This window comes from Brassica rapa, chromosome A01 (genome assembly GCF_000309985.2).
Source record: "Brassica rapa cultivar Chiifu-401-42 chromosome A01, CAAS_Brap_v3.01, whole genome shotgun sequence".
NCBI classification, from domain to species: Eukaryota; Viridiplantae; Streptophyta; class Magnoliopsida; order Brassicales; family Brassicaceae; genus Brassica; species Brassica rapa.
This window is the reverse complement of record NC_024795.2, coordinates 21,730,451-21,855,808: the sequence shown is the minus strand read 5'-3', so window position 1 is coordinate 21,855,808 and position 125,358 is coordinate 21,730,451. Positions and strand designations below refer to the sequence as shown.

The following is a 125,358-nucleotide window of genomic DNA, read 5'->3' as shown; positions in this document are numbered from 1 at the left end:
AGACATATTTGGACTTGGCTTTGTGTTAATGGATGGTGATTTTTCAATGCTGTTTGGAGCAAGGGCCGATATACACGCACCAAATCACCACTGCAAGCGGAAGCTGAAGGTTTACTATGGGCAATGCAAGTGATACTGAAGTTTGGACACAGAGAGATGGTCTTTCAATCAACTGTGAACAACTGGTTATACTCATTCAAAAGGAGGAAGATTAGCCTGCATTGGACTCAGAGCTCGACGAAATACAGGCTGTATCCAAAGAATTTTTTAAACTTTCTATTGCTTATATTTCTAGATCTTTAAAATTCCGTACGAATAGCCTAGCAAAAGGTGTCCGATCACGCGCATCTCGATCAGCTTTTGTAAACCCTTTTGCACCAAGTTGGCTAGCCCCACAAGCTAGCATGAGGGTGCCAAAAAAGAGAATAAAATTGAAAGTGAAACTAAATATCCCAATGAACAAATTTATCAGAAGTCAATATTTATGTGGATGTCTATATGGGACAAACAATTTTTTAAGACAATTATAGAATATAGTCACGAAAATCAATCCTAAAATATATAATTTAAAAAAACTATTTAAACTAACCATCAAAATTTTCAATATTACACCAAATAAGAATATAAAGACCAACTATATTCTCTTCGTGTATAATGTGTTGTAGTAAGATTCAAAAAAATTAACTTACTTTACAGTAAGGAAAAATTAGATTTTTAATTCCAAATTTACAGTAAAAATATAACATTTTATGAAACTAAACAATTGACATAATAGTACAAAAATATGAAAAAAATTCAAAATACTATCCGCGCGTAGCGCGGACAAGGACCTAGTAATTTATAATAAGACTAGTAAAATTAATATTAGTTTATTAATTATTATTTTAAACCGCAATTGACAGTTCAGCTCCACGTAAGCCTCAATTAACGGAAATATCATCATCCACAAACGTTTGACTAACAGAAAAAGTTAACGAATGATTTAACCTAGTTTTATTAGTTCGTGTATGTAATTTAAAATAAATCTATGTTTATGTATGTTTTTGCATATGTCGTCAGTATATGTATTGATCGGGACTGGAAGGTTCTATTGAAGTATGAATTGGTTGTTTTCCCTATGGGTGACCAAGTGAAACAGTGATAGGGTTGATATGCTTGAGATGATTTGTTTCCTTGTATAGAATAACAAAACAAAACTTCAACAATAAGAAATCACTCGCCCATATCAATTAGTTACAAAAGTAAAAGGATGTGCTTGCATCTATAACAATTATCTTTCTTTTACTGGACCAAAATTTTCTTCCGTTAAAAATTTCTCACCATTTTGTATAACCAGTTTTTTCTTTAAAAGTGATATTAGGCGGCTCCGTTTTCAAAAATTGTTATTTTGCTTTTAAAACAAGTCAGAATCATTTTCTCCAAAATAATAAGTTTGAGCATAGAGGACGTATTGTTTTCATCAACTGAAAGAAAATAACGTAGAGAAAAAAAAACATTCGAACATGTTGAGAAAATAACGTAGAGAAAAAAAAACATTCGAACATGTTGAGCCTTAACTGTATATCTTTTGGGAAAAAAAACAGAATGATGTGTAATGAAAAGAATCGACGTGGGCTTACACAAGCACTAGAATCTTATATGAAAGAACATACTCAAAGTGATAATCACGAGTGTACATATTAGCCGCCAACCGCCACACAACAAAAGACATACACTAGACTTATTCATCTTTAAGCCGAGCAAAATCTCATGGACTCGGCTCAAACTGATGGCGTATACCAACCCCTTCTCCAGCCTGATCAGCTTTCTCCTTTGCCGGAGTCGAACAACTGCGAGTTAGAGAGAGTGCTGGCCGATGTTGAAACTCCCCTGTTTCTCCGCCTGCGTAAAGCCACAATGATTGAAACCAAGCTTCTTTTCAAGCTTGCTGCGCCTGCTGTGATTGTCTACATGATAAACTACCTCATGTCCATGTCTACTCAAATCTTCTCCGGCCATCTCGGAAACCTAGAACTCGCTGCCGCTTCTCTCGGAAACCGCGGAATACAAGTCTTCGCCTACGGTCTCATGGTAACAAAATGATACTGTTTTTTAAGTTTTGCGAACCGTCCTTAAATCTAAGGTTTTGAAACAGTTAAGGTTTAACAACCGGATGATCCATATACATATGTTTCGGATAACATGAAGGCCTACTGATCCATATATATTAAGCATTTGAAATTAAGTGCTAAAACAAATGTTTCATCAGATTGTCCCAAAACCAGCAGCACATGTGTTTTGCTGTTATGGATTTTGGGATTTTTTTGTAATAACTTTGATTTTTGAAAATTTGTAGCTAGGAATGGGGAGTGCGGTTGAGACGCTATGTGGACAAGCGTTTGGAGGTAGAAAATACGAGATGCTCGGCGTTTATCTCCAGAGATCCATCGTGTTGCTCACTCTCACCGGCGTCCTCCTAACGTCAATCTACGTCTTCTCTGAAAACATTTTGCTTTTCCTCGGACAGTCACCGGAAATAGCTTCCGCCGCGTCTCTCTTCGTCTACGGTCTCATTCCTCAAATCTTTGCCTACGCCGTAAACTTCCCTATCCAGAAGTTCCTCCAGTCGCAAAGCATCGTTGCACCGAGTGCTTACATCTCAACGGCCACTCTTTTTATTCACCTTCTCTTAAGCTGGCTCGCTATAAACCAGCTTGAGATTGGGCTTCTTGGAGCGTCGCTCGTGCTCAGCCTCTCGTGGTGGATTATAGTGGCGGCTCAGTGTGTTTACATAGTGACGAGTGAACGGTGTCGGGAGACGTGGGGAGGGTTTAGTGTGCAAGCTTTCTCGGGGCTACCGAGTTTCTTCAAACTGTCCGCCGCCTCTGCCGTGATGCTCTGCCTTGAGACTTGGTATTTTCAGATCTTGGTTCTTCTTGCCGGACTTCTCGAGAATCCGGAACTTGCTCTTGATTCTCTCTCCGTTTGGTAAGATTTTGACCAAGAACATTTCCTTCAAAATAAATGTTGATTTCCTTCAAAATATAAATTCACCTATTCTAGTCACATATCCAGTGCAGACTAGCACAGGTAGACACAATTATTTGTTCCCTACTTGGCTCTTACAGTCTTACTTGACCAGTAAAGTCGAGTACTCATATTCATTCAACAAAAAAAAAAAATTGAGTACGCGTCTTGATCAAATCGAGTATCTACTCGTTTGTTTCAACTAATTGAAATCACCAGAGATGTTTCAATATTAAAAATTAACTACTTGGTGTTGTTGGCGTATTATCCATGGCTTGTTACCCATTAACAATTTTTTTTACTAAATATAATAAAATAAATCATTTAAACGTAATGAATTATACAAAAAGTATATTTATAGAAATATTTTAGAGTTTTTTTTCTTTTATATATGTGATAAATATCTTTTCTCATTCCAATCTAATGTTATTCTATATTGATTTAATACATATGAAAAGTTAGAAAAACTTCTTATAAAATATAAGAATTGTTTAGTTTTGAATTAGAACTAACTAAACCTGTATCATACTCATGTGCAAATTTATAAGTAGCTAAAATAAATAAATAATTTATCAAATAACTTACAAAAAATTATCAAGTAATTTGTAACTAGTTTACTTGTAACAAATAGTAAAATAGAGCAAGTAACGTGCATATATGCCATTTTTTAGCAAATACTTGAAATTGCAAATACTTATTTTTAATAAACCAAATACAAATCTAAATTTGACGTATCTAATATAGCAAAAATGACAAATACTTGGTTTGTGCCCACAGAATTCTCATATCAACTAAAAAGTAATAAAAATTAAAAAGGTGAAAAAGGAAAAAAATCTCATATGACACTATGAAATATCATAGTAAAGTTCACATATGTTATTAAAGTTAAGTATCATTTTTAATATTAAATTTCACATATGTAATTAATTTATATTAAAATATGATACTTATTAAGTTTCAAAATGATCTATGTTTTAGAAAAAAATAGTTTTAAGAGTTTTTTTTAATATTTTCAAAGTATTTTTATCAAGTAATAGTAAATTGTAGCTAGACTTCGAAAAATTAATTGTATTTGTTAAATTTTATTGATAATTTTTTTAAAAAATTATTAATTTAAAAAAATAGATTATAATCAAAATTTGATATGTATTAATGTGTAAAAAATTTAAAACATAGATCATGTGAAGTAGAATGAATTTTGGTTAGCTATTTTCCTTACTATTCTTAACGGGTTATTTTTTAGAGCAATGTTAGTGTGAATTTCTCAAGTTGAGTTTATCTTAATGTGGCAACAAATTATTAATTTTTAATTGAATAATCTCTCAATTATTTTTGAAATCTGAATAAAATTGGTGTGATTTTTTTAAAAAAATAGATCTAATGGACATATTCCTAGAAAGTCATGTTACATTTAATCACTAATCTTATTATTTAAATTTTGGGTCTACCAGAAATTTTTATTGGATTATCAATAATTTGATTTAAACAATAGATAATCCAATGAACTTATAGATAGTGTAAATTAAATATATATAATTTAATATTGTAATACTATATTTCTATATGTTAATTATTTAAATATTTGTCGATGTTAACTTTTTAAATTATAAAGCTTCTTTTTAAATAACAAAACTCATATTATCTAACAATGATTAATTTTTACTACCTTAAACCAATGAAAACAAATTTAAAACTATATATTTTTATTTAAAAATTAAAGAAAAACAAATGTTTAATTATTTACTCGATAATATAAATCTATGAAGCGAAAATTTTAATGTTTAAAAAACTTTCTAAATTTGTGAAATGTTACAATATCTTTGAATATGACAATAAAATAATAATTTACTAATATTTATGTATATAGTTACAATTTTAATAATGAAATAATAATCCAAAATATATATATAGAAGAAGATACAAATACACTTGAAAGTTTGAAACAATATATTTAATAAAAAAATATACGGTAAACTTATTATGTTTTAAAGATTGATAGACATATATATTATAATATATACAAATTTATAATTGAAAACAAAATATTTATATAAAAATAAATAAAAACAAAAATTTATGCGGTTGCGCGAATCGAAATCTAGTAATATAATTAAAATCAATAATAGCAAAAGAAAATGAAAGACATGTCATCTAGAATATCTTGTCATTTGTTTTTCCCAAGAGATGGTTTTCCCTAATTGTTTTTTTTTTTCTCTTTCTTGTTATTCCTTTATTATTATTATTATTGTTATTATTATTTCAGATTTACTTAAACCACTAACTGTTTTGGATGTTCTAAATATTTAAGAATTTTATTTAATTAAATACTAATATTTCATTTAATATATTTTGAACTAGAAATTGAGAAAATATATGGTGAATACGTTTTCTATTTGTTGACTAGATTTTTTTTTTCCGTTCAAAGGACAATTATATATATGTATCTTTATTTTATTGTCAAGTATATTTCGCCTCTTCATCGAAACCAAACAATATTGATCTGATGAAATTAGACGTCGACGCGCATGGTTATAGACTTTGGATAAATGATTTTAGAAATGGTTCCTCAACACTTCTTGTAACACAGAACAAAGCTATTTGTACGAGTACAAGTCAGTTTGGTTATTAAAATGAAAGTTTACTCTTATTAGATACAAAAAATATATTTATACGTCCTATTTCCCCGGTTTTGTCTTAATCTTCGATAAACTACTAAGTATTAATACATGGAATTGAACAAAAACATTTTTTATTAGTCCAATTATTAGTTAAGCTCTTCTTTGTGTGTGTAGATTGTACTATGTTATTCCATTAGTTAGATTAATCTAGTGCCACAGTTGTTCTAGCTTATTTATTCCTCCAGCGTTCTGTTTAAAAAAGATAAAAATTCTGCACAGTCAGGTATTCAAATCAGATTTAGGTAAAAGCCAATCGGGTTCAAATCTTTTAGTAAAAACTACATCGATATTCACAATGTCTCATTCAGTATTCATTTTTTAGTCAATTTTATTTTAATTTTGAAACTGATAAATACTTTAAATATAGTTTGATCTAGATATTCACTTTTCAAAATATACAATTATACTTAACTCATAAATATATTTAAAATTCAAAAATCTAAACTTGAAAAAACATGAAATACTAATAATATACTTGAAACACCAAAATTATACACAAAAATTCCAAAGATGATTAATACATTTACTATTTTTAAGTTATTTGGATATTCACATAAAATCTATGCCCAAAATCAAACTAAACAGATTATTTTGGTTTGGTTCTACTGTTAAAGTATCCACAATGACAGTCTCTTATCAGATTTGTTTCATCAAAAATATTAAAAAACAAAAAGAAATAGTAGAGAATGAGAGAAGAAGTTAAGAAATTCTCAAAAGATTTTCATCTGAGAGACTCACATAAAATGTCAAAACACCCAAAATACTTGGTTTTCTTTTTATTTGTAGAATTTTTTTCACATTTAAATTTAAATGACAGTAATATTTTAATGGTGAAACCCCCACTTTGAAAAACTCTGCCAATATGCTCTTGGTTTACCGTTTCTGTTTTATGCCCTCACCACTTTTCTTTATACTCCTGCCAAACAATTGGAGCCATTCAATTTCGGAACTTGTACCAAATCATGATAGCATTCGCATCTCTTATTTTGACAAAAGATAGCATTCGCATCTTTCGGATATAATGTCTGCACTTTTTTAATACTGAAAAACTAAAACTTTATAATCTATATTATTAAAAGAGAAGTACAAAATAAAATATCTCTTACTTTTTTAACTTACTTACAATAGCATACAATTGAAGTTATTAATTAATCTAACTAAAAACTCATGGAAACAATAATTAAGAAACTTAGCTTTTAGTATTCTTTTTTTTTCTTATTTTATTATATAGATGTGTGTTTGGAAATAATTAATTCCATATATATATATATTTCATAATTAAATACATACATTATATGGTAATTAATTATTTTGATAATTTCATATTAATTAAGCTACCCTTTTGGGTTTTTTACTTATTAATTATCTACCTAGCTTTAAATAGTTAATGAACAATATTGTTTTAAAAGCTATATATTTATATATTTATTATTTATAAGTAATAATTAAAATAAAAGTCACATAAAAATAATAATTTATAATATATATATGCGTTATGTAAATATATTATGTTACATATATTTTCATATAAATAGTAGTCCATTGTAAATTCAGTATATACAACAATAATTAACAATAAAAAAATTCAGTATGACAAACACTGAAAAGTAGAAAATATATGGCACCATATATTTTTAATAGTATATACAATAATTTTATTATAAATTATCATAAAAGTTTAATCCATAAAAAATAAAAAGACATTTGTGTGGATATACATGTCATATTCTAAAAATATGGATGATACAATTGATGGTTTACAAGATAAAATAAAATTACTCAATATAAACTATAAAATTATTGTGTTTAGAAATGTCATATTAAAATTTTATTTAAACAGGTAAATTTTAAAATATAGATTATCACTTATAAAAAAGATATTTTTTTATAAAAAAATAAAAATAAATACCCGCGCGGGTGTGTTGGTCAAGTTCTAGTGTTGTATTAAACTCAATTTTTGACAATATTACATATTCTTTAAGTTTCAAAATGTAAAATGTTTAGAGATTTTTTGATGTTTCAATATATGTATAATATTTTCATATATTTAGGTAGCTTTTACTTTTATTAAAAAATGTGTAATCAATATATAGTATTTTATAGTCTATTTTATATTTGCTTGAATAATTTTTATTTATATTTTAAGAATACTTTCTAAACAAAATGTAAAAAATTATAATAGTTGTGCATTTGTTTAAAACTTGTGGAAAACATAAAGAGTAGTTTTCATATTATTTTGTGTTTCAGTTTGACGATTGCAGGTTGGGCGTTTATGATATCTGTTGGATTCAACGCAGCGATTAGGTCTGTTTTGTTCCAACTTCCTTTCCTTAATTTTGATTATATAAAATCGAATGTTTAACCAATTTATCTTCTCGTTTACAAATTTTTTTTATCTCCTCCAATAAATTTATGGACGTTTTATCATTTATGTACACTTAAATATTATTTATGAGCTACTATTTTAAAATAAATTTGTCGTAAGTTTAAAAATAAATTTGTTGTTATAATGTTTATCTAGTGTAAGAGTGAGTAATGAACTAGGAGCTGGGAACCCTAAATCAGCAGCGTTTTCTGTAATCATCGTCAACATATATTCGTTAATCACAAGTGTGATTTTAGCCATTATAGTTTGGCTGTGCCGTGACGTTTTGAGCTACGCGTTCACCGAAGGTGAAGAAGTCTCAGCTGCGGTTTCAGATCTTTGCCCGTTTTTGGCTGTAACGCTTGTTCTCAATGGAATCCAACCTGTACTATCTGGTGAATACATATTAAAGTTTCATACACTGCAAACCAAAGTATATAAATGACTCTTTTCTTAGTTCTTACAATTGAATTTTTTTTTAAGGTGTGGCGGTTGGATGCGGTTGGCAAACGTTTGTGGCGAAAGTTAACGTTGGATGTTATTATATTATCGGAATTCCTATTGGGACTCTCTTTGGGTTTTACTTCGAGTACGATGCCAAGGCAAGATACTTATCTTGTTTTTATTTTGTTTTCGAATAGCTAACATTTGTTTGTTTTAATATCTAACAATTCTTGTATCAGCTATGAGAATAGTAGCCAAAGACTAATGATAGCATTTGTACTTGTTTCAGGGTATATGGACGGGAATGATTGGTGGTACGCTTATACAAACGGTTATTTTGGTCTGGGTCATACTTAGAACAGACTGGACAAAAGAAGTAAGCACTCTAAATTTCTAAATAATCAAGCTACGAACCACGTTTACGTTTTGCCTACCATTTGGATCTAAGTTTCATTGATTTGTTACATTTGTAGACTAGTAAAATGTAATGCTTGTTTCAGGTTGAAAAAGCTTCCAAGAGGCTAGATAAATGGAGTAACAAGAAGCCAGAAATAACTTCTGAATGATGTAATTAAGCTTGGTATTTCAATAAACCCAAAATATTATTTGTCCGAACATATTACTGTACATGTATGTGTTAATAAAAATAAATAATAACATTTAGACATATTTATTAAATTAGGTGATTTTTCCGTGCTCATGCATGGACATAAATATTTATAAAATAAATATAATATAATAATTAATTGATATTTATTTTTAATTTAAAATTAATTTATAATTTCTAGGTATAATTTATATTAATTATATCATATTACTTTAAATAAATATTTATCTAATTGATTTTGTTATTTTTACAGTCAATTTAGTTGTCATTTGGACATATTGGATTCTGTCTATTTATTTGAATTCAACTATAATATTTATTTTTTGTAAATATATTAATTTTTGATTCATTTTCTTATTTGCATTTTAGGTTGGTTGTTGTCTTAAATACATAAGTATATTTATTAAGATTATGTATAATTTAAGATATATTGTGATTAGAGTGAAATAAAAAATAAACTAAAATGTCCGATTCCAAATTACATAAATTAATATAATGATAATATTCTAAAGTCTCATGCATATATATAAATTTTACAAAAGATCTAAATTATAACAGTGAGCTAATATTTTATTTATCATTTGTTAATATGTTTTAAGTCATCATATAATTTAAATTTTTAAAATAAATAAATTATTATTATATAAACAAAATAAATAAATTATTATTATATAAACAAAATAAATAAATTATACATTCTTATTGTAGTTACATCTATGATTTTATATATAAGGTGGGTTAGTTGCTAATAAATTATACATTCTTATTGTAGTTATATCTATGATTTTAGATATAAGTTGAATTAGTTGCTAATATGTTCATTTGTTAATACGTTTATTGCTAAAACTTATTTTTAGTTTTTTTCAATATATCTTAAAATATAAATATGCAGTAAAAATAAGATTGTATTTTATAAATTATATTATATAATTAAAATAAAATTTATTTATTTTCCCGTAATTGTAAGATATAATAGTAAACTAAATATATGAAAAAACATAAAAAAAACATTTCAATAATAATAATAAAAAATTATTTTTTTGTCAATTAAACCTATATACGTTTATGTTACTTAATTATTTTGTGTAATCATCTAAGAAAATATATAGATATATATATATAAATTTAATTACTTTGAAAATATATATTTGTATTGTGTAAAATTATGTTTTAAAGGAAAAATATTTTTTTTTCTAATATCAAGATCATTTGTGTGAACTTTGTTTTTATGAAATCACATTATATCCAAATATAATTTTTCATCTACGAAGATGCAGATTAAAAAAATATTTTATTGCTTCAAAAGTATATTTTTTGTTACTTAAAGATATCTTTTAAATGGAATATTACTATTTTGTGAACTTTCATTTTTTATGAAATTATATTTATATATACATATATTTTTCGTTTTTAAATTATTTTTAAAACTTTATAAATGTTTCCTTTTTATTTATATTTTTATTTGGAAAATTTTAAAAAGTAAAAAATAATATTTAAATGTATTTTTTATTTTATTAGGGATATCGTAGTTCAACCACCGTGAGAGTTAACGTGAACGCGACACTTAGAAAAATGACTTCTCAAATAATATTATACAGATCAATATATATTAGATATTTTTATAAATAATGATTCATTATAAGAATAAGATACACTAGTTGTTGACTTTCTTCAGTCAAACTATATGATTTAAGGGAAATTAAAATACTGTTTTTATTCAGTTTGAAATAAACAGTGGAATTCAGAAAAATAATAATGAAGTAGAAGAAAAATGACGTGGATTACATAAAACTATTTGTAGATTGTCTTGAAGCCGCCACTCGCCACCCTCCAAAAGACCTACACAAGAATACACAAAACCACACACATCCTTAGGCGATAATCTAATAACAGAACACCGCCCAAAAAATAAGAGAGAGCTTCTTCATGGCCGCATCTCAAAACGATGGCGTATACCAACCGCTTCTCCACCCTCAGTCTGATGGAACGGTGCCGCTTTCTCCTTCGACGGAGTCTAGCAACGGCGAGCTAGAGAGAGTGCTTTCCAACGTGGAAACTCCGTTGTTTCACCGCCTTCGTAAGGCCACAATGATTGAATCCAAGCTTCTCTTCAAACTTGCTGCGCCTGCTGTCATCGTGTACATGATAAACTACCTCATGTCCATGTCCACTCAAATATTCTCCGGCCATCTCGGAAACCTAGAACTCGCTGCCGCTTCACTTGGAAACACCGGGATACAAATCTTCGCATACGGTCTCATGGTATAACAAAACTCCATAAGATAGAGGGGTTTTTGCCAAAACTAACCCACAACTTGATTTTAATTCCAAACCTATACCCAAACTTGAATCAAATGCAAAACTAACCTAAAAGCCTAGTGAAATTACAGCTCAGCCCCTTGTGACCAAACAAAAAAACAGAAGCCATTTTTACGAATATAGCCCCAGTAAATCGTCTGAGTCGTCTGAGATGTTGGAAGTCGTCTGGACGACTGAAGTGTAAGTCGTCTGGACGACTGAAGTGTAAGTCGTCTGGACGACTGAAGTGTAAGTCGTCTGGTACCAGTTTATTTTAAAAATAATTTATAAATCTTGTAAAAAAATATTTTGATGCGTAAAAAATAAAAATCAAGTAATTATAAACAGTTTTAACTGATATAAATTAAGATATGATAAAATTGATTTGTTTTGAAGATATATGAGTGGAAGTAGTGAATCATGAAATACTTTGGTTTAGGAGTTTGGCAAACATATGTTGTAGTATTGTATGTATTGTTAGGGTTAGATTTTGGAAAACTAAAATGTTTTTTTCAAAAATTAGTTTTCACCTATATGTGTTTATTTCTGTGTATAGTAAACACTTTTCAAGTTTGATTTGGTTTTATGAAGTGTTTAATTAGATAATTAAGTTTAGGGGTTATGTTTAGGGTGTGGACGACTTATATTTCAGTCGTCTGTTAAATAATTTACCCGGACGACGTATATTTCAGTCGTCCAGACGACTTACTTGTAAGTCGTCTGGAAAGTCTTCTATTTTAGTTTCCCGCTAAAAATATTTAATTTCCCGCTAAAAATATTAAACTCTTCTGGACGAAAGTCGTCTGTTTTAATTTCTTCACCAGACGACTGAAATGTAAGTCGTCCAGGAAGTCGTCTGAGTCAAAAATATTTAATCTAATTGGATTTTTTGTCTCCCTATATAAAGAAAAATTTACACATTCTCTCTCCTCCTCTCAAATGGCTGCAACAAAAATGTAATGTTCATCATTCTAAAACTCTCCAACCTCTCTCTAATCTCTTTGACTTGAAAACACCAAACTTTATATGAATTTTTCAGTTTTGTCTCATGTATTTCTTACTAATCTATCTCTTTTGCAGGTTTTTAATCAAATGGTACTCATCTTCCACTAATTTAGAGGTAGATCTATTAATTTTAGATATGTATTTTTGTGTGTTCTATAAATGTAGATTTATCTAATCTTCCACTCATTTTCTCTATTTTTAAGTCATTTGAACGTTTTTGAATATGCAGGTTTTTCAGATCTGGATTTGATGTGCAGGTTTTTCAGATCTGGAAGACTTCTGGGACGACTTACCTGTTAGTCGTCTGGAAGTCGTCTGGAAGTCGTCTGGAAGTCTTCTGACAAAGTCGTCTGGACTTCCAGGAAGTCGTCTGGACTTCCAGGAAGTCGTCTGGACTTCCAGGAAGTCGTCTGGACTTCTAGGAAGTCGTCTGGACTTCTAGGAAGTCGTCTGGATTTTTCTGAGCGTTTTGGTAAGTTCTTATGTCTGATTTTTCTTCATTTGGTAACTTCTTGTTGTATAAAGTTCTTACTTTTTTCCCAAACTAAAACTCTCCAAACCCACTCTAATCTCTTTGACTTGAAAACACCAAACTTTATATGAATTTTTCAATTTTGTCTCATGTCTTTGTTACTAATCTATTTTTTTTTTGCAGGTTTTTAATTATTTGGTACTCATCTTCCACTAATTTAAAGGTAGATCTATTATTTTTAGATATGTATTTTTGTGTGTTCTGTAAAGGTAGATTTATATAATCTTCCACTCATTTTTTCTGTTTTTAAGCCATTTGAACGTTTTTGAATAAGCAGGTTTTTCAGATCTGGATTTAATATGCAGGTTTTTCAGATCTGGAAAACTTCTGGGACGACTTACTTGTTAGTCGTCTGGAAGTCATCTGGAAGTCGTCTGGAAGTCGTCTGGACTTCCTAAAAGTCGTCTGGACTTCCTGTAAAGTCGTCTGGACTTCCTGTAAAGTCGTCTGGAAGTCGTCTGAACTTCCTAAAAGTCTTCTGGCAAAGTCGTCTGAACTTCCTGGAAGTCGTCTGGACTTCTTAGAAGTCGTCTAAACTTCTTAAAAGTTGTCTGGTCTTGTCTACTCAAGTGGAATCCAAGCTTGTCTTTGTAGATGAATGATCTATAATAGTTTTGTTTGTGATCTGTTTTATGAATTGCATGTATACTCTTTTAGTTGTAAATTTTTTGTAAAATCAGTAATAATGTTTTCCAAGATGTATTAAATGTGCTAACAATGTGTTTACACATTTACAAATCAATGAAATAATAGACTTCAGTAGCCTTTTTCTTATCTTTGGATCTCTCATATGCAATAATAAACTCCAATGACCTTTTTCTCATCTTAATAAACAAGAATGTTGGTAAGAGATGGAAACAAACAATAGTAACTAGTCAAAGCATATCATATTTTTTATAAGTTTGCATTGAAAAACTTAGTCAAATTTAGTAAAACTAAGGGAGAGAACATATTTTGTAAATATGAGTTTTACATATCTTGAAGTTACTTATCACTCTTAAAAATACAAGTTATTCAAAAACTAACGTAGAAGACTTAAAAACTAGTGGAGAAGACGCGGACGACTTCAATCTAAGTTGTCTAGACGACTAAACTATATGTCGTCTGGTCAACGCAGAGGTTATTTTTGCAATTGACTTTGAAATCTGTTATTTCGGACGACTGAAAGTTAAGTCGTCTACTATTGTTTGGTTAAAAAAAAACTCCAAAAAAGCTAGACGACTTACATTTCAGTCGTCAGAGGTTAGTTTTGCATTTGACTGGATTATTTCACAAGTTTGACTTTTTGGACGACTTACGTTTCAGTCGTCTAGTGAAAATTAAAATAATAATATTTTTTTAAAAGTAGACGACTTAAAGTTAAGTCGTCATAGGTTAGTTTTGCAATTGAAAAAAAAAACTTCAAGATTTAATTATATACAGACGACTTATAATTCAGTCGTCCACGAGACGACTGAAATGTAAGTCGTCCAGGATTTACGAGGTTTGACCAGAATCTCGGAAAAAAATCCTGGACGACTTACAATTAAGTCGTCTGGTGGACGACTGAATTATAAGTCGTCTGTGTATAATTAAATCTTAAAGTTTTTTTTTCAATTGCAAAACTAACCTATGACTACTTAATTGTAAGTCGTTTACTTTAAAAAAAATATTATTATTTTAATTTTCGCCAGACGACTGAAATGTAAGTCGTCTGGGGAAGTCAAACTTCTGAAATTATCCAGTCAAATACAAAACTAACCTATGACGACTGAAATGTAAGTCGTCTAGGTTCTTTGGAATTTTTTTTGAAACCAAACAATAGTAGACGACTTAACTTTCAGTCGTCTCAGGCTACAGATTTCAAAGTCAATTGCAAAAATAACCTCTGCGTTGACCAGACGACTTCCAGGTAAGTCGTCTACAGCCAGACGACTAAAAGGTAAGTCGTCTACAGCCAGACGACTTCCCAAGTAAGTCGTCTGACGAACAAATCTGGAAAAAAACTCGATGTCATACCTTAAATTAGTGAAATAAGTTCCTTAGCATACATAAGGCTTCTCCAAGCACACAGAATCACAAACGGAAGTCACCCACCCATAATCGTTAGTTTCTATGACTCTATGAACCATAAAAATTTTAGAATCAAAATCTTGAGTTTTTTTAGCTCATTGTGGAGAGAAAGTGAGAGATATGTTGTGTTTAGGTCACAAGAATGGAAAAAGAAGAAGGGTAAATCGATTTTAGGAGCATTAAGAGCTTCAAATTGGTTGTTCATGGTGGTTGTGGTATTGATGACAATGGCAATCTTGTAATTACTTGAAGATGATGAGGGTGAGAGAGTAAAAATGTCATTTTCGAAAAAAAAAATAAAAAAAAATGGATGGCATTTTCGTAAATTATATGAACTTGTGGAGTGAATAGGGCAAAACCAATTTTCAAAAAAAAAGGAGGTTAGTTTTGTGTTTGACTTTAAGTTATAGGTCAATTTTGCAAAAATCCCTAAGATAGATGTCCTCATCTATATATCTCTTTATGTTCTGTCTTGCATGTGTTATGTGTTTTAGAGATGATTTTTTTTTTTTTTGGATTTTGTTAGTTAGGAATGGGGAGTGCGGTGGAGACGTTATGTGGTCAAGCGTTTGGAGGTAGAAAATACGAGATGCTTGGCATATATCTCCAGAGATCCACCGTGTTGCTCACTCTCACCGGCGTTCTCCTAACGTTAATCTACGTCTTCTCCAAACCGATTTTGCTTTTCCTCGGAGAGTCGCCGGAGATAGCTTCCGCCGCGTCTATTTTCGTATACGGCCTTATCCCTCAAATCTTTGCCTACGCCGTTAACTTCCCTATCCAAAAGTTTCTACAGTCGCAAAGCATCGTTGCTCCGAGTGCTTACATCTCAACGGCCACGCTCTTCGTTCACCTTCTCTTAAGCTGGCTCGCTATATACAAGCTTGGCATGGGGCTTCTTGGAGCGTCGCTGGTGCTCAGCCTCTCGTGGTGGATTATTGTGGTGGCTCAGTTTGTTTACATCGTGACGAGTGATCGGTGTCGTGAGACGTGGAGATGGTTTAGTGTGCAGGCGTTCTCGGGGCTACCGAGTTTTTTCAAACTCTCCGCCGCCTCCGCCGTGATGCTATGCCTTGAGACTTGGTATTTTCAGATTCTCGTTCTTCTCGCCGGACTTCTCGAGAATCCGGAGCTAGCTCTTGATTCTCTCTCCATTTGGTAAGTCTTTTCTAAAAATATATGTTTCCTTAAACAAATATTTGACTCGTTAATTTCGTTAACTTTATTAATTTACATATTCTACTTTTTATTTTTACAGTTTATACACAGTACTTTAGTTATTAATAGAGAATAACATAAAAAGATTTCCTATTAAAACAAATTGACAATTATGTTGTCATAAAAACAAATTAACAATAATATTCCTTTTTTCTTGTCCAAGTAGACAAATTGACAAATTGCACATTTATATATGATTTATTTCATCTCTTAAATAAGACAAAATAATTTTAGTAAATACATACTTTATTTTTTCTTGATTCGAAAACGTATGGTTATAAACTTTTTTGAGGAATGATTTCTAAAATCATTTGATTACATTTTTAGTATTGTCATTCGATATGGAAAGCACAGAACAAAACTTTGTGTAGAAGTTCAAAACGAAGTTTTGTTGTAGGGTTGTATTGTAGCTATGAAAGCTATGTTAGTGGCGAACAACTTTTGACTCTTCTTCTGGTACTATCATAATATATAGTCACATCACAATGCCTCTCCATTTGTTTCCTACTTGTATATGAGTAGTATTTTACTTTTAAAATTCATATGTAAGCATTTAAATATATATGATTCTTTCATTTCTTAGAATTTTAGTTTTAAAGATATCGAACAAAACATCATTGTTATAGAAAATTCGCCGGTAGAATGTAAATAATTAGGAGAAGAAGGTCCACGGAGAATAGACTGTATCGAGTTTGGATGTATACCGATATAAGTGAAACCTTGAAATAGTTTAATATTGTACGACGACACAAGCTACAATTTTTTAAATTACTATATTTTTCTTCATTTGTTACGATATTACAGAATTTGCTCTTTTGTGTTTCAGCATGACGATTTCAGGATGGGTGTTTATGATATCTGTTGGATTCAACGCAGCGATAAGGTATGAGGATCTCTCAAATTTTAAATTATATAGAATTGAGAACGCCTTTATCCAATTTATTTCCCTACAACCATAGAAACTCTTACATTTTATGCTTGAAACTTTGTGCTTGAAACTTCCAAGGCTTCAGTTTTTCCTTTTTTGTGCTTGAAACTCTTTAATTCTCCCTGTAATACTTCCTTGTTTTTCCTTTTTTTTTTGCTTTGGAAGTGTTGTCTTTTGGATTACAACTTTGTAAGCTCTTTTTTCATATTTATATGATATTAACGTTTTAGCAAAAAAAAAAAAACTCTTACATTTTACACCAGCTTAAATAATGCTAAATCACACTGAGCTCTCATCTCTATTTTTCCAATTAAATTTGATTGTACAAATACCGGTGTTATTGATGTTGTTAATTCAGTGTAAGAGTGAGCAATGAATTGGGAGCTGGAAACCCTAAATCAGCATCGTTTTCTGTTATCATCGTCAACATATATTCGTTAATCACATGTGTGATCTTAGCCATTGTGATCTTGGCGTTCCGTGACGTCTTGAGCTATGCTTTCACCGAAGGTGAAGAAGTTTCAGCTGCAGTTTCTGATCTCTGCCCGCTTCTTGCTTTAACGCTTGTCCTCAATGGAATCCAACCCGTCCTTTCTGGTAAAATCTTTTTATTAACACCACAGTTTCACAGACCAAAACAGGGTAAAAAAATTGTTTTCCTTAAAACAAGTGAGAAATTTCTATTTAAGGTGTGGCGGTTGGATGCGGTTGGCAAACGTTTGTGGCCAAAGTTAACGTTGGATGTTACTACATTATCGGAATTCCTCTTGGGGCTCTCTTTGGATTTTACTTCAAGTTCGATGCCAAGGCAAGATAATCCACTTGCCTTTCACTTCAACATTCAAATACTTACCATTCAACTATTTTTTGTACAATGACTCGAACTATTAATGAGACTAATCATAGCGTTTAAATTTGTTGATGTTATAGGGTATATGGACGGGAATGATATGTGGAACTCTTATACAGACGGTTATTTTAGCATGGATCACGTTTCGAACAGACTGGACAAAAGAGGTAAGTTTATGTATTCCTGCGTATTTGCATCTATATTTTACTGATATGAGACCCTTCAATAATGATTGGATATTATGTTTGCTTTAGGTGGAAGAATCTGCTAAAAGGTTGGACAAATGGAGCAACAAAAAACCGGAAGTGGTTCCCGAATGAACCAATTGGGTTCATCCTTTTAAATTATAACTGGTCCAGATGCTCAAGTTAACCGGTGAGCTGATACAATAGGACATGCATATCATCCCTTAAACTTTTTCAGTTCGATATAAGCTTTCATAAATTTATGTGCTTGCTTAAAATAAATAACAATTAGGTGATGTATCTTGATTTCAAATTAAATTTTCAATTGCTTTGCTACTATTGATTCAAACTTTGTTTAGCATGATAATAACAAGTTACATAGAATGATCAAACAATACAGATTTAGTAAACATGTTACGTTTTATTTTGACTTGTTAAACCGATGATTAAAATATATTTGAGTTAACATGCTCAGTAGTTCACAAAAGTTGGCAAACAGTAAAAACTAGCCCGCGACTTCGGTTTTCCGAAACCAAACCGAACCGAATCGTCGGTTTTCGGTTAACCAAAATTTTTAAAACCTATTCTGAAATTAACCGAATTAAATTTCGGTTCGGTTCGGTTATCGGTTAATTTTGGTTTTCAAAATTATTTTCGAAAATAACCATTTTTTTGGTTTTCGGTTAATTCCGGTCTAATTTTTCAAAAACAAAATCGGCTATTTTTGGTTAAATTCAGTTATTTCGGTTAATTTCAGATATTTTTGGTTTTTTTTGGTTAAATTAGGTTCGGTTTTTCAGTTATTTTTGGTTATTTTTGGATTTTTCGGTTTTTATTTTTTTTTAAAATTTTTTTTTGAAAATCGAAAAGCGAACCGAACAGAACCAAAAACCGAATTACTTTTCAAAATCGTACCGAACTAAACTAAATCCAAAACTGAAACCGAACTGAAAACCAAAAATTTTGGTTCGTCCCGTTCGGTCTGGACAAAAGTTGCAGGGATAGTTAAAACTATCGATTTAAAAGGTGATTAGCCTGATATTTATTTTCTTAGCACTGTATTAATATGTACTAGCGTGTTCAATCCGGATTTTGGTTTCGTTATTTCAGTTTTTTTGGTATTTCGGTTTACAAAAATTAGCTATCATATTCATATCATATCTACTTTGGTTTAGTTTGGTCCGGTTTATATAATAATTGTTTTCGGTTTATTTGGTTTTACACCAAAACCATAACTATATTTACTTTTTATAACAAATTTTAGTCTATATGATTAAAAATCAGATTTATTAACACATAAATATATATATATATATATTGCACACTCTAACTTTTAAAAAGAATATTTTCTGTTTTATTTAAATATAAAAAATAAAATAAAAAATAGTAATATTATTTAATAACTATACTTCAACACAAATATATACCAATAAAAATATATTTTATTTAATTTGATGAAAATGACAAAAATAAAATATTTTTTCAACTGCAATAAATAAAAAAATTATTAAAACATTTTTTATAAATGAATATCATATTTTTAAAATGAACTATGTATATATTATTTATTTTATTATAAAATTTAAATATAAGTATGCTAATATATTTTAGCTAATAGGTTTCTTCGGTTTGTTTGGTTTGATCGGCTATAAACTGAACCATATTCACATATAGGGGTGGGCGTTCGGGTATCCGTTCAGGTTCTGGTCGGGTATTTTGAATTTTTGGGTATTTCGGTATAGATGTGTAGAACCCGTTCGGGTATTTCTGAACTTCGGGTCATGTTCGGATATTTTTAGTTCGGGTTCGGTAATTTTGGATCGGGTTCAGATATTTATATTTTGAAAAAAAATATTAAAATTTTCATTTCTCAAATTTCTTGTTTTTAAAAACATAACTTTCACTTGACTAATTTTTTATTGGTAATAGATTGAATGGTTAATAGATTTGGACATAACATTTTGAAACTAAAAAGACATTAATTTGGTTATTGTTTTTTAAATTTTGGATGTAACTTTTTGTTAATCCTTGAAATAAAAAGTTTACCATGCATTTTAAGTGAGTAGAAAATTATTTTCTTCATTATTGTATGTATATCATATGAACTTAAAGTATGTGTAGTGTCAATATAAATATTTTATATAAAATGAGAGTTGTAAACTAAAAATATAAGGTTAATTATACATATGTTAGGTTATCTTCGGATATCCATTCAGGTTCGGATATTACCCATTCGAGGTTATATATCCAATCTCTCTTAATTCAATACCCGTTCGGATATTTTGCTACTTCCGTTCGGATTTCGGTTCGGGTTTTTCAGATCGGCTTCGGATGCGGCTTCGGATATCGGGTAAAGTGTCCACCCTACTCACATACTACAGTTTCTTAAAGGTAATATTCATTTGGTTTATTCGATATTACCAAATCTAAACAACTTTTTCTATTTCAGTTCGGTTCAATTTCAATTGGTTCAGTTTTACCAGATTGAACACCCATATTCTACTAACGGGTTACCAATAATTTTTATTACTACATCATGTCTTATGAAGTATCTTACTTTTAATCAAGTCATTTAAGTTTATACTAGATTTTGACCCGCGCTTTGAAAGCACGGGATTTGTTATTTTGAAAAATATATATGTTTATTCATTAATATGTTTATGCATTTGCATTAAATTTTCGGTTTGATTGTAACTTTTGTTTTCTTTTGGTTTTTGATTTCGGTTTGGTCGTGATTTTTTTTTTGATTTAAGAGATATGATTTTTTCTATTATTTTTGAACTTAGTTTTGGTTTCGGATGAATTAATTTTGTTCTTGGTTTAACTGGGATAAAAATGTTAATTTTATCTAAACTGAAGTTGATTTTAATAATGAAAATCAATATTCTTAAAAACTCTTACAATATAGAATAACTTCACAGCAACTATCAAGATTTGTTTTATGTAACATTTAGAATATAAGATAAGAATCAATTTTAAAATCAATACCATTGAAAGATGATCATTCCCCTTCATGAAAATTACAATTTTCTCAATAACTTATAAAAATTTATTAATGACATTTAAGTCTTTTGGTTTTGGGCCTACATATACACCGAAATGAATTTATAAATAATGAACATATATATATATATATATATATATATATATATGTAAACGATATGCTAACTTTAAATTTAATATAAATATTCTAAGTATAAATATATTATGAACAATAAATAAATTAACAAACACTATTATTTTCATAAACACTATTATTCTTTTTGCCCTTCCAGAATAATTTTTTTTTTATTGATCGAAAATGATAAGTTAAGGGCACACCTAAAAAAAATTCTTCGCTTCTCTCTCAAAATAATAATCGAACGGAAGCAACATGATGCATCATCACCGATCTACGAAGGAATAACACGAATCCTTTTTTTTTTGTTGATCAATAGACTGTACGCTCATAAAAACCAATATTTTCGAACTAAAAGTTAACGTTTTTTACTTTTCAGATAAAGTTGCATGTTTTCTCCGATGATAGATCTGTTTAATCAGATGAGAATCTGTTGTTTTTGTTTATGTCCAAAGACAATATGATAAAATAAATCACTTAATACAAACCAAGCTCGGACACCTCGGATCCAGATTTTCCTATCTCTTCAGGTAAATTGAGTTTCCTCATTTATCTTAATATGTATTCGTATGTTCATTGGGACCGATTAATAAGTAAATAAAATTTGAAATCTAACACTTTTTACTATTTTTTTTTTTTTTGAAATTTTGCATGTGATTTCTTCAGTTAAAAATTTTCTGGATCTACAAAAGAAAAAAAAATCGGGTGAAACATGCTCAAAACTCACCGATCAAGTGCAGGTACATCAAAAGGATCGAACTCTTTTCAATGTTTTTCCAAATGTCTTATAAGTTAAAGAATGGGTTTTGTACTTCATCGGAGTATATTAAGATGGTTTCGGAGGTGTCCGAGACAATATGTAATAGGTGTTATTCTTTCACTGGGTATAATAGATCCGTTTTTTCTTCATTTTACAGAATAAAGTACACAATGTATGATGATGAAGGACCTGAGAAAATGTCCAACCAAATCTTTACAGTACACAGATAAGTCTCAGACCATAGGGTTATTGAGCTGTCTTATAACTATCTAGGCTGTTCTATAATTTTTTTATTGTCTTTTTAATGCTTACGATTCATCTGCAGGTCGTGCAGTGACAGAAAGTAGAGACATAACTTTATTCATGTGACTCTAACCTCAATCACAAAAACCTCAAACCTGAGAAAAGATAAGTTTTTATTTGTAGACATAAATTTCAATGCATAAAATGACTATAATATCTTTAATATTGTTACATATATAAACTGTTAACATATAAACATTTACTCCCCAAACTAATCAAATAGACCTGTCTACATGTTGCGTGAATTTTGTCACCCTGCAACATAAAACGATTTCACGTTAAAGCCTTATAAAATCAAGATGTGAAACTCCATAACTTAAATTACTATGAATTTGTTCAGTTTACCTTGTCAGCGAAAACGATTTCAAGGGTTTCACCAAATGTTGCGTTTATTTGCTTCCAGGTGTGAATTACCAAGGATTTCAAGGGTTTCACCAAAGGTAAGAAATTTTCTGCATTCTACTCATTTTCGAAGAGAAAAATGAAATTTTGTTTGTGAGGATTGTTGGTTGATCACGGTAGTTATATATAGCTTCCAATAGATAGGTAATGATTAAATATTTGAACTATTTTTAGTTGAGATTTTAACCACATAATCTAGATGTAAATCGATTTATTAGTTTGGAGTTAGGAGATTTCGGTAGGATAATAAGATATATTCTGTAAATAAACTAAGTGAAAATCGTTAGAAGGGAGGATATCTGGTTGATATTAAGTAAGAGTTATTAACTGTAAATTGGTGAATAAAGAATATTATTTGGCATATACTTAGTTATTGTTTAACAAAATATTTTCAAAACATAATATATTGTTATTAGAGTTACGCAAATTTTGGATGTGTTGGTTTTATATTTTGAGATTTAAATTGCTCATATTTTGCGTGCGATTACTTTTTTATCCATTTAATAAATTCGCTTATAATTAGATAACTTAATGGTTTTAATAGTTAGGATCTAATTGGTTGTAAACTATATTATTTGTTCATTATTCAAAGTAAACACAATATCAAATTGGGTTTAGGGTTTCGTTAGGTATTAAGTTAGGTATTATCAATGGTTCTTCACATATCAACGAATCTGTAATATATTGACTGATGGTTGGACTTATTGTCTTACTTGATAGGTCTTACATGTAAACGATAAGCTATTGGTCATTTCGCAGTTTATACAAATTATATACATAGTCACTTTATATGTTTCATTCTACACATTAATTAACAAAAACAAACCTAAATGATACATGGACTATATATTGGTTTGCAGGTTCTTTTGTGTGCGCATTGGCCTTACGATTGGGAAACTTCTTTGGAAATAACTACTAATCTAAGATAAGGTTCTTTCCTAACTAAGAGAAATGTGTAGATGTATACTGAAAAATTTGGTACATTTATTTTTTAAGCAATGAAAATCAGTGTATTCAAGAAACTATCCTGATGGTTTTTATTATATGTACAGTTTTGATTGCATACGTAATGTGATCGGAACAATATATACCGTGGAGCCCTGTTGGTTTAAATGATCATAGTTTAAATCGTTTAAATACAATAAATGGTTTAAACAAAATATCTGTGATTTACGAAATTAAAAAAGAAACATTTAATTAAAAGCATAGACTTAAAATATTCTAGTGGCAGAGAGTTGTAAATATTGTTGAAACAGGAGGGCACCTCAAAAAAAGGCCTTCTGTTTTAATAGTATTGACTAGATTTCCACCCGCACAACCGTGCGGGTATATATTTTTCATATTTATATATATAAATATTTGTTTTACATAATTATTATATATTTTTAATGTTACTCACATATTTAAATATTTGTAAAATTATGCCAAATATAATAATTTTATAGTTTTCATGCTGTAAATTAAAATCATCACATATATATGTTGCTTATTATATATTTGTCCTATTGAATTTGCGTTTGATTACTAAACTAAATTTTTTAATGCATGAAACAACATATATGAAAACAATTTTGTATTTAATTTATTATAATCATGATCCGTAATTCAAATCACTAGATTTTTAAGTAATTTTTAAATGTTTATTAGTTCTATATAATAAATTACTGTATATTAAAAAGTTTAAGATAAGTTCAATTTTTATACATGTATTATATAGTTTACTAATATTAACCCGTTCTACCAACATATTATATTTTTAGCATAAATATTTTATATTTATGAAAATAAAATATGTTAACTTATCAATTTAAAATAATTTTATCATATTTTGCTCAATATAACGTTTTTATTTTAAAATGATAGATATTATTATAAAATTGATAAAATAAAATATAATTTTATTCTTTTAAAAAGTATATACATTGTTTAAAAAATGTTAAATTTATTCACCTCCAAAAACTTTTGTACAATGTCCTTGATCTTATTGTTTAGCATAGGAAAAATGCGTTGAAACTGAAAGAAATCTTCCTAAGTCTCTCTTGTTCCAAACGAAGCTATCCTATCTTTGTCAAAACTAATTTCTTCTTCCACAACGAGTGAGAGAAGAGATCCGATTGTGTACCAGCTTGTCGATGAATCGTATTTAGTGCCGTTGCAGGTTGCTTCATTTTGCGGAAGAAGAATCCGCACGGGTGTTCGATATTACCAAATCTAAACAACTTTTTCTATTTCAGTTCGGTTCAATTTCAATTGGTTCAGTTTTACCAGATTGAACACCCATATTCTACTAACGGGTTACCAATAATTTTTATTACTACATCATGTCTTATGAAGTATCTTACTTTTAATCAAGTCATTTAAGTTTATATGCTGTTTTGATAAAGTTCGAAGGTTTTAAAACAAAACTAGATTTTGACCCGCATACCCGTGCGGGTATTTAATTTTACTTTTATATAAATAAATAAATTCCGTACATGAATATTTTTAGATTACAATGGGAAACTGAATATCGTTTGGTTTTTTTTAATTATATAATATTTTGTTAGGCAGTCTTAATTTTTTTAATTCAATATACTTTATATCGCAGATATAATAACTAATAATATAATAACAAAGTAAATATTTGTTTTTAATTTTTATGTTAACAATATATTTGTCTTGTGCATTCATCTAAACTTTTCCTATTTCTTTTTATGATTAACTAAAAAATAAACATGAAAAAAAATAAACCAAAAAAGAATAAAATCAAAGGTATCTCTATACAGAGCAGTGTAGCTCACACTTCCTATCTACACTAGATTTTTTAACCGCGCTACGCGCGGATAAGATATTATATGTATTTCTCAATTCTAAAAAATAATGTATAATATTGTATTATATTATTTTAAAAATATAAAATATGACTACATAACATAAATATATTTTTTAAATTTTCTTTGTGGAAATCATTATGTTGTTTGATTGTTGTACTTGATTCACATATTTGCATAGATATTTGTGATAGATGAATAACTATATTTTTATTATCAGTAAATAATATATATTTATTATATAATATAAGAAAAATAAAATTATTTACTTTTTAAACAAACTTGTCTCATGTTGGGGACTCGGTTATAGACATATCATATACGAATGAGACATTTTTACAGTTATCAATCTTCTTAACATTGAAAAAACAAATCTACATATCAAAACAATATCTCATACGATCTATTTGTGGAATAATTACTCTGAAGAAATTGAATTTAGGCATCAAAAAGGACTGAAAATGTATGTGCATATATGTTATCTAAGTCTGCTTCACAAAGTACTATTCATAGTTCATATATCATTAATGTCCATCCTATTTTTTTGTCCACCATTTCTTAAACATCTTGAAATAACTGATGCTAATTAATAATAAACTTTTTGCTGGAAAAAAAATCAAATTTGTCTAATTATCGCTTAAATATTTTATTAATATGGTCTAAGAAGCTTTTAAGTGATATCATAGTTTAATTTATTAGTTTTTTTGTTAATTTTTAGAGGTTTTTGTATTTAAGATTTTTTTCCATATTAAGCTTCTGTTTCTTTCACAGAATTGATATATATATATATCATAAAAATTACCATCAAATCAGTTTTACTTATTTATTATTTTGTTTTAACAAAAATACACTTTTTAAATAATTTAATTTAAAATAAAATAATATATTAATTTGCTGTATTTTAACAATTTCATTGATTTAATTAATTTGCTTTGGTGGATAACTTAAAAAGTTTTCATATGAATCGGGGAAAGTAAATTTATGTTGTTATAATATATTTATTTTGTGTATATATAATCTATATATAATTCTAGTGTAATAAAAAAAGAACATTATTTTTTTGTAACTTCAAAAATATACATTATTACAATTTAAAATGAATCAAAATTGAAGAAAATGGTAATTAAATATTTGTAAATCTAATTGTTTAGTTGGATTCTCATGAAAAAAAAATCGATTGGTTAAACAAATGTTTCAAAATTTGTTGTGGTATTGTTTTGTCTATAAATTATAAAATTTATTGAATTAATATATTTAATTATTGCATCCTTAAATAATATTTTATTAAGACATTAGAAAAATATGTTTTGAGTTGTTTTGTCAAATTGTACAAAAATCTATGCTTTTTCATATTTGTAACTTCAAAAAGATACATTATGATAATTTGAAATTAATCAAAATTGAATAAAATGGTAATTAAATATTTGTAAATCTGATTATTTTTTTATCTTGTTTAGTTGGATTCTCATGAAAAAAAATCGATAGGTTAAACAAATGTTTCAAAATTTGTTCTGTTATTGTTTTGTCTATAAATTACAAAATTTATTGAATTAATATATTTAATTATTGCACCCTTAAATAATATTTTATTAAGACATTAGAGAAGTATGTTATGAGTTGTTTTGTCAAAATTTTACAAAAATCTATGGTTTTTCATATTTGTCACGAAAATTTATATGTTAAACTTACTTTTACAAAATTCTTAACTTTGTCACGAAAACAAAAATCTATGCTTTTTCATACTTGTCAACGTTCTCACACTTTCTAAGAATATATTAGCTTAGTCACTTACTTATTTTTTTTTATAAAATAAAGTATCGGAGTCTTGAAAGTTGAATTCATATTATTGTAAATGTACATAAGAGTTTGTGATTATATACTTAGTGGTTCTTGTATATGTGTCCAAGAAAGTTTCAATGGCTTAGTGGTAACTGTCCTATATATATATAGATTGTCTCTTGACAAAGTTTCTTCTCAGCGTAAGCCTCATTAGCAAACTCTTTGACCTTCTGTTTGTTTCTTAGAATTTCTCGGTCTATATTGTAGGAATAAGTTTGATGAGAATAGAAGAGGGATTAGTCAATAATTCTGAGTTTATTATTTTAGCAAAGTATATCAGACTTTGATCCTTAAAAAAAAAGAAAACATAAGCATTGGCATCAACCAAACCATTCACAAGATATATGCCAAAATCTCTAGAAAACTTATATAACACAATAATACAACCCACAAAACAACGTATGATTACTATTCTTTTCACTGATCTCCACAATAGATAACTCTCTAGGTTTTATTATACTCATAAATTAAATGAGAAAATGACAACATCCTCTTAACACAGATTTTATTCAAAATGATGGAGCATTGGCTTGCTTTTCGGTTAGGACATGGTTGAAGTCACACCTTCCCTTCTCTCCAGGATTTCGCTTCGACTCCATGATATCTTTGAACATATCTATAAGTTTCTTCATGCACTCCTAACCAAAAGAAACAAAAATCCAAAACATACCACACCACGATCAAACACGAGAATCAAGATTCATTTCTTACCAATTATGAGTTAACAAAAAGGTCAAATCTGGAAATCTTACTCTCCTTTGATATAATCGTTATTGATCCATTTATATGTTTTCACAGCCATCTTCTCAGAATTGTCCTCTACATCCAAATAAAATAACATTAGAATCAGTCTCATGAAATATTGTTTCATGGAGATGAGAATTTTAGACACACCGTATACAACACCAACTGTCACTCTCTCATATTCATTACCCTCAACAACATCTCCTTCCTAAAATGATTAAAAAATCAAACTTTTCCATGAACTTCTCCTTCCTCAGACGGCACAGGTGGATACAAATGTCCTTTACGCATAAACCTCTTACTGAAAAAAGCAAAATCACTATGAAATCTTAGATATCTACAGAGAATAATCAATTGAAAGAAGATTAAGAGTGAGAGATGAGTGTATAAGCCATGGAGTGTTACAAAGATGATCACACTGTGAGATCTACGGAGCTTCGATGGTAAATAATACAGGAAGGTTTTTCGTTCTGCCTCGTGCTACGCAACTCCGATGAGCTCTCCACCGTCCGTTGATAAACAGAATAACACCGCTAAGAGGAATTTACACCTTCGTCATTTTCCCAGGCATTCATCACTCGTTATCTTTGTCGCCAAAAAAGTTAAAATTAAATCAATCAAATAACAAAAATTAGGTTAATGCAAGCAAAAGACCAAAACAACCTTAATGAGTTAAGACTTTAGGTTTAACGTTAATTCCAGTGGCACAAGTTAGTAATTATTAAGGAAAAATCAGGGTTCAGCTCTAATTGTACTTCTGCTTTAATAGTTTAGATATGTGAAAGCAACTACAGCTGAAATTTGATACTAGTGAAGAGCAAACGGATCAATCCATCTCATCATTGTATTAGGAAAATGTAACTTTCATTATTAATTAAGCAAACGAAAATAGGTGAAAGGATATATATGAGTTACCTTAGAATTGAGCCGAATTGATTTGTGAAATAAGTATATTTTTATCAGTAGGCATTTCGGAATCACTGAAAAATAGTTAAATATGAAAAAAATTGTTGTTAAGGAGAAGAATATCATTGATAAAGGCACACATATTCTACATACTTGATACTATAGATTTTATCAGCGTTTTAGAGTCCATTTATTATGTTTTAGAATACTTTTAAAGTCTTTACGAGTTCATGTATATTTTGGAACAAAGTGGTAATTATGGAGCATTTTGAAGATAAATATAGAAGAAACTCGTAGCTGTTCAGAGAACCAGCCAAAGTTGACATTCAAAGTCAATCCTCGTCGACAAACACCATTTGTCGTCGTAGCGGACCGGTTTGGTCATAGTCGACTTAAAGCCCAATTTCTACACAATTACAAGAATACCCCTAGCCGACTTTAACCTAATATTTATGTGCTCTGCCATTGTATTGGGCAACACACGCTTTCTTATTTTTTATTATTGACAATATACAGTTTTAGGGTTTTTAATAGTTTGGAAAGTAGATCGAAGACTCCTTCAGAGCATTGTATTGGAATAACATTGTTTTCTACTATTCTATTTATGCATTCAATTCAGTTTATTGTCATGCTTTGCTTGATCATGTTATATTAGTTCTCTTTGTTAGATTTAGGGTTATTAGGATTATGAAGGATTAGCTAAAACTATAAAATTGCTAAGGTGATAATTAAACAACCTTCAAAAGAATTGCTATTAATGTTTGTGTTCTAATGTAGCTAACTAGAACCTTGATCTTAGGATTGTGCACAACTATGACGGTAGGTTCTGTACCAGAATAGATTCTCTTGAGCTAGGATTACTATAAAAATGTGACATCTGATTTGGTTAACACTAGTGAACATATCGATCAACTCGTTAATGCTTGTCTAAGATAGCATCGATCGACGCTAAGTCAATAGCATCGATCGACGCTTTATCCGTATCAACAAGTGAAAGCTGAGATACTTGACTTAGTCAATAAATTTGATTCGCAGCGAAACCTGGACATCTTATGCATTAGACATCGAGTTCTAGGATTGTCATCTGCATACCTTAAGCATTCTATATCATTATAATCATGATTACTTGAACCTTACATCTAGCTATTTTCTCTTATTGTTTACAACCTTAATTAACCGAACAACTACCTTGTTCACCTTGCTTTATGTTTATTTACTGCTTTATAATTTATTGTCTACCTTAAGCTTTGACTGCTTTAAATCTATTGTGTGTCCTCGCTCTTTGTGGATACAATCCCTAAATACATAATTGAATCTCTTATTTGAAAGAGTAAAGTTGCGCTATGGTAATTTGAGCAAGCATCAAATTTGATACCGTTGCCGGGAAGCTTTGATCGCTAAAAATTTTAATTAGCTTGATTTATTAATTCTAGGTTGTTTTTCTTATTTAAATTTTTTCATAATTTGTTTTCTTGATCTTTTCAGATGCATGCCTTGCAGTTCCAGCAACAACAACAAAAATCAAGAATTATAGTATTAAAAAACTATAAGATAAATGGAACTCCTTATTTTAGCAAGTTGCAAGCATGATGATGGAAGGTGCAATTAGAGCTGACCCATTGCAATAAAACATTTAAAATAAATTTCTATTTTATAGACATCCATTTCTAAAAATATATTTTATATATGTAAATTAATGTCTGTATATATATAACATAAATATAAGACAAAAACAAACCAACGTTAAGCTGGCCCTGGGTAAAGAAGTTGCGGCTGTAACTACCGCTACTTGGATTTTCACGCTGAAAGAGACTATTTACAATGTTTGGATTTCCAGCAAAAATGTGGTTTTTAAACAAAGAAAAAGGACAAAAACAAAGAACTGATGAAAAATAATTTATGAGAATGTATTATTATAATTATTTTCCAAAAATATTCTTATAATTTAAAGATATAATTCTATTTTTTTCTTACAATAGATAAAAGAATTATAAGATACTAGGTGTCTTTCTGCACCATGTGCAGTAAAATTTTTTTAAATATTTTAACAGATAAATATAAATTATATTTTAAAATAAAATTTAATTAATATTGTAAATTTTCTTTTTTCGTATCAATATTTTAATATAAATTTGATTTAATTAAACATAAAATTATATTTAATAATATGCATGTATATATTTGAAATTATAATCTTAAATACATTTTTCTATCTATTTATTTTAATTAAATATATTAAATAAATTTTTAAAAGTTGCATAATTACCAAAAATTAAAATTAAACAATATTTATAAAATTTGTAGATATATAAGAAAATAATGATTTTACGATTAAATTTTTATAATTTTCTAAAAAAATTGTATACGTTTTTGAAAATTTTAGTAATAAAATTGTATAATTTAAAAATATATAATTAAATTATATTTTGAAATTTATAATGCCATATTTGAATATATTTATTTTAATGATGAATTATGAGTTATTCTCATATTCTATAAAACATTCCAAAAATATAAATTGACATAAATGTAATATATGAGTTAATACCATATTTTAAAAAGCTTATCAAAAATATAAATTAACATTAAATGCAATTGTCTATGTCACATTAAACTATAAGACATGTCATCAATTTCCGTAGTCATGTCATATTTGTTTTGTGAAATTGATTGTAAAAAAGACATGTGGCAAAATCATTTCGCAAATATAGTCTAGGGGATTAGTTAATTTCTACGTAGCATGGAATCGTCCGTTGTCATGCGTTTTGTGCTTCCGAAGCGAAACATGAAACAGAATAGAAATTGCTTGGAATCCACATGGGATCGCAATTCGGTTTATAAGACGTTTGGAACCGCTATGGAAGTACGCGATTCAGAATTGGAAGCTTCGATGGATATATGGACGGAAGCATTTTTGAAGAGATAAATTCTTTAGGTTTAGAGAAGCTGAAAATTTGTTTTGGGATTTTTAATTTTAATTTGTTTTGTGAATAGGTTACCGAACTATCCCATTGTAATAACAAAACCCTACTTAACAATTAAATGAAAAGATTAGCTTGAATTCACTTACGGTAAGAAGTTACTTATACTTCTTCAACCTTTATCCATAATTGTGAGAGAAGAGAGTAAAGGTATGTAACTTTTGATTTGATAAATAATCAATAATTATATTTTGTTTGATGTGTTGTCACTTGTTTGTCTGTTTTTATGCAAGTGGTGTTGGGTTCCTTCTAGATGGAGGAAATCCAATGGGTTTGGTTGGTGATAACCAAACTTGGTGATGGGCTATTGATATTAGTCCATGAGATTAGTATTGGGCCTTGGAGGTTATTAGGGTTAGTGAGACACATACATAAAATATCTTAACCTAGTTTGAACAGTTAGACATAATACAAGAAAGAAAGAAGAGTACTCAAGAAGACTCTGGACACAAAAGAGAGAAAGGAGAGAAGAGGCATGGATGAGTATGTTTTACTTACTGATGGGGGAAAGCCTGAAAGCTATTATGAAGCTTTGGAGGATGAACACAAGGATCTGTGGTTTGGAGCCATGGATGAGGAGATGAATTCTTTTGAAGAGAATCACACTTTTGAGTTGGTGGAATTGCCTAAGGGCAAGAAGACTTTGCTTAATATGTGGGTGTACAGAATTAAGCATGAAGATGGAAATAAGCCACCCAGATACAAGGCTAGATTGGTTGTGAAAGGTTACAGCCAGAAGAAGGGGATTGATTATGATGAGATCTTTTCTCCTGTTGTGAAGATGTCATCCATTCGGGTTGTTCTTGGATTGGCAGCGAGCCTTGATCTAGAGGTTGAGCAAATGGATGTGAAGACTGCTTTCCTTCATGGTGATTTGGAGGAAGAGATCTACATGGAACAACCGGAAGGCTATGTTAAAGAGGGCAAGGAAAATTTGGTTTGCCGCTTGAAGAAAAGCCTTTATGGATTGAAGCAAGCACCGAGATAGTGGTACATGAAGTTCAAGTCTGTTATGGGGGAGCATGGTTATGCAGAGACTGATTCAGACCATTGTGTTTTTGTGAAGGTGTTTGGTGATGATGACTTTATCATCTTGTTTCTGTATGTCGATGACATGTTGATTGTGGGCAGGAACATGGAAAGAATTAAGGAGCTAAAAGAGCAACTCGGGAAGTCCTTTGCCATGAAAGATTTGGGTCCAGCGAAACAGATTCTCGGTATGAGAATTGCTAGAGACAGAGGTGAGAAGCTGATTCACTTGTCTCAGGAGAAGTACATTGAAAAGGTACTTAAAAGGTTTCACATGGACAAGTCTAAAGTGTTGAGTACTCCGCTTGCACCACACTTAAGACTGAGCAGTCAACAGAGTCCGAAGACATATGAGGAGAAGGAAGATATGGCGAAGGTTCCATATGCTTCTGCAGTGGGTAGTTTGATGTATGCCATGGTCTGTACAAGACCGGATTTAGCCTACGCCGTTGGAGTTGTCAGCAGGTTTATCTCCAATCCGGGGAGAGAACATTGGAATGTTGTGAAGTGGATTTTGAGATATCTCAGAGGGACTTCTGATCTGAAGATTACTTTCGGGGTTAAGAAGCCTTTGCTGGTCAGTTTCACTGATTCTGACATGTCTGGAGATGTTGATTCTAGCAAGTCTACTTCAGGTTACTTGGTAACATTTGCGGGTGGAGCTGTGGCATGGCAGTCAAGGTTGCAAAAGTGTGTTGCATTATCTACCACTGAGGCAGAGTTCATTGCTGCAACTGAAGCTTGTAAAGAGTTGTTGTGGATGAAGAACTTCTGTGAAGAGATCGGTTTCAAGCAAGAAAAGTATGAGTTGCTTTGTGATAGTCAAAGCGCTATTTGTCTCGGGAAGAATTCTACATTTCATTCGAAGTCGAAACACATCCAGAGAAGATATCATTGGATACGAGATGTGGTTGCTTCTAAGGAAGTGGAACTTGCAAAAGTTCATACGGATGATAATGGAGCTGATATGATGACAAAGTCTTTGCCGAGGGGGAAGCTTGAAGTATGCCGAGGGATAGCCGGAATGGCTGTTTCCTCCACCTAGTCGGAGGGGGAGTTTGTTGGGTTTCTTCTAGATGGAGGAAACCCAATGGGTTTGGTTGGTGATAACCAAACTTGGTGATGGGCTATTGATATTAGTCCATGAGATTAGTATTGGACTTTGGAGGTTATTAGGGTTAGTGAGACACATACATAAAGTCTCTTAACCTAGTTTGAACAGTTAGACATAATACAAGAAAGAAAGAAGAGTACTCAAGAAGACTCTGGACACAAAAGAGAGAAAAAGAGAGAAGAGGCAGATTTTCGTCTGGGTTTGTCAAGGCAGGTTTGGAGGGTCAAACGGATCCTGATCGGACTGATATTTTGTGGGAAGCTTCGTCAGTCAGTGGGTTAAAGGTTCACCGAAGGGATTTGGATTCTAACGGTTGGATCTTCTGTTGTCTGGGTTTTCGTGAAGCTGGTCGTCACAGTTCTTTAGTGGTGCTGTCTTGAGTGTTTGGTAAATCCGACGGTGAGAGCTTCTCTGATTGAGCTAAGATTTGGCAGAGGTGTTGTTGACTTGTTCATCTTGGATTTGTACGGTGGGATTAGTCTCTGGTTGCCGGAATCCTTGTGAGCTGAGGTCGTTTGGTTGCTGCCGGTTTTGAAGCTTTGTGTTGCTCTCTTATTGTTGTTGTTCTTGTGTTGGAGATAGCTCTTTGAAGCTAGTGTCTCTGTTCTGTTCAGGCTGTTGAACAGGGAGGACGTGGTTGTACTCACATACATTTATATAGTGGATTGTTGAGTGGACTACGGTCCCGTGGTTTTTCCTTCTCACATCGAAGAGGTTTTCCACGTTAAAATTGCTTGTCTCATTTTATTATTGCTTATATCATATCCTGCAATTTTCGAAGTATTCTCCTCTCAGGTTCTCACAAGGTCAGGGGAAACACGACCGCTAAGTTCCGCTGCGCCGTGTCCGTTTCTTATTTCCCCAACAGTGTGGGTTCAGAGCTAGCGTGATTTGCTTATCCGATCCCAACAAGTGGTTTATATATAGCATTGTTTGATCGTGAGTCGCAACGTGTTAAATTCATGTGATATATTATAAATTGCTTATTTGTATCATATTTAGTAGCTTAAGATATTACTATTCGTACAAGCTTGAACTCTATTTTTTACGTTATGTTTAGTTTTTGTTCGTGTCAAATTTTATGTCGAATTACAATATTTAAATTATGCTTTGAATTTTTATCATTTTAAACATTTTTAGTTTTGTGATTCAATATATTATATTTATATATATGTACACGTTTCCAACACGTATCCATTTTTTAAATATTTTTAAAAATGTGCTTGCACGCTTTTTACGTTTCCGCTTCCGCGTACCGCCTTTCGATTTCATGCATTATAGGTTAATTTATACAAAATTCTTGTTTTGAGTAATGCTCTCGAAATCTCGTGACCGGCTGGGTGCGATTATTTGATTTGGAAAGTGTAATGTAATCCCCCAACTAAAAGAAAAGCTAATAATCAATCCCCCAATTCTAGTAAATCATTCAGAAACGAAAAGTTAGCAGCTACTAGATGATAGTGCATTTTGGTTTTAATAAATTAGAAACAGTGCCACAGTGGTCGGAGACATGTTTTTGAGTTGGCCCTTTTGTTCATTACGTGTTTCTTTAATTCACGTGGATCTCAATTATTAACCCAAAGTTCATTATTTGAACCAACATCTTTTAAACCGAATTAAATCAACAGCATTTGATTCGCCAAAATCATATGGTTTGTTTATTCTTGTAAAATTTGATTATGTCGAAAGAATCTTTAAACTTGTTTTCTTTATAACTTCAACTTATGATTCAATATATCGAAATTATAGGAAGAAGCCCATATTTGTGTAATCACGAAAAAATGGCTCACATGTGGTGGGTATATGAAGACACATCATCATTGCATGCTTTGTTGCTAAACATGTAATGAGCTCATTACATTAACAGTATTATAAGTGATACTGGATAACGGTGATAGTTTTTTTTTTGAATGAAATGTTAAATTAATTCAAAAAGAAAAGTAAACGGTTTTTACAACTATGTTGGCATAAAATTATAAATTTTTCTAGACTCTCTTCATCTTGTTGCAAGCCAGACCTGCATACATCCCTCGTACCCTTTCCTTTCCTTTGGTAAATATTCTATCCCTCACTTGTCTATCCAGCTCTTTTATCAAAGATGCTACTGTCCGAGGACTCTCCCCGTGCCTTCTAGCATTTCTTTCCCTCCATATACCATACGCAGTTGCCTGGAATACGTAACGTAGAAGAAAATACTTTTGTTGTTGTCCTTTTCCCGACATAAGATTCAGCAGACGCTGCCACTCTGTCTCATCCCTTCCATTCAGCAGACCTTTTGATAGATTCACCCAAATTTCTCTTGAAAGATTGCGTGAGAAAAACATATGATCTCTTGTTTCCATCGGATCTTTGCAGAAAACACACTAGAAGCAGATATTGGAGTTCCAACCCAACATTCTATCACATGTTGTTAATCTGTTATTTTCCGCAAGCCACACAAAAAAACTGAATTTTGGTGTAGCATGTCTAAACCATATCAGCGTATGCCATGGCCCTTCTGATGATGGTTTGCGAATAAGGTTCCATGTGTTCTTTGAACTGAAAGTTTCTTTGCAGACATCTATACTCTTTGAATAACGGTGATGGTTTTTAGATTAATGATGAAAACATTTCAATCTTACAAAATTGTGTTTTAGTATTTTTTTTAAATCTAAAATCGTTCTCTAAATCATTAAGAGCTTAATAAAAACTATTAAAAGTTTATAAGTATTTTCAATAACATAGAATGTGTTTAATTAAAAATTATAGAATGTGTTTTTCTAAATCATTAGCTCAATTACTAGGAACACCATAACCTATAAAATATTATATTTTGCTCATAAGAAGACTTTAAATTTATGATTACAATTCTACATGAAATACTATATGAACTTCAGGAACAAATAATGTTGTAGTTTCTCAATTTGTCAAAATTTTGAGGCTAAATAGATGTAGAAAAATCAGCATACAAAATGCAAAGCACGTAATGTATGACTAATTGTTACGTCTTTTTCGTTATATATTCTACAAATTAAAAGGTCAACGTAGGCCCAAGATAATGTGGTCGTCACATCCGAAAAATCTCCCTCTCATCTCTCACACCAGAAAAGTTCGTTGCCCACGCAATTTTCCAAATTGCCCCCAATGATTAATTAATTAATTATCGTAAACTTAAATTAAAAATGTTAATTAATAATAAATTAAAAAAAGCTTTTAAAGTGTGTCGTCGTCCCTTCCGGGAAAAAATGAGGAAACACATAAACCTAAAGAAGCTTTCACGTATATTCCTTTTCTCTCGCTCCCCTTTCCCTTTTTTCATGGCCAAAATGGAACCCATCAGCTTCTCTCTGGCCATCATCACATCTTCTTGAACCTGCATCCTACTTTCTATATCCTCTCAATTCTGCATCTTCTTCTTTGATTCTTGAAAACATTCTCCATTCTTATAATCACTCTAGAGAGAGAGAGAGATAGCAAAATGGCTCAGTCCTGTCTTAGAATCGTTCGAATCAACAATCTCAGGAACAGAGTGAACCGTCGGATATTGATTCTCCGTCGATTCACGCGACTTCTCTGGAGCAGAATAGTCGCTTTCTCTTCCAAAAGATCAGGGAGATATTCATTGCTGTCACGCGCCACCACTCCGTCTCCGCCTGTCTCTCGTCCTCAGCCTCCTCCCATCCCCGTCATACGCCGTACATCGGTGCACGAACACGATAACAGCCACCGGAGATCAGATTCGGATCTGGTTTCTCTTAAGATCAGCCTCTTAGGAGATCCCCAGATCGGAAAAACTTGCTTCCTGGTTAGTTTACATTAAAAGTCATTAAGTCTCTTTCAATTTTTCGAGTTTTAAAATCATTTTAAAAAAGTCATTAATCGGAACCAAAATAATAAAGGGGTTACTTGTTGTGTCCGGGTTCAAACCGACCGAACTGAATGTTAATTCTTAAAATTGGAATTTTCAATTTTCATTACTTATAAATATATATATATATATATTTAATAGTGATTTTAATTATGAAGGCCAAATATGTTGGGGAAGAGAAAGAAGTTGAGATGAGAGAGTTGGAGAAAGGGATCAGTTGTACGGACAAGATGTTATCCATGGGAGGTGCTCGCATTTCCTACAGCATCTGGGAACTAGAAGGTAACATTTTTCTGTAAGAATAGATTATGTAATGTTAGAAATGTTATGATACTTTAGTCTTGGTGGAATATTTAGCTTAATTAGAAAGTTAAATTAACATTTTTACAGGAGCTGAGAGATCACGGGATCAAATCCCCATGGCTTGCAAGGACTCTGTAGCCATTCTCTTCATGTTCGATCTCACCAGTCGTTGCACTCTTAACAGGTACAAATTACTGTTTAAGGCTTTTTAAAACATGAAAAGATTTTGAAAAAAATTGTTGAGGCTAAACTTCCTTTTATCTTTGTCATTATGCAGTGTTATTGGCTGGTATCAACAAGCTAGAAAGTATAATCAGGTGAGAGATTTAAATTTCATACACATCACTAGCATTTACCATTTTTATCTCTTTATAGTTAGTCTTGTTATATGAACTTGAATTGTTAACTGATCTAAATATGTTTTAAGATTCAGAGTTTTAAATCCAAATAGAATTGTAAAACTGATATGTTAGATGAGGGCAAAGCAAAACATTGATGTGCTTTTTTTTGTGCAGACGGCAATCCCAGTAATGGTAGGAACCAAGTTTGATGAGTTTATTCAGCTTCCTATTGATCTTCAATGGACTATTGCTAGCCAGGCGAGAACCTATGCGAAGGCGCTAAACGCGACGCTCTTCTTCTCGAGTGCTTCATACAACATAAACGTAAATAAGATTTTCAAGTTTGTCACGGCCAAGCTCTTCGACTTGCCATGGACGGTTGAGAGGAATCTCACCATCGGAGAACCACTCATCGACTTCTAGCATCTTCCACAAGTTTTTGTATATATATATATATATAAAAGAAAAAATCCGATTTATTTTTCATTCACCGCCGTGGGATGATCGGAGCACCGTTTCTAGCCGTTTTAAAAGCGAAATGGAGAGATGATGCGGCGGAGATTTCGCCCGCTTTCTTCATTATTTTCTTTCAAAAAAACAAGAAAAAAGAAAAGAAAACAGAGAAAAAATGGTACTGAGAGAAAAGTAGCATGGAAAAAAAGAGAGGAGATCGTGACATTTTTCTTATTATTTTTGTAATGTTTCCGCTTTCGATCACCACTGGAGAATTTTGGTTCCAGTAAATTCCAGAATAGTAAATACCATTTCGCTTTTGATTTTTTATTAATTTATTTATGTGGCCTAATATTACCTACTCACATCTATAGACACTAGAGTTCAAGCTCTCACTCTCAAGTTAGAAGATTAATCCGAATTCTCCCATTTTCTTTATAAAAACTAGTCTTGTTAATTATTTACTCGTAGCGTTTTTGATCACGTAAAGCAATTCTTTGGAGAGAGAACAAATGCAGACATGGTGAAATTTCTCTGATGATATCAGCCCTAATCAAACTTGTGGACAAAAGTTGTAAGGAACCGCATCGTTTCCATTAGAAGAGCAAGGATCCAAGAGTTTGAAGATGTGATATGCAGATGGTTTGCTCCACAAATCAGCAGATGAAACCACAAAAGCTCAACACTCTGCTTTAATAAATATCTCGATTTTTCTTTGTTTCAATTTTCCATTCTTAAAATCTCAAAAACCATTTATCATTCTTTATAAAAAAAAAATTTAGTTAAATCACATTCATCCAAAAAAAAAGTTGATCACGTAAATTTGTATTCCTATTATTTATATTTTCCTTTGTATCTCGAAATTTGTGTGTTTGATTGATAGAAGCTTTCGTCCAATTGCATAACTATTACGTCAGTTTACTAAAAAGGTATTTTTTTTTGTAACATGGCTTACGAAAAAGTTACAAGCTACTCGACCAATTTCACCACTACAAATGGTTATTATCCAAAGTTCCGTTATAAAAGTGATCCATTATTATAAGGTGACAAACAATCCGTCATCGTATTCCATTTTCACATGTTTGTGCACATCACATCCAATTCCAAACTGTTTCAAGTGTCATCATTTTGTAACGGCCAAACGATAAAAGAAAGAAAGTCTACATATTTGGCATTGCCATTCTCACGCAACATCAAACGTAGTCAAGTTCAACGAACATAACATTCCTCCTCCCCTCTCCTTTTATTTTGGTTTGTATTCGGTTACAAATTTAATAAAAGTTTTCCCTTTAACAAGTTGGGTTTAATTATTTATTTATTCTTTGAAGTAGCAAAAAGAACTACAAATCTGGTGGCCACATCAGGAAGGCATATTGGGCTATTTGTATTACTTTTCACACTGACCAACCCTTAATGAGTTCATTTTTATTTAGAAAATTCCTTTATGTAATCCTCGTGGTGGTTTGGTGTTGGTTTTGTCTACGTTTTATTTGATCATCATCAATCATTTTACATAATGTATATAATATATACTCATACCATTCAACATTGTTAACTTGCATAAATGAATTTGATGGAAAGCAATGTCTCATCTAATAATATATAAATGGCCACAAATCAACGTAAGTTGGGGCAAATCTCATCTAAGTTTATTAAAGGGTCAAAACGACTGATAAGAAGACATCATTGAGAAGAACAAAACCATACAAATCTTAAGTTTAACAATATCCTACTTTTGAAAAAATAATGTAAACGTTTTGTTCCACATATTTGTATACATATGCAAATATTTTAGAAAATAAAAATGGACTTGTATATCGGTTTTTCACTAAAAAATGTATGAATTATGTTAGAACTTAAACATCATTTCTAAAGTAGCTTAATGTCACATGGAACTTCTTCAGAAGTCCCTCGTTGGCTTTTGGTTTTTCATCAATAATGTTGATCAACGCTTTGGGATCCATGTGATGACTACATCAAGATTCCGATTGTTATCTCTCCAATTAATTTTATTTCGCCTTTTTAAAATACCATGAAATTTAACGACCTCTATATATATATATATATATATATATATATATATATATATATATATATATATATATATATATATATATCCAACACAACCACTTAAAGAACTATTCCATTTTATCTTGGGTTATTCCTCCTTTCTCCACATGATGGATACATTCTCTTGTAATACTTATGAACAAAATCACTCCCCTTTCGATCATCAGGATGATGTTGTTGATATTGATGATCATGATCATCATCATGCTGGTGATCATGAAGAAGAGAGTGGATGGACAACTTATCTCGACGATTTCTCAAATCAATACAGAACTCATTGTGAAGACAGCGATCATCAAGACAAGAGTTCTTGTTCGCTTCTTGGCGTCTCTCCTTCTCTGATCTCCGACGCCGCCACTGACGCCTTTTCCGGCCGGAACTTTCCAGTTAATTTTCCGGCCAAGTTGAAGTTTGGGAAAGCAAGAACCAAAAAGATTTCTGAGGATGACTCTCTAGAGGACACGGCTAGCTCTCCGGTTAATAGCCCTAAGGTAACCTAATCCAAATACAACATGATCCAAGGTTGAAAATTTTATCATAAATTTCTTTTATATTTTCTTTTGGTGCAAATCGATGGACTCTTTATAAGTTTTAATAAGATTGTAAGACATGATTGATTATCATGACACATAAACCTCAAATAATTACTATGCCTTTTTATTTATCTCTTTTTGTAGTATCTCCCTTAATAGTAGTTAGAGCAAATTACAATTTTATGTGAATGGTATTGAACAGGTCAGTCAGGTTGAACATATTCAGACGCTTCCTAGAAAAACTGAGGACTATGTCTCTTCTAGTTTCGTTATGGTAATCTCTCTACTCTTCTTTCATACATATATATTACATGTTCTATCTATCCATTTGAATTAAATTCTTTTATAATACATACGGAAAATAAAAAGAAGTTTCATATTGCACAATACTTTATTAAGGCAGACTTGTTCCTTTATTATTAGAAAAAAAAATCAATATTTGTTTGTCTGATTATAAGGAAGGTTCAATGATCTTTTCGTATCAACAATCTTACATTATATCTAACGGAGATAACACGTAAATATGTTTTTGATGTGTGGTATTGTAGAGAACTACGAGAGGCATGGTGGATAATCAGATCCAAATCCAAGAAGGGTATGAACAAAGTATGACGATGACGAGGAATCTTGGAGAAGGAAACATCAACAACAATAACAACAATATGGACTTGAGGAGTAGAGGATTATGTGTCGTTCCTATTTCCATGTTGGCTAACTTTAATGGTCGCTTCTGAATGATAATCAATTCTAATTTAAACACCCTTGTGAACTTGGTGGTGCTTATATATGTACCCGTCTTGAATATATTTGCTTGAAAGTGGGTACATCGTGGTGTGTAAGTGATTAATTATATATATATAGTTTGTGTAAATATATATAAGCGCATATCGGTGGGATATTTGTAAATCCTACAACGTATATGTTTGTAAACATATCGAGGAGCTACCATTTCATAAAGCATATTAAAGAAAGCTTTCGGAAATCGACACACGATTATCTATCTCTATAAAGTTTTGAGAGAGTTATACCTAGGTCATTGAAGGTTATATATGTAGATTATGCGTCTACCGTATGGGAAAGATTATTATAACGCTCCGACCGTCCACGGTTAATGGGCCACCCACGTCTGCTCTTTCGGCCTGTAGACCCATCTCGTTCCAACAGTCGGTGCATTAATTTATTAAAGGCACGAAATCATTGTTTACTAACCCTACAATCACCATATGACCTTTTTTGTGCTTTAGCCTCACTCACACATATCACAAATCAATTCTTGATAAGTCACTCATTTTTTCACTACTCCAACCTAAGCATGTTTAACTCTGGAGTTCTAAACGAATTTGTGACGGAAAAATAAGTCAACTTTGGTAACATAGATAGTCAAATCAATCATCTTAAAACTTTCCATATATAACAACTCATGATGTTACAATTATATAGATACATTTCGTTTAATGTAGACATGATAAGATTATACGACTGAAATTAATATCTTCACACGAAGTTGGTACAATTGATCCGTTTAAAAAAAATTTGAAAGTTCGGGCCAGTATAGAAATTCATCAATCTAACTACTTTATTAAATGCTACATTACATTACATATTCAAAATTATATTTATGGTTTAAAAATGAATAAAATCTGACCAAATGTTTGACACACTTTTTATTATATATGAACTGTTCTGTTAGCCGTCCGAGCTCCAAGCTTCCAAACGTAATAAGCTAAAAAAAAATGTTATAGAGTAGTTCATAACTTCATAACCAATCATTCAAATCAAATTACATTATCCAAATATATATTATGTACATATCTCTCGCTCTCTCTCCATATGTGTATATAATGTCGACGCATATCTCATAGGTCATCTGTGTATATATGTATAGTCCTTACCTTAAGATGGTTGGAGAAGTGATGTACTTTCCTTACCTTAAGATGGTTGGAGAAGTGATATACTTTCTTCCTTTTCAATTAAAATAGTTTCAACTTACATATACAGGTTTACGGAATCTCTATATTTGGCTAAAAGAATTGATGTCAGATTCAGACTTTTTTTTAAAATATATATTTCGTACACTACAAAAGAAGTCCACATTGATAGCACAGTACGATAGCTTGTTTTACTGAACAGCTATCGTAGATTATTAAAAAAAAAATGTGGAGTATAATAGCGTTGTATAAACGCTATGATAGAGTTTCATTAAGCAGAAACCCAAAATTAGCTTTTCTGCGTAAACACTTAGTGAAAATCATTAATCAACTCACTTTCCTTCTCTCTAATCGTGTTTTCCCTCTATCTTTCCTAATTATCCCCTCTTTCTCATAGAACTCTAAAATCAAGTGAGCTCCATTCTCCAAATCGAAACACTGGTCCGCCTCTCCCATCCGCCAATTCAGAGTCCATTCCGTCGCTGAAGGTATATATCGGAGGTCCACATTGCGCCATCTCTCTCAATAGTTAGCTCAAATCGAAGAGATGTTTTCATTATTTTATTTCATGTTTTCATTTCTTGTTTGCTTAGATTTCATCTTTGCTTTGATTTCGATTTAGACTTATAAGGATTCGATTCGTGAAATAAAATTTATTTGCATGTATTCGTTTGCGTTTTAGTTTTATCATTTTGATTACTTGTTACTGATTCGATTACTTTCGGGATTCATATATTGACCTCTTGAATATCTTCCTTGCTGTATAGACCTATATTTGTTAAATTTTCGTGCTAAAAACTAAGTAGTGATAGCTTAGTAGTAAAAAAATTAGGGTTTAGTATAGACCTATATGTCATGAATTCACTGTAAACAAAGTTGCTATTTGGCCAGTTTAGATTTGGCGGTCGACTCATTCAATTTCCATGGTAATCCTGTAACATATAATATTCTCTTGCATTTGTCGGAAGGCATTCTAAATTTAAGTCAAACCATGCAGTATTCAGTGCACTCTATATCACTAGGCCTGTTTTTCCAAAAATGTCTGTATCAGCCAGTAAAGCATATAAAACACCCTTCGTGTTAGGTGATCGATCAAGTCCTCAACAATAATTTATTCTTATACAACAAACTAATATAAACCATTTGAAACCTAAAACAATATCCATCACAATATATTAAACGTAATAGATGCAGTGTCTAATCAATTTGGTTATGATTAGACGTAATATTAAATGCTGTTTAAAATGAATTTATATATTCAGTTAGTTCGTTTCAGTTTTGATTAAGAAGCTTCATAGTTTTGCATATTAAAATGGGCATCGGTTAAGAGATTTAACCTTTTTGGGTTTTTAATCCAGTACATCAAGACAATGTTCAATCTTCAATAGATTCAATAATTTCCCAGCTCCTTAAGAGCTGGATAAATTGTTGCAAAGTTGATAATACATCACTTAACGTTAGTTCAAATATTATTAAAGGTACGTAACCGATCAATTATTTGAGGTATGATTAATCAGAGATTCCCACACTTCCAAGAAAATATTTACAAACAAGTATTGGATAAAACAACCTTAAAATCGTCTAACTGTCAAATCAGATCCTTTGAGAATCTCTTCAATGATTTTTATTCTTCGCTTTGTCTTAAATGATAAAATGATTTATTTTAGGCATGGATATTTGGGATTCCAATCGGGTTTTGGTTTTGTCCAATCGGATTTTGGTTTTTCGGGTCTATAAAAATCAGCCCCATTCGAGTTATATAAGAGTTCGGTACGGGACCGGTTCGGGTTCTATCGGGTTCGGATCGGAGTTAGTAAATTTTCAAAGAACCGGTACAACCCGACGTACTTCGGGTTCGGATCTCAATCGGTTCTACGATTTAAAAGTACCTGGTTTGTGCCTACTTTATAACCAAAACATAAGTAAAATCGATTCTTCGGTTTTAAAGTACATGATTTGTACCTATTTTGTAACTAAAACATAAGTAAAATCGATTCAAAAATAAGAAAGAAACATCAAACGTGATCATTCAAAATGATACGAAAGGTAAACATAGTTACTGATAGAAAGAAAACCAAATTCTCATGAAATGAGAAACATTATTCAATGAAAATAAAACCAAAATCTAAAAACTTCAAGCATCAAAAGCCACCTTCAACCATCAACCGTCATGTAATAGATAATTATTTTAGATGTTCAATAATATCTTAGTATATTTTAGAAACATATTAGAAATTGAGATCATGTTTGGTACAAGTATTTTTTGGGATTTTGAATGTTTCGAATTTTATCGGATATCCATTTAGGTTTGGGTTCGATTCCGATAATACACATAACCCGAAATACCATAAAACAAGATTCATTCGGTATTTGTGTTGGGTTCGGATCGGTTCGGATTTGTTTTTATCGGATTTGGTTCGATTCGGATTTTCAGGTTCGGTTTATTTTCCCAGCCCTAATTTATGTTTTTGACATCATGATAAAATGATTTATGTTGGCTATTTAAAATTAACGTTAGTAAATATGATACATAGTTAAAATATAAATGAATTTAAAACATAAAAAATTATAAATATAAACTAGTTTATGTTTATATGGATGATTTATAGATTTTTGATAGTTTAATGGTTTTTATCAGTTTAATAACTCTCAGATCTCAATCCAGCTACATGACTTGTTTATGTCTGGCCCAGTTATTAGATCCAACCCGGCTATGTAACCGGTTTATGGTCGAACCCGTTTTAACTATCAGTCGGTCCGGTTTTAGAAACATTGGTGCTAAGAGAAGAAAAAAAAAACTCATAAATGAGGGATTTGCATTTGGTTTAACTTACAACCAAAAAACCTCAAACGATGCAATCATGCAAATATCATCCTAGGTCCAAAATCTCAAAATCTAGATATCGGAAAGCCCATCAGCTCATCGAAATCTGATTCGTCTCTGCAAAACAATTTCAACATAGCAACGAAATCAAACAGCAGCCCCTCAAAGGGAAGAAAATATAATTCTATTGGCTTGCCATTCGTCGCTAATGGATATTAGACAAATGGCAGCTAGTGATTGAATCATAAGATTTTTGTTGACAGGTAGAATTTTGTATTTAAGAAGCCATAGGCTCGTAGAACTCTCTAACTGTGAATAAAAGTATTTCACTAATTAGGCCATACCTTTCTCTCTCAACTATTTTTCAAAAACCACTAAATGAAACTGGAGCTAGTCCTCATACCATCAACTGGTGACGGCCACCTCCGGCCACTAGTGGAGGTTGCTAAGCTCCTCCTTGACAACGATGATCATCTCTCCATCACCGTCATCATCATCCCTTCCATGCACGGATTCCAAACCACAAGCTATTCCTCCTACATCGCTTCTCTCTCCACAACTTCCAATGACCGCCTTCGCTTCAGCTTCATATCATCTGCCGATAGACCAAACTCTCCTGACGCCGAGCCTAATTTCATCTCCTACATGGAGAGTTATAAACCGGTGGTGAAAGCTACGGTGGCTAAACTCACTGACTCTGCTCAACCTCCCTCTAGCCGGCTTGCTGGCTTCGTGATGGACATTTTCTGCACGACGATGATTGACGTTGCGAACGACTTTGGCGTTCCGACATACTTGTTCTATCCTTCCAACGCCACGTTTTTTGGATTACAGATACATGTGCAGTATCTTTGCGACGTTGAGAAGTGCGACATCATCAGCGAGTTGAAAGATTCAGACACTGAGTTGGAAGTACCTTGTCTGACTCGCTCTTTACCAGCCAAGTGCTTCCCATCCGTGTTGTTAAACAAGGAGTGGTTACCTGTTTTTCTAAGGCAAGCCAGAAGATTCCGCGAAACTAAAGGTTTCTTGGTGAACACGTTTGCTGAACTTGAGCCACAAGCTATGAGTTTCCTCTCCAGCGGAGATAATAATCTTCCCACGGTTTACGCGGTTGGGCCGGTTTTAAGTGTCGAAAACAACGGTTTAGACTTGGCCGACGATAAACAAACGGAGATCCTACGGTGGCTCGATGACCAGCCGGATAGATCAGTTGTGTTCCTCTGCTTCGGGAGCATGGGAGGTTTCAGTGAGGATCAAGCCAAAGAGATTGCCATAGCGCTTGAACGAAATGGCCATCGGTTCATCTGGTGTCTTCGCCGTGCTACACCGATGGGACCTCCCGAAGAATTCACGAATCTTGAAGAGATTCTCCCGGAAGGGTTTCTAGACCGGACATCAGAGATTGGTAAGATTATCGGTTGGGCCCCACAGAGGGCCGTGCTGGCGAGTCCAGCCATTGGAGGGTTTGTCTCGCACTGTGGTTGGAACTCAATACTTGAAAGTCTATGGTTCGGAGTTCCCATAGCCACGTGGCCGCTTTATGCGGAGCAACAGCTTAACGCATTCGAGATGGTGGAGGAGCTGGGGCTAGGGGTGGAGATACGGAATCATTTTCAAGGAGTATATATGGCGGAGGAGACGGAGATGGAACTGATGACGGCAGAGGAGATAGAGAGAGGAGTTCGTTGTTTGATGGAGAAGGATAGCGATGTGAGGGATAGAGTGAGGAAGATGAGTGAGAAGAGCCACATGGCAGTGATGGATGGTGGATCTTCGCATGCTGCTCTTGTAAAGTTTATTCAAGACGTTACTCGTAATATCTCTTGAATGTTGGAGATATGGTGAACGTTCCAAAAAAAAACATCGTATTATCTTTTTACCAAAAAAAAAAACCCCATCGTATTAGTCTCCATAATGGCGATGTCCATGGCTAGGTTTGAATTTTCCATGACGTTGATAATGAGTTATTATAAGAACGTTACTTTTGAACTTTTTTTTTTTTGAACATACGTTAAAGGTGCATTACCTTGTGATTCAAGTATTCGGTATCCGGTTATTTGGATTGAGATTAGAAGATGAAGACCGGTTCAGTAACTTGATTTGTACCGGGAGCCGTAAACCAAGTGAAGACCTTCTAGTTGCGATAGCGGGTTTGATCATCATCAATGGTATAAAAGAGTCGTTGTTGACTCATCTTCTTGTAACAGAATAGAGAGAGAGAAAGCGATAGAGAGAGAGATTCTTATCGCCATTGTAGCTTGCTCTTGAGCTTGGATTCTTCTTCTGAGTGTATTGCCAGGATTGATCTGGCCCCAGTGAGTAACTCCTCACATCGAGGACGAACACTGGATGAACAATCTCTCGTGTCTCTGCTTTACGTTTCTTTAAGTTTCTTTCAAACGAGTGACAAAGATCGAGAGTGGTGTGAGGTTAAGTTGATCGTTGACGAATCGAATCGTAACAAATAGGTCATGCTCATATTTTAGTAGAATAGATAGACACAGCATTCCAGACGTTGAACAAGTGAACCTTTGAATTTTTACTTGGCTACCATTCTAAACAATGTAACTGTCAAACAACGTACCATTTGCGTAACTGAGCTTTCTAAAGGTAATTGCAAATGGGCCGGAGTAATTCAAAGCCCTTTTCGATTTATTTCGTCAAAAAGTCTAACTTAATTGTTAAACAAGCAGATAAATTCGGACTATAAACCCCCACTAACCATATTAGACAAACGATTAATTAAGCCTATTGTTGCTGATTGGTCTGGCCAAGCATTCCGGTATCCACCTCAGCGGCTAGGCCGCCCACTAGGCATTACAGGCTTTATCCACTTTACTATACATATATAATGTCTATTTTGTTTTAAAGTACTGCATTCCAATTGAAGCTAGAGATTAGACGCTGCTTAGACGTCTTGTTGACCACTAATATGGATTCATGAGACGTGAGAACTTTAAATTTAAAATAGTCTAATAGTCTATCATACTTAGTGGGGAAGTTAGTACTTAGTAGTCTTAGCTAGACTTATAATTGTGCACTTTTATTTTATTTTATATTGAAGAAAAAATAGTTTAAAACGTTTTCTTTTTCTTTTTTTAATATGCTAAAGGATAACAAATAGTTTTTTTTTGCTTAAAAGGATAACTAATAGTTTAAAATGCAAAAGATAAAGACAGTGAATGATTAAAAGAGATGAATCAAAAGTCTCACAAGACTCTCAAGCCAAGCAAAAGATTATTTCTACGCCAACACCCGTGAAAAATTGGCGATCGCACAGTTGTTAAGACATCTTCAGGGATAACCTTTTACACGTTTTCATGGGTTTTATCTGGATGATGATTTCGTTCACGTTCGTACGTGAATTACCGTTTAAAAATTGTCATTTTTGTTAACTCAAATAAAATCTTAACTCAAACATATAAAGTCTTTTTGCAAAAAAAAAAAAAAACATATAACCTCTTGATTTTATTTTAATATAAGCACTGATCTAAATATTTCTTTCTTGTTTCAAGGATTTTCTTAGTAAAGGAAATAAAATCCAACAAAGTTTCTACTAAAAATTGAATAATCCATGTTGAATTCTGAATATTTTTAAATTTGAAACTATTGCTTTTTGTGGTAAAGGGTTTTATTAATTAAGGAGATGAATTGCAACAAAAGTTTATACTAAAAAAGTAAACCATGTTGAAAGGAATTAACCAATTTCGTAAGCCTGTAAAGTGGATCTGCCAACAACTCTTTGCTGCCAAACGAGAAGGAGAAGATATGGAAGCTTTATTTGGTATTATACTGGGTCAAATTTTTCTACCACTCTTAGATTTATTGACCAATCAAAATTATACAAATCATAAACCAAAATGTATATGCAAGAAAATAACCATTAGGTATTGTGTCTAAGCCACTGCAGGACGACCTTTTATTTTGCAAGTTCTATCGGTTTAAGAAATAGCTCCAAAACATGTTAAAGTGACTTCCAAACAATAATCCTTCGTTACTTACTGGTTTCTTGTACGATTCATTTTTTTTCTTTTTATTAACAGTCTTCCTAGTATTCTCGTTTGTTTCTGTTTTTGTTTAAAAAATCTAAAAAATATCAGCAATGTCAAATCTAAAGAGGAAGACAAGATATAATAGAGACGAGGAGGTTTTGGCAATTAAACATGACCACAAAACATATTTGAACAACCTCTTTTGTGGGGGTGGGGTATTGTATTTTCATACTCTTTTACAAATATAATCATGTATTTTTAATCATATTAATGATTAAATTGTTACTTTGTTTCTCTAAATTTGTTAACCTGGACATTCAGGAAAGAATATGTTGCAAAATATAAAATTTACTTTAAATATGCTCATTTGGAAAACATATGGTAAGAAGATTTTCTTTGGAAGTTCTCTTAATAATTTATTGCCTTCATAAATCAAGTTAAAAGGTAAAGCTCTGTTATAATTACTATAAATGTATAAGCAATTATTGGACTCATTTCAATATTATGAAATCTCATAAAACGTTTTTTAAATATTCAAAGAAGGTATCAGTTTAGTTAATTTCGTATTAACAATTTAGTAATATTATTATTTATTTGACATCAATTAGCTGCTTATGTTTTCAGACTATTAAGAATTAACTAATCTGCAAGAATATTATATTGACGTTCGATCTATGGCTTCAAAAATCTGGATGTCCGTAATGGTATTCTAAACGTGTGAATAGTGTCGGTCGTAATGGAAATTAAAAAATCGTGTGCTTCTATTTCTGTTTAAAATATTTACATTGTTGACCATTCTTTTATTAAAATCTTTTTTGAACTTATTTTTATTAAAATATATAGTAATTTAATTAGCTAATGTCTGAAAATGATTTAAAGAGGTAGAAGTTTAATTCTTTAGACTTCAGGTCTGTTTGGTAATGGCCGTAATTTTAAAAAACATTATTGTAGAAATTTTTTTATAGATTTTTTGCTGTAGTTTTAGATTTTATTCCTGTAAAATTTTATGGAAAGCTTTAAAAAATTGTTGTAGATATTTGATTTTACAGAATACTTGTATAGTTGTAGGTTATTTCAAAAAGTGTGATTCTAATTTTTAATTAAAACTTGATTACTGTAAATTTAGTGCTATAAAAATAAATAGGGCTGGATACACTGGTGGATCTAAAAATATTTTTGACTCAGGGCAAATTTATTTAATATATAATTAATTTTATAAATTTTGTTTATCTAATAATATTATAATTAAATGATAATATCAAAATTAAATAACTATTATTAAAAATGATTTGATAAATAAATTATATTCTAAAAAAACAACTCAATAAAAAGTGTAAGAAACTAGAAAAATATACAAAATGGTTTCAAAAAAATATATTTATTTTTCATTTTTTGAACACTTTTACAATTTATAGAATAAAAAAATTCAAAATGTTGTAAGAGAATACAACAAATATGTTAAAATCAATAAATTAGATGCAACCATTATTACAGAGTTAATTGGAAAGTAGTTTTTTAGACAGAAAAATAAATAAAATAAAAATAAAATAAGTGTGCAAAACAAATAAAAAGAATGAGACTAGAAGAAATGGCAACTATAGTTTTCTAGAATAGAAATAAAGAAAAGTTAAATCATGCCATTGTTTAAGAGATGAAACTAGAAGGTTATTTTCTATTTTAAATAATAAATAACTTCAAAATTAAAACAGTTATGCAAAAGAACAAAGGTTTCGAACATAAAACAAGGGGGCAGAGGTTTCTACGTAATGGGGGCAACAACCACTATGACAAGCGTACACTTCACAATCTTGCTATAGTTCTAACTTTTTATCATAATTTAATGGGGGCAACTGCACCCTCCCGACCTCCCTACACAACGTGTATCCGCCCTTGGCTGGACAGCACATACAGTAACTACCAATCATACCATTTGTTAACAAAAAAAAGTTGTTAACCTTATAAAGCTTATAAATTTAATTCTCCGAGTCAAAATGTTTTAAAACCGGGCCTGGATGTAGAAAAAAAAGAGAGTACATATATTTACGAGTATTTCAAGACTTAACTAGATTTTGATCCGCGCGCCCGTGCGGATGTATTTTTTTAAAAAAATATGATGTTATATTTTTTTTATGTCATTATATAGGGTTGGACAAAAAAATTAAATTCGAAAAATCGAACCGACCCCAATCCGAATAAGTAGTACCAAATCCGAACCGAAATTGATTAAATAACCGAATTATTCAAAATTTTAATATTTGATGAACTGAAACATAATCTGATATGAACCGAAGTAATTTGGGTATCCAAAATAGATTTATATACTTATATATATTAATTATTTTTAGACTTAATATATATAAAAGCATCCATAATATATATGATACTTTTAAGTTCGTTTAAATAGTGGAAAATATATACAAATAATCAAACGTAAATATCTAAAATAGTTAAAATATACTCAAAACTCCAAAATACTTAAATAATTATTAATTCTCTATCCAAATATTTAAACCAAACCAATTTAAATTGGTTATCCAAATCCGAACCGAATCCTCAAAGATCTGAACCAAACACAAAATCCCAAATAGACCCGAAAACGAATCCGAACACCCACCCCTATATGTGTCATCATAAGTTATAAAAATATGTGTTATCATATAATTAATCGTATTTTATATGTACCATCAAATAAGTTTTCTTATAATTAATAATATTTTATACGTACAATCATAAATAATCACATATATTATATTTTTAAATTTTAATGTGAAATATAAAAACCATAACTTAAGTTGTTGTTAGAAATTGGACTTTGTATTGTATTTTTCTAATATATATGGAAAATATTTTTATAATAGTTATTAGAAAATATTTTAGTAAAAATTAAATTTTGAATATATGTATATTTTTGAATGAATTTTTGATATAAATAAATTTGAAATTATTATTTTGATTTGAATATTTATATCAAGTAACATAAACCCATTATTTTTTAATATATTGTAATGGACTTCCAATTTTCTTAATAACATAAGTCAATTACATGTTTTCCCCAACTTAGTGTTATTTATATTTCCAAACAACATTATTTTTTTGAACTGCTATCTATGTTGCCAAACAAAAGCTTAAAGTAATTCTAATTAGTAAGATAGATTTTGCCATGTGGTATAATTCCATACGCCATACTATTGCGTCTCTAATTACTATTCATTATTATTGCTATTACTTTAATGTATATACATTTATATTCGATTATTACGAATCAGAAACTTATTTGTGTAAATGGAAAGGAAAAATGTGATAGTGGGATTTGGTGATTATCGTCGGTATCTTTCCTTTTCATTGTTCCTTCTTTATTTGGCCAGTTGTATTGTTTTTTTTTTTTTTTGAAGATTGTGGCCAGTTGTATAATTGTTCCTTCAATCAAAGTGAAAAAGTGTCTTTTCTGGAAATTTATAATATCAAACGCTGTTTGAAATGTTCCGGTTTTCAAAAAGAGAGAGATTAATCTCGAATACCCTCACGAGTGACGTCAGTGCATGGCGCATGGCAGCAAGAAGAATAAGGAAACTAAACAGCAAAAAAAGAAGAGATTTATAGAACAACAGTGGCAAATAGAGCATTTGTACATTTTTGATAATCTAAGAACATGATCTATATAGACACATAGATCCATGGATGATCTCTAACTCTCTAAGGGCAACTCCATTGCTAGTCCTTATTATGAAGTCCTAAGGGTTTTTTATTAATATTGTTCCTTTAAGATACAAAGGCAAGAAACATATGGAAAAGAGGAGTTTATTGGTAGGACTTAAAGTTGTTTCTTAGTAATATTTTTATTTAATAATTGATTAGTTTTAAATAAATATTAAACATTTTATTGAATTATAAAAAACTTAAGCAGTACAAACTTGCATAAAGATTGGTGAGAGTCGGGAGAGACGAGAGAGTCGGGAGAGACGAGAGCGACGAGAGAGTGATGATCGGACGAGAGATCGGAGAGGATCGATCGCCTTCGGTATCGCTGTTCAGATAGAGAAACAGGAGAGAGGAGAGAGTTGTGAGACGAGAGAGTTCAGTTGATGCCCTAATTTATTCTCTCCAATCAAACGCTGCCACCTGTGCCCAAGGACCAGCCGACAAAATCTCTTAACAAAGGACTTTCGGTCCAGATATCTTAGCTATTTCATCATTTTTCATTTTCTTTTAAGCCCAAATAGTTGTAGGACTTGTTTTCAGGATCCCAATAAGGATGCCCTAAGTTATTCTAACCATGTCGCTAATTATCTGACTGCATAGCAGGATGAGCTTCCGAGCAAGAAAACAATTTTTACTTTCGGATGATTTAGTGGAATTAGATTTTCTTGTTAGATTATACTAGATTTTTTAACCGAATAAGATATTATATGTATTTCTCAATTCTAAAAAAATAATGTATAATATTGTATTACATTATTTAAATAATATAAAATAAGACTACATAACATAAATATATTTTTAAATTTTCTTTGTGTAAATCATTATGTTGTTTGATTGTTGTACTTGATTCACATATTTGCATAAATATTTGTGATAGATAAATAACTATATTTTTATTATCAGTAAATAATATATATTTATTATATAATATATGAAAAATAAAATTATTTACTTTTTAAACAAACTTGTCTCATGTTGGGGACTCGGTTATAGACATATCATATTCGAATGAGACATTTTTACAGTTATCAATCTTCTCAACAGTCAAGAAACAAATCTGAATATCAAAACAATATCTCATACGATCTCTTTGTGGAATAATTCATATGAAGAAATTGAACGTATGCATCAAAAATGACTGGAAATAGATGTGCAGATGTGTTATCTAATTCAGATTTTCAAAAGTACTATTCATAGTTCATATATCATTTATGTCCATCCTATTTTTTTGTCCATCCATTCTTAAAAATTTTGAAATAACTGATGTTAATTAATAATAAACTTTTGGCTGGCAAAAAAAAATCAAATTTGTCTAATTATCGCTTAAATATTTTATTAATATTGTCTAAGAAGCTTTTAAGTGATATCATAGTTTAATTTTTATTAGTTTTTTTGTTAATTTTTAGAGTTTTTTGTATTTAAGATTATTTTTCATATTAAGCTTCTATATCTTTCACAGAATTGATATATATATTTATCATAAAAATTACCATCAAATTAGTTTTACTTATTTATTATTTTGTTTTTAATGAAAATACACTTTTTAAATAATTTAATTTAAAATAAAATTATATATTAATTTGATGTATTCTAACAATTTGATTGATTTAATTAATTTTCTTTGGTGGATAACTTAAAAAGTTTTCATATGAATCGGGGAAAGCAAGCTTATGTTGTTATATTATATTTATTTGTGTATATAGAATCTATATATAATGCTAGTGTAATAAAGAAAGAACATTATTTTTTTGTAACTTCAAAAAGATACATTATTACAATTTGAAATTAATCAAAACTGAATAAAATGGTAGTTAAATATTTGTAAATCTAAATGCTTTTTTTCTTGATTAGTTGGATTCTCATGAAAAGAAATCGATAGGTTAAATAAATGTTTCAAAATTTGTTCTGTTATTGTTTTGTCTATAAATTATAAAATTTATTGAATTGATATATTTAATTATTGCATCTTTAAATAATAGTTTATTAAGACATTAGAGAAACATGTTTTGAGTTGTTTTGTCAAAATTGTACAAAAATCTATGCTTTTCATATTTGTCACGAAAATTTATATGTTAAACTTACTCTTACAAAATTCTTAACTTTGTCACGAAAACAAAAATCTATGTTTTTTTTATATTTGTCAATGTTCTCACACTTTTAAATAATATATTAGCTTAGTCACTTACTTATTTTTTTTTACAAAACAAAGTATCGGAGTCTGTAAAGTTGAATTCATATTATTGTAACTGTACATAAGAGTATGTGATTACATACTTGGTGATTCTTGTATATGTGTCCAAGAAAGTTTCAATGGCTTAGTGGTAACTGCCATATATTTATGTCATATACTAATCCGGGGTTCGATCTTTTCTTTCGCATTGTTTTTTCATTTTTTAACAAAAAAATAAATGAGATGACGTGGCAACTTCGGGTTCTCTGATTGGTTGATTTTCCTATCCTACGTGGACAGCCTATCTGAAGCTTATATTATTCTCCTTTTATTACTTATACTAGAGATTTTTTCCGCGCTTCGCGCGGATTGTGTCTGATAAATTTATTTTATTTATAATATTATTTGTCGGTTTTTTTTTTTACATTAACTTCTTGTTTTTTCCAATGTTAGTTTTTCTTAATTTAAATTTATATGTTTAATAATTTTTTATTTTTCTTGTTGTAGATAGAGAATTATATTTTTTATTGATGGTTTTTTTGTATGTGACATAAACTTTTTGAAATTTTAAAATAATGTTATATATAGTACGATTAACACATTAAAGATGAGAAACATATTCAGGCACATTTTACACAGATTTTATATGCATAATTTTAAACATTATATATGTATATATTATTAGTTTGAAACATGTAAATGCTTTCTAATGCTAATTACTTGTTCTGAGTTTACAACACTTATTGAAAATTTTATCTCTTTTTAAATTCAAATCACAGAAAAAATATCAAAAAGTCAGTATATATGGGTTTTTTGGGCTTTTAAATCAACACTGAAAAATTACATGAATCAGATAACAACAGTTTTATAAACAATTGGATAAAATTTGACCGAGCCAAAGATTTTCACACAATATGTTCTTTCTTCTTCAAATTGCGAACAACCTATATGCACAAGAAAAAAAATCATAATTTTTGTTTTCACTTATATAACATTTTTTCTCCTTTACACACGGAGTTTATTACACTGCTATTAGCAATGGAAAACTCTATTCATATAAGATTCATATCTATGCATTTTGACAAAGAAGAATTTTAGCCATCTTTAGTTTCGTAATGGCCCAACTTCAGTCATATACACTATATTTTCTCTATGATTCAAATCTTACAATTTTAATATATGTGCAGATTTCCATGTGAAAAAGCACGCACGCCATCTATCATTCAACCTATTACTTTTTCTAATCGTTTGGTTAGCTCCACAAACTAATCTCTTTGGATCAGTTTACTAAAAAATATGGATACTAATGTCAGAAAAGAATATAAACACTATCAACAACAAATATTGGCACAAGACTATTTGGTTCAAGGAACATATTCCACGTAATGCGTTTATATCATGGCTGGCTTTGCGGAGAAGACTGCCAACCAAGGATCGCTTGAGGCGTTGGGGGTTAAATGTCTGAGGAACGTGCGTCCTTTGTAATCTGGAAATATAAACTCACCATTATCTCTTCTTTGAGTGCTCTTTCTCTCGCTTGATATGAGAGTCTTTTGCTGCTGAAGTTTGGATTTCTCCTCCGGCTGATCTACACTCTGTTGCAGCATGGATCAATCAACCTCGCGTCAACGCAGATGCGCATGCTACTCTAGTCATCAAGCTCTACTTTCAGTCAGCCATCTACCTGATGTGGAAAGAGCGTAATGCTCGTGTGTTCACAGCTGTCTCCTCACCTTCATCAGTCATCCTTGCCTCTCTCGACCGTATGATGCGTGACCGTCTCTTCTCTTACCCGACAAGTTCTTCTTTCTCCTCTTCTCTACTTCTTTTTATCTTTCTTGTATAAGACTTCCTTAGGTTTTTTTTACCTTGAGTTGTTGTTGGTTGTTTTTGTTTCCTTGTTGTAATAAGTTGTTTAAAAACAACAGTGTAACCTTTCAGAAAATGATAATCTTAACATCGTACAAAAAAAAACAATAAATATTGACTTATTTATGTGAATATATATTTTATTTTAAATCATTATAGTGGACGAAGAAAGCACCATAATTTGTACAACAAATTTTCTTAGATTCACCTCATCATACTCACCATTTTACCATTTAATTATATAATTTTACATGAGCTTCTTCACCCTCCCCGGTTATTTTCTCTTTATTTATAACTACAATATAAAGTTATAAACTATATATATTATAAATTAATAATTTATTTACCCTTGAAGTCTAACGATATTAAAAATAGAACATAATTCAATATAGATATATGATTCTATTAATAAATTAGCAGTTACAAATTTAAAATTTCTAGAAATATCAAAAGTCGTATGTTAGTTAATTATCTGCTAAATGACATTTATTTCTAATTCTTTTTGGATTATAATATTTTGGCTGAGGTGGATAGTCCCCAAAGCCTTGAATTTAGTCACTTTTTATATAGTAGAACAAATTTTTTTAAATTCACCTCATCATACTCACAATTTTACCATTTTAATTACATAATTTTACATGAGCTTCTTCACCCTCTCTGGTTATTTTCTCTTTATTTATAACTACAATATAAAGTTATAAACTATATATATTATAAATTAATAATTTATTTACCCTTGAAGTCTAACGATTAAAAATAGAACATAATTCAATATAGATATATGATTCTATTAATAAATTTCTAGAAATATCAAAAGTCGTATGTTAGTTAATTATCTTCTAAATGACATCTATTTCTAATTCTTTTTGGATGAGAATATTTTGGCTGAGGTGGATAGTCCCAAAAACCTTGAATTTAGTCTCTTTTATATAGTAGGATGATATTTTTAAAAATAAAAAAAAATTACATCATAGTATATAAAAATTATGTCATTTACATCATGATATATAAAAATATATATACACATATGTCGTGGAAAATTATATCCACTTCTGTAATATAAAATGGAAAGTTTGGGAATTAAAAAGGACTGGTCATAATTATTTTCATGCACATAACAGAGTACATATAGTAAAATATTAAAATTTATGGTCAGAGTACACAATTTTTAAGTAATTATGGTCAGTTTAATAAGTGGTGTAAAAAAGATCTATATGATTTTAAAAATTGTGCAATTTAAGGCGTTAAAACGCTGTATGTGATTAAAATAATTAATTTAGGCTTTGATATGTTTCACTTCTATGATTACATTAATTTATAACTTAAAGATGTTATTCGGTAATACTGTTTAATATTATTTTTGTTTGTCATTAATACTTCTTACTATTAAGAAAAATAATTTAATTGTTGTACCGAATTTAATTAAACAAGAGTTTTATCCAGTCCGGTAGGGATTAATAATTTAATTCAAACTAGTTGAGTTATCTTATAATTTTTTGTTGTGAAAACCTATTTGAATTGAAGGTCGTCTTGCAGAAGCTGCTATTCCTTTACTTCCTTAATTCACTCGCCACTGTTGGGATCTATCAACCACTATGTTTTATTTCCAGCAAATCTTGGTGCTAAAGAGGAAGTGTCTAAATTAGCAATTTTCTCTATTAAAAGAGATGTACTATAATTTATATGATACCTTGTTGCGTGCGTCTTTTTTATAAAGAAATAGTTTGATAAGTATTTTTTTATGTTTGTTCAAAAAAAAGTATTTTTTTATGTAATAGCCTTCTTTTAAATAAAAATTCATTATTCACATGTGATATTAATTATTTAGACCTACTATTTCTAGTCTTTGACATGATGTACTCTCTTCTATCTCTCCTATCGAATTTTATCCTTTTGTTTTTCCCAAATATAAAGATACAATACGTATCTATGTTTCTTTACTTCACTTAGTTGGTCTAAATAGGGGTTTTGTTCGAGTGTCACTATACGTTTTTGGTTTTAATTGTTTTCTTTTTAATAAATAGTTAGTATTAATAAAATTTTAAACATATTCTATTCGTTTATTTGTGTGTATTTACGTCATATTTTATATTTCTACAAGGAAATATAATATGACCATATTAAGTTTTTTTTACAAGTTTTTTTTTGTTAGTTCCGGTTTATTTAAGTTATGTGTTTACTTTTACCATATTAATCACTCCTATTATAAATAGACCCCCTCCATTGTTGCTCTATATCCTGTCTCTCTTCAGTGACACAAAACCAAAGAAAGCATTTTTAGACTAATATCTCAGCGAAAGAGAATATTTTTTTTTGGTCTAAGCGAAAGAGAATATTGAGAAACAAGATCGAGGAAAGTATCTAATGAAGACGACGAATCGCTTCAATGTCATTGTTGCGGTTGCAGCAACGATACTTATGGGAATGTTTGAATCATCCGATGCTCAGCTTCAAATGAATTTCTACGCGAAAAGCTGTCCAAACGCTGAGAAAATAATTTCAGACCATATTCAAAAGCATATCCATAATGGCCCTTCTCTTGCAGCTCCTCTCATCAGAATGCACTTCCATGATTGCTTCGTCAGGGTATTTTTTAATGTCTTTATTTAGATATGTTCGTACTTTATGTACATATAGATTAATATATCCACACACATCTAGTTCAAACAGCTTACTAATAATGGTGAAATAACCTAGAAGATGTATTATATATTAAATAAAATGGTTAATTGATAGTAAATTTGAGCTAGGGCAGAAAATTTGAGATTATTAAATTTTCATTAACACTGACATTGATCCTTGAAAATGTGAAGGGATGCGATGGATCAGTGTTGATAAATTCAACATCTGGAAACGCAGAGAGAGATGCACCACCAAATCTAACACTCAGAGGATTCGGTTTCGTAGAGAGGATTAAAACTCTTCTAGAAGCAGAGTGTCCAAAGACTGTTTCATGCGCTGATATCATCGCTTTGACCGCTCGAGACTCAGTTGTTGCTACCGTAAGTAAACAACTTGAAAAGTTTCAGCTAACGTTGCAAACTAAACAAAAATGAAGTTTTACTTCGAATAATTTCTACAGGGAGGTCCTTGGTGGAGTGTTCCAACCGGAAGAAGAGACGGTAGGATCTCAAAATTGGCTGAGGCTACGAACAATATTCCCGGACCGACGAGTAACTTCACAACGTTACAACAACGTTTCGCTAAACAAGGCCTTAATCTCAAAGACCTTGTTCTACTCTCCGGTAAGTTTCAATAACCGGAGATAACCAAATTGGTTTTTGGATTCTATGTAGCCCCGACACTTACCGGTATCAGTGTATAAATAAAATGTTCTAACCGGCTGTTTAGCGTAAACGCTATTGCCTAAAAAAATAGTAGTATGATAGTACAATAATAAATAACGGTAACTAATAATATTATGACATTAATATATATTTAATATATTTTTTATAATTATAAATGCTTATGCTACTTAGTTAATCGTTTTAAGTAACAATATAGATTTATGATTAAAAGTACTAAGAGTTACGCATTGAAACAGCGTCTGTGTCTATCACTTTTTGAACATTGGTTATTATCGTCGACATCCAAAATGAACATCTTCAACTGCAAGATTGGTTTAAACTTTTGTTTATTGTCTTTGATTTCAGGGGCTCACACAATCGGCGTCTCGCATTGTTCTTCCATGAGTGAACGTCTCTACAACTTCTCGACGACAGTCAAACAAGATCCATCTCTGGACAGCGAGTACGCAGCGAACATAAAGGCCAACAAATGTAAGAGCCTCACCGACAACACCACCATCCTTGAGATGGATCCCGGTAGCAGTAGAAGCTTCGATCTCAGTTACTACAGGCTTGTCTTGAAAAGGAGAGGTCTCTTTCAGTCTGATTCTGCTTTGACAAAGAACTTAGCCACGTTAAAGATGATCAACGATTTGGTCAACGGTTCTGAAAAGAAGTTCTACAAGGCTTTTGCTAAGTCAATGGAAAAGATGGGGAGAGTTAAAGTGAAGACGGGTTCAGCCGGTGTGATCAGGACACGTTGTTCTGTTGCCCGAAGTTAGCTAACCTGATCGGAAAATGGTGTTATGTTATATTCTGTTTTTTTTTTTAATTGTGCATTGTTGTTGCGTTTTGAGTCTTGGGGGTAAAAGTGTTGTTAATTTGATTTTGACGTTGTTTCATTTGGGTTTATACACCCAGAAATCTATGTTTGTGGTTCTGTTAAAATATGAATCATAATAAATCTATACTATTATTTGCGAAAGTAAATTTTAGCAACAGAGCTTCCACGTTAAAAGTTAGAGTGGTTAATATCGACTATACCCTTAATAAATTAAATATATAAATTAATAAAAAATACAAACGAATTTGCTTTTTTTAATAATATCAATACTATTAAAACTGAAGGGCCTTTTTTGAGGTCACCTTAGAGTTTTAAAGTATTTACAATACACTGCCACTAACTTTATTTAAACATATGCTTTTAATTAAAATCAGTATTTTCGAAATTCTTTTTATTTAAACAGAAACACACCTACATTACAGCTACGTAATTCTTTTATTTTAAAAGTAACATAATGTCTTCCTAATGAAACATAACGTATCATTAAATAACAAAGTAACATCTACATTTTAAACAAACTACAATTGCATGAACACTAATTTTCCTTTTTTATAGATTAGATATACCATCTCTTTGTATATTGAGAATGATGTTCCAGCAATACCAAGCTTGAACGTTTATTAGATTCTGCAAACTTCAAAATAAAAACAATACATATCTGTTAATATCATTGTTTTTACCAGTCGTCACTTCCAAACAGAAGTTTTGCTTACAAATGATTGCACCATAAATCCTATATGTTGCATTATTCAAATATAGTTGACCAAATTATTTAAATCCTAAACTTTCCCACTTCAAATACCAAAAATATAATCCACTAAATCAAAACCTCAAAACTTGGCAAATAAACTTGATTGCCGGAAGTATTCGGTTAGTATTTGACATAAAATTAAAAACTTTTGTATTAACGATGCACTTTTCTTTTTGAAACATTTTTTTAAAGTCTTTAATACCTTGGCCAATGTATGCAGAATGTTTTTGAAATAAATATGATCAGCGTTTTTCAGAATTAAATGTAATAAAGTAGAAGACTTTGCATTTAGTTTATTGTTCCAAATTAAACATTCATGTAGCAAAATTTTTACTTATATTTAAACTTTAAGCATTAAATTTATAATTTGTTATAAAATTTATCATTAAAAATATTTTAAAATCAGTTATGAGCAATGTTTTAAAACCCAACCCGGACACTGAACCGGATGACTTACCGGATTGCTGGGTCACTGGGTCGACCGCGGGTGAACCGTGAGTTAATAAATAAATTAATTTTATTATATAATAATATATCAACTATGTAAAAAAAAATATAGAAACTAAAGTTTAATATTTTCTAAATGTTTTTGAAAACTTAAAATAATAGTTTGGATATGTATATATTTTATGTTTAAAAACATTTAGAAAATACTTAACTTTAGTTTTTATATTTTTTTATTTTCAATTGACATACAAAATATCAAAAAATAGTTTAGACTATTTAAAATTTTCTCTAACAAGGTAAGAGTTATGATATCTTTAAAATATCAAGACATAAAATTTATAAATATTTAAATGTCTAATGTAAATAATAAATTAAACTTCAAATACAAAATAAACCAAAAGTAAAAAATCATTGTAATAATTGTCAATAACGGAAATAAACTAACACCAAATCACATCAACTAATTTTGGTTCTTTCTACCATCTTTCATTTCATTTTCTTCAGGTGGTGGTAAGTATAGTGAAATCTTCATCAAAATCTAAAAATCACAAATATAAAACTGAAAAGGGAAAACCTAACTTTTTTTTTGTCAGCACCTAACTTCTTAATTAGAAACTGAAAATATAAAACATAATCTAAAAACATAATTTAAAACTAAAAAAAAAAGAAAAAAAAAGTTATTTATTGGTTCACCTGGTGGTTCAACCGGTATCGAGTTCTAGGTTTTACTGGATTTTTGCGGGTTTCTAAATATTAATTTTTCACAAAACCCAAACCAGACTTTTTCTGGGTCACCGGGTTTACCGGTTCAATCGCGGCAGATCCGGGTCGGGTTTCAAAAACACTGGTTATGAGTCAAATGCAAGACAAGTTTTTTTAAATAAATTTACACCTCCACATATAAATCGAACCAAACTAAAACATACCAAACTCAAAATACAAAAGTAAAGAAGAAAAAATGTTCATATAAATCAGAATGAATTATATATTTATAGAACATGAAAAATTGAACTAAATTATAACTAAACCAAAACCGAATCAATGTACCAAATATCAAAAACTAATCACGTCAAATAATTTGAGCCAAATCTATATATAATCGAATGGTTTTTATATCTTTTTAATCTAAAAAAAAATTATGACAAAAAAAATCCTGCGCTTTGATTTATATATTTGTAGAACATGAAAAATTAAACTAAATTAGAACTAAACCAAGAACGGAATCAATGTACCAAATATCAAAAACTAATCAGGTCAAATAATTTGAGCCAAATCTATACATAATCAAACAGTTTTATCTCTTTAACCTAAAAACTTAAAACAACAATCGAAGTAGAACCGAAAAGAAAAATCCCGCGCTTTCAAAGCGCGGGTCAAAATCTAGTAAGTGATTAAAACTAATAATAAGAATTATCCAAAATCTAAAAATATATTTTATTATAAAAAGATAATTCCTATATATATTATAACAAGATAATTCTTATTATATAATTCTTATTATATTGTGTTATTATCTTATATATTGTATTGTTATCTTGAAATAATATTTTTTTACTATAAAAATTGAAACTTAAGATATGAAATAATTTATAATTAAATATTAATCAAAAAACATTTATACCCTTAATATCTACTATACCCTTAATAAATCAAATATATAAATTAATAAAAAAAAATAAAAACGAATTTTCTTTTTTTAATAATATAAGTGATTAAAACTAATAATAATAAGAATTATCCAAAATCTAAAAATATATTTTATTATAAAAATATAATTCCTATATTTATTATAACAAGATAATTCTTATTATATAATTCTTATTATATTGTGTTATTATCTTATATATTGTACTGTTATCTTGAAATAATATTTTTTACTATAAAAATTGAAACTTAAGATATGAAATTATTTATAATTAAATATTAATCAAAAAACATTTGTATAAATAAAAAAATTCATCAAATATAAATAAGTTGATATTTGATTTCTATGTTTGATGTTTAATAAAATATAAACTAATAAATGTTCACGCCCGCATGTCCGGGCAAAACACCTAGTTATACAATAATTGCAATGGAAGGTATTGGTATAACTCTTATATATGAGTTAGAAATTACTTTGGTGTTTCCTTACAACTTAAAAATTAAACACAACGTTATAATCTGCCATTAAACTTTGCATTGTTTCTTCAATTTAATGTAAAATTTATTCAAACCTAAAAATACCCCTTTTACGATAAGTGGGAGTGTTTTAGAGTTCTAGAATTTTAGAAACATAGTAGGTTCACTGTTTGCATCTTGAAAGAAACAGAGCTTATTACCAGATGGCGAACTACAATTATAAATTTGCATCGGATTTATGATCTCTCATCCGCTCGAACGGACACTTGTACACTGCGAACATGTTTGTCTATCATCTTTGCAATGGATAGAGATATAGTTGGTGAAACTCCATGTCTTCTTTCATTTCTTTCCCTTCATATATTATATCATACATCACAAGGAAGATAGTTCGTATTGCGTGAGAAGATTGTTCACCAACGAATTTGTTGGAAACCAGTTTTGAGTACAATCTTCTTACAATACATGGGTGTACAAAAGATTGTTCTTACATTCACGCATGAACATCTGAAACGTGGGCAACTATGGGCCTGACTGGTTCAAACGCAGCGGTTGCGGTTGCGGTTGCGGGAGTTTGTGGATGCGGGTGGTTGCGGTTTCTAGCGGTTTTAAGAGATTTGTACGACTGGTACTGCGGTTAAAAATTGCGTTTGCGGGTGACTTATGACTGGTTAACTACCAAATGCGGTAACAGTCAAATAATATATTAACAATATTTACATTTAATATAATTATAAAAATATCAAAAATCATAAAATTATAATAAATATAAAATTTATATTTAGAAATTTATAATTTTAATTTTTGAAAATTTATTGAAATTGTTTTTATTATAAAATTTTATAATATTAATTAAAAATATATCTAATATTTTCATAATTTCAATTTTAAATTTTTTATTAAATATTTTTACTTTTGTATATATATTGTTTTAAAAAAAATAAAAAAATTTTACCCTTCCGCAACCGCCCGCAATCGCAAACGCTAGCTGGAGCCAGCTTTTGAATTTATGAGATTCGGAACGGTTTGAAGCGGTTTAGAGCGATTTGAATGCTTGTTGCAAACCACCGACAACCGCTACCAACCGCAAAAGTTGCGTTTGCGGGTGGTAGCGGGAAAACCAGTCGCCCCCTATGTGAATAATATCCACAAAGTAACTAAACATCAGCCGGTTTTTATACCATGTTAAATTTGAAATTATTATGGGTTTTAAATTCAAAACTATTGGCCAATGAGTAGCTTAATTCTTCCTTAATCAAATACTCTCTTCAGTTAGTGCGAAGATGAGTCATTACCCTAATCTCTGAGAATCGATGTATACTTCAAAGTAGGGGTGGGCACTTCGGTTATTTTATCGGTTCGGTTCGAGTTCGGTTCGGTTTGGTTAGTTCGGTTCTAGAATTTTTCCAGCTGAAATAAACCTTAGTTAGTTTGGTTTGGATCGATTTCGGTTCAGTTATGTTTGGTTCGGTTTATATTCGGTTCGGTTTGTATTCGATTCAGTTTGTATTTCGGTTCGATTCGGTTTAATAGAATTTCTCTTAGTTTATTTATTGTACAAGAAATCATGTTTTAATACATAAATGTATGGTTGTCATGAAATAATCGCGTTGGTCATAATAAAAAATTAAGTATGTAAATTAAATTCAATATAAAACCAAATAAAAATCTTTTTAAAAGTTACAAATATAGTTTATAACTTTATAACAATTAACATGGAAATTATGTGGGCTTAATGACTTATATTACAAAAGTTAGACGAAGTGTCATGGAAATCAAATTATATTAGGATTTCCTTCATGCAAAAGAAAATTACTTGGGCTAAGTCTTAGGATTTTAATATCTTGATATCACTAACATTTTTAATTTAAATAACTATAAAAACACTTCGGTTTATCGGTTCGGTTCGGTTTAAACCAAACTGAACTGAACCATTCGGGTTGGGAAAATCTTCAACCGAATGATTTGAAATGGACTTTGGTTTGGTTCAAATCGGTTTCGGTTCAGTCGGTTCGGTTCGATTGGTTCGGTTCGGATTTTTTGCCCACCCCTACTTCAAAGTAGTACGTACTACTATTGAGGAATATGGTTACTAAACTTTATTAACTCTTTTGGGCCTATATAATTTGAGAGCATGGTAGTGCGATATTCTTCACAACGTCTTGGATGAATTTTTGCATAGCAATACGCGACGATCCACCATCCATTAAAGCTGCATGACATTTCTTGCTCATCTCCTTCACTCTCTTCCTCACCTCACTATCCTGCTCCATCAGACACCTCACTGCTCTCTCAATCTCCTCCGCCTTCACCATGTCCACCGCCGCCACTCCACCCAAATGATCGCCTCTCCAGTACCTTTTAATCTGCACGGCCAGTCCAAGCTCCTCCACCATCTCAAACGCGTTGAACTTCTGCTCTGCGTATAACGGCCACGCAGCTGTCGGAACACCGAACCAAAGACTCTCGAGCAAAGAGTTCCACCCACAGTGAGTGACAAAACCTCCTATCGCTTGATTCGCGAGAATAGCCACCTGCGGGGACCATCCGACCACCTTCCCTCTCTCTTGCGTCCGTTCCAAGAACCCTTTCGGGAGAACTTTCTCAAGATTCTTAAACTCTTCAGGATGTTTGTTTAGTATATTTGGTGAAGAGCGACGGAGAGACCATAAGAAAGTGTGGCCACTTCGTTCAAGTGCGACTGCGAGTTCTTGTACTTGGTCCTCACTGAAGCCTCCCATGCTCCCAAAACATAGAAATACTACTGATCTAGCCGGTTGCTCGTCCAGCCACTGTAAAATCTCCACTTGTGTCTCGTCCACTTGGTGCTCAAGATGCAAAAGTGGTCCAACCGAGTAAGCTTGAGGAATGATAATATTAGTATCACCACCGCTCCAGAGATATTCCAACACGTAAGGTTCCAGCTCAGCAACAGTATTTACGAGAATACCCTTCATCTCTTTGAATCTTCTTGAGTGGTTCACATAGATGGGGAGCCACAGTTCCGATGCAAGGCCGTGTGGAAGACATTTCACCGGATAAGGACGAGTGAAACCGGGGATGACTAACTCGGCTTCCTAGTCTTCGAAATCACTTTCTCTAACATGGTAGTTATTATTATCGTATAGGTGCTGAACGTGAAACCCTAGTGCGAGTACCCCGGCGTTTGACGTGTAGAAAAGATAACTCGGGACGTGAAACTCGTTCGCCACGTCTATCAACGAAGTACAGAACATGTCGAGGACGAAGCCAGCGATCTTTAGTGAGTTTGGTAGTGTGGAGTAGTGGTCGAAAAGCTTCGCAACGGCGCGCCTCACGTTTGGGATGTGGTTCTCGATATGCATGTCAAGCGTCGTAGCCTCAGGCTCAGAGGTTGTTTGGTCTCCGCTGGTGGAGATAACTTCGTAGTGGAGGCGGTCGCTAGATGCGGCGGAGAGAGCTTCCACGTAGGGGGAAGCAGCGGCTGCGCTTCCGGAGAGGAAAGGAAGGATGAGAACGGAGACAGTGAGGCGGTTTTCTTGGTCTACTAGTAGCTTCGCCATCTCCACTGTTGATCTGAGGTGGCTAATGCCAGGATACGGTATGAAGACAAGCTCGAAGTTCATTTTTTTCCTTCTTCTTTTGCGTTTCTCTGTTTGTGTTTCTTTTTGTCTGTGTGTTATGTTCTATAGATTTACGAGATTTGATTAATAGTAAGCTTTACCAATCGCATCGAGTTTTTAGTTCTTTGTGAATTATTAACAGGTTCTGGTTAACCGATGTGTCCGTTTTCTAGCCTGTGTTTTTTATTATTCTCAATAATAAAAACAAACTAAATATCCTGACATGTTATCTAGGTGAAGACTTTTTGTATGAGCATGGGCAACGTATAAACATGTGGTCACAAGTTTCTCACATCCCTCAACATATTATTAGACCAGCCTTATCAAAAGACAATGATCTCAGCTATACATTTTAAAGATTTTTAGAACATATGCGAAGAAAGTATACCAATTATTTCAGCTAAATTGTAAATATCATTAGATGATTAGATGTTTTACAAACGCATGACCTTAAGGTTGCTTCACCCCGCAAAAAATGAAAGAGTATGAGTTTCCCTTGAATGTTTGAGTTGTATTCACGTCAATATTTAAAGTACAAAGGGATAGCTACAAGTTAGGGATCTTCCCATTAGTTACCTAACAATCGTATAACTAACTAGAGAATATTCAGAAGAATATTATCAAGTATCTTTCACCTTTCCGCAGTTGCAGCGTCGGGTTCTGAGACGCCTAAACTGGACCTGAAGTTGGTGAAGATTGATGAAGGAAGTCTCTTTGTAAATATATCCGCATACTGTAATGACGAAGGCACATGAATGACACGAACTTGCCCTATTTGTACTTTTTCTCGTACGAAATGGATGTCGATCTCTATGTGTTTGGTCCGTTGATGCTGTACTGGATTTGATGACAAGTAGACGGCACTAATGTTGTCACAATAGATGATCGAAGCTTGTTTGAGCTGGAAGTCCATTTCCAAGAGTAGGTTTCGTATGCCGCAAGTCTCTGCAACTGCATTTGCAACTCCTTTATACTCTGCTTCTGCGCTTGACCGAGAAACTGTTGGTTGTCGTTTGGCCGACCAGGAGATTAGATTGTCTCCTAAGAAGACGCAGAAGCCTGACGTTGAGCGCCTGGTGGTTGGACAGCCTGCCCAGTCGACATCAGTGTACGCTACCAAAGACAGCCCTTGATGCTTGAGTAGTTGGAGACCGTGGTGGGATGTGCCTTGTATGTACCGAAGAATTCGCCGGAGTGCTTTCATATGAGGCTCGCGAGGGTCATGCATAAAGAGGCAAATCTGCTGTACCGTGTAAGATATATCAGGCCTGGTGAAAGTGAGGTATTGGAGAGATCCAGCCAAGCTTCTATACTAAACAGACAGCAGTGTGCCTTCTTTATCCGATAGTTTTGATTGCACATCTACTGGTGTGGTGCAGGGCTTGCAGTCCTTCATACCTGCTCGTTCTATGATTTCTTCAGCATATCTGGTTTGATTCAGAAATAGACCTTTGTCGTTGAAGATTGCTGAGATGCCGAGGAAGGAGCTGATTTGTCCCAAGTCTGTCATCGGGAACTCATCTTTAAGCGCATCTATGATTCTGTCTCGAAGTGTTGGTGAGGATGCTGTCACGATGATGTCGTCGACATACATCAAGAGATATGTGTGATCTGCTCCTTTCCTGTAGATGAACAAGCTTGTATCGCTTTTATATTGGTTAAAGCCCTGTTGAGTTATAAAAGTAACAAACTGAGCATTCCAAGCTCTTGGCGCTTGTTTCAGACCATATATGGACCGCTTAAGCCTGCAGACATGTTTCGGCTTTGTTTCATCAACAAAACCGGGGGGGGGGGTTGAAACATGTAGACGGTCTCGTCAAGGTTGCCGTGAAGGAAAGCATTCTGGACATCAAGTTGGTTGATTGGCCAAGAGTTTGCTAGTGCGAGATGTAGCACCAGACGGATCGTGGCAGGCTTGACGATGGGGCTGTAAGTCTCAGTGAAATCTATGCCCTCTTTCTGTGATTTCCCATTTGCAACCAGCCTCGATTTGTGTTTCTTGAATGTGCCATCTGCATTGTATTTATGCTTATGTAGCCACATTGAACGCACGATGTTAGTGTTAGGTGGTCTCGGAACAAGATCAAAAGTATCACTTTTAATAATAGCATCGTACTCGTCGTTCATAGACGGGTTCCAATTTGGATCTTTGAGAGCATCAAGATAGCTTTTTGGTAGAGGTGATTTGGTTTCTGATAAGAGAGAGACAATCTGTTTAGGCTTTTTAATACCATGTTTTGATCTTGTTGTCATGGTGTGCCTTGGAGCCTCATTAGTTGGTGGTACAACTTGAGTTGGCTGCGGTGATACAGTGGGTATCACAGCTAGAGTAGGAGTGGTAGTGGAGGACTGATTTTGAAGAATTGCACGAAACAGAGGAGAGGGTCCCGTGTCTTTGTCGAGGAAGTCATAAGTTGGTGACTTCACGGTTTTTGAAGAAGGATAAGGGAAGCACGTTTCATCAAAGTTAACGTGTCTGGAGATGATGATCTTTTTGGTAGTAAGATCGAAGCAACAGTACCCTTTGTGGTTAAGGGGGTAACCGAGGAAGATACAAGCAGAGGATCGAGGTGATAATTTTGGTGTATGGGAATGGTTTATGTTAGGGTAGCAAAGACACCCAAACGTGTGAAGGTGAGTGTAGGAGGGAGTTTTGGAGAAAATTTTGGTATAGGGTGTTTTGTTTTTGATAGTTTTTGAGGGAAGGATATTTAAGATATGAACAACGGTATGCATAGCTTCAACCCAGAAAGTAGGTGGTAGTTGAGCTTGGAACAGGAGGCTTCGGATACCGTTGTTAACAGTTCGGATCATCCTCTCAGATCGGTCGTTTTGTTGGGATGTATAGGGACAAGAGAAGCGAAATTGAATGCCATGAGCGGCAAAGTAATCATGTAACTTGGCATTGTCATATTCTTTGCCATTATCACATTGGAAGGATTTGATTCCTCTTTTGAATTGAGTTTGAACATATGCGACAAAGTGCAGGAACTTAGAGAAGACTTCCGACTTTGATCTGAGAGGATAAACCCATAAGAAATGTGAGAATTCATCCAAAAACAGAATGTAATAGTTAATTCTGCTTAAGCTTTGGACATGTGATGTCCATAAATCTGAATGAATAACATCAAAAGGTGCAGTGACAGTAGAAATAGAAGTTGAAAAGGGAAGTTTTATTTGCTTTCCAAGCTGACAAGAGTTGCAGAGATTTGTGAGGTCTCTTTTATTATAAAGGGATAGCTACAAGTTAGGGATCTTCCCATTAGTTACGTAACAATCATATAACTAACTTGATAATATTCTTCTGATAAAAACATGGTGAAAACAAATTTGATGGCTGAAGTAAACAACAATGAGCTCATCTCAACCAACTAGACATTACGGAGGAGAAATTCTTTCTGTGTCTCCTCGCTGTTATCCCGTTTGTAATCTCCCTGTCAATCCCCTAAAATATTGTAGAAGCAGGAAAAGATGTTTAGTTGTGAATCAAATTATTCCTTTGTTTCCAAAGATGGTACACTGAAGCCTGGCAAGCCATACAGCGAAGTATAGCTGTAGAAGAAAATGTGATTGTATCATTCTCAATTAGTAGGGGAAGAGTATCAGCTTAAGTAAAAATATATTTCTACACCTGTTTAACATTTTGTAATCTTGGTTTATTAAATGAATTTTAGTCGAACAAAAAACAGACTGTGCCGATTACTTTCTAAACCAACTAGAAAATTACAATATTGTAATAATATATAAAATATAATTTAGTATTCATAAATTAAAATAATTAATATATTATAACATAGATCTTATAGAAATAAAGTAATATACATTTTATCTTTGAAAAATAATGTTATTTAATATAAAACATTATACATATTTAATATATTCTTATAATTTATAAACGTCTAAACCGTGTAACTAATAATCTAGGTGTCTGCTTAATCGTTTTAGCCGCTAGCCGTTAGGTCATTGCCCGCCGGTTTCTTGAACATTGAAAAGTCCATAATGTTTCCTCCTTTCCTTTTTAGTCTAAAATATTTTTTTCATTTCTTATGCAATGTTCCTATGATCAATTTTGATATAAGGTCACTGAGCTTTTTTTCTTGTAGACTACATTCTTAAATGTTGGTCGTGGTGAAATCGGTTTAAAGATCCCTCCAAATACATATTTTTTTCTTGTGTAACTGTATGGGCTGTTATTGGGCTTAAAAAGAAAAGGCTAGATTTCAGTTATTGGGCTATCTTCAACAACAAAACCCTAAGTAAAAAACAAGGAGAATGTAGTAGCCGCAAGGCAGTAAAGAAAACCCTAATATCAGAATGTCAAATCCATCTCAGTCCGTATAAATAGAGTTTGTCATTCTTCTAATAATTCAAAACACAAGAGCTGCTTCTCTCTATCTTTCTCTTTAATGCCTGGTTTCACAATGTTCACTATGGTCTTTATGTTATTGATTCGTTTTCGTCTAGGGCGTAAAAGAGGATATGGTGATGAAACGAATAATTTCGTGGACTAGAGTTTCAGATCTGGGCTCTTCACCCAGAAGTTGAAGATACAACCCTTGGCTGTCTGAGTATCTCTCTTTACGCTCACCACGTTATTTTTTCTTCTTCTTTATTTATATTTAGCCGATGAGGATAGAACAATTATCTTAGCGGATTTCAGTGAGGTTTTAAAATCAATGATCTGAATTGTTACACACACTGAGGCTATTTTTTTCTATAACTAATTTGAAAGATAGAACTTTAGTTGTTTGTTTTGTGTTTAATTGTTTTGATGCGATGATGATAAAACAGCACGGAGGTGCATGAAGGGCAGTGGACAAAACAGAATATGTTTTGCCGTGAGCTCTCTTAATTAAACGACTTCTCCTTCCACTGAGCATTATTAGTTTTTAATATTATATGATTAGTTCAGGCGTCTTTTACCAATTCTGAGGGATAAATTCTGTTCCTTTAGGTATAATGGCATTGACGCAAGATTGATTAAGTTGTGGTATATCCTGATCATCTTACTTTTTTTCTATGTTATTTGATCCTGGAAATGCCTCGTACATTTGATTCATATGCTTTTTAAATTCCTTGTATAAGGAATGTTCAACCTGTGTACGAATAAACATATGAGTGTAACTAGATACTCAGTATTGTTATCTTTAATTAGCATCACGAAATTTGACTAGGCAGCTATCGCAAATCAGACTTGTCTTTCTACACAGCCATCTTTTCAGAGATGGGAATGTCAGTAAAACACTTTATATTTGAAATTTGATATGCAATAAATATATACATATGCTGTGTCTACTTGCTGAGTTGATATCGTTGAAAGGAGCCGTGATGAAAGAAATTATGAGAAGCCGAGGAAATTTGCATCTAATAACGATGTAATGCTCAATACAACTTTTAAACAATTAATATAATATAGTTTATGTGATCTAAGTTCCAATTATAAAATATGTAAACTGTTACAATTTCAGTCGTTTTAAGAATTTCTCAATTATGAGCAATCACACTCTCCTTATATGAACCTGTTTTAGTCACAGCCAGTCATTTTAAGAACTTCTTTTTTTTCTTTTGAACGACTTTAGGAATTTTCTCAATTATGATGCACTCACACTTTCCTTATATGAATCTGGATTAGTCACAGTCACAAACATGCCTTTGGGCAAGGAATGAATGAAGGAATGAACAAGTCTGAGACTGACTTTACAAAGCCTGTTTCATTCATGTTTGATGTGGGGAACAGAACCCCCTTGATCCTGGATTCCATCTTTTAGTAGCGTGTCCAACCACCAACCCCTCAGTGACATGCTTCTTGATACAGAAGCTTCTACTTACGGGTTCTTAGGTCAAATTCCTCTAAATTTCAGCCTCATGTCATATTCAACTCTCTCTTATGGATTAAACAAGATAACAAAAGAAGAAAGAGAAAAATGAAACTTGTTAGCTTAGAGCAACTCATGATTACAAAAGCAAAATAATTTAGAAAAAGAACAGAGAGAGTCAAGAGGTTTCTCAAAAGAGAAGCTTTAAGAGTCTCATAGAAGTCCATCTCACACTTGTCACTCTTTTATTAGTTTATATCTCATTTCAAAATTAATTTTAATCACATATCTAAATTGTATTTAAATACTAATATTTTGTTTGATTAAGAATTTTATAAAGTTTCTTATTGATATGGTTACACTTACCTTAACTAGGAGCGGGGTAAATTTATATTAACAATTATATATAAAAATATTATGTAGAACTTAACATTTAAAAATATCTTAATATAGTTAAATGAAATACTATTTTAAATAGTTTTAAATTATTAAAATTTAATTATAAATAAAATATAAAAAAATTATTATAAATGATGCAATATTTTAAATATTGTCAATAGAATATGCATATATATAGAAAACAAAACGTTTTAGAGAAAGTGATATAACTTTTCAAAACATTTTCTTGTAATGTGGAATTGTTGAAAACAGTATAATTAAAAAAATATTTAAAATAAGAAATTCTAAAATATATATTTTAAGATTATTAAATTTATTTTCTAATTATGTCTGCAAGATACGTAAACACCAAATAAATACACAAGCAGTTGCTAATGTTTGATTTCTGAACATTGACATTGTCGGTGTTTGAAATTAAACTAGTAAATGAAATAATTTTAAGAAAAAAAAAATCTAGCTGAACCAAGTAAATTAAAGAAAATTGATGAATTATCTAATCATTAAGTGAGACAAAATAGGTTATTTGATAGGATGTTTGAAAATGAACCATGATTTTTAAATAAATTTGCTCACAGCAATTGGAAAAAAAAGATTTATTTTGCTGAAACTCCATGTGTTTAGTAAGCTCTTTTCAATATGAAATTCATAATTTTAATGGGTTTGTAACTTTGCCGTGAACTAATAATATGATTGATAAATTACCAATTGATATGGTGTATCCAAAATGCTGCTTTTTTTGCCAACATCTTCTAAGAAATCCTCTCCAACACATGCATTTTTAAAAGAACCATTTTACCATCAAAACATTCTCACAATTTTATGAGTCTTACGTAATTGATTATCATCTATATTATTAAAACTGAAATACCTTTTGGTACTGTTTGTAAACTTAGATAGTAGATTAAATGAAAGTCATTTGGAAACACGGATATCAGATTAAATATTTTTTTATTTACATATTTAATCATTGTATTTCTTTCTCATTTACAGATTCTGTCGTTTGGAAACTTGGATAGCATATTAAATGAGAATTGTTTGGAAACACAACATATTAAATATTTTTTTTATTTATACATTTAGCCATTGCATTTCTTTCTTATTTACAAATCTGCCACTTCACTTAAAATCAAAAAATTAAATTAATTACAATAAATTTTTATTTCTTTTTGCTGAAAATAAAAACACAAACTATAATATATAGTATATATTAATCTGCTACAATACAATTTTCAAGAAAACCAAATATCATAAAATTAATAATAATTCATAAAAACCTACTGTAAAAAAATAAATCATTTTTAAATAAACAAACAAAAAAATCAGTAGGTTAATATATGAATATTACAATTACATCAAATTGCATCAAGTTATAAAAGTATAAATATAATATTACGTACAGATAAAAATTATTATCAAACATCTATATTATAATATAATATATTCTACTCTAAATATATATTACAAAACATAAAAATATAAATGGACATATTATAAAATCAATGATTTATAAATTTACATTGAACGCAAGTTAAATCTAACATCCGCGCGGGGGCGCATATCAAGATCTAGTTTGAAGATTAAAGAACTTTCCTTCAAAAGTATTTTGACCTTTGTAAATCTTTGGGTTACACAAAATATTTTTGTAGGATAAAACAACTAAATTTTGTTATCTTTTAGACTAATATACAAGAGATACAAACAATTTTTAAAAAAGTTTATATGTGTTTCTTCAAAATCTTTTTATGATCCTTTGGACTATTGAATCTCTCTCTCCTTTTATCTATTTTTTTCTTTGTTTCGATGATTTTTGTTGTTGCATTTTTTCATTGCTCACAACTACTATATATATAGTAGCTAAAGATTGCAATGGTTAACCACCAAAAATTGCAGTGGTAAATAGAGTTGCAATAGTTGATCACCAAATGTTGTGATGTTGGACACTAAACTTACAACGGTTAACCATAAAAAAGTTACAATGATACATAAAACAGTTGCAAATGTTCATCCAAATAATCGAAGTGTTTCATTTAAATGATCGCAACAGTTCACTTTATTCTCCAACATAACATTATTTATATGAAAAACACAGCTTTAAAAACAAAAGAAATTATAAGCAAATATGTACCAATATTGCAACTTTTTAAAATATAAGTAAAATTAATACCATTCTTTTGTTTGTCACCTTTGACTATTTCAAGTGATGACCTTTTTATAAATTAATCTAATAATCTTTTTACTATTACCTTATGCATGTTACATTTATTGGATGCACACACAGATATTGGTCACGTGTTTTTAAATTTCTTCTTGATCACTAAACCAACAAGCACTGACAATGTTCGTCTTAAGCACCCACATCCTTTTATTATCTATGTTACTTAACCCTCACGTGTGGTTTAGTAACATAAGACGAACCGAAGCATTAAACCGTAAGCAAAAAATCAAGGAACATGAAGGAAAGATGGAAAGGAATCACGGGCTTGGTCACTGAACGTTCCGAGGCAAGAGGTGTCAGTGTCACGAATTGGAGATTGGTAGGAGATCGACAATATCAACACAAAACATCGAAACATTAAATAAATATTTACAATTGTGTTATATCTAAAAGTCAATATATTAATATGTAAAATTTAAATCTCTAAAGTTTTATATGAAAAATTGCATTTTATTAGTATTTGATATGAAAAATTGCATCTATTGTGTATGAAAAATACAATTCTTAAAACTAGAAAATAAAAGAATGAAAACACATAACCTTTGACATTATAATGAAAATACAAAAAAAGATTCAAAAAATCTCAAAGGATGTGTCTGTTTAAACATATAACATGGGAAAATATATGTTTTTTTTTATTTTAAACATTGCATTAGCTTTTAAGATATTTTTAAAATGACTCTTTTTTTGGGTGAAAATGAACACTAACTAATATGCAACTCTTGAAACAAATAATTGTATAAAGACACTGTTTGGGATCTGTTAAAATGACTCTTTACACTAACTAATATGCAACTTTTGAAGCAAATAATTGTACAAAGACACTATTTGGGATATTTTAACATTTGAAATTTAATATATCATTTTAGATGAAAAGACACAACTCTTAAAGTTGATACTTTCTAGAGTTGCATGTTGAAAACACGCATATAAATTGACAACTTTAAAAATGAAGACACAACCTTTCAATTTAATTGAAATTTACGATCTTTGAAATTAATTGGGATTGCTATTATTAGTAGATAATCTAGCAAGAAGAAAAAAAAAATCTTTCCAACCTATTACAAGAATGCAATTTTTATTGGCTAGCACATGGCCTTTTAACACCGAAGATCATGATCTCTGTTACTTTGATTGCCAAGGCCTCCTCCTATGTGTTCAAATATTACAAAACTGAATTAGAAAAATAACACAAGAAGATTTGAGATATATCAAGAGGAAACTTTTGAGTCCTACTGTGTAAAAACTTCTTATAATGACTAAGATACTTTTTAATTTAAACAAAGAGAAGCATGAAATAATTAAAACCATAAAATCAGTTATAAAAGACAAATAAGAAAGAACAATAAGAGAAAAAACAACCTTCAGGTTATTCGGGGTCCATCACCTAAGCAATGCTAGATCCCAATTCAGCAAAAAATTCTTTTGATGCCACCTACTTCTAAGGAAATATAGAGAGATATATAAAACACAGTACAACGCATAAGGGCTAACAACAAGGCTCCGTGAAGCCTCCATTGCATTTAAGTAGTATGTCTAGTCTTTCCTAACATTTAACGTACAAAAAAGAAAGATATTCATATTATTTTGGTGGAAGTTTGACATACTGAAAAGAAAGACCCTTACTTGAGGATGCATTGAAGAAAATATCAAAACCAAATGCATCAAATCGATGTTTACCGAAAAACTATAACAAAAAGTTTCAAATATTGAAGTTTTCCGTGCAAAAGGAAGAAAATATAATAACTAACACATCAAATCAACGTCCAAATATTATAATAAAAAATGTCTCATTTGCGAAATTCCGCATTTTTCTCTCCTTCATTTTTATAATTGTTATTTTAAATGGTGAAAACTTGTTGAGATATTTTCAATCAGGATGATTTAAGTATATTTTTCTATGTTTTTATATTGGTAGAGACCGTGCTTAGGCAGCAAATCGGTCATAGTCAAATAATTGTTTTTAAATCCTTTATTTAAAATAGTTTAAACCAGTTTAAATTGATTTAATTCAATCTAAAATGATTTAAATTGGCCAATTAAATAACATCAAAGTGTCTTATGATTCATTTCATTATATCATCTTCGTTATAAATTTAACTATAATCAAATGGTCATTTTTCTCTGATTTATTTCTTAGTGCAGTTTGCCATATTTTTATTTTTGTATATGTATTTTAAATATTATCAAAGTCATTTTATTATCATATGCAAAACTTAAAAATATTTGATAAATAAAAATATATGAAAAATAAGAGATAATTTTCTAATGCCTAAATCTACTTAGACTCCGAATAATCTGATTAGGCGTCAATCATCTACAAATTGGCTAGTTATCACCTAACGATTTTATGAAATCAAATTTACTATATTTATGAAATCAAATTTTAATTGGTTATATATTTTGGTTTACATTTTGTTTATTTCATTTGTTACTGTTTAGTTAAATATTTTAGCAGACCCAACTTTAGGATTGTGGATTAATAATAAGTAATTTAAACTAAAAATTTAACTGAAATATATTATGTCATTTGAAAACATAATTTTGCTCAGGGAAGAAGTAATTGGAATTATTGATCTAGTTATCTAAAATATTAAGCACTATACTTATTTATTATTATTATTATTATTATTATTATTATTATTATTATAATAATTATTATTATTATTATCGATGGGAAGTTTTTTTCTCTGAAAGCATTTTGGGAAGTTATCAAATGAATGAACAAAGTTTTTTCTCATAATTATATATATATGCTTTTCATGCTTTTCAATTGTTCAAATCTCATTCCTTACTATTATATTTTATTTCTTTATTTTCACTTTGAAATAAGAAGGAAAATTGTAGTAGTCTTTCCTTCCATCTCTTAACATTGGCATTTATATATTAAAGAGTAGAAGATTCTTTTTTTATAACTTTATATGTTATATGACAAATGAATGAATTAGAGATTACAATTTAATTTTCTTTTAAGAATTATCATAAAGTATCAATTCTACATAAAGTTCGAGTCTCATTCTAAATAGTAATGAGTTTATAATATTTAACTAAATTCAGTGTTATCAGTTCTATATTTTAAAATTTATGTTAATATGTGTTACTGTTTATATAATTCATAAATATTAATTCAAATTATGTGCTATTAAAATATACAAATTTGTTAATACATTTAATTAAACAATGAATTTAAATGAATTCAAGAGAAAATATATGTCAAAATTAGATATTTAAATCCAAAGAAAACATGTATCCATCCTTTATATACTAAAGCACAAGTCACCTAACAAATCAAAATTTGACATATGAAAAATGCTTTAAGAAATAAAAAACAGTTACTTTTATAAAAAAAGTTTATATTCAGTCCCTAGTTTCTAGCAACTCAATCCTAAATTTTCTCTTAATACCACCAAGTACAAAGCAATTTACCATGTTTTTAACTGTTGTTGCTCATATTTTTAGATCTACTAAATTACTTGATGTTTCCTATCTTCTCAATTAGGCAAAACAGCGTATCATTTCTTTTCTCCTATATTTTCAGTTCTGTTTTTGGTTCTTACAATTTTTCTGCAAAATTATTCTCGTGGAAATTCCATAACTACATTCACACACAGTGTTATTCCACTTGAGTAAGAAGAGGCTAAAGGGACAAGTACCAGGTTTTGGCTTTGACAAAAAGGTTTGCACGTTTTCCTTTTTACTATGTTTTCTCCAAATTTTGATTTGTTTGATTAATTTTTTCTTTGTTGAAACAATTATTTCTAAGTATTCACAATTGCAAACGAATTCGACCATAATACTTTTACTGAACGCAGAGCCGATCCTGACATTATACAGGCTAGAAGCAAAATAAAAAAATTTGGCCACTTTATTGTTAAAGAAAATAATAAAAATTATAACATGTAACTAGTAGGATTCGAACCTAGCTTAAGCGGGAGGAGATTTGTTTCAGGGAAAAGAACCACTAGGCTAGCGATACATTTACTAAATTTGCAGCCGATATTTTACTTATTTAAATGCGTCCGGAAGCATGGCCATCATCCGCTTGGCCCAAGGGCCAGCTATGTCTGAACGTATAAGGGAGTTTTCATATCTGAATCCAAAAGCGAATTCTACATTATTCATGCAAGGTTGACTACACAATTTTAAATAAAGACATACCATTTCATTATAATGTAATAAAAAAGCAAACTAAAGTTGTAAATTTTAACTTTATAAATTCAACAAACTATAAGTATTTTTTCAGCACAACAAACTATAAGCAATCTAAGTTAATTTGTTTTGAATGTGTTCTTTTTCAGAAAAATATGTTACGTAAAATAACATAAAAATGTCAATGAATTTGTTAAAACTGTAAAATAAATATTAAAACAGTAACTTTATTTAATTCATCACATTCAAAATTTATTTTTAAGACAAATGAAGTATTTGTTATATTGTATGAATCATTTAATCAATTAATGGATCAAATAAAGTATTTGAACGATAATTTTATATTTTGTACATATCTATTTATTTTTGAAAATACTACAAACATATTTCACTTTTATAATAATATCAGATATTTTTTATTTTATACAACCGCTTTATTTCGACGCAGACACCTCTAATATTATGTGCTACTGTTTATATAACATTTAAAAACTATTTATTCTCATGGAAATTATGAGACTGATCAAATAATTTTTAAAACAGTAAATTGACCTGTGCGAAGCCGGGTAGTAATACTAGTTATATTATAATTTAAAACTTATTTACTTAGAGATTTTAATTTTACTGATTTATTATTTATTAACTAAAAATAAATCATCTAATCTTAAACTATAATTCATGTTTTATTTCATGTGTGATTTTTTATTTGGACCATCCCTAGAAAATTGTTAATGCATTTTTTAGTTACCTAATAATAATATTCTAATATTATTTAATTAAACTTAAATATAAATGAGAATATTTAGTCATTATTATCCACTATATTTTTGACACAACAAAACTTAAATATTATTTTATGTGCTTTAAAGCTTTTATTCCTTAGCAGATGCTTTGTTAATGATATTTAAATCGACTGCTTTATTTAATTTGTTGAAACCGAATTGTAAACCAGTTATTGTGTATTCTCTAATATTCATCTAAGCATACATAACATAAGATATAAAAATTAGTAATCCAACCGGCCATTACATTTTCTAATAAAAATCTGAGAAAATGATAATTCACATGAATGTTACCATTTATAAGATGATGAATCAGATAAGATTCCATGTCAATCCTTCGTCTCTCATGGATGTTAATGACAAAATTGGTACAACCTCAATCTTTTCTTAGAATCAACCCTTCATATGGTCTATATAATTCTAGATTAAAAGGACCAGTTCATTAAATATTTTGAACCAAATTTATTGGTTATTATATGGGGCAATTAAAATGTAAAAATCAAATACTTTATTAAATTTATATCAAATTTTTGTAAGATTGATCGCTTTTTATATTGGAGGTGTAAATAACCATCATAATTATTATACTGCTTCTTAACAATACAAACGAATAAAATAATAATTTTGGGAAACAAAAAATATTTTAGAACGCCTAAATTCACAAAATATCTAATACAAAGTTTTATATTTTTAAGGGAAAATATGTACAACCAATCATTTTAATCTCTACTATGTATTTTTTTAGCATAGACCACACTAATATACATCCTATTAACTGAAATCACAAAATAAAATTTACCAAAACTAAAATTTATCTAGATAGCACCATATGTCCATGAATTGATTAGGAATGAGCCGTTTGGTAATAATGTCGGTTGGCTCCAAAAGGCAAGTTGGAGTGCAAGAGGATTCTCCTAATCCTAATTCTCCATTCATGGCCATACTTGTATGGACTGAAATATATATGATAAGGCTCATCAGGTATTGAGAAGATTGGCTGTCTCGTAAAATTTGAATCTTTTTTTGTAGGTTGTTATATGTTTTCAATAAAATATGAGAATTTGAGATAATTTATTAAGTTTACAAAATTTATGTTTAGGTGTCAATATCTTAGACAACCTTTTAATGAGTTGGCAACATGACAAAAATTAAATATTACTTTATATATAGATATGATATTATTAATTGGATAAATATTCATCATGTATGAGTCATAAACTTTTTTTAGTACATATAGGAATATCTTATTCTTTGTTTTTAATTTTCATTATAAATAAATATTTAATATGACTTTCACTAATATACTTATTTAAGAAACAAACCTAAAAATATAACTTAGCATTTATTATTGGATAAGTTTGAAAATGAAATAGTTCAGAAGATTTGTTCTAGTATATAAGATACAATCTAATGATTGAAACATCTTTGTCCCCATCTATCTTCAGTCAAGTCATTTATAAAACATTCTTATGGCTCCTGCAAGAGATTCATACTATATAAGCTATTTCACAAATCAATGTGGCTTTTGCAAAAAAAAGATATATGAAAAGAGTGATATTTACATGTACAAGTACGTATTTTATTTTATTTATTTATATTTGTGATTTTATAGTAGTTGAATTACAAATTGTGTTGTTGTATCATACAAAATACAGTGACACACCTTTTTGTATCGAAGAATGTCGAGAAAAACAATTGAGGGTCGATGAAAACAAGAGAAAACAAGAGAAGATGTAAGAAGAAGATGAATTAAAAAAAGAAGAAAGGAAAAAGTGTACCAGTGACAATGTTGGTATAATTTCATATAATATCATCATCTTAATTATTATTTAATCTATTAAAACATAAGTCATAATTTAATTTATGTGTAATTGTTTTATTTCAACCATCCCGTAAAAAATTTATTATATATATGTTTTGTATATCTAATAATATCCTATCAAATATAAATGAGGATATTACACAAAATTTAAATAAAAAACTTAAACTTGAAATATTACAATATTAATTTAAAGATTTATTCTTATATCATTCACTATAGGTTTCACACAACAAAACCTAGATATTATGTATATGCTTTAAAACCTTTATTCATTAACATATGCTCCGTTTATGACATTTAAGTTGACTGCCTCATTTAATTTGTATAACTGAATTCTAAACCAACTATTGTATCTTCTCAAACATTCATCTATCATATATAACATAAGATATAAAAATTAGTAATCCAACTGGCCATTACATTTTCTAATAAAAGGCATAGAAAATTTAAATTCACATGAGTAACATTCAGAAGATGATGAATCAGATAAGCTTCCATGTCAATCCTTTATCTCATTGATGTTAATAATAAAATCGGTACAACCTCTAAATCTTTTTCTTAGGATCAATCCTTCATAAGTTATATATAATCCCAGATTAAAATGACCTGTTCATTAAATATTTGAACCAAATTTATCGGTTAGTATATATAATGGGCAATCAAAATATAAAAACAAATATTTTATGCACTATATATCAAAATAATCCTAAGATCGGTTTATTTCTATATTTGAGGCAAAAATAACTATTAAATCATCTATAAGTATTATATTTTTTTTCTAAACAATACAAACGTACCGAATAATAATTTTGAAAAAAATACATTTAGAACGCCTAAAATCACGAAATATTTAATACAAAATTGTTTTATAGTTTTAAAGAAAAACATTTACACCTTATCAGTTTAATCTCTAGAAAATTGGTTGCTATCTAGATATTCTAATCGTATAACATAATAATATTTTTCCTATTAACTGAAATCATAAAACAAAATCTAATAAATTAAAATTTATCTATATTCATCATATATTCATAAAACCTAAAATGAAAACTATAGCTACAAAACACCATATTCTCACACTCACATGTGATCATAATATTTAGAGTTTTTTTTTACCAAATGACTTGGAGTAACATCTATAATATTTTATGTATCAAAGACATTTTGTAGTAATAATTTTTAATAAATCACATAAACATAAATATTATCGAGTTAGAAAATACATCATACCAAAAAATTTACAATTTAATCATAAAATTTTGAATATAACATAATAATTTTTTTCTAAATATGAAAACAGCAGCAGATCAATATCTAAAGAGTACAAATAAACTTAATAAATAAAATTAACTACAATACCACTAAAACCGACCTATAAATTATTAAATAGTATCTAATTTTGAAATTTCTCGATTAACATTGCCCTCAATCCCTCATTTCTTCTAAATTTTTTTAAAAAAAAATCAGACTCAATGTTCCTAGAATCAAATGCAATTTTCTTACATAAATTAAAAAGTCCTTATTAACAAGGTTTCTTCTTTTCAAATCTAAATGATACGTTTTATATTTTATCATTTTATACTTTTTATAGAATATAACATTCTTTATAAACATAAAAAAGAAATATTGTTTTCTATTATAGATGAATACATTAAAGGAAATTTCATTACAATTTTAAAATTCTTTTATTTTTGAGAATATATATAAATAGTATAGAGATGATCTAATCTTGTTTAAAATTATGTTTCTAAATGACTAGTTTGTAAATGAAACCAATTTTTTTAAAAAAAAAATTAGTGGAAATATGTTTAAAATATTTTTCTATAGAAATTTATATCATAACTATTAGTTGATGGAAATTTAGATGTGACTATATATATTCATGTATAACTAGTGCTATATCATATTTTTGAGAAATAAATAGTTTGTCAATTTTTTTTTGTCAATTAAATTTATCAGATTCAGTATACTATATATATATATATATATATATATAAAGTTTATAAACTAATTTCCCTTGATTTATTTCTTAGTCAAATGTGTAGATGACTTATTTACATTTCTGTTAGAGGGGCAAAATAGTAAACTGGAGCTGCTCTAACAATATATATATACATATATCTCTCTGAAGACTTTTGGTTTCCCCGAGTCTTCTCCGTTCGTCCGACTTGTCTCTCCGTCGTGTGAACCGCGTAGAATCGCCTTTGGTAGGTCTTCGATTTCTCCCAGGCTCCTTCGAGAATTGTTACACACTCATTTTCATGCCCTGCCTATATGGATCCATTGAAATTTCTATGAAGCGAATGGTTCTGTTTTATGTTAATCTTGTTTAGGAACGAGACGGTGATGCTTTTTGTGGACTTTTGAGAGTTTTTTGATCTGAAGAATTGTATTGGTTGATTATGTCTTTGTATAAGACTAAGCTTTGTATTCTGTACGAGAAGAATGGTGACTGCTCGAAGCCTAATTGCACTTTCGCTCATGGAGTTGCTGAGCTCCGTCTTCCTGGTGAATCTTCTTCATTCAGAGGTAAGGAATCTCGTTTCTGCCTTTTTCTCCATAAGGCTGGCTATTTGATTCCGTAATCATCAAGTTTATGAGTAACTTTTCTTTGGTTGTACTGGTTATAATTTATCAATTTGTTTTACTGACTAGTTTTCTTTTCCTGCTGAATCATTCTGGAATATGGCTGTTCCATTTGCAGAAAGATAGCAGTAGTATTATTTATAGGAGTGGATTCTTCTTCTGGTCGTTCTTGCTCAATTTTATATTGGTTTTCTTTATTGAAAGTACATTCTTTTTGAAGATAACCATCAGTTATGGAATTTTTTGGGGGGGTATTTATTCTGCCACAATCATGGTTCTCTGGCTCCAAGATTTGGTGGCCAATCAGTGAATGTTATTAGGACACTTCTGCCATTTCTCATGCTGCCAGTTGTGTGTTTGGGTATTCCTTGTTCTTGGCTTCTTTGATTCTGAGGTGTACAGAGTCTACAGAGCATGACATTCCCATTGATTCTTGTATATTCAATCGCCTCACAAGCAGTTTCTGGGACGAACAAGTATGCATTGTCTCTAGGAATTGAATTTCTAGTTTTGGTGGATTGTGGTTTTCTTATTGAATGGATCTTCAAGGATTTTCTCTCGTCCAACATGATGCTGAAGCATTATCCTTTTCTGTGTAATTGAATGCATCTTCAAGATTGGTTGTTATTTATGGATGAGATACAGTGACTTTCATTTCTTTAGTGCCCATTTGTGGCTTTCTTCCACTCCTGGTAAGAAGAGGACTTTTTTTTGTGGTCTCTTTGAGCTCGCAAGTAAGCATCATAGCTTTATTTGTTGGTAGTCTTATCCAGGCGTTGTTGACTGGCATGATTCTGATTCGGAGTTCACATCTGTAATACAAGTTATGCTGTACTACAAAGTCTGTTTCGTTTACTGCAGGCAGACGTCACAATCTTGATGGTGACTTAAGAGATAAACTTGGTAGACACTTTTCTCCAGAGCGGAGACCTTCTTTGGACAGAAGTGGAAGAAGAGTACAAAGATTTAATGGTAAGATCTGCAGCTTTGGGTTTTTGGAGTTCTCTTGATCGTTAGTTAGGCACAATCACAACACTCTTATCAAGTTCTCGTTCTGGATTTATTCTTCTGATTATTACCGATGAGATTCAAATTTGCAGGACATGAAAATCCCAGGTCCTTTGAGAAGCGAAGGTATGCATTCTCCTTCCCTCGGTTCTCCTGTGGTAAATTGATGGTTTCTCCATGCTTTAAACTGTGTCTTTATATCTTCTATTATGACAGAGATGTAGACTACAGGGAGAACCGCAGATTTGATGAACGAAGTGATTATGCTGGTGGTTTGAAATCTGGAAGTAGGATTGAAGTCAGGGAAAGAGATGAAAGAAATAAGTTTCTGGGCTACAATAATGTTCTGGAAGAGCAGGTTTGAAACTTTGATCTTTTGTTATTTAAGGACATGGTTCTCTTTTGAGTAAGTTACTGTCATTAATCTAACCTTTCCTCTGGGATTATATGCAGTTAAAAGATGTAGAGCTGGATGTTAAGATGCTAACTGATAACAAATTACGATTGGAGGTAAACTTCTCCATTCCATAGTCTGCATTTTTCTTACGAGTTAACTTGACATATATGATTGGCACACTACTTTTGTATAAAGGCTGCTGTTGAAAGGAAGGCACGGGAAGCAGACATTCTTACTTCAAGGATCCAGGAGCTTAGGACCCAGTTGGATAGAGAGAAAGAGGAATGTAAGAGGTAATGGGTATTTCCTTCATGATGTTTGCTTGAAGTTAATTCAGATTCGATATACTCATAGTAATGTAATTTAGCAAATTCTAGACTAGATCTTCTGCTGGTGAGTGTTGTTCAATCCTTTTGTATGTCACAGGATTACTTCAAGCACGAAGAAATTTGTGAAAGAATATAATCGTTTCTTGCGGGCACAAGATGATGTAAAGAGGCAGGGCACTATCTATCCCTTTTTCTGATTACTTAAAGTATCCAATGCAAAGATTTCATTCAGTAAACGTTGCTTTGAAAAATCCGTAGGTCAGAAGCTCGTCTTCAGAAGTTGGGAACCCAACTGAGTACGTATCTTCTTGGAAATGAAGGCAATGACAGGGAAACAGACATCGAGATTGTGAGCGATGAAGAGAAAAATGGTCGGAATCTGAGAAGTGCTTCTGATTTGCAAAATGAGCTGCACAATACTTCTTCAGTGTCCAGGAAAAGACATTATGTGGAACAACAGTATACTACCAAAGAATCTGTTCAAGATGGTACTTATACGTCTTTGTTTAAACTAGTTTTAAGAAAATCAGTTGTTAAGTTTATCCATCTGTTTCAGCCTTGAGAGGAAGAGGTGAAGAAGATAAGTTGGAGAATGGGAAGAGTCCTTCTCGTTGGAATAGGGTTCCTTCGAAATCATTTTCCGAAGAGGAAAGTAGAGTGCGGAACGAGGAAGACGCAATGAACAAGTCCTCATCGAAGGAAGACACTTGGAAAAGAAGAAGGCTTTCTTCTGGCACCTCATCTAGCAATAAGGTAATACTCTTTTTTTCTTTTGTTTCACTTTCTTCTTCTATTGAAGAATGGCTTTCAATTTTAGCTGTGGGGAGAAGGATATTGGGGGATCAAGTCGAGTGATTCTTAAACTTTTAATCTTTCACGATAAAGATGTGTTTCTGCCTCTGGGAATTACTTGGTTTAAAGCAGAGATAATAAACTTTTTTACGGTCCTCCTGCAGGTAATGTCGTCTACGAGCATGGCAGCTCGGGTATCTGATGAAGTGGCAGAGTTTGATGAAGAAAATACTCGAGCAGCCAAAGGCTCTCCCCTCATATCTCTTCCTCCACCCCCACCTTTCAGAGATGCCCATTTTCATGTAAGCATCATCAGAAACTTGTCGGTGAACTAATATTGGATCCTCACTTGTGTTCTGAAAAGTGTTGTGTTGTGTGTCCAGGGAGACGAGGAGGAGGCCAAAGTCGATGTGAATGAACAGAGGAAAGCTGATGACGTTGACTCCGTCTGATCTTCATGTGAATCCATAACCGCTAAACTATCTAGACAGAAAGTATGTTCTTTAATTAATAGTATATGCTAGGGAAGCCTTACATTTTGTTCTGTGCAATACTTTAAAACAAAGTTTAGAATCGGTACATGATTATCTTTAAATATATTTAACCTTCGTTAATGGAGAAGGATTATTACATAAATAAGAATTTTTGTTTTTGTGATCCAGGAGAACTAATTAAGGCTAGATATTTAAACAAAAACAACCATTACAAGCTGGGGAACTAATATATTAAGTAGGCAAAGTTGAATATTTTTATGTTCTTGTGGCTTCAGAAACATAAAGTTAGGCGACGGTTGAATCTTCCTGGCATTTAGGGCACTTGCAGGTGTAACCATAATCTGCAAGTAATGCTTGTCTTTCTTTGTATGGAAGATCCTCGTCCATACACGAAATAGTTACCTGTTTTCATATGTGGATAAAAAAACTTAAGCTAGTGTTTGTATAATACAGTAGCGTTCAATTACAAATGGTAAGAGAGAAGACAAGGTGAGGGTACCTCTTCGTTCTTGCTGATAGGTCGTAACGCAATAGAGAAGACAACTTTAGAAAATGACATCTCAGATCACCTTGTTGGATGAATGTTGGATACCAACAAGAATCTATTTTTGGTCTTGGTTCTGTAAAAAATTGTGATTTTACATCCTGGTGTTGGTTAGTTGGATTGTTAGTTGGACTTTGGGTTCTTGTGGGTGTTGGTTATAGCAATGATCTTCTTAAACTTATTCTCTTATGAATGAAATTCGGTGAAAAAAAAGTTTACAACTTCACATTACAAGATCCCTCTGATGTGACAAAGTGAAGACATCAATGTAGACAAGACAAAGGTCCTTCGTTTCTTCCCTGAAGACTCTGCTAAGTTGCTAATATATATATATTACACACTTGGATACTTCCATATAGGAACTCACGCACTACTCTCTTACTCCATCAATATCAATACTCATCTGCGCTGCTTGCTTCCGTCAGAACAAGACCAGGATCAAATTGAATATTATTGAGTTTGTGGGTATCAAGGACATCCAAAGAACTGTTCTATTGACTGTGAGGTGAACACATTGGGAACCGTTCGCTCTGGTTTCGCTGCAGAGACGTGAAGCTGAAATTTTATGAACCTCTGGCAGTAGGAAAATACAAAACAATCAAAAGAAGAGAAAAATCAGTTCTAACAAGATTGTGGATCAGAATGTAAATGAAACAAAGAAAAGGACTTTTACAGCTAATTGTGTGCTGATTTCTGGATTTGTATCAATATGCCAGTCAGGTTCTAGTTGCCTTACAAAGGATGTTCTTCCGATCTCTGTACTACAAAACAGTACCTGCAAGTTTCCAAGTTTTGTCAAAATAAATGACCAATTCGTCTTGTTGCTTTGATAAGATTGCTGGAAAACTCTTAGCAAGTACAAAGAGTGTCCGAGAAAGCTGTACCTTATCTTTGACCAAACCACCAGATGTGAAAATGCCTGCAGTCTCTAGAGCCTGTAGAACTTTGGCCTGCATGTCAGTGCTCAAAATGTGAGTTTCAGAACCACTGATCATAAACATGCTCAGCAAAAAAAAAAGAAAAAAAAGAACGAATATTACAAGAATGCATACATGTCTCAAGCATTTAGTTGCACCAATGAACACATCCTCTTCATCTAATAATGTACATACATGTGCTTAAAAAACCTTCTTATCAAACACTATCCACTGATCAACTCTAATCTCGAAAAATATCCATGTTATGACCCATTGCCCGAGCTTTTAAGCCAATTATTTGCTGTCCCACGCTAGGGCCAAGTACCAACAGGTAGGCCAAGAAAAGAACATGAATGAGAGGGTATTAACTAATGGAAAAGAAGTTGTTACTCACTTCGCTTTCATCGTCAACAACTCTTTCCATGAGATACAAATCACAACACTTTGTAATCTCTAGGAGAACTTCCATAACGGATGACCTCACTGTTGCTTGTTTCTGCATACAAATTATGCTCGAGTCAGGTTACAGACAATAAAATCCAAATACTTACATGAATTATCAAAAAGGAAATGTTTACTACTTGGAGCTCCTCAGGACTTGATTCCTCAAGAATGACTCCAAGAAGACGGCATGTTACCTACAAATGCACATCCACACAGAGTGAAACTCAAGACAATAATAGGACTTTAAGTCTCGGATTAAAACAAAGCTGTCAGACGATTTAATCTCAGAGTTATCAGTAGCTCTGAGAAAATACATGAGAAGAAGATGTCTATGAACATCAAATGTATCAACCATGGAACATCAAAAACCATATTTCAATTTCAAGCGATAAGATAGGTTCACAACATTCTCAGTCAACGCAGGCAAGCAGTTACCTTCCTTCCTTCACTAAGTCTCTGCCTAACTATCTGCCCCAATGTAGGCTGCAAAAGAAACTTCATTCATAACAGAATCAAGTCTATAATAACTACATAGTACAAGAGAAACAGAATATTACTTTTGCAGGCTGAAAAAACTGATCAACAACATCTTGCACTCCATTATCCTCATCAGGAGCAGCACTAGAGGATTCAGGTGATTGCAACCTGCGTTTAGGTCGCCTTCTTTGAGGCTCCCCTGGTTGCGTTCTTATGGCCCTCCATGTGAATATCACAGCTATTGCAAGCCCCGCAATAGCACCAATAGATCTCGAATCCTAATTACAAGAACAACAATAACAACGAATCAAACTCTCAATAATGTTTAGATCTTTCCATCAAAGCTGAATCAATTCAACTGAAGAGTGAGTTCCTTACAGTGGGCATTAATCAAGTTATAACCTTTTAAGCTTAATTTTGAAATCTCCGGTACTAATCTAAAGCTAACGACTTTCCAGATCCGATTACAGAGAAACGTGTAAAGGTAAAACGAGAGAGAGAGAGAGAGAGAGAACCAGATTGCGAATAGGTGTAGAGAAGAGGCTAGACATCTTGAAAGCAACGTAACTGCTTAACCGTTTGATTAATCGAACGATCTCTTCACTAGGTGATGAAGACGACGACTCCGCCATAATTCAAAAAGCGTCGTCGTTTAATACGAACAACAATCAGATTCTTAGCTTCAAGCTTTCGGCAACTGGTCTCAAGCCAGAGACTTCAGAGAGAGGGAGACAACGAAGAGCAACTCTGTGGAAAGTCTAACTCTTTTTGACACGTGTCTTTTTATTGCGTGGCAATAGATAAGCGTGTGAGACCACGGTTTATTCCGTGGGGGTGCGATGGATGTGATCTGCAGCGATGAAGGCTATTAAAACGGTGCGTTTGGATTTTTTGTATTTTGTCATCTGAATTTTTGATGTTTTCTTACATGATAAACGCAATACAATCCCAAGCGTAAAAAAGATTAGGAGGCGAGTTTTGTTTGCATTTTGGTATTCTTTGTTACTTAAGCTATCATGGAGTATGATTTTACATGTGAAAAGAAGGAAACAGATGGATGAATTTGTGGAACGAAAACCACATGAGGAAAATGTTGGGAAAAAAAATCATGTAGTCAAAAATTAGAAAATTACAGTTATTTGAATTATAAAATCATAATCCTGGTGTAGTATACATGCATGAGCGATATTGATTAATTTTTATAACATAACTTTAAAGTAAATTCTTTAAAAATTTAAATTTTTAAAATTTAACTATCAGTTGATAAACTTTTTCCGCCAATCAAACGTGTACACAGTTAACCGGCAGAAAAGCTCGTATGTTGTACGTGTAAATACAACAAAAACTATTCAGCCAGACAATCTCTTGCTGGAGGGATGGAGTGTCACCGTTTTATAGCATCTCTTTTTCGATCGTGAAAAGAAAAACTCTCAAAAGCTGTAACCCTAAAATCAAGTAGGAAGCGAAGCTCCAAGTCCATTTTGTTCAAGTCCCTGTTGCTCACACCTGCAACCCGAGCGTAGACCTCGTTGGTGTAGTGCCTGTAAATTTGAAATCAGTTTTATTAAAAACACTTGTGGCATCGAAATCAAGAACTTGATGACATTAGTTATAAAACTAATCCTCATTTTAAATTGGTTATATATAGAAAGTTTATTTCATTTTCTAAATTGACAAGTATAGTCTTATAATGCATGATATATGTATATGAGAAGTGAAAACGCAGAAGTGACAAGGACCCTATGAATTAACATTCAATGAGACAACAAACGAATGAGTATGCTTATGAGCCAACCGGCCTATGTACGCATACCCGACCACGAAACACGCTGGGCTACATTTTGTGTATTTATATATCCTCTCAAGGTACTTCGCTATACTTATGATCGGTGCTCTCAAGCCGTAAACTCTTAGCTAACCACTCGTTTTGTGCGACGAGTTTCTCCATCATGTGGGAGATTATAGTCAGCATCTTGGAGTGGCGGCTTCCGAAACTTGTTCCACGACCGAGTCCGGTTCATCGTTTCCGGCTGAGGCTAGCATGGTGATTGGTGGGTTCTCCTCTCGTAAATGGGCCATGTTGTGTCCTTTGTTTTGGCTATGTATGTCTTAATTAGCTTGTAGGTGGGTGGTGGAGATACGATGAGTCTTAGAGCATCTGTATTGGTGGGATGAGGAGAGAGGGAGAGAAAGTCCCTTTTTGTTCTTTTTTTTTTTTTTTTTTTTTGGTCATAGAAGAGTAAGGGACAACCCTTAATTAAGGGCTTTTCTCTTCTCTTTCTTCCTCGGTTCCCACCTTCTTCCCCTAAGGGATGTCTTAAGGGCCTTCCAATACAGATGCTCTTACCCTGACGCGGAGATGTTATCATGTTTTGTCTGACTTTTGAGCAGCTGGTGAAGTGGACTGTGGATATGACATGTGTCACTTTGTAAGAAGAGAGGGTTCAGATTTTTTTTTTTTTTTTTCAGCAAATAAATCAGTTATCAAACAACTTTTTCCACGTACTTTGCTGCATATTCCTATAATATCTCGATGCAAATACTAAATTTAGTAATGTTAGATCCTATCCAATGTGAGAAAACAGCGTACACGTTAACTCTCTACATATTTCGGATGCATGCCATGGGGATTTTCACGTCAGATTTTTGTGGGACCGCGTTTTCACTAGTTATAAAACATAGCAAGCAACCTTTAACCTCTCTTAAGTTTTTGTTTTCACTTCTTCTTCTACTTGATTACGCCACGTGGAATTTAACTTGGACTTTTAACCACGTGGGCGAACGTTTTCACACGGTATAAAACCATAGCAATCCTACCTCTATCACTCTTTTCTTTTCCCCTTTCTACGTGATTTACACCACTGTAAAAACTCTCTCTTTCGTTCTTATCTTTCACTCGATTCAAAAGAAAATATTTTGTTTCAGCTTGTAATATGTTTTTATCGATACTTTGTAAATCCTCTATCAAAAAGTTTTGAGTTTCTCTACTTCACGTGAAGGTTGTGAATCGGACTAATACGTAAGTGTTTCTTCCTCTTTATAAGCTTTCAAAGCCAGTTTGATATATGTTTTCTTATCTGAAACCTACAAATTACAACATTTTTGTCCCGATTTAATATATTTCATCCCAAAACCCATCATGTATCCAAATTGCTACGATCTGAAATTCCAAAATCATCATTTTCTTTTTTCTTTTTTTGGTACGCAAAATCGTAATTTTCAATTTTGAGATAGCTCTAAAATGTTCATGAATCTCTGTTTTGCAGGATCTTACGTGAGTTTCTTGATCGAGTAATAACCAAAAGCGTGACACTAAATTTTATTACAAATCTCACAGATTCAAATTCTTATAAAGTATATTTTTGTTCTATCATATCTCAAAACATGGAGCCGAAATGTGATTATTGCGCAACCACACAGGCAATAATTTACTGCAAATACGATTTGGCTAAACTATGCTTAAAATGTGATGTCCATGTACACTCTCCGAATCCTCTGTCTCGCAGACACATGCGTTCTCTTATCTGCGAGAAATGCTTCTCACAGCCTGCCGTTATTCGCTGTCTCGACCAGAAGGTTTCATATTGCCAAGGATGCCAATGGCATGTACGCAGCTGCTCTGCTTTAGGACACAGACTTCAAAGTCTAGAGCCATTCTCCGGTTGTCCTTCTCCAACAGAATTTTCCAGAATGTGGTCTTCAATTCTTGAATCTTCTGTTTCCAGTTTAGTTAATCCATCCATTGGTTCTTTGCCCTTGGTTGATCCCAACAATGACATGTTCGAGATGTCAAAAATCAACGAGCTAGACGATTTGATTGGTTCCTCTTATTCAATGATGTCACAAAACATCACTTACATTCAGAATCTCAGTGATCAATCATCTTTCTTTTCTGGGGATTCTAAGGTACTATTAATAAATTGAGGACCTAACCAAACATGTTTCTGTAAGTTTTTGATGAACTATGTCATTCTCATTTGTGTGTGTTTGTCAGGGATGTCCTGATTTAATTCTAAAACTTGAAGAAGGCGAAGAAGATCTGTGCGAGGGACTTAACTTGGACAATGCGCCTTTAAACTTTGACGTTGGAGATGATATCATCTGCTGCTCGCCACAAGAACACATAGAATCTGATCAAACATTACCAAATGGTCCCTTGGCTTACAAGAACATCATATCTGTTACCGACTCAAACTTCACTACTGACAACCCTTTAGAGGTCACTTTTGCTTCTTTTTGTTTCTTTTGTGCAAATCTAAATATAACTACAATAAACTCAGCATAATCTATTTTCAGGCAACGTCAACAGGACATCAAGATTGCAAAAGTTATCATCAGTCAGGTCCGTTGCAAATGAACATCAACATTGGACTTCCTCTTCCGACATCTCCTATCTTGTTCGGACAGATCAATCCGAACATCAAAGGTCATGAAAGCACTGCAGTGGAATACCAGGATTGTGGTATGTCTACAGGGTTGATAATGAGTGATTCCCCATGGGAATCAAATCTTGAAGTTGGTTCTCCACAAACAAGGAATGAAGCTAAGTTGAGATACAAAGAGAAGAAACTCAAGCGCACGTGAGTTTTTCTTCTTTTTTTCTTATTAAAATTGTTACTGAACAGAGTTTTACAAAAAATTTTGATTCAAGATTAATTGTATGAATTGTAGTTTTGGGAAACAGATTCGATATGCATCTCGCAAAGCGAGAGCTGACACGAGAAAAAGAGTGAAAGGAAGATTCGTGAAAGCTGGCGACAATTATGACTATGACCCATCATCACCAACCACGAATCAATGAGTTTTCTTTTCCCTAAAACAACGTATGTCTTCTTCTCATGACGATGATGATATATGAGTAATTTTAGACGTCGTAAATTAGTTTCTTGTCGGAAAAGTAAGCCAAACTCTTTATCTTTTTGCCTACAGTTTTTTCTTTTTTGAATCGAGGAAATCAACATGTTTCGGCATGGGAACGTTGGAGTACTGCACGAAGAATGCTTAGACGTAGTGAAAGTGACGAATTGGGTGGAAAGCCAAAATGGGTGAAAAATATAGTAATTTTGCTTCGTTTTTTTTACTGAAATTCTTTTGTTTTTCTTTTATGTTTACCAATAATTTTCTAGCTTTTATGATAAATAAAGTACTATGTCTTTCTCCATAAGTTAGCTGTTTCAGAGGACGCGGTTAACGTGTCTTAATTAGGATTGTTAAAAAAACTAGTTCTTTTGTTTGCAAGTTGTAATAAGAACTGTCGAGTCTTTTCACTTGCTTTCTTTTTTTGCCCATGAATTTTTCGAACCAAAGATCAGAACAAGTCAAATTTATTAGCCTTCGTGACTCGGGATTAGGGGTGGGCGTTCGGGTACCCGTTCGGGTTCGGGTTGGGTATTTCGGATTTTCGGGTATTTCGGTATAGAGGTGTAGAACCCGTTCGGGTATTTCTGTACTTCGGGTCGGGTTCGGGTATTTTTAGTTCGGTTTCGGTTATTTCGGATCGGGTTCCGATATTTAGATTTTGAAAAAAAAATTAAAATTTTCATTTTTCAAATTTTTTGTATTTAAATATATAACTTTCACTTAACTATTTTTTGTATTTTTAATAGATTGAATGGTTAATAGATTTGAACATAACATTTTCATACTAAAAAGACATTAATTTGGTTACTGTTTTTAAATTTTGGATGTAACTTTTTGTTAATTGTTGAAATAAAAAGTTTGACATGTATTTTAAGTGCATAGCAAATCATCTTCTACGTAATTGTATGTATATCATATGAATTTAAAGTATGTGTAGTATCAATATAAATATTTTATATAAAATAAAAGATGTAAATTAAAAATATAAGGTTAATTATATATATCTTCGGTTATCTTCGGATATCCATTCGGGTTCGGATATTACCCGTTCGGGTTCGGATATCCAATCTCTCCTAATTTAATACCCGTTCGGATATTTTGCTACTTCGGTTCGGATTTCGGTTCGGGTTTTTCGGATCGGGTTCGGGTGCCACTTCGGATTTCGGGTAAAGTGCCCACCCCTACTCGGGATTACTTCCCCTAAGTGGTCAGGTAGTACACCAGTTGATAAACTATTTAACTCTCGGATAGAAACTAGTTTTAGATTGCATCATCTTTGTCTTACAGAGTAGTTACGTTTCCTAGATTTACTTCATTTTGTTAGCTTGAACGAGCCATACACTAACAATTAGGAAGAAGATGTTTTACCCGCTGGTGCTAGATTTGATCGTCTCAACAGCTAAGAAGAATGAATTTAGCAACCAATTATTGTCCTTGACCCAAGAAAATTACAAGTTTGGGCCATAACTTCTTGAAAAAGAAAAGAAAAGAACGAGGATGTTTCATTTATGAAAAGTTTACTAGTATTTCTTAAATATCATTAAGGAAAATAATAAGTATTAAAAGTATGAAAGACAAAAAAGGAGCAAATAAACCACAAACAACCAAAACAAACTCTTGATTCCCCTTGTTTCTTTGCTCCACAGTTAGATTGTTTCTTTGCTAGAACTTTGAGTTAGGTGATTTTATCTATTAGTTTTGTTTTCAGAATATTTTTCCAGTTTCAAACATATTGAAGAGTAGAATATGGTTTCTGATCCGAAGAAAAAACCTTCAATTCTTCATTTCCTTTTTAGTTGCAGAATTTTTCGTTTTTCTATTTTAGACAAAACCCATTTCATAATATTCTAATTACGAGCTTCATAAATGAAATTCCCAGTTTTTTTTCTTAATAGAAAAATGCATAAAACCCTAGGAATTAATTAATATCTTACACCAAAAAACAAAACTACATCAGAGAAACACATACGGAACCTCATCATCATTACTATCTTGTTCACTCCGTATCGTTATATCCTCCACGGCGGCTTCTCCTGCCGTCGCCGACGGTAATACAACGTGGTAGTTGTCTCCGACGAGGCACTTGCGTGTGAGCTTCTGACATGCTGTGCATAGCACACGCCTCACATGTCTCCAAGCTAAAAAATTAGCTCCATGAACCCACCGGTCGCATTTCCTACAGAGGAAAGCCGTGTCCGCCTCACAAAACACGGAGGCGTCACCACCACAGAGCTCACACCTAACCGGAACACTTGGTCTCGTGCAGAGACTCCGACAACCTCCGTGGACGCTTCTGTTCTCTTCTTCATTCACGCCTCTACACATTTTCTCTATCTCTCTCTCTGTTGTGGTTATGTTTTGAGGAAATTAAGAAGATTTGTAAGTTGGACAAACGTTACACATTTTATATAGGAATATTATTGTTTGTTAAAAGCAAATGAAAAGATTTTTTTAATTATTAATAATGTGTGTGTTGTGTTATACACGTGGATGAATCTCGCCCTGTTATTTTGACGTAAATGCCCCTATGAGGGTACAATCGTCTATTTTGTGAAAAATCTTCCTCCAAGCGATCTTTCATGGGTACACAACCTTTCATTCAAAAAAAAAAACAACTCCATATAGTACTCTGACTCTTTGGTTTACATCGCCCACCATATCACCATTTTTTAAGGGGTGAGGTATGATGCTAATTGAATATTGTTTCTGTAATCTGTAACATGATTACGATGTACGATGAAACCAAATCAATCAAGATTTCAGAATCTTTTTTAATAGAAACACCGAAAGTTACAAATTGGAATCATGAAAGATTCTAAGTTTCATTGTATAGAGACTAGCTAGCATCATCATTTATCAAAATCATATCACCGAACAAAAATCCGATATATTACATATATCCATTTCTTGGCACTCCTTATTTTTAAAGATTTATTTTCTAATGAAATTTCTGACTGAAATATATAAAAAAAAATAGGAGGTAAAAGTTAATCAGACTAATTAACAAGTAACTAGTGGTGGAAAGTAGGGGTAAGCATAGAATTTAGGGTGAGATCAACATCTTATTAATATAATAGTTGTCTTTGGCCCATTGTGTGGTGGTTAATCAGTCAACTTTTATTTAATTATAGAAGCTTACTATCACAACAAGCAAAGAGGATATGGCTCACATTTAAAGGTTTTTTGGTTTATTTTTTAGCATTTATAAGTTTTGTTTTCAATGAAAGCTACCCCACGAGTTACGAATAATATCAGTTATTTTATAAGGTTTGACTTTTAAAATTTAGATGTGCGATACATTGCGTGTGATTGCTTACTAATCGGATAATGCATTAAACCTCAAAATATTCGATTTTAGCTAGCACTGCATTATTCATGAATGGAGTTTGTAAGTTTATAACTTGGTAATTTATATTAGTATTGTTGTTGTGTTGTAACATGGAGTCAAATGTAGACGTGTGTGTATCTGAATATGAGTTATAGATGACAAGAGAAAAAAAAAACTTCAAAAGCAGGCTAGAAAAGTTGCAACCATAAAAGAAGCTTTGAATGTGAACCATACAAGTGAAGTACCTATGTTACTTCATATCAGTTATGTAACAAAGATTACAACTGATTATTCTACATTCTAAAAAACAAATACTTACTACAGTTATTAAGACATGATAATATCTAATCCAATTAATTGGACGAAATAAATTATTTATTTTGAAGATTACTCGTTTAAATCCCTATAAATTTATGGTAAAGCTGTTAGACTTTGATACTGTTTTCATCATTAGGAACATGCATTCTTGCTTTGTTATATAAAAAAAATGCATTCTTGCTAATATAACATATGTTTGAGGCGGTTAAAAACATAAGTAAATAATTAAATATCATATCGGTCGCCATCATTTATTACATGGAAATTGGAAAGAACGAGTCATACATTTTGTTAACTTGAATTTTAATCAAATAGTACAATACACGTGAATACGGTCTTTCTTCAAGAGAATGCCCTTTCGGCTGGGAATACGGGAAATAGCTGCTTTCTGGGCTTCCGGAGGTTGCTTTTCGGCAAGCTTGATCTCTTATCTCACCCTTATTTATTGACACGATTTACAAAAGAAGAACCCGGTTGTGCTATATGTATTTGGGGTCGAGGACTCTTTTAAGATGACTTAAACGGCTTCCATTTGAGGGGAAGCTGTTCTTTCTTCGATCAGAATACGAATAAGATCAAAATGGCCATCATTGGGGCAAGAAGGATTTGGATTACTCACCGCTTGATAATAATTAAAATGTATATAAAATCACAAATTTCTTGAATATTTAATCTTATTTGATTCTTTCAGAACGTAAGTTTAGTTTTGAAGAATATTTGGGCCAAAACAAACCCTTAAGACTTGTACAACTTAACTAATATAACTTCATCAACTTAATTAAGATAATTTTATGGTTACAAAATGTCGCTGAGATTCTCTCTCAAAACAAAATACTCTTCCTCGGTCAGAGGATTTGCCTAGACCAATCAGGATGAAGATAACTGCCGGAGGGTTTTGTTCCTTGCCGCGAAACGAATTAATTTGGAAATTTTCCAAATTCTAGCTCAAGATATCACGCGAATATCGCCAAATATCCCTTTTACCATCAAATCTTCGAACTTTGAAGGTGTTTTTGTAGGGTTTTGCAAGCAGCCGCTTTTCTTTCAAACACACTTCTGAGCTTTGAAGATAGTTCTACTAGGTGAAAGCTTACTGTTTTTACTTTTAATGGACGACGGACTCTCAAAAGTGATGCAGGCAATGTCTTTGGAGGAGGATGAACCAGTTCTGCTTACGGACGATGAGGACTACAGCGCTGCTATTCGGAATGAGAAAAGTCTTATTGGGAGATTACTTAACCCTGAATGCCAAAACATGGCAAGAATGCTCCGTACGATGCCAAAGATTTGGAGAATCTATGATCGGGTCCGAGGAATAGCTCTCTCTAAAGAAAGTTTCCAGTTCATCTTTGATCTTGAAACAGATCTTCAGACGGTACTGAAACAAGGGTTCTGGACCTTTGATGATTGGGGGATGGTTATGGATCGTTGGATGGAATTTCCTCCATCAGATTTTCTACAAATGGCATCAGTCTGGATTCGTATCCTCAAGCTACCGGTGAATTACCTGACCTTGAAAACCATAAGGGCTATCTCGCACCCGATTGGTCATGTTAAGGATATCGAATTCGATCCGTTGAAGCCGCACCTGCAAGAGTATGTTCGAGTCAGAGTGATCATTGACCTACAGCAGCCTGTGAGAGATACAAAATCAGTTAATCTTGCTAAAGGTGGCAGTTTCAAGGTGGATGTGGAATATGAAAGAATAAGGAAGAAGTGCTTTCACTGCTTTGGTCTATCACACGAGAAACATAGATGCCCTTTGTTGAAGGGAGTGAAGAACAGAGGGATGTCATCGTCGGACAAAGGAAAAGAAGTGATGGTTCCTCCTGTGATTCATCGGAAACATCACACTGACTTGGTGGACACATTAATGCCGTTATTGTCTCAATCTGTGCCGCCTGGTTTTGCGCCTCGTTCGGTTGTGGCTCCTGAAGTCTTTGAGGAGATGCAGTTATATATGAACTGCACTGACCCTGAGGAACGCCGCATAAGAGAGTTCAGAATGAAGGAGGTTTTACGTGTTTTATCCTCTAACCCAGGGGCTCAAAGCTCATACCTTCGTATGGAGGAACAGCCAAGGATCTCTGCAGTTCAGAACAGTATGCTAGGCAGAGTCTTTGACTTTCACACGGTAGAGATTGAAAGTGAGAAACCATTGACAGAAGAAGGAGATATCAATAATACACATGACGGTGAAGAGAGTACTGAGGTCACAAAAACCAATCAACATGTGGGTGACGTAAGGAAGGAGAATCCACAGGAGCATAGAACCTCAATGGTATCAAGTCAAAACCTTCTTATAGGCCATCATCGGGAGACTGTCGAAGATTCTGGGGATTATCAACCACCAAAAACAGGAGCACTCTTTAATATGGGTCATGATCACCGCTCGATCTTTGGTGCTAGTGGAAGAAGTCATTCCTCAACGCGTAAAGGATCATCCTGGAAAAGGTTTAAGCAGACCTCAAATAGAACAAGAAGGTCTTCTAAGGCATATCATAACTCACAGGAACAGAATGAGACAGACAGTAGCGTGAAGAGGAAGTCAAGGGAGGAAATGGAGGGAACGTCGAAATTCTCCAAACATGCTGAAGGTTTGATGGTTCACCAGAAACCATCCAGTTCTCAATGACGACGCTCAGTTGGAACTGTCGGGGTTTGAGGAGCGTCCTGACAGTTCGACGTCTAGAGGAGATGTGTCGTGAGCATGTCCCAGACTTCCTGTTTCTCCTAGAGACTAAAAACTCTAGTGATCACGTAGAAGGTTTTAAGAGATCATTGGGTTATGACCACAGTTTTTTGGTAAATCCAGTGGGTCTCAGTGGAGGATTAGCTTTGTTTTGGAGGAATTCACATGAGGTGGAGATTTTGGCTGCAAGTGATAGAATTATTGACGTTAGAGTGAAGCAGCGAGACTTGGTGTATTTCATTTCTTTTGTCTATGGAGATCCTGTTCGCCAGAAACGTCACATTGTTTGGGATAACCTTAAGACGATGGGACTTAACAGGAATGCGGGCTGGTGTTTAGTAGGAGATTTCAACGAGATGATGAATGTGGCTGAAAAGAGTGGAGGACCGGTAAGAGAGGAATCATCCTTTTACCCTTTTCGGTCTATGGCAAGGGATTGTCGTATCAAGGAAATTCCAAGTTCAGGAGACACAATGTCATGGGTTGGAGCGAGTGAAATTATGAACAACGGAGTAAAGGAAAAGGTTTGGATACAGTGCAGGCTTGATAGAGCCTTTGGGAACTCAGAGTGGTTCCGTATTTTCCCCCGATCACATACTTATTACCTTGAAAGACTTGGCTCAAACCACAGGCCTATTCTTACGAGTGTTATCGGTAAGGAAAGTATACGTATGGGGAGGTTTGTCTATGATAAACGCTGGAGCAAGAAACCAGAGATGATGGAACTGGTGAGGAAGGGGTGGAATGAGTCACATAACAACAACCCCGCTTCAGTATCAGATCGTATTGCTTCATGTCGTAAGGTGATAGCAAAATGGAAGCGCGGGGAAGTTAGTAACTCGAAGAAGATGATAGACAAACTTCGTGTGGAACTTGAAGAGGAAGAAAAGAAAGTTAATCCCAGCATGCCGCGGATGATATATCTCAAACTTGAGCTTGCTAAATTGTTCCAAGAAGAAGAGGAGTATTGGAAAACAAAGAGCAAGAATAACTGGTTACAGGCAGGGGATAAGAACACAAAGATATTTCATGGTTGGGCTAAGACCAGGAGAATGAAGAATCACATCCCTAGCCTCACAGACCCTGGTGGGATTGAGCATACATCTGAAGAGGCCAAAGGAGAGATTGCGATAAAATATTTCACAGAGCTCTTCTCATCCACACGACCGTCTGACGCAACTGAGCTTCTGAGGGATTTCGCTCCAAGAGTAACAGATGGAATGAACATCAACTTGACGAAACCGGTCACAGATGCTGAGATAAAACGTGCGATAAAGAGTATCAAGAGTGACAGCTTGCCGGGGGCTGATGGTATGACGGGACATTTCTTTCAACAGTTCTGGTCCATCACAGGCCCACAGGTCATCACAGAGGTTAAGAATTTCTTCTCCAATGGCGTTATACCTCAGGACTGGAACTTCACCCAGTTGTGCCTGCTGCCTAAGAAGCCAAATCCCACACTCATGATAGATCTACGACCGATAAGTCTCTGCGCAGTCTCTTATAAGATTGTTTCAAACGTGTTATGCTCAAGATTGAAAGCCATTCTTCCTCAACTAGTCTCGCCTACACAAGGAGCTTTTGTAGCTGGGAGACTGATCTCAGATAACTTACTTATAGCTCATGAAATGGTGCATGGTTTGAAAACTAATCCGAACTGCAAAGAGGGTTACATTGCGATCAAAACAGACATGTCTAAAGCTTATGATCGAGTGGAATGGGATTTCTTGGAGGTGCTCTTTCGGAAAATGTGTTTTGATAGTAAGTGGATACAATGGATCATGCTATGCATTCGCTCGGTCTCGTATACTGTCCTCATCAATGGTCAAACACATGGAAGAATCGTACCGGAACGTGGCATACGTCAAGGAGATCCGCTCTCTCCTTTTCTATTTATCTTATGCGCAGAGGCATTGGTACATGTTATGAACAGAGCGGAGATGCAAGGAGAGATCTCAGGCATGAGATTAACGAGGAACTGTCCTCCTATCCAACATCTTCTATTCGCTGACGACAGTCTCAATTTATGTCAGGCGACTCTGCGAGAATGCTCAAACTTTCTACACTGCCTAGACTTGTATGGCAAGGCTTCTGGTCAAGAAATCAATTTCCAAAAATCTTCGATAACTTTCGGTTCAGATATTGATCCGATAATGAAGCGCCTCCTAGCTGAAATACTGCAAATTGAGAATGAAGGTGGGGCAGGGACGTACTTGGGTCTGCCGGAATGCTTCAGTGGCTCAAAACAGCAGCTACTAGCCTTTATAGGGGAGAAACTTAGTAAAAGACTTACTGGATGGTATGCCAAAACGCTTTCTCTTGGGGGAAAGGAGGTACTTCTTAAGTCTATTGCGATGGCTCTATCTGTATATGCTATGTCGTGCTTCAGATTGACCAAACATCACTGCCAAAAGATCATGAGTGCTATGTCTGCGTTTTGGTGGAATGAATGCAGTGACAAAAGAAAGATCCACTGGGTGTCTTGGCCTGATCTGTGTAAATCTAAGGACTTTGGAGGATTGGGATTTAGAGACATTGAAGATTTTAATCAAGCTTTGTTGGCAAAGCAGGCATGGAAGCTGCTTAACGATCCCAACAGTTTGCTGGCAAGGATCTACAAGGGTCGTTACTATGCAAATAAAGACTTCCTCGAGTGCGGAACTGGGTACAGACCATCATATGCATGGAGGAGCATAATCTTTGGTCGAGAGCTGCTGATGAAAGGTTTGATCAAATCCATTGGTAATGGGAAATCTACATTGGTTTGGGGAGAGAAATGGGTTATGGATATGGTTCCTCGTCGGCCAGTGAATCGTCAACTGATGCAGGATATAAATTTGAAAGTCTCGGCGCTTATAGATAATGCAGGTAACTGGAACCTGGAGCTTTTATCACTGTTTTTCCCACCTAATGAAGTAACTCGAATCAGGTCAATGATCCCATGAGAAGTGGAGGACTGCTTTGTCTGGGCTTTTTTAAAACATGGAGCTTACACAGTGAAAACTGGATATGAGCTACTGGCAAGAGCTAAAGTTTCGGCAGCTGGTCAGATCTCCCCACAGGAACAAGTTCGAATCGACTTAAAAAGAAAGTTTGGAAAATCCCTACCTTACCAAAGATCAGATTGTTTCTATGGAGGGCGCTCTCAGGAGCCTTGGCAGTGGCAGAGAGACTAAATTCGAGAGGACTTGGAGTTGAGACTAACTGTAAAATTTGCAATGGTAGAGTAGAGACGGTAAATCATGTTTTATTTCATTGCTCCTCGGCATTACAGATATGGGGAACAGCAAACATTACGCTGCCGCCGCATGTTTCACAGCAGTCGTTGGAAGAGAATTTTACGATGGTGTTCTCGTTAATGGATGACAGTCGAAACCCGCAGCTTGTGTACCGGGCTATTCCTTGGGTAATGTGGATGATCTGGAAATATAGAAACTCTCTTCTCTACGCAGAGACACATGAGTCGATTGTGAGATTGATGCAGACAATGGTAGATGAAGTTGATCAATGGTTCACCTTGAACGTTACACAGACGCAAGCTAATGCATATAGGACTCGAGGGGGACAGGAGGACAAATGGTGTCCGCCTGCTGGTGGAGTTATAAAATGTAACGTGCATGCCAACTGGATGAATGCTTATTTGCATTGTGGCGCTGCATGGATCTCCAGAGATCAGGGGGGTATAGTTCGGCACCACGCAAAAGATGCCTTCGTGAACATGCCTAATAGGTTGGTGGCGGAACTGAAATGTGTGATTTGGGCCTTACGAAGTTTGCGAGACCTCAACATCACTAGAGTGATCATTGCATCTGACTACTACGACGTCCTGGACGCTATTAAGACACCTCTGCAATGGCCACGTTACAGAGTATGGTTGGAACAGATACGAAGCCTTAAAGAAGATTTCGAGAGTTTGAAATTTGAATGTGCAAAGGCAACGTCAAATGGGATAGCCAGAGATATAGCGAAGAGTGTGTTACGTGATGGCCGTTATCAATCGTACTTGGCATTGGGAGGTCCCTCTTGGTTGCACGATCGTATTTGGAGAGAAACCGTGGGAAGCAACGTTTGATTCTTATTTAGAATGTTGTTGCTTGTCTCTTAATTTTTTCTGCCTTGTGGTATAAGACATTGTCCTCTACGGAGGTTTTTTTCATTTCTTTGAAGTGATTCAATCCAGACGTTAAAAAAAGGAAAGAATATAATCTTTAGTTAGCCGATGAAACAAAATTGTTTATATCGTTTTTTACTTTTTTTTTCCTTTTTTGTTGTCAAACCCTCATAATTTTAGCAACAAAAAAAACCCACATGATAACCATATCCCCAGTTACAAAGGCAAGATAAATACAGCACAAGATTCACTATATATAATCTGACAAAACCGTCCCTTATTAAAAAAAAATACAAGTCTTTAAAAAAGTATACACACACTTAGGCTGTTTTTTGAAAATTAACCTAAGACATCTATCCTTTTTAAGACATTTATCTTAATATAGTCATCTCTCGTGTGTTCAAAGGTAAATGTGATAATTTTCAAGATCGTGAGTTCATCGGATCAAGAAAATATTATGGATGTCAGATCTAACTTATTCGTGAACGAAATTTAAGAAAAGAGTTGGTGGTATCGACTGATCGAAAATACGCGCACTAATTGACTGATTGCACTAATAGTGACACGAAGAATATTATTATAGTTTAGTGTTTGATACGTTGTGGAAGGAAAAGAGAAGTTGTTGTCCACAAGTTGAGTCAGTGTTGATGCTTAAGTCCACTTGTGTGGATCCTATTAATTCAAAGTTCAAAGCTTTTTTTTCATTTCTCATTTTGTCCTCAGATTTTTCTGTCTGTTGTTTATTGTTGCCTGTTGATACGACTCCTTGGCCGTCCAATCTTTCCAAAAAGTATGTGACCATTATTTTTTGGAGTTTTATTATTACGATATTTGTATTAAATTTTTTTTATATAGTTGGTCCGTAGGACATAAAATCAATTTATACGCGTAAGCACTAATCTAGATGGTACATAAAATATATTTTTAATAGTTTCGATCGATGTTGAAGTGAAATGTCCGAAGTTAACTCGGTCGGTGATATGATTCGTAATCTGAAGCATACATTTATTGGCATTCTAGGTGATTTTCGTTAGAGAAAAATAAGTATAACATATTGCACGTATTGCCTCTTAACAAATACAACTGTACAGGATCATTATTATCAACTACTTCATAAGATTTTCAAAATTATTAATATAAATTTTAAATATAAAATTCATGTCAATTTCAAATAACAATTTTTTGGTAATAAAGATATTAAGTTTCTGAGAATTTTATAGTTAAATGTTAATATGATTCAATATAACTTATATTCAATTATAAACGAAAACTTGAAAATCCTCAATATAAATGCCCTAAGTAATAGAGTTATGATATGTTATAGTCAGGGACTAATCCAGAAGTTAATTATTACTACATTTGACCCGTACGTCTTTGTAATGGTTTTCTTGTTATAGGAGCATAAAGTAAAAAAATATTTATTGTGTACACTAAAATGAATTTTCACAATTATCTAACTAATTTACGTAACTTTACCTTAGAGAAATATTAAAATTTAGAAAAAATTACGTGTGTATCTAGTCCTCTTTCTAACTTCGCCCCCTGTAAAAATTAAGAACAAAAAAATAGTTGAAAATAAGAATAATGCATAATTTTCTTAATATTGGTTTGTTGTTTTTTCATTAATTTTTTTAAAAGATTTATATATTTTTGTAAATTAGGTTGATTCGACTTTAGACATGTGAATCAATGATGTTAGGAGTTTTCAAGGCTCCTAAAACAAATGTTGTAGTATAAAAGATTGTCGAACCAGTTCTGAGAGATATCAAAGCACCGGGAATGCAAGTAATCACTTAATCTAAGTGCAACCAATGATTTAGATGAGTTTTTAAACTATGACTAATTAAAAGAAATAACTAAATGATACTTTCTTAACTATTGGAAAAGAGAACTCATGGATATAGGGATTAGACCTCGGGTGATCAAGTTTCGAACTAAAGATGCCAAACGATCAATCAATCTATTAACCTTAAGCTTGGACACAATCCTAAACAAACTCTACGTCTAGATGAATGTTCATTTACTTAACACAATTCAAACATCAAATGTCTTTGGTTGAATAATATGAAAGCAATCATGACTAGCAAGTCCAATGGCTATCTTAGCACCTCTAACAACAAATGTCTTTGGCAAAGTATGCTAAAAGCTAAGAAGAGTTGTCTCGGGCATTTCCTCGAACACCTTTCGGGGGAAAATGCCTAAGGATCAACTACTGAGTGGCCAACTCAGAAGATGCATTATGTTCACTCTACTAGCAAGGAAATATGAATGATCTACACTAAAACATCCTAGTTCTAACCTAATCACCCTTAATCTCCCTAACCCATGAATTCAAAAGAGGATTACTCACTAATTTCCATGATTCCTCTTAAACCCATGTTGGATTTCAGATTAATCATGTAGAGAAACACAGGAAATAGATAAGAACACAGAATTCTCAATAATAAACTGATCAATTGATTCAAAAAGATGACTTTCCAAAGGTTTTTGGTGGTTTTTCTAAGAACAAAGATGATCCCCCTCTTGGTGGCTCTTAGAGTATTAAAACATATGTTTAGAAAATAAAAACGTGCATAATGAAATGACCAAAATGCCCTTGAGAAATCACAATTTCGAGCAGAAATAAAACGCGCAGCGACCTCAGCCCCTCGCTCCGACAAGTCGCTCCAGGCTTCGGGAGCGACCTCGCTGTGTCGCTGCGAGAGGTCGCTCCGGGCTCGTTCTCGCGTCTCCGGGTGATGAAAACGCGAGCGACTTCTCCCTGCCGCTCTGGTAAGGTCGCTCCAGGCTTCGGGAGCGACTTCACTGTGTTGTTGCGAGAGGTCGCTCCGGGCTCGTTCTCGCATCTCCGAGTGATGAAACCGCGAGCGACTTCTCCCTGTCGCTCTGGTTAGGTCGCTCCAGTAGGGTGATCAGAGCGACTTGGTGGTGTCGCTCCGGACTGGTCGCTCCCATGCCTTGCTCGCCCAATGACCACTCTAAACACTCCTTTTTGAGCTCCAAATGCCTCCAAGTGCCTCCAAGAACTCTATGTGGTACTCCAATACCTGATAAGGACTCATGTATGCAAAATGCAACCTAAACATGGCTAAATCCTAATCTATATGATTAAAATGCACATGGATGAATGGATAAAACAATAGAAATATGCAAGATATCAACTCCCCCAAACTTGTTCTTTACTTGTCCACAAGTGAACTTTCTAGAACTCATAGGGAGAGAGGTTGAAGGTGGGAGCTCATAGCCAAAAGAAACACCACTAGCAAACACAATTAGCACACTCTCTTATTACACTCTAGCTTCTCTAGGCCTATCTCAACTCCTTTTGTCCCTACACTCATCATCAAGCATCCACACATTCAAATCAGCCAACTCTCACATTCATTAAGCATAAGATATCAAGTGAATTCTTGCAAATGGTCAGTTGGTCCAAGTCATTTGGTTGGGTAAGGGAAGGCTTTGATTCAAGTGATTCAAGAGGTTCAAAACATATGATCTTTAAGGTGGTTTACTCTCAAAACAAGTAGCCTTGACATTGCACATAATATATCTAAGAAAGGGACCAACTCATGCATACAATGCTCAATCTCCATTGTTCTACCATTTTCCCAAACATATAAGTTACACATTCACTCTCAAATGTCAAACCCAACTCACACCTCTCACCAAAAGATTCTAAAAACATCAGCTCTTTTTCCTTGAAATCTATAAGGGATTTTTCACAACCTCAAAATGTCTCTCAGCTCCTAACAACTTTGCTAGCCCCTTTTTTTTTTTTTTTTTTTTTTTAGTTTTCGATTTTTTTTTTTTTTTTTTTTTTTAGGTTGGGGGCCAAGACTTTTCAAAACTAGAGCTGGAGGTTCTCTACTTATCCCAATAAATCAATTCACTTAAGCACAAGAATCTATCCTTTTTATTTCTCCCAAATCATGAGTACAACACTCACCCTCCCACCTATAGCTAGACAATAGAGTGTCCAATCCAGCAAAAATGAAGATCAAGCATTGTCGTTCCCGATACTCTCAACATTACGCACATGTAAAACTTTCCGAAGAAGACCTCACTCATCAAACAATGAAAGCTTAAAAGGAAGGAAAGGTTTTGGGAGTGGTCTACCACTAGAGTTTGTCAAAAAGAATGACATAAAAGATGTGACAACTCAAGTGTGTATAGCCATGACTCAGTACACAAGAGACCCTAAGCAAGAAGCATTAAGTTCATTCAGTTCAAATAAGGTTGTAGTTGGCTTCAAAGACTGAGTTTCAACAATCAACAAGTTTCAAGAAGAGTTTTCAAGGCTCGAAACATACAAGTCTTTTCGAGAGGTGCATGGCTACTCAGGTGCAACGTAGTGTTCTTTACAAGGCATTTAAAATCATTGCTCCCAATGCAAGTGAATGCAACCTATATGCTCTAGACTCTCCTAAAAATGCAAATGATGCAAACTAAATGAAAAATCTTTTTTTTTTTAATATGCAAATAGGTGTGCAATGCATGACTCAAATGAAACACAATCAAAGCAAACATGATCAAATGCTTGGTACCTCCCCCAAACTTGAGTTACACAGTCTCTGTGTTGTCAAGGAAAGAGAGAGATACCGAGAAGAAAACTAATATGCAAAAATGAAATGGTATATACAAGGGAGAAAAAGAAGTACCTCCTATGGATAGTAGGTGGGGGCAGATGCCCCAGCATCGTCGTCGTCAGGAGGGAAGGTGGTGTAGTAACCACCGGATGCTGAACCGGAGCCTCCATACCATGGCTGGTTCTCAACCTCGTCAATCTCGTCCTCACTCTCAGAAGAAGCGAGGGATGGGGATTTGTTGCCGGAAGTGGAAGGTTGAGTGGGTGGGTTCCTCCACTTACGCTGAAGCTGCGCAGCAGTGAGGGGGAAGCCAAGAGCATCAGGCGGGGGTGGAGGCTGGGGGTTTGAGGTGTTCGCGAAAGCGAAATCGGCTGAGCTACATCCAGCTATTCCTCCCCTAGTTAAGACATCAGCTACTTTCTTCATGAACTTGGCTGAAGTCTTTGCCTGCTTCTTCACAGTCTTGCTGAGCGCCTTGCACTTATCCTTCAGTTTTTCTATCGTTCTGTCCTGAGCTTTGTTCCACCTCTGGAGACGACCAATGTGGTCATGAGCATCACGGAGAGCTCCAGGGGGAAGGACTCCGTCATGGGGCTTGAAGTAGGAGTGCGGAGGTCCATAGATATGCTCAGATGTGTCTGCAACAGGCGAGTCAGGTTGCGTAGGGACACTCCTTCTCCTTGATGGAGCTGCTTAAATTGGATCGAGAGGCCCGTGTTCTCCGAGAAAGTACTCCTGGGGAAAGTTGAAGCTGACAGCTCTAGGTATCTCTAAACTCGTCAGGTTCCGGTTTGGAAGAACCACCTCGACTGGCTTGCCCTGCAAGTAGTAGTGGTAGACGTAGTCCTTCCCATACATCCCACTGAAATAGGTGGCAATCCTCAAGTAGGTGCCATCAATGAACCTAGGCCCCGCTGCGTCCTTTCCCAAGGGAACATTCAGAAATTAGAGCAGTGGTGTGATCATTCCGCCTATCCCCATCTTTGGGCGCGAATCAGTGGTGTACCACGCCCAGTCTCTGTAGTGCTCGAGACGGCCCACAAAGAAACTGACCATCCCAAAGGTAGCATAGATGTCAGTGCTGGGAAGGGGTAACACTCCAGGTTGAGCGTAGGGACGGATAGCCGGACAGAGCAGTCACATGTCTTCCTCAGTAACCGTACCAGCTTGCTTCCGTGGGTAAAAAGCATGGACTAGCAATCTGTGGAGGTAGCGTACAGACGGGTGTCGGATGTGTGAGTTCTTGTCAGCCCCGGTAGAGTGCTTGTTTCCAGTGATCAACTTCCAGAGCTCTGTGGGGAGGTTCTCACACTTGGGAAGTGAGTGGTCTTCTAGGTCTTGGAACCCCATGACCCTCCCAATGTCCTTGAAGTTTGTGGGAACCGAAATTCGCACTGTCGATTTCCGTTTAAATAAGGAAACTAGGAAAACCCTAATTTCCCAGAGGTCCCGGATCTCTGCGAGAGCCAACGACAAGTGATCGAATATATGCAGAAATCATGAAAAGATAACAAACGAGTTTAGAGAAAACAGTAGATCTTATTTCGAGTCCGCGTAAGAGCGTTGCGATCATTACAAGAGAATACAAAGGCTTTGGCCGCAGGGGCCATCAGCGAGTTACCTAGTTCTAGCAACATAAAACCCTAATCCTAGTTGAGTCGCAGCTCGATAACAAAGGACGAAAAAGATATCTAAAAGGCTTAGATTGATTTCGGACTGAACCTTGTTAAAGGCTGCCTACGTACCCCTTTCGAGGATCAAGCCGAACGTAGTTCAATTGATAGAGCTGGACAAGAGATCGAACTGCCTGGACGAGTTCGTCTAGTGATTGAGTGCCAGTCATAGAAACCGAACTTGTCGAGAATAAGCCTAAAGTTTCTAAGTGCAGAGAATTCCGAATCTAAAAAGTTCTCCTCCTTGCTCCTCGCCTAGGACTCCTTATATACTAGCTCCAAGGTCGGTTTACGCTTTTACTCTTCTGCCCTTAAGCCGTCATAGCATAAAAATGGAGATATTCCATTTTTCCCGATCTTCACAATTATCTTCAAAACTTCCGTATTTATCCGCGGAAACTTGACATTTATCCTTCCTTGTGGACCAAGCGTAAACCAGGCTGTGGTTTACGGGCTTTTGATTAGGAAAATCGTAGGATGGGCCTCGAGTCGTGTTTTAGGTCCCTTTGGGCCGTCTTCCGACTCGACACGTTTACTACGAGTTTTCCGCGGTTTCTAATCCGCGAAGTTTGATCGATGAATTAGAATGGCGGGAAACATGGACTGAGCTTGCTACGGTCTTCGGGAGATAGCATTCGAAGGTTTTGACGAGAATGCAAGAACTGGTGTCGTATTGACGTTCGGAAAGGTTCAATCGCTACACAGCGACCGAACTTTGGGTCGAGCCCGGTCGCTTCGTAACGACCGAGCGGGACGAGCGCTCGGTCGCTACGTAGCGACTGAGCTTGGCTGAGCTCGGTCACTACGTAGCGACCGAGCGGGACGATCGCTCGGTCGCTACGTAGCGACCGAGCGAGACGGATGCTCGGTCGCTACGTAGCGACCGAGCTTGGCTCGAGCTCGGTCGCTACGTAGCGACCGAGCTGTGTGCATGCTTGGTCGCCGTGTATCGATCGAGCTTGGCTTGTCCGCGGTCTGATTTCCATACTCGAGCTTGTCCGCGGCCGATTTGGATACATGTCCGTTGCCTTCGGACAATCGGTATTTAGTGGTTCGATTGAGATTTGGACGATATTTTACTGCAAGGCTGTTCGTAAAGATATCTTTACGAAGATTACTTTTCGTAAAAACGGTTATGCTGATTTTTACGGACTTTCAGACATTGATTCCGTCGTGACCGATTTTGACCCCAACAGTTAGCCCCCCAGCTCGTTAGAATCATGAGCTTCTAGCGTGAGGTTCTAGCGAGTGGCTTGGCAAGTTAGGCAAGTTAGGTGAGTTAGGCGGAATTAATGGTTGAAAAGGTCTGTGGTAAGTGATCTTCTCGCTCTCCTAAAAGTAGAAAACGCGATAAGATTGGGGCTGCGCCTTATGACGGCTGCCTACGTACCCTTGTTGAAGGGATCAAGCCTTTCGTAGTTCATCTTGGAGTTAAGGTTCTTATGACTAGTTTTCCAGTAGGACCTTTATGGTCTAGTTTTTATGTAGCGGTTATAAGGCGTGTTGCTGCCGATGGCATTTTGTATGGGTGTAGAGGGAAGACTACGAGTTGTCGTCTCGTAATCTAACTCTGTGTGAATTGCCATATCCATAATCTGTTTCGAGAGTTTTCCGCAGTGTGTAAACTTGCGGGATTTTCTGAAGACGTTCGAATATTGGCAAAGAGACAAATTTTGGGATCTCGTATCAGGGTGTTTGATACTATGCCTAGAGATGTTAGAGACCAGTGCGCTGGGTTTAGGGCAAGACCTAGGTTTACTCCTGGTTTTAGAGGGTGCGATGACTAATTCGACTTACGTATCCCGTTTCAGTTTCATCCTGATTCCATACCGATTTAAAGTCCGCGATAGGTTCTCGGCTTATACGACTTGTATGGTTGGAATCGAGCATCTCTCCGGAGACCGGAAGTGCTGGACCAAAATTTCGGATTTCTTTTATAGCGCTATTATCCTTGTGTCGGATGTAAGAGAGTCATCTTCTACGAGATGGCTAAGTCTGTTTAGGACGTTAAGAGTTTGTTGTGATCAGCAACAAACTTAATGGTAAAAATTACTATTTTGAGTCTTCGCGAAAATATGTTTTGAGAAGATGTTAGTGCGTATGACTGTCTGGTCTTCCATGAAGGTGTTTTTATCGAGGAAGGAAATTTCGTCGAAGAACTAATCTTCAGGCGTCCGCGACGTCTCGCGATGCTGAAGATTTGTTATTCTTTCGTATGCCACGTTTCGTGCTTGAAATGTTCGCGGGCTTTGAAGATATTTCGCGATGTTGCGAGGGTTTAGTATTAGCCCTGTGTTTGAGAAACATTCTGGTTTGACTAAGAATGTTCGCAGCCAAAAATTGTTGTTCCTGTTCGGATGCTAATAGTTTTGTTTGCGATCGAGGAATTATGACTGAGGTGTCGTGTAAATTTGTCCATGGGAACAAGTGTTTTCCTTCATGATGCTTTGTGAAGAGTTGGCCTTCCGAGATGTATTTCGTGCATTTTTTAGGATGTTTCGTATAGCTCTAGAAGCTTTGTTACGAATTTTTCCTTACATGCCGCGTATTGTGGTTAAAACGTTGCGGGCTTAAAGTGAATTGTGGAGCGTATTGAACTTGGTCAATTTTCGAAAAGTTTAGATTTTCCGTTAACCGTTTGGTTGTTAGGACTTAGTTTCGTTATGAAGAATTTATCATATGATTTCCGATTGTGGGCTATACGATAATTTATCATATCATATAACCGATTTTACGAAGGTCGTAAATCAGTGATATGTATACATATGTCAAAGTAGCATTGTTTCTGCGGGTTCTACGAGAAACGTTCCCGCTGTGATTTTGATCTTAGGTGAAGGTTGCTTGGCGTTACCCATGGAGTATTACCGAAGTTTATTTCAATACGATCTAGTCGCGGAACGTTTTTCATAGGTTTTTCGAGAGGATTCTCATGACACATTTGTTTCTTGAAAGAATTGGTCAACCAGAAGTGGATCTAGCTAACCATCGGGAGGAAAGTGCTTCTTTTAATGTGCACGATGCTACATATATTCTCGAGTTTTCTTCGTCGCAAATGTTTTCGATACTTTTCCGTGACTTACTTGGTACAACGGAAACTGAAAGAAATGCTTTGGTGATTGAAGATTTCTCGCCGCTAAGTTTAAAACGAAACTGGCTTTCTGAAGCCGGAAAAGGCTTCAATACTTTGGCTAATCGTCGAGTTTCAGTTTGATATTGGTACAAGTTTTCTGTACGCATGATTGCGACAAGAAATGATGTATAGTTTTTGAGATTATGTTCATGATCGTCTGGATATGTTGCTAGCGTTTAGACGAATATTAAGATTGTCGTTTGCCTATTCTTGACGATTTGCAGAAGTTTTTTGAAGTTTGGGAGTATACGAGTATAGTATACGTACCTACTCCCCCTTTTTTTTTTACGAAAGAAAAACGGTTGAACCGATACTTTGAAGGGTTGTGTACGTTTCCTCTCCTGATGTTTGGAATGATCGATAATTCGGGACGATTTATAGACGACGCTTGGACTGTGATTTGGTTGTTTCCACGTTGACGACTTGGGATATGTCGGTTCCGAGAAAATTGCCAGAAACGAATCGGTTTTAAGACGACGTTCATGTCTCTAACTTTTTCTCTCTTTAGGAAGCGAGCTTGATATGCGTGGCGATCATTTCTCGACTTTCGGAGAGTTTAGATCGGTTTGCAAGATTTGGATGAACAATTATGGGACAATATATCGAGACAGGAAAAATCGCTTAAAACTTAGTTCGCTAGACTATCCGCCTAGGTTTTACGTTCCCTAAAGTTCTATGGCAGCCTCAAAGTAATTTCCTACGAAAATTCCAAGTCTGATTTCAAAAATTTCAAGTCGGAAATACCTTAGTTCTCTCGAAGATGCAGTTTTGTCCCTTCTCAGTTTTGCGTGCTCATTTCCGTTTCCTATTCTCGTGTATGTTCGCCATTTCCGATATTGGTGTTTACCCTTTGAAACTTGACATTTATCTTCCGAACTTGACTGTTATCTTCTCCTTAGATAAGACGTCGATTTTTGTAAAAAGGTCCAACGTAATCGTATAGTTAAGGCGGCTAAGGTGTTAAGTTAACCATTGCCGTTTTATACGATTAATCTGAATCCATGCGAAAAAATAGGTATTTGCGGTTTTTTTTTATATCGTAAAGTCTCAATGGTAACTTCAATCGAGGCGAAACAAGAGACGTTTCGATCGAGATTCGAATGTGAACGCAAAGATGGAGGTAGGGTGAGCAGAAACAAGCCAAGGAGTTTAGGATGAGGTTTACTTGTTTTTGTCGTAAAATCTCAACGGAAACTCCGATTGAGACGAAACCAAAAACGTTTCGATGAGAATTCAAAGGAGAACGCAAAGGAGGACCCCTTTGAGGCCTGACAGGTTGCTATAGCGAGTGAGGATGTCATCTCGGTCGCTATAGCGAGTGGAAGGGAGCCGAGACGAGTCCACTTGTTTTCGTCGTAAAATCTCAACGGAAACTCCGATTGAAACGAAACGAAAAGCATTTTGAAGAGGATTCAAAGGAGAACGCAAAGGAAGAACCCTTTGAGGACTTACAGGTCGCTACGTAGCGACTGACAGTCTGACAGTTCGCTACGTAGCGAATGGAAGCAAGCCAAGAAGCGTCCTATTTGTTTTCGTCGTAAAATCTCAATGGAAACTCCGATTGAGACGAAACAAAAAGCATTTCGAAGAGGATTCAAAGGAGAACGCAAAGGAAGAACCCTTTGAGGACTTACAGGTCGCTGCGTAGCGACTGACAGTCTGACAGGTCGCTACGTAGCGAGTGGAAGCAAGCCGAGACGAGTCCCACTTGTTTTCGTCGTAAAATCTCAACGGAAACTCCGATTGAGACGAAACGAAAAGCGTTTCGACGAGGATTCAAAAGATAACCCAAAGAAGGACCTTTCTGAGGCCTTACAGGTCGCTACGTAGCGACTGACAGTCTGACAGATCGCTACGTAGCGAGTGGAAGCAAGCCGAGAAGAGTCCCACTTGTTTTCGTCGTAAAATCTCAACGGAAACTCCGATTGAGACGAAACGAAAAGCGTTTCGACGAGGATTCAAAAGAGAACCCAAAGGAGGACCTTTCTGAGGCCTTACAGGTCGCTACGTAGCGACTGACAGTCTGACAGGTCGCTACGTAGCGAGTGGAAGCAAGCCGAGAAGAATCCCACTTGTGTTCGTCGTAAAATCTCAACGGAAACTCCGATTGAGACGAAATGAAAAGCGTTTCGACGAGGATTCAAAAGAGAACCTAAAGGAGGACCTTTCTGAGGCCTTACAGGTCGCTATGTAGCGAGTGAAGAGTTGGCTTGAGCTTGGTCACTACGTAGCGACCGAGCAGTGTGTGTGCTCGGTTGCTACGTAGCGACCGAGCAGCGTGTGCGTGCTCGGTTGCTACGTAGCGACCGAGCAGTGTGCGTGCTCGGTCGCTACGTAGCGACCGAGCTGTGTAATTGTTTTGTTGTGTTTCCTTTTTCCGCGATTATTGTAGGGGTTTTTCAGCGGTTTTTTGGGAGAACAAGTTTTATCCTTCCGAAATGTTTTCGGAAAACGTGTTTTGGTAAAACCCTTATGCATCGAGATTTGTTTACGGGGTTTTGATAAGATTTATCGTTTCCCTTCTTGTTTACAGGGAGGAATCGCGAGCTTGTTTTAGTGCTCTTCCTGTGGCGGAAGGTCGCGACTAAGTTTTCGATTTTGTTGAAAACTACGGCGTTTGCGTAAGCGTTGGCCATAGGAGCAGTCAGTGCTGCGAGTTTGTCTTTCATATATCCAAACATCGTTTCGATCAAGCGTTTTGTGGCCATGAGTAAGAGTAATCCGTAACCCCCCCCTCCTTCTAGCGCCAAACTGTGGGAACCGAAATTCGCACTGTCGATTTCCGTTTAAATAAGGAAACTAGGAAAACCCTAATTTCCCAGAGGTCCCGGATCTCTGCGAGAGCCAACGACAAGTGATCGAATATATGCGGAAATCATGAAAAGATAACAAACGAGTTTAGAGAAAACAGTAGATCTTATTTCGAGTCCGCGTAAGAGCGTTGCGATCATTACAAGAGAATACAAAGGCTTTGGCCGCAGGGGCCATCAGCGAGTTACCTAGTTCTAGCAACATAAAACCCTAATCCTAGTTGAGTCGCAGCTCGATAACAAAGGACGAAAAAGATATCTAAAAGGCTTAGATTGATTTCGGACTGAACCTTGTTAAAGGCTGCCTACGTACCCCTTTCGAGGATCAAGCCGAACGTAGTTCAATTGATAGAGCTGGACAAGAGATCGAACTGCCTGGGCGAGTTCGTCTAGTAATTGAGTGCCAGTCATAGAAACCGAACTTGTCGAGAATAAGCCTAAAGTTTCTAAGTGCAGAGAATTCCGAATCTAAAAAGTTCTCCTCCTTGCTCCTCGCCTAGGACTCCTTATATACTAGCTCCAAGGTCGGTTTACGCTTTTACTCTTCTGCCCTTAAGCCGTCATAGCATAAAAATGGAGATATTCCATTTTTCCCGATCTTCACAATTATCTTCAAAACTTCCGTATTTATCCGCGGAAACTTGACATTTATCCTTCCTTGTGGACCAAGCGTAAACCAGGCTGTGGTTTACGGGCTTTTGATTAGGAAAATCGTAGGATGGGCCTCGAGTCGTGTTTTAGGTCCCTTTGGGCCATCTTCCGACTCGACACGTTTACTACGAGTTTTCCGCGGTTTCTAATCCGCGAAGTTTGATCGATGAATTAGAATGGCGGGAAACATGGACTGAGCTTGCTACGGTCTTCGGGAGATAGCATTCGAAGGTTTTGACGAGAATGCAAGAACTGGTGTCGTATTGACGTTCGGAAAGGTTCAATCGCTACACAGCGACCGAACTTTGGCTCGAGCCCGGTCGCTTCGTAATGACCGAGCGGGACGAGCGCTCGGTCGCTACGTAGCGACCGAGCTTTGGCTCGAGCTCGGTCGCTACGTAGCGACCGAGCGGGACGATTGCTCGGTCGCTACGTAGCGACCGAGCTTTGGCTCGAGCTCGGTCGCTACGTAGCGACCGAGCGGGACGATCGCTCGGTCGCTACGTAGTGACCGAGCTTTGGCTCGAGCTCGGTCGCTACGTAGCGACCGAGCTTGGCTCGAGCTCGGTCGCTACGTAGCGACCGAGCTGTGTGCATGCTTGGTCGCCGCGTATCGATCGAGCTTGGCTTGTCCGCGGTCTGATTTCCATACTCGAGCTTGTCCGCGGCCGATTTGGATACATGTCCGTTGCCTTCGGACAATCGGTATTTAGTGCTTCGATTGAGATTTGGATGATATTTTACTGCAAGGCTGTTCGTAAAGATATCTTTACGAAGATTACTTTTCGTAAAAACGGTTATGCTGATTTTTACGAACTTTCAGATATTGATTCCGTCGTGACCGATTTTGACCCCAACAAAGTTCATGTTGTATTCTCTTCCATTGACCTTGAACCTGATTTTTCCCCATCCTTGCCTCACATGCGCCGTGTCGTGGTAAGTGACCACAAGAGAGGATAGGAACTGACAAGTGACATCCTTGTAGAAAGGATAAGCCATGGTGAGGAGTTTTGGCATCTTCAAATGTCCCAGCATCGCCTCAATATCAGACTCTAGACCCAACTCCTTCAGCAAATCGAGGTCGGCAAACCTGGTTGGAGCCCAAGTGACTCCATTCTTCAAATGATCATATAGCTCCTCCACAGATGGAGTTTTCGCTCTGTCTCGATCAACAGCAACCCCTTTGCCTTTTGACATCTTGGCTTTCTTCGTAGGTGCCGGCTCATCTTCACTTTCAGTTTCACTTTCCTCATGGGTGGGAACTGCTACACTTTTCCCTGCCCTCTTCTCGTGTTCTTTCGATTTCCTTGCAGCCAATGTCTGCTGTCGCACAGTCCTCTGCGTCCCTGAGCCAGTTGGCTCGCTGGTTAAAGCTTTTCCTCTTAGTGCAAACTCTTGACTTTCGGCTTCTTGCCTCTCAGCTTCCAACCTTCCCTTTGTCTTCTTAACCATTTTCACCTGAAAAATTACAAACTTGGAAAGGGATAAGTAGATGGAAGTAAAGAAAAGCAAGACTTTGCAAGTGAACTTAACAGATGAATTTTCAGTTTAAACTCAAGTTCAACACAATGCAACAATGTAACATCTTAACGCATCTAGTTCACCCACAAACACACCCAATTAAGATCAAATTCGAAAAACCCCCAAATCCATGAACCCTAATTTTGCCAAAGTGCAAATTAAACTCAATTTCACCATTAATTCAACAACCCAACTTGATAGATAAACTTTTCCTAGTCTATTTCACCACAATCTAGCAAGAAAAGGACCAAATTTCGACTTTCAAATTCTAGGGTTCATGGACCTACGAATTTGAATTTAAAAACTCAATACCTTGCTCTGGATGAAAGGAAAATGGTGAATGGGTGGTGAAGAATAGACTACAGGGGCGAAAGCTTGGATTTAGAAACAAGAACTAGTTGATTTGGGTGAGAATTGAGAAGGTTTTGGGAATTTTGGTGTGGGTTAGTTTGAGAGAGTTTGTGAGTTTGTGAGAGGAGGGGAGAGTGATAGAGATGGAGTCGCGGGGGTTGGGGTAGGTTTAGGGTCGTCCGGTTCGGTCTAGGGTGGTTAGGGTCGGTTTACTTGAATTAAACCGGGGTTTAGAGTTAGGAAACTTACCTGGACCGGTTCGGGAGCGACGTGAGGGTGTCGCTGGGAGAGGTCGCTCCCGAGTCGTTTCCTCGCGTCGTGATTTGACAAAACCGCGAGCGACCTTGGAGTGTCGCTCTAGAAACCTCGCTCTGAGCTGGAGCGACTTCAAGGTGTCGCTCTAGGACGTCGCTCCGGGTCAGTTTTTGAGCTCCGTTTCGTCGAAAACGCGAGCGACTCCGAGGTGTCGCTCCCATAACGTCGCTCCCAGCTGAAGCGACCTTTCGACCTCGCTCCGAGACCTCGCTCTGAGGCGATTTTTCTTGATCCGACGTCGAAAACGCGAGCGACTTTGGAGTGTCGCTCTCGAAACCTCGCTCCCAGCTGGAGCGACCTTGAGGTGTCGCTGTGAGACCTCGCTCCCACGCACGACTCCTGCTCAAAACTGAACCGATCAAGTACCTGCACACAACTTCTCTCTCTTTTTTTTTTTTATGCAATAAGATGAAAAATGAAAATATCAATGCAATATATACAAGGATACGCATGGGACTTCCTCCCAAGTGAGCTTGTTTTAAGTTCCGAGCTTGACTTTGCCTCCTTTTGGATTAGGCTGGGGTAGGATCAGACAGTGGAGTTGAAACCCCATCTTCCTCTGGTGCAGTAGCCATGTAGAGCTTAACCCTTTGTCCATTGACTGTGAAGTCTCTTCTATCAGTGCTCCACAAAACTATTGCTCCATATGGCCTAACCTCCTTGACTTTGAAAGGGCCGGACCACCTTGATTTAAGCTTTCCTGGAAACAACTTCAGCCTAGAGTTGTAGAGAAGAACTTGATCTCCTTCTTTAAACTCTCTCTTCAGGATATTCTTGTCATGGAAAGCTTTAGTCTTCTCCTTATAGATTCTTGAGTTCTCAAAAGCATCCATTCTTATCTCATCAAGCTCGTGTAGCTGAAAAAGCCTTTTCTCCTTGGCACTCTTGATGTCAAAGTTCAGCAACTTTATTGCCCATAGTGCCTTGTACTCAAGCTCCACTGGCAGATGGCAAGCTTTCCCATACACTAGGTTAAAAGGTGTGGTGCCCAGTGGTGTCTTGTACGCTGTCCTATAAGCCCAAAGTGCATCGTCAAGCTTATTGGACAAATCCTTCCTTGTAATCCCCACAATCTTCTCCAGAATAGATTTGATCTCCCTGTTAGAAATCTCAATTTGGCCACTTGTTTGGAGATGATAAGGAGTTGCCACCTTGTGCTTCACACCGTTCTTCTTGAGAAGTCCCTCAAGCAGTTTGTTAATGAAGTGGAAACCTCCATCACTGATTACAACTCTTGGAACTCCAAACCTTGGGAAGATGATGCTCTTGAACATCTTGATTACAACTCTAGCATCATTGGTGGGGCTTGCAATGGCTTCCACCCATTTGGAGACATAATCAACAGCCACAAGGATATATTTGTTGCCAAAAGATGATGGAAATGGTCCCATGAAGTCAATACCCCACACATCAAACACTTCAACTTCAAGGATTGGATTTTGAGGCATCTCATTCCTCTTGGTGATGTTTCCTCTTCTTTGGCAAGAATCACACTTCGAAACAAAGTCTTGTGTATCCTTGAACATATGTGGCCACCAGAATCCAGCTTGTAATACTTTTGCAACTGTTTTGAAGGTGGAAAAGTGACCTCCATAGGATGATCCATGACACTGTGCAAGGATCCCATCAATCTCCTCATTTGCAACCACTCTTCTATAAAGCTGATCCTTGCAGAGAATGTAGAGGTAGGGCTCATCCCAGTAGTATCTTTTCACATCCTTATAGAACTTCTTCTTGGCATAGCCCACAAGATTCAGAGGTTCTCTTCCTGTGGCTAGGTAGTTCACTAAATCGGCATACCAAGGTTCTTTCTCCTTTGTTGCTTTGACTTCTTCCAGCTTCCTACCAGTCTCACAAACTGTTATCACTGCTTCAATAGCCATGATCTGCTCCTCAGGAAGTTCTTCGTCAATAGGGATACCAGACTCTACCCTCAACCTGGACAAATGATCAGCTACTCCATTCTCAACTCCGGGTTTGTCTTTGATTTCCATATCAAACTCTTGGAGCAAAAGGATCCACCTCAAAAGCCTGGGTTTTGCATCCTTCTTGGCCAAAAGGTGTCTCAAGGCAGCATGATCGGTGTAGACAATGACTTTAGACCCAACCAAGTAGCTCCTGAACTTCTCAAAGGCAAAAACAATTGCCAGCATCTCTTTCTCGGTTGTGGCATATCTCATCTGAGCATCATTGAGGGTTTGGCTGGCATAGTAGATCACATGGGTTTTGCCATCTTTCTTCTGCCCCAAAACAGCTCCCACAGTATAGTCACTGGCGTCACACATGATCTCAAAAGGAAGATCCCAATCAGGTGGCTGGACAATTGGGGCAGTAACCAGTTCACCTTTTAGCTTCTTGAAAGCTTGTAGGCATTCCACATCAAAACTGAAGGTAGCTTCCTTGCACAGCAGCCTGGTCAAAGGTCTAGTTATCAAGGAGAAATCCTTGATGAACCTCCTGTAGAATCCAGCATGACCAAGAAAACTCCGGATGTCTTTCACTGTCTTTGGTGGAGGCAGACCAACCATAACATCGATTTTGGCTTTATCCACCTGAATCCCCTTCTCTGAAATCTTGTGTCCT

At 33.8% G+C, this 125,358-nt stretch overlaps 11 protein-coding genes, 4 non-coding genes and 1 pseudogene across 19 annotated transcripts; 13 read left to right on the top strand and 3 right to left on the bottom strand.

Moving 5' to 3' along the window:
• Positions 1-703: 703 nt before the first annotated feature.
• LOC103835054 (protein DETOXIFICATION 40) lies at positions 704-9,186 on the top strand. Its single transcript, XM_009111155.3, has 7 exons — positions 704-2,070; positions 2,336-2,967; positions 7,932-7,988; positions 8,206-8,444; positions 8,533-8,651; positions 8,783-8,869; positions 8,994-9,186. The coding sequence occupies exons 1-7, from the start codon at positions 1,750-1,752 to the stop codon at positions 9,057-9,059; spliced, it is 1,521 nt and encodes a 506-aa protein (XP_009109403.2). The 5' UTR covers positions 704-1,749; the 3' UTR covers positions 9,060-9,186.
• A 1,602-nt stretch (positions 9,187-10,788) lies between these two features.
• On the top strand, positions 10,789-18,517 carry LOC103835044 (protein DETOXIFICATION 40). 2 transcript variants are annotated; one of them, XM_009111143.3, is made up of 7 exons: positions 10,789-11,362; positions 15,514-16,145; positions 17,032-17,088; positions 17,492-17,730; positions 17,823-17,941; positions 18,064-18,150; positions 18,238-18,517. In XM_009111143.3, the coding sequence occupies exons 1-7, from the start codon at positions 11,027-11,029 to the stop codon at positions 18,301-18,303; spliced, it is 1,536 nt and encodes a 511-aa protein (XP_009109391.2). In that variant the 5' UTR covers positions 10,789-11,026; the 3' UTR covers positions 18,304-18,517. The 2 variants fall into 2 exon arrangements, with proteins under 2 accessions (XP_009109391.2, XP_033148794.1); XM_033292903.1 differs by having other exon boundaries at positions 11,154-11,382; positions 15,422-16,145.
• Positions 18,518-37,624: 19,107 nt separating this feature from the next.
• LOC103835036 (septum-promoting GTP-binding protein 1) lies at positions 37,625-39,439 on the top strand. Its single transcript, XM_009111133.3, has 5 exons — positions 37,625-37,958; positions 38,180-38,303; positions 38,412-38,508; positions 38,602-38,641; positions 38,840-39,439. Exons 1-5 carry the CDS (start codon positions 37,632-37,634, stop codon positions 39,086-39,088), a joined length of 837 nt encoding a protein of 278 aa, XP_009109381.2. The 5' UTR covers positions 37,625-37,631; the 3' UTR covers positions 39,089-39,439.
• A 275-nt stretch (positions 39,440-39,714) lies between these two features.
• On the top strand, positions 39,715-42,627 carry LOC103835026 (vascular-related unknown protein 1). Its single transcript, XM_009111122.3, has 3 exons — positions 39,715-41,679; positions 41,924-41,995; positions 42,270-42,627. Exons 1-3 carry the CDS (start codon positions 41,296-41,298, stop codon positions 42,453-42,455), a joined length of 642 nt encoding a protein of 213 aa, XP_009109370.1. The 5' UTR covers positions 39,715-41,295; the 3' UTR covers positions 42,456-42,627.
• A 3,338-nt stretch (positions 42,628-45,965) lies between these two features.
• LOC103835016 (UDP-glycosyltransferase 71B2) lies at positions 45,966-54,390 on the top strand. The gene has a single exon (XM_033286910.1). The coding sequence runs from the start codon at positions 46,852-46,854 to the stop codon at positions 48,301-48,303; it is 1,452 nt and encodes a 483-aa protein (XP_033142801.1). The 5' UTR covers positions 45,966-46,851; the 3' UTR covers positions 48,304-54,390.
• A 6,041-nt stretch (positions 54,391-60,431) lies between these two features.
• On the top strand, positions 60,432-62,483 carry LOC103835007 (peroxidase 30). Its single transcript, XM_009111100.3, has 4 exons — positions 60,432-60,792; positions 61,020-61,208; positions 61,289-61,451; positions 61,860-62,483. Exons 1-4 carry the CDS (start codon positions 60,571-60,573, stop codon positions 62,273-62,275), a joined length of 990 nt encoding a protein of 329 aa, XP_009109348.1. The 5' UTR covers positions 60,432-60,570; the 3' UTR covers positions 62,276-62,483.
• Positions 62,484-66,894: 4,411 nt separating this feature from the next.
• On the bottom strand, positions 66,895-69,501 carry LOC103834997 (annotated as a pseudogene).
• Positions 69,502-73,731: 4,230 nt separating this feature from the next.
• Positions 73,732-73,834, top strand: LOC117129148. Its single transcript, XR_004452770.1, has one exon. It is a non-coding gene; the product is annotated as a small nucleolar RNA Z157/R69/R10 (small nucleolar RNA).
• A 44-nt stretch (positions 73,835-73,878) lies between these two features.
• Positions 73,879-73,965, top strand: LOC117129152. The gene has a single exon (XR_004452774.1). It is a non-coding gene; the product is annotated as a small nucleolar RNA R11/Z151 (small nucleolar RNA).
• Positions 73,966-74,028: 63 nt separating this feature from the next.
• On the top strand, positions 74,029-74,139 carry LOC117129154. The gene has a single exon (XR_004452777.1). It is a non-coding gene; the product is annotated as a small nucleolar RNA Z152/R70/R12 (small nucleolar RNA).
• Positions 74,140-74,179: 40 nt separating this feature from the next.
• On the top strand, positions 74,180-74,311 carry LOC117129180. Its single transcript, XR_004452798.1, has one exon. It is a non-coding gene; the product is annotated as a small nucleolar RNA snoR80 (small nucleolar RNA).
• A 12,204-nt stretch (positions 74,312-86,515) lies between these two features.
• Positions 86,516-90,210, top strand: LOC103834976 (zinc finger CCCH domain-containing protein 40). Of its 2 annotated transcripts, none has more exons than XM_009111070.3 (12): positions 86,516-86,648; positions 86,775-86,970; positions 87,889-87,999; positions 88,128-88,161; positions 88,252-88,393; positions 88,489-88,545; positions 88,628-88,725; positions 88,859-88,930; positions 89,020-89,249; positions 89,318-89,514; positions 89,718-89,855; positions 89,937-90,210. In XM_009111070.3, exons 2-12 carry the CDS (start codon positions 86,844-86,846, stop codon positions 90,003-90,005), a joined length of 1,275 nt encoding a protein of 424 aa, XP_009109318.1. In that variant the 5' UTR covers positions 86,516-86,648; positions 86,775-86,843; the 3' UTR covers positions 90,006-90,210. The 2 variants fall into 2 exon arrangements, with proteins under 2 accessions (XP_009109318.1, XP_033142808.1); XM_033286917.1 differs by lacking the exon at positions 86,516-86,648 and adding an exon at positions 87,146-87,719 and having other exon boundaries at positions 86,769-86,970.
• A 545-nt stretch (positions 90,211-90,755) lies between these two features.
• LOC103834969 (peroxisome biogenesis protein 22) lies at positions 90,756-93,203 on the bottom strand. Its single transcript, XM_009111059.3, has 8 exons — positions 92,945-93,203; positions 92,510-92,707; positions 92,388-92,435; positions 92,090-92,146; positions 91,903-92,004; positions 91,476-91,541; positions 91,265-91,366; positions 90,756-91,164 (listed from the first exon to the last, which is right to left on the bottom strand). Exons 1-8 carry the CDS (start codon positions 93,059-93,061, stop codon positions 91,060-91,062), a joined length of 795 nt encoding a protein of 264 aa, XP_009109307.1. The 5' UTR covers positions 93,062-93,203; the 3' UTR covers positions 90,756-91,059.
• A 28-nt stretch (positions 93,204-93,231) lies between these two features.
• LOC103834958 (zinc finger protein CONSTANS-LIKE 12) lies at positions 93,232-97,699 on the top strand. Of its 3 annotated transcripts, none has more exons than XM_009111049.3 (6): positions 93,232-95,448; positions 95,696-96,335; positions 96,424-96,648; positions 96,726-97,009; positions 97,101-97,252; positions 97,359-97,699. In XM_009111049.3, exons 2-5 carry the CDS (start codon positions 95,814-95,816, stop codon positions 97,228-97,230), a joined length of 1,161 nt encoding a protein of 386 aa, XP_009109297.1. In that variant the 5' UTR covers positions 93,232-95,448; positions 95,696-95,813; the 3' UTR covers positions 97,231-97,252; positions 97,359-97,699. The 3 variants fall into 3 exon arrangements, with proteins under 3 accessions (XP_009109297.1, XP_033142818.1, XP_018514570.1); XM_033286927.1 differs by having other exon boundaries at positions 93,232-96,335; positions 96,726-96,776; positions 96,825-97,009; XM_018659054.2 differs by having other exon boundaries at positions 93,232-96,335.
• Positions 97,700-99,052: 1,353 nt separating this feature from the next.
• Positions 99,053-100,174, bottom strand: LOC103834947 (B-box domain protein 31). The gene has a single exon (XM_009111040.3). The coding sequence runs from the start codon at positions 99,612-99,614 to the stop codon at positions 99,243-99,245; it is 372 nt and encodes a 123-aa protein (XP_009109288.1). The 5' UTR covers positions 99,615-100,174; the 3' UTR covers positions 99,053-99,242.
• A 1,869-nt stretch (positions 100,175-102,043) lies between these two features.
• Positions 102,044-103,570, top strand: LOC103836418. Its single transcript, XM_009112675.1, has one exon. The coding sequence runs from the start codon at positions 102,044-102,046 to the stop codon at positions 103,568-103,570; it is 1,527 nt and encodes a 508-aa protein (XP_009110923.1).
• Positions 103,571-125,358: the final 21,788 nt, after the last annotated feature.

Bases quoted from the DNA above. Each gene is read 5' to 3' on its own strand.
- LOC103834969 (XM_009111059.3), bottom strand. From the start codon at position 93,061: ATGGCGGAGTCGTCGTCTTCATCACCTAGTGAAGAGATCGTTCGATTA. The intron at 92,708-92,944 runs GTTCTCTCTCTC...TCTTGTAATTAG, and splicing joins CTACACCTATTCGCAATCTG to GATTCGAGATCTATTGGTGC. The intron at 92,005-92,089 runs GTAGTAAACATT...ATTTGTATGCAG, and splicing joins CAAGTCCTGAGGAGCTCCAA to AAACAAGCAACAGTGAGGTC.
- LOC103834958 (XM_009111049.3), top strand. From the start codon at position 95,814: ATGGAGCCGAAATGTGATTATTGCGCAACCACACAGGCAATAATTTAC. The intron at 96,336-96,423 runs GTACTATTAATA...TGTGTTTGTCAG, and splicing joins TCTTTTCTGGGGATTCTAAG to GGATGTCCTGATTTAATTCT. The intron at 97,010-97,100 runs GTGAGTTTTTCT...TATGAATTGTAG, and splicing joins GAGAAGAAACTCAAGCGCAC to TTTTGGGAAACAGATTCGAT.
- LOC103835044 (XM_009111143.3), top strand. From the start codon at position 11,027: ATGGCCGCATCTCAAAACGATGGCGTATACCAACCGCTTCTCCACCCT. The intron at 17,089-17,491 runs GTATGAGGATCT...TTGTTAATTCAG, and splicing joins GGATTCAACGCAGCGATAAG to TGTAAGAGTGAGCAATGAAT. The intron at 17,731-17,822 runs GTAAAATCTTTT...TTTCTATTTAAG, and splicing joins AATCCAACCCGTCCTTTCTG to GTGTGGCGGTTGGATGCGGT.
- LOC103836418 (XM_009112675.1), top strand. From the start codon at position 102,044: ATGGACGACGGACTCTCAAAAGTGATGCAGGCAATGTCTTTGGAGGAG.
- LOC103834976 (XM_009111070.3), top strand. From the start codon at position 86,844: ATGTCTTTGTATAAGACTAAGCTTTGTATTCTGTACGAGAAGAATGGT. The intron at 88,000-88,127 runs GTAAGATCTGCA...TCAAATTTGCAG, and splicing joins AAGAGTACAAAGATTTAATG to GACATGAAAATCCCAGGTCC. The intron at 89,856-89,936 runs GTAAGCATCATC...TTGTGTGTCCAG, and splicing joins TCAGAGATGCCCATTTTCAT to GGAGACGAGGAGGAGGCCAA.
- LOC103835036 (XM_009111133.3), top strand. From the start codon at position 37,632: ATGGCTCAGTCCTGTCTTAGAATCGTTCGAATCAACAATCTCAGGAAC. The intron at 38,304-38,411 runs GTAACATTTTTC...ACATTTTTACAG, and splicing joins CAGCATCTGGGAACTAGAAG to GAGCTGAGAGATCACGGGAT. The intron at 38,509-38,601 runs GTACAAATTACT...GTCATTATGCAG, and splicing joins AGTCGTTGCACTCTTAACAG to TGTTATTGGCTGGTATCAAC.
- LOC103835016 (XM_033286910.1), top strand. From the start codon at position 46,852: ATGAAACTGGAGCTAGTCCTCATACCATCAACTGGTGACGGCCACCTC.
- LOC103835054 (XM_009111155.3), top strand. From the start codon at position 1,750: ATGGACTCGGCTCAAACTGATGGCGTATACCAACCCCTTCTCCAGCCT. The intron at 2,071-2,335 runs GTAACAAAATGA...GAAAATTTGTAG, and splicing joins TCTTCGCCTACGGTCTCATG to CTAGGAATGGGGAGTGCGGT. The intron at 2,968-7,931 runs GTAAGATTTTGA...TTTGTGTTTCAG, and splicing joins CTTGATTCTCTCTCCGTTTG to TTTGACGATTGCAGGTTGGG.
- LOC103834947 (XM_009111040.3), bottom strand. From the start codon at position 99,614: ATGTGTAGAGGCGTGAATGAAGAAGAGAACAGAAGCGTCCACGGAGGT.
- LOC103835026 (XM_009111122.3), top strand. From the start codon at position 41,296: ATGATGGATACATTCTCTTGTAATACTTATGAACAAAATCACTCCCCT. The intron at 41,680-41,923 runs GTAACCTAATCC...GGTATTGAACAG, and splicing joins CTCCGGTTAATAGCCCTAAG to GTCAGTCAGGTTGAACATAT. The intron at 41,996-42,269 runs GTAATCTCTCTA...GTGGTATTGTAG, and splicing joins TCTCTTCTAGTTTCGTTATG to AGAACTACGAGAGGCATGGT.
- LOC103835007 (XM_009111100.3), top strand. From the start codon at position 60,571: ATGAAGACGACGAATCGCTTCAATGTCATTGTTGCGGTTGCAGCAACG. The intron at 60,793-61,019 runs GTATTTTTTAAT...GAAAATGTGAAG, and splicing joins TCCATGATTGCTTCGTCAGG to GGATGCGATGGATCAGTGTT. The intron at 61,209-61,288 runs GTAAGTAAACAA...TAATTTCTACAG, and splicing joins GAGACTCAGTTGTTGCTACC to GGAGGTCCTTGGTGGAGTGT.